General features: G+C 38.0%; 1 long non-coding RNA gene and 1 other non-coding gene across 5 annotated transcripts; both read left to right on the top strand.

The window, feature by feature from the left end:
• The first annotated feature begins 67,223 nt into the window (after positions 1–67,223).
• On the top strand, positions 67,224–141,436 carry LOC136328700 (uncharacterized). Of its 4 annotated transcripts, XR_010730092.1 has the most exons (6): positions 67,224–67,358; positions 78,801–78,903; positions 111,814–111,942; positions 112,054–112,233; positions 118,496–118,602; positions 139,913–141,436. It is a non-coding gene; the product is annotated as an uncharacterized lncRNA (long non-coding RNA). The 4 variants fall into 4 exon arrangements; XR_010730090.1 differs by lacking the exon at positions 118,496–118,602; XR_010730091.1 differs by lacking the exons at positions 118,496–118,602; positions 139,913–141,436 and adding an exon at positions 137,256–138,459.
• On the top strand, positions 88,713–88,789 carry TRNAT-GGU (transfer RNA threonine (anticodon GGU)). The gene has a single exon. It is a non-coding gene; the product is annotated as a tRNA-Thr (tRNA).
• Positions 141,437–144,179: the final 2,743 nt, after the last annotated feature.

Here is a 144,179-nt window from a genome sequence, read left to right as displayed (position 1 = left end):
TTTTAAAAATTAGGCAAAATTAACCAACCTATAAGTACATTTACTCAATATTTTTCTATATTCTAATAGAAGATATACTAACTCTAAGTGGAAGAATATAAACTTTCTTTTTCCTTATGTAACTGAGAGCCAAAAGAAGGAATATCTAAAGAATATTGCAAAATCAACCAGCCAATGACCATGTACTGAGTTCTTCCCAGATGCTTGAGGACCACAGGACAAGCCAGCTTCCTGAACCAAGGCACCTGAAGCACAGATCATTCTTTTCCTTTTGTGAGTGCAAAAGATAATGTGGCACCCAAACAATGCCTTGAGCAGTGGTTTTCAAGCTTCACCTGGAGGGCTTGCTGAAGTGCACATGGCTGCCTCCCAGTTTCTGATTTAGCGGGACTGGTGACAAGCCCAACCAAGAGTTTGCATTTCTTTTTTTTTTTTTTTTTTTTTTTATTTTTTATTTATTCATTTTTTTAGAGAGGAGAGAGAAAGGGAGAGGGAGAGAGAGAGAGAGAGAGAGAGAGAGAGAGAGAGAGAGAGAGAAGGGGGAGGAGCTGGAAGCATCAACTCCCATATGTGCCTTGACCAGGCAAGCCCAGGGTTTTGAACCGGCGACCTCAGCATTTCCAGGTCGACGCTTTATCCACTGCGCCACCACAGGTCAGGCTAAGAGTTTGCATTTCTAAGAATTCCTCAAGCAATGCTTTAAGCTACTGTTCCAGGGACCATGCTTGAAGAACCATTGTTTTAGAACAAACCTTCCTGGATTCTGACCTATCTTTATTCATTGATTCAGCAGTGCCTGCTATGTGTGAAGCTTCTTTCTAGCACTGAGGATGAAGCTGTAACCCAAGCAGACTATCTAGGAGGAAACACTGACCAAAAATAATAAATCTATCATGTATGAAGAAAATAAAAGTGGGCAGATGAAGGGATTCTATTTCAGCAGTGTGTTCACCTCTCTGAGAAGATAATATCCATCAGAGCAGAAACTTAAAAAGTGATGGAGCAAGGCAGTATGTATATCTAGGTGAGGGGAGTTCCAAAGAGGAAGTACAAAGGCCCTGAGGTAGAATGTGCTCAGTGTATGTGCAAACAAAGGAGACTAGTGGCAGAAGGGAAGTGTACAAGATAGAGAATGGGAGGAGATGAGTTTCAGATTTGACAAGAATCTGCATTTAAAAAAAAAAAACTACTCCCCAGGAGAGTCTAAATCACATCCAGGTTTGGAAATGACTTCTCAAGGGCACTTATTGCTAAAGCTCATCCAGCTTTCCTCAATTCTCATCAATACTGTTTTGGTACATGGTCTGAGAATAGACACATCTCTGGAGAATGAACAAAGAATGCATCCTCAATAGGGTAAGGCTTATTGACCATGCCCAGGGACTCTGTTTTCCATGGTTTCCATTAAAAGAACTCTTTCTCTCTCATAAACAAGAGCCTGAGCCAACCTTATATACTGAGTGTGGAAATGGAGGAAAGGGGCTGAATTCAAAGAGGAAGGACAGGGGGAAAAGGAGGGGAAAATGACTACGAATGGGGATTTAGAGAAAAAAAAGGAATTTTCATGACAATGTGTCTGATTTTACACACCTATGTGAATCAAATAAAAGTGTGTGTGTGTGTGTGTGTGTGTGTGTGTGTGTGTGTGTATGTGTGTGCTGGAATGGGGGTAAGATAATAAGACTTGGGAAAAAGGTCATGGCTATACACAAACAGGTGACAAATGAAGCCCCAAATTAAATAAATTCCGTGAAGAAGCGAATGTGAGGGGTGGAGGAGGAAAGGCCGTGGTTAAGCCCTGGTGGGAGAGACTAGCAGGGGTAAAGGAAGGTGTACAGGATCAACAGCAGAGTACAGGGGAGGGCACAGCCCACCAGCCTCCTATGCCAAAGTACGGCTTCTGACAGTGCTGCAGCCAGCACAGAACGGGCAAAGGTCAGTTCTCCTGCCCTTCAAGATTACAGATGTGCAACCAGCTGGCTTTGGAAAAGGGATCTCCAATTATGCAGAACACTTTATCCCATAAATAAGTCAGACTCAATTATTTTATATCAAAACAATATCTTAGCTTTTAACGAGCACAACTGCCAATACCCAGAGTCACACATTATAAATCACTATTTGCTCCTTCCTACACTTTCTAATTTCATGCTAAGGAGACAGGGCTGAATGGGGTCATTAATCTGAATTAGAAATACCGTGACCTGCTCTGACGCTGCTTGCTAACACTGTGTGGCAGAGCTGGATCTGTGGGAGTTTTATTTTCCATACAGTTCCGAGGAAGAGGTGGAGTGGGGGGAGATGCTGAGCTAGTTTCAACGTTTAAGCCCTTTTTAATTCTGCACACCATTCGGGTACCTCCCATTGGGCTTTGATATCATTGTTATTATTTCAGTGCCTTTACTGACACTGTGGTAGAATGACAAGCTTTGTTTAGCCTCTGCCTGGAACTCTAGAAGGCTCACCTGAGCAGCCTAAAATAATGTTCCCCTTTATAAGAGAAGGGGGTCTTCTGGATGAAGTGACCCCCTTATATTTTTCTGGCTGAAGTGACATAACTCATAGGTGCCTCACTGGTGATGCCATGGAGGGACGGATCTGAGTGGAGCAGGAGCAGCTGCAAGGCAGTCAGCTGAGTGTGTCTTTCTTACTTCTGCTGCTGGTCTCAGAGGAAATACAATGAATGGTCTTGGGAAACCTAACTGCAAAGCCATCAATTACAGCTTTCCAATATTTATTTTACTCACACCAACTACTTATTGTGTGGATTGGGAGAATGCACCGACAGAAAACTCAAGTTTATTCATTTACCTTCTTTACGATTCTGGTAAGAATTTTGATGAAATTGCTGAGGCTAACAGGAATCAGGGTTATCTGAAGATTCAGAGGTACATCAGCCTTGTTCTCCCCACTCCACTCAAACACAGGCACAGATTATAGCAAATACCTACTGGACACCTTTGGTCAAAAGATGCCTTTCTTGGCTTACTCCATCCTGCTCTGATCCCTGATTGGTCACAGTCGTTACTATGTATATTACTAATGGAAATGCACTAGAAATAAATGTGGGTTCCAAAAGGGTTAGAGAAGGCCCTGGCCGGTTGGCTCAGTGGTAAAGCATCAGTCTGGTGTGTGGAAGTACCTGGTTTGATTCTCAGCCAGGGCACACAGGAGAAGCGCCCATATGCTTCTTCACCCTCCCCCTCTCCTTTTTCTCTGTCTCTCTCTTCTACTCACACAGCCAAGGCTCCATTGGAGCAAAGTTGGCCCGGGCACTGAGGATGGCTCCATGGTCTCCGCCTCAGGTGCTAGAATGGCTCTGTTTTCAAGGGAGCAATGGCCCAGATGGGCAGAGCATCACCCCTTGGTGGGCATGCCAGGTGGATCCCAGTCGGGCACATGTGGGATCTGTCTCTCTGCCTCCCTGCTTCTCACTTCAGAAAAATACAAACAAAACAAAACAAAAAAACAAAAGGGTTGGAGAAATTCCCAATAGACAGATCTGTTAGGATACGTCTGCAGGTGCAGCTTAACTTTCTGAGGTCATCAAGGAAAACATCTCCATTTCCCCAAGTCACACCTAGCAGTCTCTCCCAGACCCAGTAATGCAGACCTGGAGGAACTGTGGGTCTGAGCCTAGGGTCATTCATTTGTCTGTCCCTTCTGCTGGGCCCTGCCACACCATTCCAGAGTTCTGGAAAGCTGGGAGAATGGGTTCCTCAATTTTCTTTATGGATTGTATTTGAAAAATGTTCCCTCCAACTCATCTTCTAACCCCCGCACTCCCTTTCATGGTCCTGGACAGTTAGGTGGCTGAAACTGTCCCAAATGGCACTTTGCTCAGAAGCTCTCCAGCTGGCTGGCATCTCACAGCCCCCTGCACGTGCCACACCTCCTTCTGGGAGACCCAGAGGTGACTGCAGTCAACTAGCTTCAGAGCCTTAGTTGGGCTTCAGGGGATTGTTGCTGCTCTAGGGCTATGGAAAATTTGAGTAATTTTCTGTGATCACAACCTCAGGGTTCCCAGTCAGTGTAATTATAAGTCAATCACTTCTGCTCCAACTTCAGTTCCTCTTCCCTTTGGGCAGATAAAACCATTACCATAGCTCCTTTCTCCCTCGGTCAGACATTTGCACAGGTCATTTACCTCATGTCACATGAATCTTCTCAACTGAATGTTATTGGGGAAAGGGGGCACTTATTTATTTAACTCAGAACAGCAGAAGGCCTATCTGTCATCGATTTCCCCACCCTCCATGGCCTAGGGTGCCTTCTGTTTTCCTACTCAGGAATAAACCTTCCTGAGGCACAGGCCCAGGGCCCCCCCAGCATGCAGCCCTCAGCCCCCCACAGCCTGACTTGGAGACACCCTGGGCATAATGAGGCCAAAGGAAGCAGCGCTCTCTGCTCAAGGGAAGCTCTGCAGGCAGGACAGGGAGACAGAAGACTACGTGCACTGAGAAATGTGAGGAACCCCTTCCAAACAGGTCCCAAATCTCCCTCATACACTAACTACAGAGACAAGAAAGAAAGAAAATGCCTTCCTGAATTAAGTAAAGCAGTTCCAAATACAGGATGGTCATTTATGAGAGTTAGTTTTGTTGAGCCATAATAGTGGGGGTTGTTGAAATTCTCCCAGGACACGCCTTCATTACCTTTTCCCTCCCTGCTCTGGGAGTGATCCCAGTGAACAACCCCACAGAAAGTGTTCAAGCTGAGACTCTTCATGCGGTAGAGGGGTTCCCACCGCGACCTGTGACTTAAACGCAGCCCGCAGAGCTCAGACCAGGGGAAGTGCTCTCCCTAGAATGCCCCTTCCTCTGAAACCTTGTTAAATCTCCCAGTGATGTGCATTTTCTGGCTCCTAGGTTTGCAGGTTCCTTTTTCCAATGGCAAGACTTTGTAGTTGAACTTGGATTCACTGTCCATTTCTGCCCATGTGGCACATACTTTAGAGGCCTTGTTGCATTTTTAATTAAGTATAATAGTTTAGCTGCTGTCAGCATTTCCACAATCATTTCTCATGCTCCTTCCTTCAGCATTTTACCTGCAGCAGCAATTCCCTAAAGGGGATGTCAATATAGCTGCATAAAGCAGAAGAGCACGGTTGTACTCTGGGGGACCTGGGTTCAAATCCCAAGTCAGCAAAGTATTAGCTGTGTGACCTTGGGCTAATTATTCAATCTTCCTAAATTCTAGTGTCTTCTTGAATAAAATGGGAGTGATACTAGTACCCACTTCATAGAATAGTTGTGGGGATTAACTAAGGTAATGAACTGAAATATTTACCCTGGGTCTAGAGAGTGGCACTACCCAATTAATATAAAAAGGTGGGCCACATATGTAATTTTAAATTGGTTAGTAGCTCATTAAAAGAAAAAGAAACAGATGAACTTTAATTTAATTTTCTCTGGGGAATTAAGGTTGCTCCCCTGCAATCGCATGGCAGTGGGAAGCAATGGCCAGCTTCCCTGGTGTGATACGGAGATTCCTGTCTTGCTGGGACCCCAGCACTGGGGCTGCAGGCTTGGCCCCTCCTCTTTGGGGTCTCCAGATAGTCCTCTGCCACCATTAACTTCACTCCAAATTCCCATTAAGGCCCTGTTTAAGAGTGGGGTGAGCAATCTGTAGGGGTGTTTGGTGGCCAAACACACTTCTCCAGAGATGTGGAAGGAAAGGAGCAGCTGCAAGAGAAGATTAAGCTCAGCCTCACTCCCGTTGATCAATAAATCAGTCAATCTTTATTGAGCTCCTCTGCCTGCACATGCTCATTAGCCAGCATGGACCCAAGAGTTGCAGCTCTGATTCTGGCATTGGAGGGGGAAGAGAAGTCCTCTAGTCAAAATATTTTCACCTCACAAAGGTCGGTGGTTTTCCTGTAAGGTCTTTAGCTAATTCACACTACGGTGTTAATGACTTATGAGCTTTCACTCTTTCTAAAGGTTCTCCGGCTAAGGGGAAACCTGGGTAGGGACTACCTGAAAGGGTAAAGGATGGAGAAGTAAAAGTGTTCTTTCTTGCCATTTTCCCTAGGGCTTGGCATGCTGGATTTTAATCAGAGTCAGGACAGAAGGTAGGAGCATCGCTCTGGTGACAGTACTATATACTTTCATTCCTCAACCTTTCCCCTCACCCAATGGGACCTACTGCTGGTTACTCAGACACTCAAGCCTCTTCTTCCTAATCAGCTTAAAGGAAGTGTCCATCAAATAGAGCTGGGAGACTAAAGCACTTAGTATAGCTCCTGGTTTAAATTAAAATGTAAAACATGGTGGTCACTTTTGTTCATATTTATTTAAACCCAGACTCACCAGAGCTATGACCTTCAAGAAAAGGGAAAGATGATGGATCTTCCCTGGCCTTCAGCTACAACAATTCCTGTCATCGAGGCCTCACTTAATGGCCTTTTATGATACTGTTATTTGCAAAATTGTCCAAACATTTTTTATATTTATTCCCATTCATTTTGTGTGTGTGTGTGACAGAGACAGAGAGAAAGACAGAGAGAGGGACAGATAGAGACAGACAGACAGGAAGGGAGAGAGATGAGAAAGGCATCAGTTCTTTGTTGTAGCTCCTTAGTTGTTCATTGATTGCTTTCTCATATGTGCCTTGATGGGGGGGAGGGACTAGAGCAGAGTGAGTGACCCCTTGTCAAGCCAGAGACCTTGGGCGCCAGCGACCTTGAGATTAAGCCAGCAACCTTTGAGCTCAAGCCAGCGACCATGGGGTCATGTCTATGACCCCATGTTCAAGCCAGCAACCACATACTTAAGCTGGTGAGCCCACACTCAAGCTGGCAACCTTGGGGTTTCAAACCTGGGTCCTCTGTGTCCCAGTCCAGTACTCTATCCACTGAGCCACTGCCTGGTCAGGCCTCATTCATTTATATATCCTCCTTAGATTACCTCTTAATTGATGAGTCTCACAAGTTTATTGTACTAAAATCACCTCCTTGAAATGACAAAGGCAGCCTTCCCAGCTCAGTGTATTGGGATTGAGTGACCAAAGTGCAAATTTTTAAATTTATAATCTTATAGATTCTGCCCATGGTTAGATCTGCTTTTCCCTCTGCAAGCCTACGAGTGTGTCTTCATGCCACAGTCTCACCTACTTCATGTTATTCGCTCTTCATTCAATAAACATGTATGGAGTTCCCTCTAAGTGTTGCTGATAAGGGAAGAACGACAAAGAAAGTTCCTTTCCTCACAGTCATTACATGCTAATAGGCAAAGACATACGAGAAATAGGTAAATAAGCAAATGAGTAAAATAATTTTAGTGTAATGAAGTATAAATAAGTGTAATAAAGAAAACAAACAAAAGACTGAGATGGGGACCACTGGAGAGAAGGTCATCCACACTGAAGAAGAGACCCTGAGGTCTGAAAGAGGTCAGAGTGAGACCCTGAGACACTGAAGTGTAACTCGGGTGCCTACAACCTAGTGAGCCTGGAGAAGGACAGGGAGTGGGGGGTGAAGGGATAGGCTGGGTCCAGATCACAAAGAGCTTTGTGTCCCCTCAGAAGCACCCTGAACTTTATTTTACATTTGTTGAGAAGTTGTTGTAAGGTTTTACTCATGCAGTAACACAATCTGATCTGTGTTTTGAAAGATATCTTTGCCATCAAGTGGAACACAGGTTAGGTTTAGAAAAAAGAAAACAGATTGTAAATTTGGAGACTGTTGTCTTAAATGTGCATGAGAGATGATGGTGGCCAGGACCAGTGAAAAAAGGTAGATAGATTCCAGGCACATTTCCAAATCAGGAGAGAGGTGACAGGATTTGCTGATGGAAGGCTACCCTGGGAGTAGGATAAGGGGGAAAAATTATTGAGGATGGAATAGGTTGAGGGAAAGAATAATCAAGGATAATTCCTGAGTTTCTCTATGAAGTCCTGGGTCAATGTATTAAGGTGTCATTCATGAGATGGGAAAGATACAAAGCAGGGGATAGAGAATCAAGTGTCCTTTTTCAGACACACATTAATTTTGTGATGTCTATCGGGGGTGATGTGTCCAAAGGTAGATGGATATGTGAGCCTGGAGCTCAGAAACCTGACCAGACATGAATTTGGAAGCTACAACCTAAAGAGGACCTATTAATTCATGGAGGTCCATCCGCTCACCTCCCTCCTGCCAAACACTTCAGTTCCTCTCCTGGACACAAAATCCAGTGCTGTTGTATTTGTTAAGCAGCCATCAGGCCTGGGCCCACAGATTTCCAGGTCTGACCAGGGCGTCTTGCTATTACAAGAATATAGTTTACCATATAAACCGTGTCTTTGTATTTTCCTTATAAACATGCTATCATTTCTTTTAGAAAGATATAACTCTGCATTTCTTCCTTTGTACCTAATCTCTGCTAATTAAGTATTTCTCTAGCTTCTGATGCCAAAAATATTGTTGAATGTGGTAGATATTCCTAGTATGTGCCTGTTTAAATTTTAATTTAGAAGTTTCTAATGTATTCATCTTTCTAGTTAACATACCAAGAAGGTATAGGTTAAAGAAAGAATTCTTAATTTTTTTCTATTTAAGTACATGTGCTTAAACAAGCCAGAAGCTAAAATTAGAAATGTTCTCTGACTACACAAAAAGTACACAAAGTCTCTAAGAGGCCTGGGAACTGAACAGAATGGGAACAGAAACCTAACGAGTCACGATAAGGAAACACTTGATGACCTGGTGTCAGCTGTCTGCGTAGACGCTTGTGTTCATTGTGGTTATGTACCCTTTTACTCTCCTGGTTTCTGTCTGGATATTTTTTGGAAATCATAAACATAATATGCTGGTGTCTCAACATAACTGTGGGCTTTTTGTTTCAGTTCAATTATGGGAGGATAGTTTTTCACAATCAGAGAAGAAGGAAGCATACTATCAAAACACCCAAAAGAAAAGCAAGCAAACCCTTTAAGAAACATGTCTGAAGGAACTTCTTGACACAAAACACCCTAACAAGAACATTGATTCAATATTGGGTCAAAGATAAAATGATGAGACAAAAGTGTTAAGAAAAAGAAAACTGAAGACCTACAGAAGCAAAATGAAAAACCAAAGCAGTATATTTAAAGAAATAACCAACAGATTAAAAAAGCAAGGAGCTGTATAAATACCACTGATAATCAAATTACTGGTGTAGAATAAAGGCTTGAGAAAAATTAAGGTATATGCATATTTTAAATGGTACAGCAATGAAAAAAATTTAATTGATATAAAAGACATAGGATAACTGATATTCCTGAAAAAGCTTAATATGTGAAATGGTTATGTTATAAAAATATAACATGAGAAAATTTATCTCAGTTGAAGGAAAATTTTTTAAATTATCTATAGTTGGAAATAACATGTGTTCTGAGACAATAGAATACAGGACTCCATTCACCAAGAAAAATTCTAGCTAAGCTACTGAATTTCTGGAATAAGACAATTTCAGGACTCTGGAAAAGAAAAAAGCAAATAACCTACAAGAAATTAAAATCAGGTTGCCTTTGATCAAATCTGTAAAATAATGGAACAATTGTTCTGAGGTGAAAATTGCATGATCCAATAATGTTGTACCACAATGGCAATCAAGTATAAAAGCATTATGAACTATGAAAGGACTAAAGGAGCATATTTAAAAAAAAATAGATGATGAAAACCAACCAATTGATTTTTAATCAAAATTTAAAACTCAGAGATGGGCCCTGGCTGGTTGGCTCTGCGGTAGAGCATCGGCCCCGCGTGTGGAATCCCGTGTTCGATTCCCGGCCAGGGCACACAGGAGAGGCAGCTATCTGCTTTTCCACCCTTCCCCCTCACCTTTCTCTCTGTCTCTCTCTTCCCCTCTCGCAGCCAAGGTTCCATTGGAGCAAAGTTGGCCCTGGCACTGAGGATGGCTCCATGGCTAGAATGGCTCTGGTTGCATCGGAGCAACAGCCCAGATGGGCAGAGCATCACCCCATGGTGGGCATGTTGGGTGGATCCTGGTCAGGTGCATGCGGGAGGCTGTCTGTCAGCCTTCCAACTTCTCACTTCAGAAAAATACAAAAAACAAACAAACTCAGAGACGAATGATTTAAAAAAAAACAAAGATTTATTTTATGGAGTCAATTCACTTGAATATTAACTATTCAACATATGTAAATTGAAGTTACAAAAAAAATGCAATATCGTAAGCCCAAACAATGTAAAAATAATAAAACACAAAAATTAAACGTAAAGAAGAGAATAAATGAAAATGTGTGATAGTATTATTCCCCTATTCTTTCATCACAGGGAGTAAATTTAAAATACTGAAAATTAAAATGAAAAATTTTGATTCCAACATCAATATTTTTCATGTTTTCATAACTTTAGAAGGCCCTTTCATTAAATATTTCTTGAGATGAGGATATAAATATTTGAAGTTCAATAGTCCCTCTAATCTTAACTTTTACAGATTTAATGAACATTAAATTAAATAATTTTTATTTGAAAATAGTGGTTCATTTTAAGTAATGAAAATAGAGATTATTTTATTTTTGCTCTTTTATGTAATTTTTTAAATTAACAAAAAATTAAAGCAAGTTTATTCCTAAGTACTTTATTTTTTTGGTTGTAATTGTGAAGGGGATTGTTTCCTTAATTTCTCTTTCTGACTGTTCATTGTTGGTGTATAAAAATGCCTCTGATTTCTGAGTATTGATTTTATATCCTGCCACTTTGCTGAATTCATTTATCAGGTCCAGTAGCTTTTTGACTGAGACTTTAGGGTGTCTATCATATCATCTGCAAATAATGATAGTTTTACTTCTTCTTTTCCAACTTGAATGCCTTTTATTTCTTCTTCTTCTTGTCTGATTGCTGTGGCTAGGACTTCCAGGACCATGTTAAATAAGAGTGGTCAAAGGGGGCACCCCTGCCTTGTTCCTGATCTTAAGAGGATTGCTTTTAATTTTTTCCCATTGAGTATGATGTTGGCTGTGGGTTTGTCATAGATGGCTTTTATCATGTTGAGGTATGTTCCCTGTATTCCCACTTTCCTGAGAGTTTTGATCATGAATGGGTGCTAGATCTTATCAAATGCTTTTTCTGCATCTATTGAAATTATCATGTGGTTTTTCTCCTTCCTTTTGTTTATGTGATGAATCACATTGATTGATTTGTGAATATTGTACCAGCCTTGCCTCCTCAGAATAAATCCCACTTGATCATGGTGTATGATTTTTTCCATATATTGCTGGATCTGGTTTGCTAATATTTTGTTGAGGATTTTAGCATCTAAATTCATCAGGGATATTGGCCTATAATTTTCTTTCTTTGTGTTTTCTTTGCCTGGTTTTGAAATCAGAATTATACTCGCCTAATAAAAGGAGCTTGGAAGTCTTCCTTCCTCTTGAATTTTTTGAAATAGCTTGAGAAAGATAGGAGTTAGTTCTTCTTTGAATATTTGGTAGAATTCACTTGTGAATCCATCTGGCCCAAGGCTTTTGTTTGTTGGGAGTTTTTTGATAACTGTTTCAATCTCATTTGTTGTAATTGGTCTACTTAGGTTTTCTGATTCTTCCAGATTGACTTTTAAAATATTATATGTTTCAAAGAATTTGTCCATTTCATCTAGGTTTTCTAATTTTTTGGCATACAGTCCTTCATAGTATTTTCTTACAATCCTTTGTATTTCTGTTGTGTCAGTTGTTATTTCTCCTCTCTCATTTCTAATTTTATTTATTTGAGTCCTCTCTCTCTTTTTTCTTGGTGAGTTCATCGATCTTGTTTACCTTTTCAAAGAACCAGCTCCTGGTTTCATTGATTCTCTGTATTGTTTCTTTAGCCTCTATGTTATTTATTTCCACTCTGATCTTTATTATTTCCTTCCTTCTACTACCTCTGGGCTGTACTTACTGTTATTTTTCTAGTTCTTTTAGATGCAGGATTAAGTTGTTTATTTGAGCTTTTTCTAGCTTCTTAAGGTATGCCTGTAATGCTCTGAACTTCCCTCTCAGTACTGCTTTTGCTGTGTCCAATAAGTTTTGAGTTGTTGTATGCTCATTATCATTCATTTCTAGGAATTTTTCCATTTCTTCTTTGGTCTCATTGTTAACCCATTCGTTATTTAATTACATGGTATTTAGTTTCCAAGTGTTTGAGTATTTTTCAGTTTTTCTGTTGTGGTTGATTTCTAGTTTCATGCCATTGTGATCAGAGAAAATGCTTGATATGATTTCAATCTTCTTAAGTTTATTGAGACCACTTTTTGTGCCCTAACACATGGCTTATCTTAGAGAATTTACCATGAGCACTTGAAAAGAATGTATATTCTGATGCTTTAGGGTGAAAGATTCTAAAGATATCTATTAAATCCAGTAGATCTAATCGGCTGTTTCTTTGTTAATTTTCTTTCTTGAGGATCTATCTAGTGATGTTACTGGGGTATTGAAATCCCCTACTATTATAGTATTGCTGTTGAGCTCACCTTTTATATCCATCAAAGTCTGCTTTATATATTTAGGTGCTCCTAGATTAGATGCGTAGATATTTATGATGGTTATATCTTCCCTGTTGGATTGCTCCCTTTATTATTATGTAGTGACCTTCTTTATCTCTTACTGTATATAGCCTTTGTTTTAAAGTCCATTTTGTCTGATATAAGTATCACTAACCCCAGCTTTTTTTCTCATCCTTTTACCTTCATTCTATGGCATCTTTTGTTTTGAGGTGTGTCTCTAGTAGACAGCATAAGTATGGGTCCTGTTTTCTTATCCACGCAGCTATCCTATTTCTTTTGATTGTATCATTGAATCCATTTACATTTAAGATTATTTTTGATATGTAGTTGTTTAGTGTCATTTTATTTTTTAAAGCTATATTCCTCTTTTACTATATTTTTCCCCCTTTGATTTGTTTACAACAGGCCCCTTAACATTTCTTGCAGCATTGGTTTGGTTGTAATGAATTTCTTAAGTGTTTTTTTTTTTTTTTGTCTGGGAAGCTTTTTATTTCTCCTTCAATTTTAAATGATAACATTGATGGATAAAGTAGTCTTGGTTGTAGGCTCTTGCTCTGCATTACTTTGAATATTTCTTGCCATTCCCTTCTGGTCTCATGTGTTTCTGTTGAGAAGTCAGATGTCATCCTTATGGGGGCTCTTTTGTAGGTGATAGCCTTTTTTTCTCTAGCAGCTTTTCATATTTTCTCTTTATCTCTTAGCATTGGTATTTTAATTATGATGTGTCTTGATGTAGATTTCTTTGGGTTTCTCTTAAATGGAATTCTTTGTGCTTCTTGAACTTGTGTGACTTTTTCCTGCATCAATATAGGGAAGTTTTCAGCTATGATTTGATTGAACAAGGTCTCTATCCCTTGTTCTTTCTCTTCTTCTTCAGGAACCCCTATAATGTGGATGTTATTTCTCTTCATGTTGTCACAGAGTTCTCTTAGAGTTTCCTCAGACTTTTTGAGACTCTTTTCTTTTTGTTGCTCTGCTTCCATGCCTTCATTTATCTTGTCCTCTAATTCGCTTATTTGATCCTCCACTTCATCCATCCTGCTTTTAATTCCTTCCATTGTGGTCTTCATTTCTGATATTGTATTTGTGTTTTCTGACTGATTCTTTTTTATTATTTCAATGTCATTTTTTATACTTGCTATATTTTTATTTAGGTGTTTGTTATGTCCATCTATTGTTTTAAGATCTTTGAGAATCCTAACAATCATTATTTTAAACTCTGCATCATGTAATTTGGTTATATCTGACTCATTCAGGTCCTTTTCTGGGGATTTCTCTTGACTCATTTGGGTTGCAGTCTCTGCCTTCCCATTTTGTCTGTGTATAAGAAGGATGTGGCCACTGGAGTCCAGTGGGTGTGGCCTCTGTGTTCCCTAGATGTGGTTTGTCTGCAAGCCCACCCCCCCTCTGCTGCTGCCTAAGGTGTTCAGGTATGGGCATTGTTGATGCCAGCCCGCTGAAGCAGTCGCTGAGGTTTCCGCCTCCATGGCAAGAGCTGTGTTCACGTGCACAGGTCTACAAGCTTTAACTGGCCTCAGCTTTCATCCCACTTCCATGGGTGGGGCTGTGCCCTGCCGGGGCTGCAAGCCTCCACACTGGGGGCAGGACTGCGCACCTATGCTCAGCCATGGGTCTTTGCATTTCCCCGGCTTTTGCCTTTCCCCTGTGGGTTGGATTGTGGGTGGGGCTCTTTTATTTTTTTACTCTAGTAATATATTTAATTTCATTCCTTATTCTCTTTCTAAGATTTAGGAGGGGGTAAGTTTGGGAGGAAATAGTACGGTGAGCAAGGAAGCATATCCCATAAGTTTATTATTATGTAAAAAAAGAGAATTTAGGGAAAATCAAGGTGCAAAGCAGCTGTATGATAGCTCTTTTAATAAAATATTTGTGTGGCTCAGGATTTCACACCTGTACCTTCTTTTACCCTCTGGACAAAAAGTTAAATAGAAGTGTCATCACTATGGTCCCCACTTTATAGATGACAGTGGCTCAACCCCATCAGGTATTTCCCCAAGGTCACTAGGTTAGTGAGTGACACAGGAAGTATTGCAAGCCAGGTCTGCTTACCCCAAAGATGATGCTTCTCCCTGTACTGCAGTCTTCCATGTATAAAGCCTTCACAGCCGGAAGTTCATTTAGCAAAGGAACAAAGCAGAGAACCTGAAGAAACATACACAAACACACAAAATAAAGCTCTCCAATTTCCCAGTGCCAAACCTGACTTACCCTGTATCTTCTTCTCCATAGAAAACACTTTATTCAAATGCCTCAGAGTTCTCCACACACAGTACACAGTCTCCGCTGGAGCCCTCTGCAGAGGAAGTGAAACAGTCGGAGGGGAGGCTGTCGTGTCACACACACAAACTTGCTCATGAGTACTTCATTTCCCATATCCTCTCATGTCCATGTTACGTGACTTCATTCATCTGCCTGAAGCCTCATCAGACTCACCAGTAAGTGCCATGGGATTATTCTTACATCTAAAAAAAACGAACAAAGTTTTTAGAAAACATTGATTGCTACATATTTCTAAGACCTCAAGGGAGACTTCAGTTCTGTCTTTGCAAGTATCCCTTTTATAAAAGTGTTTTTATATCCAAAAAAAATAATAGCCCCTAAGATGACAATATCAAGCCTCACTCACACGATGGCTTTTGGAAATTAAAACCAGCTTAGATTAGGGTGGACTCATTACAAATAAATTCTTTTAAAAAAGTAAATACTCATTATTTAATTTCTAGTTGGGTCCCAGGTAAGCAGATGACCATTGACCTTGACTTTGGCACATCCACCACCACAACACTTGTAATATAAATTGCACAATTTTAGAAGTTCACTTATTCTTCTAAACAGCATACAAGTATTTAAGAATCTGATCAGTAAAGATTGCTTTACTTATTGTCATTGCCTTCCCTCTCCCTTATCCTACCTGTTTCTTACTCATGGCTTCAGTTCTTAGCCAGCAAATGATCTCATGCTCAGAAACACCTGTCAAAATTGAAAGATTCTTTTGGTGCGCAATTGACAAGGAAAGGCCAGTTGAACATGGTGATGAAAATGGAACTTGAAATGGATGGGAAAGATTCAAAATTAGGAAGGTTAAAGATGAAACAGAATTCAAAGAAAGGCGGGGATTTGGGGTCCAGATGTAGCCAGCCCCAAAGCTCATCAGTAAATTGAGCTGGAGATGAGCCTAGCTGCTTAAAAATCCATTCCAATTAGCCTTTTTCCTTGGCCAGAGAAGCACAAGCTGGTTGAGATGGCTATAGGCTTCCTTCTCTCCATTTCTCATTTCCTAAGTAACTCTTATCTTTGTCCAATATAGTTCTGAGAATTGCTTTGGCCATTTTCAGACAGGGAGTGTTGTTTCACTGGGTCCTATCCAAATTTTCTAGGAGTGTTTTGAAAGGAAAGGAGTTGGTTCAAAAGGTGGAGTTTGGATTGATCTGCAGACCTCGGAGTCATAACTGTGGTCCTTTGGCCTGGGTGGTGTCAGAGGAGACAATTTTCTCTGACCCAGCAAATAGAGCCTTTCTACCTTTACTGGATTTTCAAATGCGAATTGTACATTAGGTGGCTAAAAGCTAGGGCTGATAAACTCTTTATTCTCCTGTGACCAAAAAAAAAAGAAAGAGGTAGAGTACTCATAATAAAAACTGCAGTATTCAAATATCATGTACTAAAAATACTATATCCTTATAATAAAAAGTTAGGAACTGAACACTGCATCAGAGCTCTTTATTTCTCTTCTCCTTCTTTCTTTCTAATTTCCAAATATAATTAAAAGACTTTCATGTTTGTTTTTGCCTTCTTATAGTCCTCAAATGATTGGCAGTCTATCTGGTTTACATCCTCCCCCCCAACCTTACCCCCCCAACACACAGCATTATTATTGAAAGGAAGTTCTGTTGCCTCTAATCTATTCAGAATGTTACATTTTGGTCTCCAGATCTGCAGTGTTCCATAGGTGATCCCAAACATATGTGTCTGATCAAGAGAAAAATCATAGAGAGAAACCACTAGAAGTGTACCCAGTAGAGATAGAAAGACAAACAAATCTCTTCATTTCCTCTTTTACTTAACAAGTAGACATTCGACAAAGACGAAAGTTACTGTTCTCTTGGATGGCATCGGCAAGCTACATATTCAGGGAGGAATGCATTTGTATAATGTGTGGTTAGAGCTTAATCAATATTTCATTTCTATTTCATGGCAGCCAAATGCTCACATAAGGTTATTTGGTCATTCTTTGGCATTTTTTAAGTTAAATGAAATTAACTTATTCCACAAATAATTATTAAATGCCTACAACAGTCCTTGTTACATAGTAGGCATTTAGTAACTACTGATATATATTATATATAGAATATTTCTTGAGAGCTTGCTAGATGCATACTCAGTACTTCCCTGGCTGAAGTGATTAATAAGCAAGCATGGTAATTTTTTCCTGTCAGAGCCCAGAGTCTATGACTATGCAATCATTTGCATATCAAGCATTCTGGCCTCTTTTTTCCTGTACCCTTTGCTATTCTTACCACTGCTAATGAGACAACTGATCTAAGAGCTTGAGCAATATGCCCGTAAATCCACCTCTAAGGCTCTACTCTGCAGTATGTCCTCCCCTGGGGCCACTGCAGGAAAATATGCACCATTTGAAACCTGAACTATCCACTGTCATAGAAAAGTGCATGAATCAAATGCCCACAGCAGAGTCTGACGCTCACTGGCTTATCCTCTGTATAACTCCAATCATTGATGTCATATTGGTTTTGCTTAAAAGAGCAGACTCATCAAAATAGCTCTTGTGCTGATGGGGGGCTGAGAGATGATAACAAGCCCAGTACACACCCCTCAAGGATCTCTTCACCTGGGGGCCTTCCCGGACATTCTCCCTCCTTTTCTTCAGCAGAAACCCCTTTGTGCCCCCCCTCTGCACTTCAAAAAACTCAGTAATACCAATATCACATTCTTCTAAGATTATCTGTTGCACAGTTCTTGAATACAAACACTCTGGCTTCTTCATCTTTGAAGCTTCAGCACATCACATGGATGGTTTTCAGGTAGATTTTCTTTGCTCTTAATGAGTCAATGAACAAATATCACTTAGCCAGAGCCTACAAGTGATATAAATGCTGGAAGTATCTAGTCAACCTACTGTCTACCCACCTAACAGTCCTAAAAGGTCCTTGCTATATCATCATTATATGCAAAACCTAGAAAATAATTTGCTTATTTATTCTATTAAAATAAAACACAACTTTTAAACAAGTATGACCTTGGAGATCCAGTACAAATTCCTAACCTACACAGATGGGAAATCTGAAGTCCCAAGAAGTTAAGTCAAGGTTATACAACTAATGAATGGCAGAGAAAACATGGGATACAATTCTGCCTGCTCCCTGACCAATGTTTGGTACCATCCACAATCCAGAATCAGCTTGTTGAGGTTCCATTTCTGAGAGGCTTGTGTCGGGAGCTGGGGAAGGCACTGGCAGTTAAGCTGGGTTCAGAAAGAGGCAAAGAGGGAGACAACCTCCACCAGCTTCTCAATTTAGTTTCCTTCCCAGAAGCATAAACACTGGCCAAAAGACTGCCTTAGTATAAGGGATAAGAAAGAAAACAAATCATAGAAATCTACATGATATGCAGCTAATGGGACAAAAAGAGGCACTTTAGGACAGTTTCAGATTTATAATCTAGGACTAAGATGGGCTGTCCCCAGGTCAGATCTTTAGCACTAATTGAGCTCCAGAATAGAACCTTTGAACCTGCTCTGTTATGAATCTGCGCCCCTGAGATGAATCTAGAATGTGGCTAGGCCATAAATTTTGAAAACAGGAGAAGGCAACACTTCTTGAAGCTTTCATCAGGTGGTACTTCATTCCTGAACTCACCAAACATCCACTGAGTATGTACTAAATGCCAGGCAAGGAGCTGAGTGGTGGCTACAAAAATGAATAAAACAGAATGTCTCCCTGCTCTCAGGGTGCTTACGGTCTGTGATATCTCCCACCAAGAACTCTTTAGAGGGCCTCATGTAGGTCATATGCATGAATGTGTGTGCAGACACACAGGGACACTTACACACATAATGACCAAGTAGTGGTGCAGTGGACAGAGCTTTGGACTAGGATGCAGAGGACCCAGGTTGGAAACCCCAAGGTCACCGGCTTGACTGCAGGCTCATCCTGCTTGAGTGTGGGCTCACGAGCTTGAGTGTGGGGTCATTGGCTTAAGTGTGGGATCATAGACATGACCTCATGGTCACTGGCTTGAGCCCAAAGGTTGCTGACTTGAAGCCCAAAGTCACTGGCTTAAGCAAGGGTCACTTGTTCTGCTGTAGTCCTCTGGTCAAGGCACATATGAGAAAACAATCAATGAACAACTAAGAAGCCTCAACGAATAATTGATGCTTTTCATCTCTCTCCCTTCCTGCCTGTCTGTCCCTATCTGTCCTTCTCCCTGTCTCTGTCACACACACACACACACACACACACACACACACACACACAAATTATCTGTCACAACTCAGTATTTTTCACTGGATCTTTACATCCAGAACTCTAAACTTTCAGTCTCATGACTAACACTGTTTAGGCTTCTCCATCTCTAGTCCTGTGTCCTCAAAACAAAAGGCAGCTGTGACTGAATGCTGTAAAGGTTTATGGATTGTGCCACTGCAGAGGTCACAATGAACACTGCTTCAGAACAGAGGAGAATTTGAGCAGCACAAGTGCTTAGGCAAGAGAAAGGACAGATTAATTCCCTTATCAAACCTTGGATAGAATGAATGTGATCCTAACATAACTAAAAGTTCCTGCTTCCCTTCAGGTACCAAATTGTGATTCTGGAGGTACTCACAGTCAGCACCCTGTTTGCAGTTGTTGCAGACAGAAGTTAAAGAATATTTCACTATGTTAAGCAATTCCTGTTACTCTTAAATTTATCTTTATGTAGACCTGGATATAATACAGGTGAAGTGTAATAAAAATTACTTCGGCAAACAAATGGACACTCAATATTAAAATTGTGGTGTTTTATATTTATAAAAATAGCCAAATGTAAAAGTAAATTTTAAATGCCACCTTTATTTAAAATTTGTTATATTTATTAATTACAATTTGTTTTTACCACTTTTAATAAATCTTGAATTTTTAGGATGAATGTAATTTTTAAAATATAGTGGTACCTTGACACACGAGTTTAATTCGTTTCATGACCAAACTCATGACTCAGTTTGCTCGTGTGTTAAATCCAGTGGAGGATGGCAGAAGCTCGTGGTTCAAATATCCGCTCATGACTTAAAGCAAAGAATCTCACGAGTGACTGCCTGTCTCTCAAATTGCTCAGGATTTAAAGTTCTCATGTGTCAAGGTACCACTGTATAATAAATAACTTTAATTTTTTTATCTTTAGATTCATTCTAATTGACATTTTTGACAAAATAAATAGAAACTGTATAATTTTGAGGAAAAATATATTTTACCTCTAATCCTTTAGCTCATTTTTCTAAATAGCACTTTGATTATGAAAAAATATTAAGTAAAACAACATAACTAGTGATAAAGAGAAAAAATATCTAACAGAGTAAATACATAAGAATTGATGAAATATGCATGTACAGTGGTCCCTTGACTATCGTGGGGGTTAGATTCCAGAACGCCCCCTAATAGGCAAAAATCTGCGAAGTAGCAACCTTATATTTATTTTATTATTTTTATCATTTTTAAAGCTTTATAAACCCTACCCACACTCTTATAAACCTTTCCCACAGTTATTGAATTTTCCCACACTTATTTTGCTGCAAAAATAATTAAAATAATAAATATATAAAAATACTTATATACTGCAAAATCCCATGATATAGCGAAAAATCCAAGATACAAACTTAGATATATATAATTTAAAAATCTGCGATACAGTGAGACTGCAAAAAGTGAACCACGATATGGTGAGGGATGACTATATTTTATTCAACCAGACATCACTAGCCCATAACAGAATACTGAGACGTGCACAATGATAATTAAATTTGGTCATCTTTAACACTGTGTCAACTTTTTATTATATAAAAGCCATAGATTCACCCACATTATTTTTATTTTGTCATAATGAAGGTATATCTGTCAAAGTAGACAGAAAGAACATATTTCATTTAACAGTCTGTTAGCTGGATTTAGAACCTTTATGTATGTAGACATATGGTTTGTGGGCCTCTGTTTGTCCTCTCATCCCAAGTGCTAAAATGTGAGGGGCGGCCAGTGTATGAGTCACCAAAAGTTAACATAAAGTGATTGAAGCTCCAAAGTAAGACAACAAGGTAAGTAAGAAAATAAGCCTCTTTTCTTGTCTTGCAGTCAGGGCTCTTTTTCTTGAATATTCTTAGTCTCAGGTAGAACCTCACAGGCACATCAAGCCATGGAGACGGAGTGTTACCATCCATGGAGCCAGTCGCAGGGAAAGACTAAGTTGGCTCTGCATGTTCCTGGGAGGACTGCTCTATATGGATGGGAGTAGTCTGTGTATGTGTATAAAGGTTCCACCAACTACAAAGAATGCGAAAATAACAAAGAGATTTTCAGGTTAGGAGGCTCTGCCTTGTCTTGATTGTCCTGGGACTTAAAGGTGATCAGGCCCGGAAATCCCCTGCTTGCTATATAACTGGATGATCTCTGTGGGTCTGTTTCATTGCCTGTTCACAATGGTCTAAGCAAGGCTATGCTGAAGCACAATTATTCTATTTTTTAGTTTGCATTTCAGTGCCCCTGGAAATGCATTAATCTTCACTCATTATATCTTACTCTTTCTTTACCTTTTGTGATGCTTTTGGTATGTTTCTAGACTTCTCCAGTTAATCTCCCAAAACAACTTTACTCTTAGATTATAGCTTATTCCTCATATACAGGTATAATTAAAGTCTGGTAAATTTTCTCATTGGCAATTTTTACATAGTTATTTTGAAGTTAGCTAAAATTTCTCTCAGTTGACATAGGATTGCCTGTGTCATGTCTTAATCACCTTTCCCATTATAGAAGACGATGTTATATTATCAGGTTCCCATTGACCATAAGAAAATTTAGATAAACAAACAAAAGACGAAGAGAGTGACAGCATGAGTAAAAGGAAACCCTATTTAAATAGTGCAGGAAACACCCCCACCCACACTCACTGCCTTCCACTGCATCCCAAAGAACACATGCTTGAATGAGCCTGAGATGGAAGCCTTGAATCTGCCTTGTCCTATGCACTGAATATGATTCCAGTATGTAAAGACATACTTCTTTTCGGACATTATCCCTAAATGCAAGTGAGCCCCATGTGAAAATTAACTGTGGAATCAACATTCTGTCCCAAAGTTGGAGTATTTTGAAGATAGCATATTGGTATCTAAGGTGTTGCCCTTGTTAGTAATTTCGCTAGTCATTATTTTCACCTTATAGACCACTTTTAAAAGTAAACCTTTACATAAGCTATGACTTATAGTTCTATGCTCAGCCCCATCTGCCTCTAGGTACTTAGTGAACAGCATCTGTATTTGATCCATCCTTTGTGCCCCCTGCATCCCCTACACAGTGCCTTGAACTGAGAGGCATGTGTTAGAGAAACTGTTTTCTCCTTCTGTCTTTCTTTCTTTCTTTCTTTGTTTGTTTATCTGTTTGTTTGTTTTAGTGAGAGGAAGGGTGGTAGAAAGATAGCCTACCTCATGCACCCTGACCACAATCCACCTGGGAAACCCACTAGGGGGGCGATGTTTTGCCCATCTGAGGCCATTACTCTGTTGCTCAGCAATGGAGCCACTTTTTTTAGCATAGCCAACTCGCTCAAATCAATCGAGCCATGGCTGCAGGAGGGGAAAGGAGAGAGAGAGAGAGAGAGAGAGAGAGAGAGAGAGAGAGAGAAGGGGAGGGGAGGAGAGGGGAGGGGAGTGGAAGGGAAGGGAAGGGATGGGAGGGGAGAGGAGGGGGAGAGGTAGAGAAGCAGATGGCCACTTCTACTGTGTGCCCTGACCAGTAATCAAACCCAGGACATCTACATGCTGGGCTGATGCTCTACTACTGAGCCAACTGGCCAGGGCCAGAGAAACTGTTTTGAGTGAATGAATAAAAAATAAATTTCCAAGCATTAAAAAGTATGTCTCTCTGGTAGCCTCTGTAATCCATGTAATGAAGTGATCATCAGATGGCTACTGCAATATTGATACTAGCTGTTTCTAAGACCCTCTTAAAAACAGTGTTTCTCCAAGAGTGGCCTCCAGATCACCTGTTCCTGAATTAGCTAGACATATCTCAAAGTAAATGCATGGGCCTCATCCGTGTCTCTTGATTAAGAGTCTTTGAGTACAAGGCCCGAGAGCTTGCATTTCCTCAAGCTCTCAGTTTCATTGATCTAGTGTCTTTTTTATGTAAAAACCATATACTGTTTTGATTACTATAGCTTCGTAATATAGTTTGAAATCAGGAAGTGTGATATCTCCAGTTTTGTTCTTTCTCAAGATTACTTTGGCTATTCAGAGTCTTTTGAAGTTCTTTAAAATTTTAGGATCGTTTGTTGTATTTATGTGAAAAATGTCATTGGAATTTTGATAAGTATGGACATTTTAACAATATTTATTTTCCAAAGATGAATGCATGAGCATAGAATATCTTTCCACTTGTTTGCATCTTTTTCAATCTCTTTCATTAATATTTTATAGTTTTCAGTGTATAGATATTTCCCTTTCTTAAATTTATTTCTAAGTACTTTATTCATTTTGGTGCTATTGTAAATTAGATTGTTTTTTTTTTTTCATTTTTCTTTCAGGTAGTTTGTTGTAGTGTAGAGAAATACAATTAATTTTTGTATATTGATTCTGTATTCTACAACTTTACTAAATTTGGATATTGATTCCAACAGTGTTTTTTGTGTCTGGAGTCTTTAGGGTCATCTACATATAATGTTATATTATCTGCAAACAGAAAATTTTACCTTTTCCTTTCCAATTTATTTTCTTTTTCTTGCCTGATTGTTCTGTCTAGGACTTCCAATACTACACTGAATAAACAAAGTGAGAGTAGGCACCCTTATCTCATTCCTGGTCTTTTTCCTGATCTTAAACTCTTCAAAAAATAAAAGGGAACACTCCTAAACTAATTTTATTATTCCGCATTATCCTTATATAAAAGTCAAATATAAACACTATAAGAAGAGAAAATTACAGGCCAATATACTTGATAAACATAGATGCAAAAATCCTCAGCAAAATATTAACAGACTAAATTTAATATTACATTAAAAGGCTCATACACCATGGTCAGTGGCATTTATCCTAGGGATGCAAGAATAATTTCATATACACAAATCAACAACTGTTATATGACACATTAATATGTAAATGATTAAAATCATAAGTTCATTTCACCTTAACTGGGTAGCTCAGTTGGTTAGAACACTGTTCTGACATGCCAAGGTTGTGGGTTTGATCTCTGGTCAGGACACATACAAGAATTAATCAATGAATGCATAAATAAGTGGATCAGCAAATTTATGCTTCTTTCTACCTTTCTCTCTTTCTCTAAAATAAATTTTTATAAAATCATTTCAATAGATGCAAAGACAAAATCTTTCATTATAAAAACTCTCTAAAAAAATGAGCACAGAAAGAATGCACCTCAACATAATACAGGCCATATATAACAAGCCCACAGCTAACATCACCTTCCTTCTGGACTCTCACTCAAAAAAATGATTCTTATCTCACATTGTTATTTTTTTTAGGGCACAATTTTTATTCTTGAAGGTGAAGAATCAAATTCCTTAACAGTTTGAAACTTCTAGAAACAGCCAACAATAACACATGCTCCTTTTTTAGTAAAGATCCCTATCTGAAAAAAGTCAAACTCCTTGACCCTGTCTGGTGGTTTCTAGAATCCAAAAAAACCGTATCTTGCATTTAAAATCCCAGTCAAGAACTGTACTCTGTTACCTGAAAACTCTAAAGTTGCAGACATTGAGCTTCTGATGATGATGATGAAGTCCCATTCTCAGTACTTAGGATAATGATACGTACTCCAATACATTTTTGCAGCTCCATTAACCCTTTGCGTAGTATGAATGTTCATATACGTTCTCATGCTTCCTGATCATACAGAGTACAGTTGATTTATTTTAAGAATGTGTAAGGCAACATTAAAGAAAGGCAAATGTATGTTCTTGTTTCCATAAATTGGTTATCAAACATGATTTTAAGTTAATAAAACTGTAACTGAAACTAATTTTATTTTTTGAAAAAAACCTCACTCCCGGAGGTCAGTGAACATGAAAAAAACTCACTACTCAAAGGGTTAATTTCAAGTAGTGTCTTAATTTCAAGTAAGTTATGAGATCAAATACATGCACATGAGTAAATGTTTTCTCTCTAAAGTTAAGATATGGGGTAGGGTGGGGGGGGTTAAATTTCAGATGGATATTTTCTCTTTTGATAGCAATGTCTGCCAACAAATTAAAAATTGAGGGACAGGGTCCCAATTCAATATATTGGATCTAGAAAATATTTTACGTCCCTTTCTTTCTCAAGGCCATTGAAAGGACCACAAAGATACGCAAAAGGAATAAAACCCATAAAATTGTTAGAATTGTAAGAATTGGAAGTGAGCAAAAGATTTGGTGAATTAGCTTGAAGATGACTGGCATATGAGATTATACTAATGGATAAAACAGAAAAGAGAAAAAGGCACTACTCAGTATATGATAAGGCACAAGAGAAACTACAATGAGTGTAGGAGCTGTACTCCATAGAAAGACCTCTGAAATTGGGGACCTGGAATGGAGCCAACAATGCAGCTGACTAAAGATGTCTTTAGGTGGTACATAGGAAGAAGGATTATGCTTCTGATGTCAATAAAAAAAATTAAAGGAAACAAAAAATCCCCCCAAAAATACTATACAAAAATTCATGGTGAAAATGTGAAGCATGATTATAAGAAATTTGTGGAATCTAAAAAGAAAGAGAGAATATTGAACTTGGAACCTGAACTATTTTATTTCAAGCAGACTTGATTTAAGAACATAAATTACATTGTCTCTATAGCCATACTCTGGTTCTGCAGTGAATGATATTGAGCAATATCATAATATTGTCAATACTGTTGATTAACTTTTGGTTTTCAGAATCAATATATAGACAAATCATAAAACACTTAGTTAAAGTTACCATTCAGAATGTAAGTGCTTTGAATCTTGGCAATGTAAAAATAATGGTAGAACTGACCAACAGTGGGTGTTAGAGGAGGAGAAGAGATAAGAGAGAGTGTAGGAGTGATTGACTCCATCACATCTCACATCATGAGAAGTTAGTTATCCAGTATATCTAAAATTGATTGAACAAGAAATGAAAGTATAAACAGTAGAAGAAACAAAAGAGAAAGTGGGTGGGGAGGTACAGGGAAGAAGTAAGAGGGTTGTGGATGAGAGCTAAAATAGTCATGTTAGTTATTTTTTATAGCAAGGACTTAAAAGACAAGCTTGACTTATAATCTAAGAAATAGATATTTGAAGTTCTATGCAATAGATATTTAGAGCTATAGTGGTAACCACTGGAACAGCTAAAAATAGAAAATATCACAGCTGGTGGCCTCTTGGGAATAGGACTATAGCTATTGGAAAGATGCAGACTTTTCATTTGGCACCCTTATCTTTGATCAAATTTTATTCCATGAGCATGTACTTTTAAGATTCTCATTCCCATGCTGCATTATAACATCCCAAGCTTTCTATCTTTTCAATGTTCAAATCCTCAGCCAATGAGACAGTTCCTCCATACAATGATCAAACCTTGACACAGGTTTAATTTCCATGGTATTCAACTCTAAGGTCAGTAGCCACCTCATTGGAAATCTCCAAGGAGGGCACATATTACCTTCTGGACTGTAGGAATGTTTTTCCTTCTGGATTCACCATTTTTCTATGGAGGTCAGCTTATCTTACAATCAAGCATCATGAATTTCTCAGTAGGTCTCTTTAATCAGGTGTGCTGGTTAAGGCCAGGAATTCCTCACTTGTGAACTTCTAGCAGCATTGGAAAATGCTGCTAGAACTGACATCCTGAAAATAAGACATTCATTCCAACTCTGAGCTCTAGTAGAGGATATTGATTACACTTCTTTGGCACTCCTGAAAACTTCGGAATCCCAATGACAAGAATGGAGAAAATGGCTATTAAGTTCTAGAAATATTCCCTCTGCTAACTTTAAATGCCAAAGCCAAGTGCTAAAGAACCGGAGGATAAAATGTAATGCTGTGCAATCTGCTTCCCAGAGATGAGAGGTTGCCATATTTTTCCCACTCGCCACCTTCACCCAGCCTCCTAGCCTCCCCCTACCTTCACTTGACCTTGCTTGGTTTAACATGCCGCTCACATCATCATTTCATTTTGCTTAGTTTAATATGTTTTAGTATCACTTCATCTTATTTGAACACAGGATATAATACTGAGAGAAGAAAAAGTGAAATTACCAAAATTCCTTAAAAGAATATTCAATTTGGTATAGTTGTTTAAAAGCACATAGCTTTGTAAGTAATACAAACCTATTGCAGGGCTTCAAAAGAGAAGTTTAAATAAGCTGGGTGAGGTCACATGGCCTATAGATGTTAGAGTATAACTCAGAATTGTTCTTGTCTTATCGAAATAATGATTAGGCAATAATCCTCAAACCTACAACAAACTTAATGAACATTGCCTGACTTGAAAGCTGATGATGGTACAAAGTTATTTTCTATATACCGGCAAATTTCTACTGTGGTTTTATTCTAAGCTTTTAGGGGTTACTTAAGTTCAGGGAAATAAAAACTTGGATTTTTCCTTTCAGATAAATTACAAAGAGGTTGGGACAAAAATCATTCCACTTGAATACCAAATCTCTGAGAATGTTAAACACCAGAGTCTTTTATTTCTGAATAAGAAGGATATTTTTGGCCCTGGCCGGTTGGCTCAGTGGTAGAGCGTCGGCCTGGTGTGCGGGAGTCCTGGGTTCAATTCCTGGCCAGGGCACACAGGAAGAGTGCCCATCTGCTTCTCCACCCCTTGCCCTCTCCTTCCTCTCTGTCTCTCTCTTCCCTTCCCGCAGCCGAGGCTCCTTTGGAGCAAAGTTTGCCTGGGCGCTGAGGATGGCTCTGTGGCCTCTGCCTCAGGCGCTAGAGTGGCTCTGGTTGCGGCAGAGTGACGCCCCAGAAGGGCAGAGCATTGCCCCCTGGTGGATCCCGGTCGGGCGCATGCAGGAGTCTGTCTGACTGTCTCCCTGTTTCCAACTTCAGAAAAATACAAAAAAAAAGGATATTTTTTAAGGTTAATCTACTTTTATTCCAGCATTGCAGAGTTAGCATAAATATCTTTTTCCTAAAAATGAATCAACATTTTAATTTTTCTCCTCTTTTTATGGCTAAATATAAATATATCGTGTCTTCATTATTACGGACAACAGTCAAAAAAAATTTAAGAACACTGCCCTAAATCTATACTAACAATTTCCATCATGTAGCTCTATTCTACATTAAAACTGGTCTATATTACCTAAGAATTTATAGTGCTTGCTAGAATTAATCTGAAAATAGATTATGTTTTACTACCAAGTGGTAATAGCAGTTGCTTAGAGCATTGTGTTAAGAAGAATTCTAATGTCCCAAATTCAATGCAAGAAAGGTCCTAATCAATTAACATACTACTATGGAAGCAAAAAAGAGAAAAATGACAGTATGTGCTTATCATTTCTGCCAGGTGCTCAAATCTAGCTCAGTTTTAAATGTTAGATAGCTATGTGTTTTTTAAAGTTAAACAATTTCATAAATTGAAATTCTGTAATATAAAATCTATACTAAGTCTTCAGAAATTACCAAAATTATCAATGACTCAGGGTGCCCCAGAAAGAAGACAAAAATAATCCAATATAAATATCAACTTGTCATTCAGAGTCCTAGAGGGTAAAGTCATAGGAATCAAATGACTTTGTAATTTAAGTCCTCTAACTTAACACCATCCTTCTCTGAATCCAGTTGATTTCTCTAGGTAAAATTAAAACTGACTAGACATATTTTCTTTATTTTAAAAAATATTCTCTTTTGAATCAATAGGTTCGCCTAGTAAGAGACCTATGTGAAATATATATGTATAAACTTTACATATGATCAAGGAGATATCACAAATCAGTGAGAAAGGGAAGAATGATTCTAGGACAACTGGCTAGTAGTATTTTTTAAATGTTTCAGTCATATCTCATCTCACAAATACACCAAAATTAATTCTATATGGACTAGATTTAACTGTGAAAGGTTATATCATTTTTTTCATACCTAACAAAAAAAAATGGTGAATTTTTACCTGCTCTCTGGATTAGAAAAAGAGTGTTAAGTTGAAATTCAATGAAAGTAATGAAAAAGGAAAAGATCAAAAATATAACTATAAAATTTTTTTCTTTATATGACATTTTATAAATAGCTGTCTCAAATGAAAAAATTTTAAGCATATACTTTCTTTTTTCAACACACCAAAAGCAAAAACTGAAAGAAAAAAAAAAAACTTAAAGGTTAAAGAAGTGTTAAATAAATTGCTCTAGTTAAGAATGTTTTGGTTTACAGGAAGACAAACAACCCAATCCAAAAATGGGCAAAAGAGATGAATAGACACTTCTCCAAAGAGGACATACAGATGGCCAATAGGCATATGAAAAAATGCTCAACATCACTAATCATTAGAGAAATGCAAATTAAAACCACAATGAGATATCACCTTACACCAGTCAGAATGGCGCTTATCAACAAAACAACACAGAATAAGTGCTGGCGAGGATGTGGAGAAAAGGGGACCCTCCTGCACTGCTGGTGGGAATGCAGACTGGTGCAGCCACTGTGGAAAACAGTATGGAAATTCCTCAAAAAACTGAAAATCGAACCGCCTTTTGACCCAGCTATCCCACTTTTAGGAATATACCCCAAGGACACCATAGAACGGCTCGAAAAGGAGAAATGCACCCGCATGTTTGTGGCAGCATTGTTCACAATAGCGAAGATCTGGAAACAGCCCAAGTGTCCGTCAGAGGACGAGTGGATTAAAAAACTTTGGTACATATATACTATGGAATACTACTCAGCCATAAGAAATGATGACATCGGATCATTTACAATAACATGGATGGACCTTGATAACATTATACGGAGTGAAATAAGTAAATCAGAAAAAAAACTGAGATGAATCCATACATAGAAGGGACATAAAAATGAGACTCAGAGACATGAACAAGAATGTGATGGCAACAGGGGCGGGGGGGTTGGGGGAGGAGGGAGGGGGTGAAGAAGGAGAGAGGGGTTAGGGGAGGGGAGGGGCACAAAGAAAACCAGATAGAAGGTGACAGAAGACAATTTAACTTTGCGGGAGGGGTATACAGCACAATCAAATGTCAAAATAATCTAGAGATATTTTCTCTCAACATATGTACCCTGATTTATCAATGTCACTGCATTAAATTTAATAAAAAAGTATTAATATTAAAAAAAAAGAATGTTTTGGTTTAAAAGAATGGTTATCTATTTAAATTATTTCCCAAGGAAAAATTATAGAGAATCTAACTGATGAAGTACAGGAAGTATAGCTAGATCTCATGAGAATAAGAATTCTCCATCTCCAACTCCATTTCCATCCCTCACTGGTCTACATAGTCTCTTTCCTCTTGTCAGTAAGAGAAAGAAACAGGGCAGGCCACAGAATGCAGAGAGTTCATCTCCCAGCCTGGAGAAGAATGTACTGAAGAGACATACACACAATAAAAAACTCTGGCCCTGGATCAAACGGAATCTTCCCAAAAGCATGGTTTTGAGGAGACAGCACCCAGTTACTTTGGGTGCACTCAATGAGAATCTATGAGTAGGACAGGTAATCAGCTTGATGGTGCGCTAAATACTTTGTGTTTTATTATATTTATGCATTTTAAATACACATTTATTGAGCATCTATTGTGTAGAAGACCCACACTGGGGAGTACACAGAATACAGAGGTAGGGTCCCTACCCCTAAGGAGTTTCCACTCCACTAGGGAAGCGTGACAAACCCACAAACCACGCCAGCATCAGGCCTGCGGCATGAGTCACAGCGCATACATCTGCAGCACCCTGCAAGCAGTGCTGTACATGGTTTCACAGGACTCTTGGCATCTCAAAGATTATGTTATAAGAGGAAGGTTGAGAACACTTACTGAAAAATTATTCAGTAACAAATATAGCAGTCCTAGGACTGGATTAATGAGATTTTACAAGAAATGTCTCCTGAAACATATGCATGGCATAAATACTTTTCTTCTACAAAGTAAATGCATTTAGGGGCTTTATAATTACTCCAAAAATGCTAGACTTTAAGTTGCCAATGTTAATGATTTTTTTTTTATTATAATAGTTACATAACTGCATTCCTTCCCTTCAAGATCCTCCCCCAGACTTCACATGTCCTGCTCCCTCATCCATTCAGGTCTCTGCTCAAATGCCATCTCCTCAGAGACACTTCTCCTCTCACTGCTTCACTCTCTCCTTCTCTTCTCCTCTTTATTTAAATATCCCACGGTATATATTATTACTTGAAACCCTAGTATATATTTATTTTCTGTCTCTCCTTGCTAAAACTCATGAGCACTTTTGCCTGGTTCATCACTATAACTAAAGACCTAGAATATTAACTACCTGTTCATAGAAGACACCTTACAAACATTTGTTCAATGAATAAACGAATAAAGTGTCTCCTTAGGAACATTATATTTCTTTGACTAATCTCAAGAATGGCAAATTTTCATCTAGTGGATGTGAATTTGAAATATTTCCATAAGTCAAGTTCACTTAGAGCTTTCTGGTTAATAAGATGAGTGGATGAGACTGAATTCATTCACTCATTCATTCAACAACTACTTATTGACATGACTGGGTGCCAGACACTATTCTAGGTGCTAAATTATTTGGTTGATCCAACATAAAATGTGATGAGCTTTCACTATGTGATGGTAAACTGATTCTGAAGAGTTCCAAGGATGTCTCACACAAAAGTAGCACCACGGAACCAGATGCAAAGTTTTAGAAAATGACTGCTCGTGGTGTTGATGTGGAGATTCCGGCACATTTGTTTTTAAAAGACTGGTTTCAGCCATTTATGATTCCACTTTCTGTAAATAGGTTCCCTTGGGTACCCAGAGGGGGTCTCGTGGAGGCAGGAAGGGGAGGGGTAGTAGTGAGGTCTCCTCTAAATAATTTTAGACATTGCAATCTGCAACAGACTTATCTTCCACAGCTGATTGTGTGTGGGAAATGAGTAAGCCTGCAAGTTGAAATAGACAATTTGGGGATTCACAAAGACAGGGAAAAGTATTTTCAGATGTAAGTAAAAATCCTAAAGACAGGCATGTGAATAATATATGCAAAAAATAACCCTTATTTGTTTTGGGGGGTTTTATTCCTCACCTCAGAGTCCAGAAGAGAAATTACTTGGTAAGTAATCTTGGTTTATAATTGGGTCATTTAGATTAGAACAAGATTATCTACATATAATCCTAATGGTGATACATACTTGTCTATATCTCACAGTGCTTGAAAGTCTAATCTAGTGTCTGTGTGGTAAATTCTATAGCCAAGCCAACTCAGCATTTATCAATACAAGTTTGTGAAGGAACATATTTTGCTTTGACTTTCTCTAAGTGACTATCTTTGCAGGTTCTTTATTCCCAACAAAACCTTGCACTTTGTACTTAGTTACAAGAAATATTTTCTTCAGAAGCTCTGCAGGGTAGCCTTCTGGTAGAAATTATTTTTGGTGTCTCCCCTGCTTCAACAACCCTTCAAGCACAGCAGATCTTGGGGAGCCAGACATCCAAATTATAACAGTTAAATCCACGTGGCTGCAGGATCCATACAGCTGGGGCTTCTGTCAGCTCTTAAATAAAATATTAGATGTGTGCCTATTGTTTGTGAGCTGTCCACAGTCCCTGGTTCAGCTGGCTGGGGGTTAAAGGGTATGTAGATTAGTTGACCAGCAGTTTGGTAATTGTCACAGCCAGTTACTTGGTAACCCACAGAATACCATTCTCTGTAGGTAAAGTCTTTGTTGCTAAGAGGTAAATGCAGGTAAAATAACCTTCCCTGAGGTCTTACTAGTCCAGTTTAAAAACACAGGGCATAGGCTGGGGTTGTCTCCCCGACAGGCTGCCCACACCTCTTTTGTTTTTCTGCCCGGGCCACTAAATGAGCGTTGAGAACTTGGACAGTTCTTACTTCACTGGGACCTGTCCACTACTGATGCAGGCTGGGGAGCAGGCAAATGGTGGAAGCAGATTTTTTGAGGTGTGCTCACAAGTTGCCAAAGGCTCATTGTACCTTCCAGATCTCGGTTTTGTGATTGGTCAGTATGTCAGTCAGCTGGCCATAGTGAAGACCAAAAACAATAACAGATTAATGGAAAGGAGGAAAGAGTGTGCTTGATGATGTAGCGACTCTGTTGCTATTGTTGTTGTTATTATTTGTTACATTGTAAAATACCTTCTTGCTCTCAATACTTGCATAAATTACCTTCAAAAAAAAAAATGAGCGAGAGCACTGAGAAGGAGGGGACTCTGGCAAAAAACAAAACAAAACCAATCTTACTCAGTCCCTCCAGGGCAGGTTTGAACCAATTTTCGTCGCTAAGGGGTTGGACCGCAAGTAAGATCATCAATCCCCTCCACAACTATACCTCTTTCTACCTCCAAATTTTTGAAGTCAGGAAATAATATTACATGTGAATATCTCAGGTAAATTCTACTCGCTATTTTTATTGCCTCACCTGGTAGCCTTTGAGTAGAAGAGAAATAAGAAAGTGGTGTTTTGGTTTCCTTAAACACCTGTGAATTTGAGGGGATTATGTTAACTGAAATAAGTTGGATGGAAAAGGACAAATACCTATGATTTCACTCATATGTGGAATATAAAACAACAAAGTAACAAACATAGAAAACAAATACAAATTCTGAGATACAGATCAACAGAATGGTGGTTACCAGACAGAAAGGGGGGTTGGGGGAAGGTGACTTGAGTAAAGGGTTGGTCAATTATATGATAACAGATGGAAGTCAGACTTTTGATGATAAGCACACAATAGAATGTTTAGATACTGAATTATGATGTTATATACCTGAAATTTATATAATGTTATTAACCAATGTTACCTGAATAAATTTAATTAAAACTAAACCTATAAATTCAACTGGGCATACTTGCCATATGCCATAGAAAGTCACTTGTCCTCTAATGCAGTGTTTGTACCCTGTCTGTGGAATTCTCGTTTGCGGGGGCCTGTCACTGTCACTCCCACTGTGAGCCTTCCTTGCCTTAGGTATACCCCACTCGTGAAAATCCACACCTGTTCTAACAGCTAATTTAACAGGTAAACATCTTCTTTCCCAAAAGTGATACTCATATTCAAAAGGGTTCACAATTCCTTCCAATAGTAATTTCCATTAATAGGTTTAAAATGTGTTTCTTTTTTTCTTCCCCCATAGTGAAGCAAAGTATACCCAGAGGGTACAAAAATTATGGGTTGCAACATAGTTCAGGACCAGTACAGAAGCTGCTTCCCCAGTGATGCCCTCTCTCAGGAGCCCCAGCTGGACGTACAGGGCCTTTGCCAGCGGCCACGGCTACCCCACTGGGTGATGGCTGAGAGCAACAGGAGCCTGAAGTCCGATTCCTCCATTTATTAGCTGGACAACCAGCCTTGGCCAAGTTACTTGAGCTCTCCCCTCCTTGATGTCTTTATCTTTAAAATGGGCATAAACATATTTTTCACTTAAAAACAGGGTTGTTGTGAGAATTACATGAAATAATCCATGTAACCTCCTCACCACATAATAATCATCAACTCTGTATAATTACCTCTCCTTGGGTGCTCACGTGGTCTCAAAATAACACTGACAAATGTCTGTTGTGTGTGCACTGTGGGCAGGGCTCTGTGCTGCTCACTTAAAAGCTTGTTAGAGTTAATGAAGATAAAACATTAAAACAAAGACTTCGTTGGGTATTCATTGCTTAGTGAAATTCCATGGTTTTATCGGACTGCAGAGAGCACGAAGGTGCCGGACTGCAGAAGCCTCACCAGCGCGTGAGCGACACTCTGCTTGGCCCACAGCTTGGACGCCTGTGGTCGCTCAGCAAGTTCCTTATTCTGGGAGAGGGCACCAGCACTTAGCTTGGTAACTTCCTCTCACCCCAGTAAATGACTAGCCTAGAGTAAGTGATCCATAAACATTTGCTGAAGATGAATCAGGAAAGGATGAGGTAGAGGAACGGAGAGATCAGGTTCAAGGGTTTCCTACAGCTGTCGTTATTGTTTCCTTGTCTATTTCCACTTTAAATCTAAAATGTTCAAAGTCCTTTATGAACTTCTTCACAATAGGGATAGGTAGAGAGGCCTCTTACTATCCCCCAGTACATGGATGTAAGATTATCGAGACAACATGCAACTGGACTGGAGCCCAAAACTATAACAACCACATAAACAAAACTAAGCAACAAAGCATGAATTGGGACAAGGTTCCATGCAGGCCTTCTCCCATATCTTCGCAGTTTCCCTAGAAATGGCAATTTAGATAAACCAGTACTTTGTGCAAAAAGAGGTGCTCAAGGTCTTTTATTAAAAGGATCTTAGCAATAGGAGTGAGAGAAGTATTCTCTGTGCACAGAAGGGCCAAACACCCAGACGGGTGGCCCAAACTCCTCATGCACGTGTGCCTTGCAGAGCCGCTCCACAGGATCTTCTCGTGGACAGACCCTAGTACAAACGTGGACCAAGGACCGAGGCCCACTACATAAACTGACGAACAAAAAGGACAGAAAGAATTCTTCAGCATAGCTTTTGTGAGGCAAAAGATGAGAAATCCTAGTTTGACTTCCAAGGTTGGTGACAGTTTTGGGGTTTTTTGGTGTTTTGTTGTTTTTTGTTTGTTTGTGGTTTTTTTTGTATTTTTTTGAAGTTGGAAACAGGGAGGCAGTCAGACAGACTCCCGCATGCACCCAACCGGGATCCACCTGGCATGCCCACCAGGAGGTGATGCTCTGGCCATCTGGGGCGTCGCTCTGTTGCAACCAGAGCCATTCTAGCACCTGAGGCAGAGGCCACAGAGCCATCCCCAGTGCCCGGGCCAACTTTTGCTCCAATGGAGCCTTGGCTGTGGGAGGGGAAGAGAGAGACAGAGAGGAAGAAGAGGGGGAGGGGTGGAGAAGCAGATGGACGCTTCTCCTGTGTGCCCTGGCCGGGAATCGATCCCAGGACTCCTGCATGCCAGGCCTAAGCTCTACCACTGAGCCTACCGGCCAGGGCTGGTGATAGTTTAACGTTATAGACTCTTAATGTACAGAGTAAATGCTCTGGGTTAAAGGGAATTCTTTTCACCATAGAGTAGGTTAAAGAAGCCATTGCACTTCTCATCCGCAGTTTGTGTGGGCTAAATTTGTTAGCTGATGGTTCTATGTAGAACCCAAATGAAAATACCCTGTCACTTATACCACATGCTGAATTGTTTTTGTCCCTAAACTTTACCCTTTGTTAGACTGATAATCAATCATTACATAGGATTCCAAAAATTTTGAAAAAGGGCTTTTTACAGTCTTTTCATGCCTTATAGTTACACTGTAACCTTCTTATAACAATTCATTTGTTATAACAATCTCCTTGTATATTGGGATGATCCTTTAGTTTAAATAGCATTACCTCATAAAGAAGTCATTTCAATATTTCAGGAATAAAACTTCTTTGGCTAGGGTCCAAAAGCCAACTACTTTAAAATAAATTGGTCTTTGTGACAAGTCATGTATTAAGAGTCCTGTGTGTGTTAACTTAGATTCTAAAGAGCATTCTACCTCTGATATGCAAATGTCAGAATCCCAAACTAAGACATTCACTTTTTTGCTATGTCCTGTCTCTGAGTATTAAAAGCCACAATATCTTGTCAGCTGAGGCACGTTCTATATTTATACTTCACACAAACAAGGTCCACTTGCACATTTTATCACCACACAAAATAAACCTAAATAGGCATCTCTTTCTGTTTGTCCTGTACATGTCATTTGGCCATGAGGCATTATTTTTGCCTCCTTATTCTAGTTTTTTGAGCAAGTTGTGTTTTAACTAAACTTTTTTCCCCCTGGAGTTAGCAGCGTCTCCCTGCGCTGCACAATTAGAGAGCATCCCCCTATCTGTGTGTCTTTCCTACTTCCTGAACCTACAGCTCTCAAGAGCTGGGAACAATTCTTTTTTTATTTTGAGACAGAGTATACTAAGACACAGTAAAGGGTTTCTCAAAAGTAGGCTTTTTTTCCAAACATGTTTATCCTTAGCATGTTACAAATCTGCTTGCTTTTGTTTTTGTTTTTATCTAGACAAAACTCTGGTAAGAATATTTTGTGTGGTTTAAGGTGTTTTTTTTTTTTTCTTTTCCTGTCTCACAAAAACCAAGTATTCTCCAGCAATGAGGCAACGGAAAAAATCAATACTTGCCATGTACCATGTAACCAATAGAATAAGGGGAATGATTTATATATGGATGGACGCAGCCTGAATCAGCTGGGGCCTCGCACAGAGAGCAAGAAAGAGAGAGAGGGAGAGAAGACAGAGAAAGAGAGAGAGAGAGAGAGAGAGAGAGAGAACAGGGAGAGGTGGGGGCAAGCCAAACTGCGGAGATTATTTCTACAGTGTGGCCAGATTTTTTTTCTGCAGTAATAATCCCCTTCTCCAGCAGTGCAGGACAGAGGGAAAGCCTGCAATCTGTGCACTGTATGATGGCTCAGCTCTCCTCCCTTTCCTCAGAGTCATGATGCCATATTCATATCAAGGCACACTGAGAAGGAGAAAATGATGTATGGCCTGCAGTTCTGCAACCTCCCAGTCATCGCCACCCCAAGGAGAGCTAGTGATGGGTCGACAAGCACTAGTTGACAGAGAGTCAAATTATCAACAGGATTTAAAAAAAAAAATGTTCCAGCACCACTTCATAAGAAGACCCACGGGAAGGGCTTACAGCCGAGAACTACTCTCTTCCTCAGGAGTTCCTGCTGGAAATATAGTTTGGTTAACTGGAAATCCAGGGCGCTGCAGCATTTAAAGGTATTTAATCCTGAAGGTAACTTTTAGGGGAGCTGAGACTCTAGCTCAAAGCTTAGATATTAACTGTAGTTATGTGCTTGTGGTGTGAAGGTGCAAAAAGCACCAAACCCAACTACTTCGCGGCTGGATAGGTGCTACTATTGTATATTGCATTCTGGTGGTTTGATTTTAAATTAGGCTAATTGTTTCCTTTAGAATGGCATAATGTATCTTTTTAAATGATCAAAATTCCTACTCCCTGCTTCAAACTCAGGTGAATTGTGTAAGACTTCGTGAAAGGCAAATCTGACCATTTCTTGTTGATATCTTTGCTTTTTGAGATGTGCTTAAGTAGATCTAAATTTATTTTTGTAAGTTGACTTCTTTCTACATTTTACTTGAAGCTACAGGAAGTTTCACAGCATTATATTGCCATCAGTCTGTTGAAGAAGACTGAATTGTGTCCTTTTATGAGGAACACTGATGCCATGTAATTTTTTATAATGCTTTTGCATCCTTTAAGCCAGCTACAGTCTTAGTGTCACCATTAGGTATTCCCCTGAAATATCCTGTCCTCTATATATGATTTATTACACTGAACATAATACATAGGCAAGATATTTTAAATACTGAGCGTGGCAAAATAATGCCATGCCATTAACAATTGCTTTATTTGGAACTGGGAGTGTTAACACCCGTAAGCTATTAAACTAGATTTTCCTCCCTTCATGTGAGAGTATCCCTTCAACTCAAAATTATTGTAAACTTGCCTTACAAGATGCCATGTTATTTAAAAAATATGTATGTTTACCTTATGCAAAGTATGTTAAACTCTTGACAAAATACCATGTTGCTTTTAAATATGTACGCAACCCTATAAAAATTATCTTAAACTCTCAACAAAATTTCATGTTAGTTTTTAAGTACGTATATTTAAAGTGTACTGGGTGGCAATTTTTAGCATTTTTCCACATATATATTTATTTTTTAATATTTTCTTTCATTTAGTACATCTTTTTTATTTCTGGCATATTGTATTTAACTCCTTATTTACATTGCATAGTTTATACATTTATTTAGTAGTTAAGTGTACATATATAGGATTAAGGATTAGAAGTAAAGAGTATATAACTAGAAAAATATAAAGAGCTATTCTCAGTAGTCTTTGTTTTTTAAATGACTTATACTTTAATATATTTTTATGGGTGACACTGAAGGCAGTTAAATTGAAGCACTATAAGTTATAAATGAGTAAATTATTTTCATGTCTTCATTTAAATATCTAGTCATTGAGAAATATTTCCTTGCAAAATTGTTTTGGGAAAATTTTATGTAAACTAAATAAATGTATACAATGTCTTTCCTCTAGTCTAGACCAAATTAGAGTAATAAAAATGCTCTCCACAAATAAACTATATGTAGTGAAATATCTTTCAGGAATTGTAATATAGAACTGTACCAAAACCAGTAGAAAGTATGCGTAATCATTTTGAATAGGGGAGACCAAGTAGGTATCAGCTGCCTCCACTTACAGATCGGTGAGCCTTGTTTTTTACATTTTGATCTTGATTATCATTCTCCCTCTCACTCTTCTTTTGGCCCAAACAGGTAAAACAACAGAAACTCGTTACTATCTTCACTTTTGGTTCTGCTGCCTCCGACAAGCTGTCCAGCTGAGGGTTAATAAACACAGAAAACCTGGAAGTGGTCTAAACAGACTGAGGACCATAAAGACCAAGCTCAGCCCTGCAGGTTCTGCAGGCAGTAGTAATGTTCTTAGCATCCTACCAGCAGGTGTGGGCTCACCAAAAACAAAACAAAACTGAAGCACATACAAATGAAGAAGTATGATCACAAGCAAGGTGCTCCCGAACTATAAGGTAAGCTCAAGCAGGACCTTCTTGCAGGTTTATTTTTAGAGATGTGTTGCTGCCAGTTGTGAAAAACAGTTTTCTGTAGCAGAAAAAAAGATTAAAAGCCTGCCAAAGGCCACAGATAGTGTTGAATGAGTCTAGCTACATCCGTTATATTATTCAAGATAGGTTTTCTGACTTCAGGTATGTGGTGTGTTAGCAAACAGAGAATCCTGACCCTAACAATAGGAGAAATACATAAAAAGAGTGATAAACTAACTGCAGGCAGGAAATGGGTAAACAAAAAGACCAAGAACTGAATTTCATTATTAATTAACAGAGTACCAACAGCATCTTTTTGTTTGAAAAGTTTATGTCTATGAAACATAACTTTCCAAGTTCTAATGAAAGTCAAATAATCCTTTCCTCAATATGAGATAAATTTTCTATAAACATCTGAAGTTAAAATACATAAATGAAACTCATGTTGGCATCTTATGCTGTGACAAAAAAGCAAATCTCATCATTGTGAACAGAGTCTTCAGTGAACACCTGCTATGGCTTATTCTTTTTCATTAGTGGTTACAATATCACTGATGAATACCCATTAAAGAGAAAATCAATATCTCAGCTTAACCGCCTGCTTTGTTTTAGTACCTCAAATTATTTTAAAAACTGATTAACATAAATAACTCACTATTTAGAAAATACAAGTGAGTGTTTCACATTGCTATTCTACCATTTGCTACAAAAGGAAAAAGAAAAGATAAGATTCTTATTTACTTAACAATTCATTCATCCACTTAATAAAAATAAAGAACTAATAAAAACACACATTTTACCTCAAAAGGTCTAATTTCATCCTTGTATTAATATAAAATAAAAATGAAAAATAAAATGAATATAAATGAAGCATTCTACTGTTAAAAATAAATATTATTACTTCTAAATATGTCTGCTTATATTTAAGAGATAGCTTGTAGTCTCTCCATAAAAGAACTGTTTCCCACTCATATTTCTTTTTCCTTCAATTAGTCTATAGCCACTGAGCATCTCGGATGAGTGTAGTTTAATCTGAACAGAATTGGATAGCAAATTTCTATTCTCTAATCTAAACAAACTCACCTTAAAACCACATAGAATTTAAGATTCTATTTAACAGAGAAGTTAAATATCGACGACAAAATGTGACATTGCTTTTCTGTTCACTGATACACTATTTACTATGATTTCCTATACTTTCTAGACCTTATCAAGGCATAGAAGCACAGGCAACAGTTACTCAAAATATTAAAAGATGGATGCCTGAACCCGCACCTCAACTGATTCGTCTGGTACATGAGGTTTCTAGGCCTTAGTCCTGGCTGTTTGCATTTGCATTTTATAGATTACATGGAGATAGAGATCTTTTCATCTCTCAAAAAGCTGTCTAGTTCAAGCCACAACTTACATGGCTTTACAATATGGGCTGCTTCATTTATTCGAGTAGAATTTCTCTCTCATAAGATCTAAATGAGAGCACATCTTTCCCTGCCCCCTCCCCAGGGAATAATCCAAAAGATAGGAGGTTCTTAATAAAACAATTAATTGTGATAAATTTCTGAGTTTTGCTCCTTCATCCTGGGCTATTTCCATGGCAACATCCTCTCATCCTATTGTTGGGTTGTTCTTCATTCACACAGCAGGTTAAGCCTAGGGCAGCCAGGGCAGGCTGATGGTCAGCCTTTATTTTCTCTGGCCCTTCAACAAAGGTTAGTTGAGGTCACCAGAAGCCAAAGGGTAATTACTTTTCCTCCACAGGGTTAAAGGTACACAGATTGCTATTGGGACAACTGTATGGATGACCTTCAGCTTTTAATGTTCAATCTTCCTTTCTTTCATCAGAGTGAATAAGTATGATATAACAGGGGTGATGCATCCCCATGCCTGAAATTGAGAACAGAAAACCAAATGTCTTTTTATTTTGTAAAGCTACTATTTATTAGCATAATATACTCTTGGACTCAATTGGAAAACCCAATGTATAAAAAGGGGATGTATTTTTCCTTAAACAGGGAAAATATAACATGGTAGAAAACTGTAGCTATTTAGTGGCTTTCTTATTCAGTTCATGTGATATTAGTAATTTTCCAGGCTTCAGTCATTTTCCTGAGAGTTTGTTATTTAAGACTGAGAGGAAAATGGAGGCTTTTCTGGCTCCATGAAGCATCTGGGGCTCTAATTTGTTTCCCCTTCAAACACCAGTGGTGGCCTTGTCCTTCTGAACCAATAAAGAGTTAAATCAGATTAAAATTAGTTTCCTCTCTTTGCTTTTCTGTTCTCAAAGAAAGACAATAGTCTAGAGGTGAGGGGTCTTTTGAAATGAATACTTAAAACACTTTGCCTACTCATTTGAAGAGCCATTTTGAGATTTCAGCTTTTTATTTCAATCTGAAATTAAAAAAAAAAAAAAAAAAGATTGTTATAGGCTCCAAAAACTGAGCCAGTCACCAGCTTGATGGACACATTTGCTATTGTTCTACCACAGGCAAGGAGATTTTCAGCTTCCTGGACATAATGGTTTTGATGATGGTTCATCTCAACAGATGCACTTACGGGAGTATGAGCCCCTTCTTGCAGGAGGGACTGAGATGATCTGAAAGAGCCACATGACCTATGCTGCAGCCTTAGGCAGAGGGAGCCGGTCATCACCTTTGTCTAAGAGGTTGTCTTGGTGAGAAGAGCACAAGGGGAACTGAGAGCAAACCCCTCATCCCCACCCCAAGAGGGAGAGACATTGCTTCTGCCCATTTCTCAGATTCAGCCACGCTTTATTTTCCTCCAGCTCTGTCTCCCTCGATAGCACTGACCTCACTGCCTCTCCAGCCCTTCCCTCACACTGTTCATTTTGAATTATCCCGCTCATGAGCTCACTGAGAACTCTCCAAAGGCTACCACCCCAAGTTATTTCATCAACTGGTCCCTCCATTTGGCTTAAATTTAATGTCTCATTCTTCCCTGATAGGCTACTCGGACTTGACTTAATCAGACAGTCCACAGCCTGATATGTGTGACCGCACCTCCCTTGGGCTTACGCCATCCTCCAATTTCTGCTTCTTTGAAAGGTTTAAAATTTAATTCCTTCAGGAATCACCTCATATTTTATCTTTTGCTACATTTAAATAAATTAAATAAATACATTTAATGTACTATTCTATATTATATATCTATTATATACAATATATCATACATAATTATATATAGTGAAGTATAGAAAATACATCTAAATATTGAATCTTATTAAATAGCAACTTTAAAAAAAAACCAAAACCTTAAATTACCCCCATTTACAAATTCTAGGGACTCTTACAGCATTACTATTTCATATAGGACATTTTATTACATAGTTGTCATCAGTATTTTTCATGACAAGTTTTATTTTTTCACTTTATTTTCTATTGCCCTTTTTACATCTTTACAAAGTTCTCTTGCTTGTCATTTTTGAGAGAGAAACATTTTGGTATCATCTCACAATCTCCCAAAATAATTTCCTTCCTGTTCTCAATGACTGTGAACTAAAATGCACTAATTGATAATTAATGAAATAAACAGAAAATAAAACAAAGTATAACCACACCCAGAGATATTGTATTTTAGAAGGGTTTCCTGAAGTCTTCAAGACCCAGAGAGCACAGTTGTGAATGTAGGATGGTCAGTAGTAGAGACAATATATGGAAAAGGAGGTAAGAAACCTAAGGAGGTATGTGTTAGGGTCTGGCATGGGACCTGGCTGCATATGACCAGGTGACAGAAAGGAAGGAAAGATCTTAGCACTTCCCAAGCTGGTTGACAGCAATACCCCTCAGTGGCAAAAAAAATAAATAATTTGTTTTAAAAAATTGCCTTTTGTCAACTACAGACTATAGGAAAAGGGACCAGCTGCATTCTCTGATCAGGGCTCCCTGACCAGAGGAATTATTGAAGGTAAAGCTGTCAGCTCCGATGGCTGGCTTTAGGCTGGTTAGCTGGGACTTAAGGAAGTATTGGGAGAGGGATGGGTTTATACAAGGTAAACCTTAGGAAAGGTACTCTTTTCCTTCTGTGTAGTTTCTCCCTGTACTGATTCCCTCTCCATCACCTCCTAGCTCTCCAGAGTCTTATCTCACAGGGGGGTTTTAACATCAGTAGGCCATATTTTCCCCAGAATTGTTAAGAAAGGTACCTGGATGAAATAGCCATAAGCAATGCATTTGTAGTAAAGGCATTTCAGGCATTTTGGATTTGGGTGAGGGAGATATTTATAATTATCACCTTCCTGGATCCTGCCAGATTACCCTTTGAGTGCTCTCTGGGCCAATGACAAAAGCAAAGTGCCTGCGCTATGTTAGGTAGAAGCTTCAGGCAACACAGCAGATCACACACTCATTCATTCCCAAATGGACGTGAACATCGTGAACATCGTTCCTCTTGCAGCAAGAAATTCAAGCATTTGCCCTTAGCTTCTTACTATTTCTTCAAATTCTGTTATCCTCCTGTAAAATACAGACCCATTGGGTTCTCTGTCCTATAGTAGACATCTCTCTTTCCTATTTTGTAGAGAAAGTGTTACTAAGGTTCAACTTAAGAGGAATTTTCACAATCACAATTGATTCTTCCTCATGTGCCAGAAATAGATGCAACTTGTCATCTCTTCTAATTGGTGTCTTCAGGTGTAGGGTGTAAGGCTGTCCCCATGGAACCTGCAGCAGAAACTCCTCCAGCAGTTGTTGAGTAGGTACAGAATGAAAGGGAAGTGCCACAGTCCAGAACATCAGGCCTCAGTTCCAAATAAGTGATGATTGCTCAGGGTTCCAGCGTTGACCCCCAGCATCTCAGGGTGACGTGGTATCCTAAAGCTTGGAGCATGTCCAGGGAAGACATAAACTGGGACCTGGGAAGGCTATATCACAGTGTTGCTCGAATTTCAGCATACACGAGAAACAAATTTCCAGATCTAGCTTCCTGAGAAGCTGATTCAGTAGGCCCCCAGGTCTGCCTCAGGCGATGCTGCTGCTTCCCAGCTGTGCACTCCACGTGGAGTAATATGTGCTGTGGTAGATTTCTTTTGTCTGGATTTCACTCATCACACCTCTAAAATGTACCACTACCTTTACATTGGTCAAAGGGTTCTCACCTGTTCAGGAATGCTTCTGACTTCTAGACACCACTCTTTCAAATTTCTACCTCTCTGTTCTGGTTTTCACTTCATTCTGATATAGCCCTTAACTTGTATGAATTATTCAGGCCCTTAAGAATAGCATGAAAGAGAAACATAAAAACAGATAGACATTCTGCCAACACTTTTTCTCTTTGTCTGTAGATTTTGAAACCAAAAACTGAACTAAAATCATCTAAAGAGTTAAAATTTCAGTGATCTACAAATTATTGCATTGTGGAAGATTATTTTTTATCTTGTAAAGACATTTTTCTGTTTAATATATATTTTTAAACATTTCATTAATGATTGAATTCTACTTTTGCCATCTGAATTGACTTGAATCTCTCACAACACGTAAATATTGTAAAGTACACATTCTTTATTTCTGTTGGCTCATATGGACAGAAATGTACAGGGAGAATTAAATTATTTTAACAACAACAAAAAAGAATAGCATTTTCCTATTTTTATTCAACTACAAGACAACTCCAGTTTCTTGCTAAGGGAGGAAAATAATCTTGCTCTTCACCAATTTTCTGTATTCAGAGAACCCCTTTCCACCAATTCCAAATCCTCACCTATTAACCCTTATGTGATTCTTCTTAATCTTAGATGAGCTCAGAGATTGCCAAGACATAGCAGGAGACATAATCCCTTTCCCAAGAAGCTTGAACTGTTGCGTGGCAACTTAGTATAGTGGTGAAGTGAGCGCATGGGCCCTAGCGCCGCACAGGTTCAGATCAGGTTCCAACTGTGCCCTTTATTAGCTGTGACCCCTGACAAATAATTTTTTTTCTTTTTTTTAAATAAATTTTTATTAATGTTAATGGGGTGACATCAATAAATCAGGGTACATATATTCAAAGAAAACATGTCCAGATTATTTTGTCATTCACTTATGTTGCATACCCATCACCCAAAGTCAGATTGTCCTCCATCACCTTTTATCTAGTTTTCTTTGTGCCCCTCCCCCTCCCCCTCTCCTCCTTCCCTCCGCACCCCTCCTCCCCCCCATCCCCGGTAACCACCACACTCTTGTCCATGTCTCTTAGTTTCGTTTTTATGTCCCACAATGTATGGAAACATGTAGTTCTTGTTTTTTTCTGATTTACACATTTCACTCCGTGTAATGTTATCAAGATCCCACCATTTTGTTGTAAATGATCCGATGTCATCACTTCTTATGGCTGAGTAGTATTCCATAGTGTATATGTGCCACATCTTCTTTATCCAGTCTTCTATTGAAGGGCTTTTTGGTTGTTTCCATGTCTTGGCCACTGTGAACAATGCTACAATGAACATGGGGCTACATGTGTCTTTACGTATCAATGTTTCTGAGTTTTGAGGGTATATACCTAGTAGAGGGATTGCTGGGTCATAAGGTAGTTCTATTTTCAGTTTTTTGAGGAACCACCATACTTTCTTCCATAATGGTTGTACTACTTTACATTCCCACCAACAGTGTATGAGGGTTCCTTTTTCTCCACAGCCTCTCCAGCATTTGCTATTACCTGTCTTGTTGATAATAGCTAATCTAACAGGTGTGAGGTGGTATCGCATTGTAGTTTTGATTTGCATTTCTCTAATAACTAATGAAGATGAGCATCTCTTCATATATCTGTTGGCCATTTGTATTTCTTCCTGGGAGAAGTGTCTGTTCATGTCCTCTTCCCATTTTTTTATTGGATTGTTTGTTTGTTTGTTGTTGAATTTTATGAGTTCTTTGTATATTTTGGATATTAGGCCCTTATCTGAGCTGTTGTTTGAAAATATCATTTCCCATTTAGTTAGCTGTCTGTTTATTTTGTTGTCAGTTTCTCTTGCTGAGCAAGAACTTTTTAGTCTGATGTAGTCCCATTCATTTATCTTTGCCTTCACTTCTCTTGCCTTTGGAGTCAAATTCATAAAATGCTCTTCAAAACCCAGGTCTATGAGTTTAGTACCTATGTCTTCTTCTATGTACTTTATTGTTTCAGGTCTTATATTTAGGCCAGACAAATAATTTAACCTTTTTTAGCCTTTATTTTCTTTTATACAAAGTGGGAATAATAATAATAATATACTTCATGAGGTTATGACAATATTTGAATAATATAATGTATACAAAGAGTTTAGGCACAGTGTCTGGAACACAGTCAGACCTGAATAAAATGGTAGCTGTTATCTGTGTAAAGCCCATATTATGAATAGATGGCACCAGTTGTAACATTCCAGCTTAGTAGCTGTCTTGAATCATCTACCCCCCAGAATTGTTATGGGGCTTATAAAAAGAAGACATTTAAACTTCATAGCCATGTTCCAGAAGATAACCAATGACTACTTACAAATACTAGTATTATTTAACATATTTTCCTTTATCCAGTTATGGTCAAAACTTAAGTCCTGCCTTTAGCTTTGAACTCCTGGCTCTAAACAGCTCCTTAAATAGCTTCCTACAGCTTTCAGCCTTCAAGTAAAGTAACACCGCTCCTGCATTCAAGGAAGCCAAGTCATTTCCACAGGTTGTTCCAGAGTTTGAGATTTCACACACCCGTAAATTGACATATGTATTTTTTTATCATGAGGCTTAAAATGGGGCATCACCATTTTTCCCAGTAAAGAGGTTTTCATTTCTGTTTTAACTACCATTTATCAATACTGTCACTTCATGAAAGAAAAGATATTTTGTTATTAAGAAGTAGAAACACAAATCAAGAGGAAAAACTTCAACCACAAACACACACACACTGTATCTTCTTATCTTACCCTAAATATGGAACACCCATGTTACCATGGAATGCCAAGTAGCCCAACTATGTGAGTGGGACCTCCTGACTTACATTATCTTGGAACTGGCCTCACTTGCGCTCTAGGTTTTTCTACTGTTCCTTGGCACGGGGAAGCAGTACAGGGATATGCGCTTCTTCTGTGTCCTCAACCCGTGGCCACCTGTCCTTCCTGAGCCTCTAGGAGTGGAAGGGTTGAGGCCCTCTTCTCTGTGGTTGTGCAGTGTCGTCACACCCTCTCTGAGGCTGGCTTCCTGTCCAACCAGGTGCGTGCTGTGAGGTGGTACTTCCCCGCTCTGTTATTTTTTCCCCAATGTCTCCCACGCCTCCTCTCATGTCTCATCGCTGCTGGTTAAGCATTTTGCAGAGAGATGCTCATTTATATGCAGAACATTGTGCATATTATTACTCCGCTTTTGTGGATACATGAATTGAGGTCCCAAGAGGTCAAGAGGCTCTCCCCAGGATCCCAGAACTGAGTTCCTCACTATATCCTACTTGAGTCCCAGGAAAGGGTAAATAGAATAAGAAATGAGTGTCCCTACTTGGAAACAATGAGGCTGCATGAGTAGAATTTTTGCTCAGTTTCACAAGCAAAACATTATTTTGTTCCATGTTAATTTTATGGACATTTACTGGATCCTTATTAGATGCTGTGCTAGGTATCTAGCAGACAAGTATGAAGAAATATAGACTCCACTCTCAAGGCAACAGTCTACAATTTATTTCTTCCAATATCCCAGGGAGAACCTTGTGTAATTTCCAGTCAATATGTCAAAAACCCCATGCCCTGGCTGGCTGGCTGGCTCAGTGGTAGAGAATTGGCCTGGCATGTGGAAGTCCTTGGTTCGATTCCCAGTCATGGCACATAGAAGCATCCATCTGCTTCTCCATCCTTCTCCCTCTCCTTTCTCTCTGTCTCTCTCTTCCCCTCCTGCAGCCAAGACTCCAATGTCTTGGCCCAGGCACTGAGGATGGCTCCATGGCCTCCGTCTCAGGTGCTAGAATGGCTCCTGTTGGAATGGAACAACGCCCCAGCTGGGCAGAGCATCTCTTCCTAGTGGGCTTGCCAGGTGGACCCCGGTCAGGCGCATGTGGGAATCTGTCGCTCTGCCTCCAGAAAGGCAGAGAAAAATACAGAAAAAAATATATATATATATATTTTGACATATATATATGTCAAAAAGCCAAACCAGCAGGTGTTTGGCTCAGGTGGGCCAGAAGAGGCAGCCACTGGGAGTAAATTCAATGGGAAGGGCTCTCAGGAAATTTACCTGGTGTTAACCCATGTGTAAGGAAAGACTATACAGCTCTTTCTGAATGATTTTTTTCTTCTCCCTGAAGATTGTGATTATTTTGCCCTTAAATATACCTAAAGGAATTTTGGCAGATGTTTCTTCATTTTAGTATTTTCATTAAAATACTAAAAAAACAGGGCAGAGGGAGGAAGTAGAAAGACGCTGATCTGTGGTCAGGTAAACATGTCCTAGTCCTGGCCCTGCCACCCAACAAACAACTTGTCTTGTGCAAGTCACTGTACCTCTCCAGATCTCAGTCTCCTCATCTGAAAAATGAGTCGATTGAAGAAGCCATAACAGTGATTATGAAACTTACTATGTGCAGATTCTCAGGGCTCTGTACATATTAATTCACTTAATCCTCACAACAACTCTGAGAAAGAGGAGACAAGAGATGTTTTCACCCCTGCTTTATAGATGAGGAAACAGAGGCACGGAGATTTAAAACAGCCTTGCTCAAAGTCATGACTAGTGAGTAGCAGAGATAGGATTTAGAGACAATCTATTTCTAGCACCTGCACTCTTGACCTCTATGATGAGCTGCCTTTCAGCAGGTGAGGAGAACTAGATGGTACTAAAGTCCCTTTTAATGTTTACATTCTGTTGATCTATGAGTTTAAGATGGCCCCCTAAAGGCTCAGATTCTATATTTTAAATGAGTGGAGCAAAGAGCTTATAAAAAAACAATTTACAATTTATGAATTAAAACTACCAGCTCCTACTATGTTAGAAATTAAAATGTTCCAAGTGCTTTCATGGATATGATCAGTTTAGGTCCTAACTGGATCTTGCATACCAGGGAAGGTAAAAGCAGCATCCACCAGATCAGAAAAAGGAAGTCTGGAGAGGTCAGGACTTAACTCTGGCACCCAGTAAAGCTAAGGATTGAGGGTTACTTCTCAAGCAACACTGGAGGCCTCCAGGCTGGTGGCCCATCCAACCTGAGTCACTGATTTCATCTCGGATTCAGAGAGGTCCACTATGCTGAGTAATGACAGGAGAAGGAGCCCTTCGCTCTGAGGCCCTGCTCTGTGTTCCTCCAATGCTGGGACTCTCAAAGGGACACCAAGATGTCTGGTCCTGCAATCAAGGGGGTCAGCTCACACAACCCTTCAAATTTCAGATGCATATTGGGGATCACTGCAGAATGAGCTGTTCTGGCCTTGAACCCTGTTCCAGGCCTTTTAAAGGGCTGTCGAACCTCACAGACTCTACAAGCTCTGCTCCTCCTTCCTCCATGTTTACAAGGCAGCTTCTGCCCTCACCGAGAGGAAACTACACTCTCAAACATCACCTGTAACTTCCTGGTTTAAAAAGCAGCTGCTTGTTCCCCTAGCACACCTGGTGCTTTCCCAGCACTGAGCTTCTGATCGCATCTTCCCCTCGCCCTGGAATATACGCCCCACCATCCTGCTCTCAGATCCTGCCCATGTTTGCAGACTTAATCATGTGTCGCCTCTTCCAGAAAGCCTCTCCCTGTCCTTCCAATCAGTCGTGATCCATTTTCCTTTGATCACGTACGGAACTTTATGTGCCTTTCCTGTGACACACTCAACTTCTGCTTTTCCTGTTGTGTTTGGGCTTATGCTTTCTTATCGCCTGCACACTCATGCTGCTTTTTACTCCTTGGAATGCCAGGACCCGTGCCTGGCACTGGTAAGTATCTGCTTGACGTTACATTAATTTTCTCTCATTCTATAGATGGATTTACTCTGCAAAAATATATGGCAAAGAAAAGGGGTCATTAGACTCTAACATCTTTCCCAAACTTCACCAATTAATTTTTTTTTATCAATACCTGACTGACAGAGCTCAGACTCAGAAGTGAGAACATCCTTTCTGTAACTGCCATGTAGCCTGTCTCCAAAGAGGTTTCTGAGTGTGAACATGTCAGTCTGAGACTATTAATTGGACCTTCAGCTGCTCAAGGTCCACATGGCACAGCTGCTGTTTTACCCGAGGTTAGGAGAGCTGGGGACAATGTGAGCCAATGAAATAGTGTCCTCCCTCTTTCAGGGCACTCCGTTTTCTCTTAAATTCATCATCTTTACAGTGGGAGAAGGTGGGGCCAAGGGAAGATAAGCTTGTATTTCATTCTCCTTTTTCCCTCCCACATAGCATAGTCATAACATATTAGAGAAGAGGGGCTCTTATTTAGAATTTTGATATTTTCAAAGAGTTTAAGTTTAAATTATTCTAGTGGGAAAAAAGAGGGGAAAAAAAACACGCTCCTTTCTCCTAAAGACAGTAAAACTGGCTTTTCTCAAGAGTTTCTTTTTACAAGTAACTCTATGTAAGCTATTCTTACTCAAAACACAACGACTAGCGTGTGACTGGGTTTTCAGCTCACCAGCACATGTGGAACTGGAGAACAGGAACCAGACACTATATAGGAGCCACTGCTTTGGGGATTGGGTTTGGTGGAAAAGGGAGTCACCCAGGCCTGTCTGCCTGTCCACATCAAGGCAAACTTCCACATCCCAGAGCACCCCTGGGCTTTAGACACTATCAACCAACAAATGGATGGGTGTCTCTCATATTCTTGATCAAATCAGGAGCTTTGAAAACGTTAAGAAAAAGGCAAAAGAAGCCCTCCTTCCTCACTGTTGAGAAGCACTGTTGTGAGCAGTGTTTCTCAACCCTTTGTTCATTATCACTTCCATAAGAAGTCTTTTTTTTTTAGTATTGATTTTTAGAGAAAGAGGAAGGGAGAGACAGAGACAGACAGAGGAGAGAAACATTGATTTGTTGTTCCACTTATTCATGCTGTCATTATTTCTTGTATGTGCCTTAACCAGGGGTGAAACCCACAACCATAGTATGTCAGAATGATGCTCTGACCAACTCAGCTACCTGGCCAGGGTCTAAGAAATTTTTAAAATATTTTTTCTGATTGTTCATTGTTCCTTCACGGCAATTTAATGCCAGATATACTGTATATCTCTGTTCTGTGACTTCTCATATGCCACAAGCCATTGCAATGCCTCAGAATATTGTGTTCCTCAAAAACTGATCCCACCCCATTGCCCCGGGGGTGGGGGTTGATAACCTTCCTTAGAAATGTATGTCACAGCCCTGCCCCGTGGGTTGAATAGCAACAGGACACTTCCTAGGAACTACTTCTGGGCTTCCTTTTTCTCTCACTCTCCCTAAGACCATATGAGCCTTGCAGGCCCAGAGCTAGAAGTCTCAAGGTGAGTGGGCAACTGGTTTACGGAATGCCATGGCAATGTGAGGGCATCAGGACAAAGAGTTGACAGCAAGTGTGGAGATATGAAATGTTTCAATAAAATCTTAGGTTCCATTGTAACAAGTGTTGCATTAACAAACACAAGACATGGACTAATAGGTAAACTTTCTGCAATGAATTTATCCAAAGAACGGCATAACAGGTTTCAGAAACTGGCTATTCCCTTGTCCCTTTTATCAGCAAAAGGGTATAAAATTGGTTTTTTTCCTTACTTCTAATTCATTTTTCCAATATTATAATTAACTTGAAAAATAGACCTCAACTTCTGCACCTTCCCATCTGCCTGAACACTTTGTAGGCACAACATAATGATCCCAGCTATTAGCTCACTTTAAGCCAAAAATGAGAAGGCCAACAATACATTAACACTCCCATTATCAATCAGAAAATTGCTGGTCAGCTCCTTGAATGATATATAGTTCAGCACATTAAATCCTTGAACTCAGCAAAAATGTATAAATACGTTTACTCCTGAAATTATGGCTTAAGAGAGACACATGGCAGGATAAACAGGAGATGAGGATAATCAATTTAGATTGGTCTAAATGGAAGAACAATGGATTGCTATTTTTTCCTGTATTTAATACTAACAATTGAGCTCCCATGTACACATTTTGATACTCATTTGATGCTTGTTTTGGTATTAAAGAAGTAGCAATGAGTAACTACTCAAAAACTTCTCAGCCTTTGGCTTTGAGCTAGTGGTTAACCATCTGTTCTACAAACATCACCTTGGGAGAGAGCCAATGGACATTTACCAACTGATATCTCTAAAACAGAGTTACTCTCTTTCACCTGTGCACCAGAGACCCTGATTTTCCTGTTTGAAGCTCATGCCAACTCTATGTACCAGTCCCTGCAGATTCCGCTGGCTTATTATTCAACTCCTCCTAAACATTCCTTACTGCAAACATTTTGAGATCTCAATAGTGCTTCCAGGTGACTCTCCTCTACAGCACTAGCTTTCTCCACAAAATAAAACCCCCAAAAATGTTTTGTTGTTTTTTGGTGGGAGACACTTCCCTAATAGTGTGTATAACAGAGATAAGCAAACTAAGGCCTATGGGCTAAATCCAGTCACCTGCATTTGCTTTCCCATTATCTATGGCTGTTCTCCGCACAGAGCAGTGCTGAGTAGTTAAAACAGAAACTGTTTGACTGGCAAAGCCAAAAATAATCCTTGTCTGGCCCTTTACAGAAAGAGTTTGTTGAACTTTGTTTTGTAACATAGATTTTTAAAAAATAAAAATGGGGGGGGGGATTAAAACCTTCTGCTTCTATAGTTTTAGAATTCAGATTTCAGGATTTTTTTAGACCTAATTAATATATGATTGTTTTTCTACTCCTGGGAATGAAATTTGAAAATGTAAACCCAGAAATGTAGTAAAAACATTATTGATAATGATATAGGTTGTATATCAGCCATCTGCTATTTTTATTGAAAAGCAATATTAAGTTTTCTCTTTGAACAATAACTGTATAAACTCATTATAGAACAGACTGGCATTCGCCCAAGCATAGATGTTCTCTTTTTAAGCAAGAAAGCATGTTTGAGAATTGAACATAAAGTAGAATTCTTTTATACCTGTATATAAATTTAACATTAATATCCCAAATATTCTCTTAAAGAATATCAAGGCAAAAATATAATGCAATTAATGTTATATTGCTGTATGATTTTAGTTAAGGAGAATCAAAGATCTGAGAACATAAATATCACAATCAGTGATCACTGTCACCTGTACAAATAGAATATTTGAATCTAAATTTTTGATGCAATCAATATAAAATTTTACCTGCTAATCTTCATTAAATACTCTACTATTAAATATGTTAAGTATGTTAAATATTTACTAAATAGTATTTAGATACAAAGCTATAACAGACATCTCCCTGCTCTCAAAGGAAATGCTAAGATTTGCAAATATATTTCCTAAATTCTATTTTTAAAAATTTTAGCACATTGAACAGAGATAAGAAAGGCTTTATGTTTGAGTTAAGCAATTACTTGATTATTATAATTTTAACAGTATAAATAAAGCCAATTGCATGCATGCACCTCTAAAAAAAAAAAATTCTTTCCTTCCCAGGTGCCACAGTGACTAAAATTCTACTATATTTTAGAAATTTTTTCCTTTATTTTAAACTTTGCCCAATTACCTTCCAATATCAATGGGTTATTTATTTAGATTTTCCTAGGCATATTTAAGTGTTGGCATTTTAAATAAAAAAGTCACTTAAATAATTACTGCAATAGATAGCTTTAATTTTTCTGGTAATCTCACCTAAAATGGAATTGACTACAGATGATTTAACATGTTATCATGTTATTTATTTATCAGATCACTTTCCACTATAAGAAATAGGACTCCAGCTCCATGAAGTCACTGGGAATGTCATGTGAAGGATTATGAAAGGGAACCAATATGCACCAAGTTGGGGGGGAGGTCCCACAATAGAAACTTGAACTCCTTACAATCTTTCAAGACTGGTGTGTATAAGGAGTTAATGTTTCCAAGAAAATCAAGAGGCAGAAGCAGAGAGAAAGGTGATCTTCTTAGTTACCCCCACACTCCTAAAAATCAATCAGAGTCAATAGTCTTATCGAAGTGGGATGATGGTGATAAAGGCATAGAGAAAAAAGAGAAATTTCCCATAAATTCTACTTTATTGATGACTGACCACACAGAGGCTAATGTTCACAACAGGAATAAGCATTTATAAATTCATCCATTAAAGCTCTCTGTTCTGCTCTAATGCAAAAATAACCCTTTGTTAACTTAAAATGTTTAAGCCTACATAGGAAAACTCACATGAAAATTGCTGACTAAGCCCAAAGCAGAATGCAAAGAAGTGAAATCAAAACATAGTTGTAGATAATTCAGATATCTTATTGTTAATTAAACACTATAATAAAGTATAAGACTTTAGTGAACCTATTTCAGCTGACATTGAGTATAATTGTAAATATGACTTGATTAAATAACTTGATTCAGCTAAAGCTAAAATGTCCCTTCAAATCTTAGCAATACATGTCTTATTTGCTTTCTACTTTATTTGTTGTATTTATGCATATTTGACTTAATATATGTTATAACATATAATTATCTTGCTGAGATTTCTTTTCTCTTTTACTTTCTTTGGTCCACATGTTTAGTTCTATGACATTTTGTCACATGTCAAGATTTATGTAACTACCACCACAATCAAGAACCACAAAGTGTTCCTGTCTGCCTTTTCATAGTAACACCCTGACCCTAAACACTTGGCAACCTCTGACCTTGTCTCCATTTCTATATTGTTGCCATTTCAAGAGAGTTATATAAGTGGAATCATACAGGAAATATGATTCCATTCAATATCTGACTCAACTATTTTTTAAGGTACATATATGGCATATATATGTAATCTTATATTTTTTTTTCTTGGCATAATCTTGCCTCAAAATTTATAAAAAGCGTTTTAAAGTTAAATTTGATTCAATGTACAACAAGACACGAGAGACAGCCCTGGGGATACAATCTCCAGTGTGGACTAGAGGGTAATCATTTCCTGACAGACAGCAGAGCTCTGTGCTTTAAAAATGGCTCAAAAGCTCTGAGAACTGGATTCTATAATGAAGCTCAAAAGCACCTACTATCAGGGAATTTGGAGCAAATCTCAGAGCCTGGAGTGCTGTCTTTGGGAGTTTTCATTTGGATAGGATGCACTACAGGAACCCCAGTGCAATGTCTACCTGCCTTCACTCAGATTTTCTAGCAACAGAGAAGCCCCATGAGTGATTTTGCTGAAGAAGGTGAAGACAGAGTTAAGGACTTCTAACCAGGCCATAATTAACCCCCCCCTTTTTTTACAAACCTAAAGACAGAGGTGCTCAGGAAGACTAATGAACATACACTTCTAAAAATAACTCCTCATTTAATTACTAGAAGACTATAGAGTCACTCTAATTAAAGCTGCTGGTCAGGCTGACAATCAGTTCCACATTCTTTACCTTAAGAAGTTCACTGAAATCATTTGAAATTCATGTGGAAATAGCAGGTAGGTGGATGGGGGAAGGGTGCCAGAGGGGGGATTCATTTCATTTTAGGCGAGGAAGAGTCAGCAGACTGAAAGTCAAGCTGTGCAGAAGGTTAGGGTGATAAAGGGAGCCAGAATGGCAAAAGGCCCATCTCCATTTCCAACCAATTTTCTCTGATGGTCTTTGAAGGCTGAAGGGAGCCACCTGATACAGGAAGTATCATCTCTGCCTTTGGGTGACTAAGAGCGGTCCTATCTGGAGGAAAAGTAGGCAGCTATTCAGAATGGTGTGATTTCAAGACCCTATTCTAAATAACAATAGCCAACATGGGTTGAGAGCTTGTTTTATGCCAGGAATTACACTAACTGTTATACATCTTATCTAGTGTAATACAACAAACCATTATACAAATGATAAAACTGAGGCTTTAAAAAAATTATGGTCCTTGCTAAAGGTCTGGAGCAAGTCAGTGGAGAGCCAGGAAATAGATCTAGGTCAACTGAGGCACTCTGCTGCCTTACTGAACAGGAACACCCACCTCCAGAACTCCTGTGACAATTCAAGAGGGCCTGGCATCTACTAGATGCTCAAGAAATGTCCCCCCCCCCAAAATCTCCTCCACTGGTGTATGTCAGACCCTAAAGAAATCTGCTAATGAAATTTGTTCCCATTGGGTAAGATTTTGTGTCTCTAACAGTGCTCTGAAAAGCAGAGGAAATATAGGCAGTATATATTATGAGCATACAATATTTCTGAAAACTCCTACCATAGTTGAAAAAGGAGAGGTGGAACAATAGACTTATATGCTCTAAGAGCATTTCCATTTTCAGAAAACGAAAATATTAGAAAATATACTTCTTCAAGTAGACCTGGTGGTCTTTGATGATGTCTTTTCTGCATTTGACACATTCTCTTTAAGTTTCCAGCTTATATCCCAATGAATGGCTGAATAAGCCTAACAAGTATTACCCTGGATGATTTCAAACTTTACAACATCAACAATAACACTTCTATTATTTTCATAAATTTTTAAGTAGAATTAAAAATTAGACAAATATTAATAATATATCACTCAAAATATTGATATAGACAAAGATAGTGATACTTCCCAAGTCTAAAGTGGCAGTGCAGCAGCTAGAAATGTTTATCATCTTACTCCAACTTAACAAATGCAGTTCATGTATACTGATATTTAATACATGGTGAACATGGGAAAGTCATATATTTCTTTAAGCCACTCTACCAATTACTGCTTCTGGGATTTAAATTTGTTAGGTTACAAAAGCAAATGACTATTGATTCCAGGCAAGGATGCCAATAATGAGGCACATCAGGTGTAAGGCTTTAGGGACAGGTAGAGACTAGTGACCTTGGGCAACCCAGCTCTCTGAAGAGGACAGATGGTGACTGCCATTAGAAAGAGTAGGTAAAAAAAACACATTATCATTTTCTGGATTTTGTGTGAAATTTCCTAGTTGTTAAAACTCAGTAACTAGCCTGACCAGGTGGTGACACAGTGGATAGAGCGTCGACTTGGGATGCTGAGGCTTAGATCCATCCTGTAGACCAGGAACCTACATCCTCTAGTTGAAAGGTACCTAAGAATAAATTTTGATTGGCTAAAAAGGGAGAAAGGGGCAGGCAAAGTGGTTGGTGCCAGAAACCCAGGAGTGAGGGTGAGCACCCCCCCCCATCTCTGAGCATCTCTAAAAAGGGGCAGAGAAGGCAGAAGAAATAGAAGGCAAAACGACAAAAGAAAGAAGGATTGCCTTCTTCACTATGCATATTCCTAGTGACAGCTGGAGAGGTGGAAAGAAAAGAGTAGATGGAAGAGACTAGAGAGGTCTGTGGGCACATTCAGTATTGTGAGGAATGAGCTGGACAAGTGAGATGACGCACTTCCATTTCACCTGAATGGGGAGCCGGTTCCAACCACAGCATTCAACATTCTGGGGCATCACTGTGTCTAGCCACTGTGTGGTTTATGGGATTGTCACACATTTAATTCTGACAAAAAAATCAAGTAGATATTATTCTCCTCATTTTAGTGATAAGGAGACTAAGGGTTAGAGACATTAAGTATCTTGCCCAAGATCATAAAGCTGTTAACTGGCAGAGAAAGCATTGAGCCCAGGATTGCCTGACTTCTGTGTTTGAGTTCTTAAGCACTTAACAAGTCCCAGCTCTTGCTGGGCTTGAAATGGGGCAAGAAGATGGAAGAATACAGCCCTTCTGACATGTTGCTGGTGCTCAACCCTCCAGGAGCTTAAAAGTCTAGAGAGAGCTAAGGATGCATGCTCTCCTTTTCCTGACAGTGGTTTTTGCTCTTATGGAGGTGAGAGCCATGTACCAACAACACGCCAGCATTCTATGGGCTGCCCACTGCCATTTCTGTGCTGTGTGAGACACCGGCCAGTTCACAGAGTGCCCTGTGCCATTCCTAGGATTCAGTTTCTCATCTGTACAATGAGAACAATACTGCATTAGTTGCTGAAGAAAGAGGACCCAAGAGAATTTCTCAAAGTCCATCCCAGCATATTTTCCAAAAAGAAAAAAGAAAAAAGAAAGTGAACGGCAGCATTGCCCAATTCCTTCAGCATCCTTTCTGTTTCTCTTTAATGCCCCAAGGAGTTCACTGCACTGTGCCAATTCTCAGGCTCCCTACAGATCCTACAGACTGTAACCCCGTCAGTAGTCACTTCTGAATCTGTGAATGTTAGCTTTGCATGCTTTTAACTAGAGGAATGGTAAAAAGTTTTACAGAGACTATAAAATCATAAGGCCTCTGACCCCTGACCTAAAGATAAGGGCAAGTGATCAAAACACAGATATAAAATAGATTTTTAAAAGTTCTTTTAAAAATTTTTGTTAACATACCAACCCACAGCAAAATATCCACTTAGCCACTCTTTCTTGAGGTAGAGAAATGAGATTTTCTGAGGAAAAAAAAATTGTTCTTAAACCTCCACAACTAGAGACCCCAGTGGTAACCTAGGGTGGTGACATACCCAAGTATCCAAAAGTGGAAGCTTAATAAATGTGTGTGGATGATGATTAAGACAACAGTGCTGAAATTCAACTAATATTAAGATATGTGCTGTATTTAATTTTGATTTGAGTGAACGGTGTTAGGGAAATAACCCATGCTAGCCCTCCCATCCTGCTAGCACATGATTGTAATATACAATCGTGCTGCTGAGTTTAGGAATGTATTTCCTTGGCTCCCACTCTTTGAAATTTTGAGACACTACCTTTTGCAACAGCATCAGCAATTTTTGAGAGCTGAATGTATTCAGTGTTGAGATTTAAAAACTGACTTTATTATAGTTTTTTCAATAAATATATATATTGGGGGGAAAAGAGAGAGGAAGGAAAACCTATATATTAAAAGAAACTTTGAGAAACATACCAACAGATTGTAATGCATGCACCTTATTTCTGTACCAATTTCAATTAATTATAATTTTAAAAAATTATTAGGCAAGGAAATTTAAGTGTTATCTGGATGTTTAATGGTATTAAGGAATTACTGTTAGTTTTTAGATAGGATAATGACATTGTGTTTATTTTTTTAATGTTTTAATTCTTTAGAGATACATGTTAAACTATGGATTCAATACTATAACATTTGAGTTTGCTTCAAAATAATCTTGGGGCAGAGGAGAAATGTGTGGGAGTGGTCTAGGCATCACAAGGTTGGGTACGAGTTGAAAATTGGTCAAGTGAAGTGATTTTAAGTGGAGGTTCTTTACACCACTCTTTCTCTTTTGTATATGTTTAATATTTTTCATAATAAAAAAGGAAAAAAATTCCATAATAAAAAGGAAAAAAATACAGTCTTTGTCAGTTAGAAGAGATGTTTGAGAGTCAGGAAATCCTTATGAAAAGGGGTGTCCACACACTTTATATAACCAGTGGCTGATTTTCCACAAATAAAAAATATGTTCATTTTTTTAAAACAATGACTTAGGCACAGATTCTCCTTCTGAGCATCCACTCTGCTATGTATCTGAGCTACAGATCTTCCCAGTGGCCTTTGTGTGCATCTCCACTTGAAGGATGACCTGAAGGGCGAGCAAACTCATGGCCAAAGCTGGACTTAAGATTTTCCAAACAAACCTACTTCCTCATTTCTTATCTTAGTATTGCAAACCCAAGCCACATAGCCCGATCAATATATACCTAACAGTTATTTTTAATTTCTCCCTCTCCCCACCTTCACATCCACCTACTTGTCATATCTAGTCAATTTTAGATCAGAAAGGATCCATCAACAAGGAAATAGCCTAGACTCCGAGAGTCACAGAACTAAAGGAGAAAACAGAGGCTCTGCTACTCACCCAGTCATGTCTAAAGAGCCCAATCCAGTGTAGTCAGATGCAAAGGCATGTACTCACAGGGAAGGGAAGAGCAGTAGTGAGGACAAGCCTGCCACTTTGAGGGAAGGTACCCCTAACCTTTCTTAGGGCCCGCATACCATAAGAGCAGGTTGGACATCACCCCCCACCCAATATACCAGGGAGCTCATGTTAAAAATGTGTATCACATGGCAAGTGGTGAAAGTGTGAATCACTTAGAAATAAAAAACAAAACCTATTTCATAATAGGACCAAATCACAACCTGCAGACTACAAAACAGAAGAATGAAAAACTGCTGAGCCATTCTAATGGCAAAAGGAGACATTAACAAAATATAAAAATAGCAAGGAGAATAACAACAGTCAGAACTTAATTGTCATCTACAAACAACATCTGAATCTATGTGGCAATGCTACCCATGATTCATCCCCACAAGTCAAACTTGGAACCAAATGTGCAAAAGAAAAAAATGGCATTTAACAGGAAAGATGCTTGCAACACATTTAATTTTGCATAAGCAATGTAAATTTCCCCAGGATTTGACCTAAAGTATAAAACCAGCCCATATATTGTTCTATCAATTAGGCCTTCCTGCATCAGCACTTTTTCATTGCAAACAGCTAAAGCCATATTCTCTAATCAGAACAAAAAAATTCACATAGACTGATTTATTTCCACTTGTGTTTTACTATATTTCTAGGGGAAAAACAGAATAACTTTTAAAACAGATCGGAAGATCTCTGTAAGTAGAACAGATGAATTATCACTAAATTGCACCCATCTGAAGGGAAGAAATGGCTAGATGCAACTTAGTGTTTGTCTTGGGGCTTTTCAACACTTCGAGATTTTAAAATGTGGATTTCCATATATAAGAGATTCATTTAAAATTACCTAAATCCTAACTAAAGCCTTAACACCATTCTGATACTTACTTAGATTTATAAAAATTACAAAAGTATTTATTTTCTAGCTACACTGTGCTTACAGATAATCTGTCCCATCCTTTTCAACATCCCTATGGAAATGCCGCAACTTTTACAATAGGATCTTTTTTTTTTAATTTTTTTATTTTATTTATTCATTTTAGAGAGGAGAGAGAAAGGGTGAGAGAGAGACAGAGAGAGAGAAGGAGGGAGGAGCTGGAAGCATCAACTCCCATATGTGCCTTGACCAGGCAAGCCCAGGGTTTCGAACCGGCGACCTCAGCAGTTCCAGGTCGACGCTTTATCCACTGCACCACCACAGGTCAGGCTACAATAGAATCTTTATTAATACTGATAATAATATTAGTCAAGTCTTTATTGAGCAGGTACTGTGTACCAGGTGGTATGCAAAGCTCTTTATATACTTTTTCTCATTCAGTCCTCCCTCACCAAATGCTATGAAATTGTCACAATCACTAACCCTATTTTATAGGTGAAAAGACTGCTTCTGTAGATATGAGAGTATAACAGCAAAGGATGCCCCAACACAATATCTTCAGAAAATTGTTTTAGTCATAACTCTCAATGGAATAACAATTTCAAGTTTAAACCTCTTAAAGCCTCAGAAAATATCTTCATAAGGAACAAAAGTTCATATCCAAGCATTGTCCTTTGAAATTTCAATTCTATTACCCTGGGATTTATTCAGTATCTCCTTCAGCAGTGAGGTCATTTCATTGTTCATTAGACTCTCAAGAATGCAAAGATGCAAATTAGACTGATATCTTAAGGGTCAACTGTATCCCCGATATTATGCTGGTTTATTTAATTTTCACAATATAACTATTAGAAAGAATCTTTCAGATTCTGCAAGTAAAACCCACAGCAAAGATACAAACAGCTGAAAGGGGTTGTGACTGAGAGTTAGATCTGTTTCCTAATTCCAAGAGGAGGGTAAGAGACTAGGAGAGCAATTAATTGGCTTGCAAATGTGGGGGGGAAATATTTTCAACAAAAATATATTGAAACAAAGTGCCAAAGGGTGGATGGTTTACTGAAGGTTTTTAAAATTATTTACTCAATTTCTGGACCTGGATGTCAAGACATAAAATGTTGTCATGATCCCAAGTTTCCTTTGAAAATTTCAACATTGATCACATGAGAAGTGAATTCTAAAAGTTGGCAGTCTAATGCTCTTGCTTTCGTCAACATGGAGTCATCTGCTCCTCATATTTCTATTCAGATCAGCATTAGGAGACATTTTTAAGAGGAGACTCAAATTTAAGCAAAGAAAAGGAGGAAATGAGAAATCACAACAGCAGGAACACTTACAATTCCATGGATCGCTTTTTAATCTGTGACTGTGCCCGATACTATTATCATGAATTTATAATTCAGCCATGAAGTCAGTAATGCTAGATGACCCACGCTGTTGACATTTTGCAGCAACTGAATTCAGTGTTCTGTTATTAAAATAGTAATAGCAGCAAATACTCAGAAATGTCTAGTATGAATGTACTCACTAGTGTTTTCTCATTCTGAATCCCCAGAATTGTCCTCCCAGTTTCAAAAAGTATCCCCGAACCCCAAATACTAGGTGAACCTTACAATGTAGATCAATAGATTTTTCAAGTGCAATAATTGTTTCTCTCTGGGAGACTCCCATTAGTCCCAGAAGGAAGAATACTTTGATTGACCTCGAGGAACACAGCAGATGTGTATAAGCTGTGTATGCTGCTGACCTTATCAGAAGAAAGCCAGGCCTTGAAAATCACAGGGGAACACCCTGGGCATGTGCATGTTGGCTATGGGAAACCAAGCAGCTGGTTAAATGTGTGCTCTCTTTAAAAACCAACCAAACCAAGAAATGCAGACCATGAGTGAGAAAAGGAGAAAAACAATGTATGAATTAACAATATCTCTTTGTGTTTAAACACTTTCTCAAGAAACAGTAATACGAATGGAAAAAGAAGAGGTATATTGTTAGCATCTGGAAGTTTTCAACCCACTAGTAAAAAGATTTTCTACATAAAAATTTGGTGGTCCAGTAGCTTAAGTTCCTGGAGACAGAGATGTTATCTCTCTTACTTTTGAATTCTACATTTCCTGCCTTGTTTAGGGGCTCTATAACCAAATAACATGGCAGGAGAGGGTGTAGAATTAGTAAGATTGATATTTTATAGATAATTCTAAGCCAAAGAAGCAGGTTAAAATTAACAGGGGTTGGGGGAGGGAGGAAGGGAGGGAAGAAGAAAAGAAAGGAAGGAAGGAGAAAAAGAAGGGAGGGAGAGAGATGTATGTATTAGGTGCTTAGAAACACAGGAATGAAATAAAACAAGGATCCTCACCATCAAAGAACTCACAGCTGAGCAGAGGGAAAAGACCAGGGCATTAACTCACCACTACGCAGTGTAATGGGCACACTATGGTTAAAGGAAAGGTCAGGATGATGGAAATGAAGAGGGGGAAGATGGAAAAACAAAGGCTAGAAGACCGAACGGGTGATCTTGTAACACCGAGAAAGCTGCAAGGAGTTAAAAGTCCATTAAATTTTAATTTCAGAACATCTCTAAGTAAATCATGCACATTTCCTTAGTAAGCACAGATAACACCACTCCCTAATGCCTTACACTGGGCCAGATTAACACATTTATGTTCCCTGATTAGCATCTGGCCCCACCAGTGTTTGTGTGTATGATTCTTGAGCTAGGTCATAACCGAAAGGCATATTACCTACCCTGATAGGTCAATTGCAAACATGTGAGGGTATTTTTGGTTGCCACAACAAGTCAGGTGCCACTGAAAGTTGTGACTCAGGACGAGGGAGGCTCCACAACCTGCAAAGCCTGGGGAAGTTATTCCCAAAGAAGTCTTCCCTATCCCAAAATGCCCACAGTGCCTCCTGTAGACACTCTTGGCCAAATCAGGTCATGCTACAACATCTGTACTTTAACGTTAATATTTACTGTCTGGTTTATAATACTGGCTCTACATGAATTATTAACCTTTCTATATTGCTAACAACAAGAGAACACACACACAAAGAAAATAATTCCACAGTGCTTTATTTGTAATTGAGGCTAAGAAAGAGACAACACATTTTACTGCATCTGAAATGAGGGCAATATTTTCTTCCCTAAAAGAGAAGCAGTATCTGGCTCCATAATAAAGAGTCTTTATAACAAGATTTTCCTTCCCATTATGATTTCATACCAGCACCTTATTAGAGAAACCACAGGGAGAACTATCCAAACCCACCTTTAAAGTGGTTACCTGTTTCGTGTGAAATTTCTGGCATCTCCCTCACTTCGATGGTAGTAAATGCTGTAGTGCTGATAAGGGGCTACTTCTTGCACCCATCAGGAACCACGATGATGTAATGGGAATGTTTCTGGTTGACCACTCAGAGCATGGGCCAAAATTAGGATGGTTCAGACTCACTTGCATTAACAATCACTATTTCTTTGATCTCTCTCTTGGTGTGAAATCCAAGGAAAGAAATTATAATTGTAATACTCTTGGAAGCTTCAAAGAATGTGCAGAAAAGGACAAATAATGTGTTTTCTGGGATTCAAATGCAAGTTACTGGTACTTTTAGATAGACTTCATAACTCCACAGAGAATGATACACAAAGGTCCCCAAGGATAATCTTGGGAAATGACTGCCCAGGAGTACAACTTTGGTGACATGCATGCAGATTGACAATAATCCTGTGGTCAAACCATTATTTCAGTTTTTCATCAGGTAAAATAATTGGGAAAATGAGACAGAGATGGGTCTTCACGTATCCGTGATCATTTAAGAGCTACAAGGGGGCATTCTTCAGTTCTTAAGTTTTCTGGTGGAAGTATAAAACTACGATTGTTACGTATCATCCAAACACCCCTTACTGCCAATCTTCTTTAAAACTGAGCCCATTCTTGATGCCCCCATTTTATTATTCCCATTCTCATCAGTTGGGCCTCTGCTGCTGGGAGGATTCTCATTCATTCAATAGGAAATCAACCCCCAGCCCAACAACCTCCTCCATGTTCACTGTCCTGCTGCCTTTTCTCAAATTCATTATTCATGCAGTATATATTGAGATACCACTAGATGCAGGCATTATTCTAGACTCAGATAAAAACAGAAGTCAACAAGAGAGGCAAGGCCCAGCTCTCATGGAATTTATAGTCTCACGGGGTGGAGGTGAGATAAATAATAAGTGAGCAAAACAACAAGAACCACAAAAAAAAAAAAACACCCAGGAGTTTATTAACTAGCAAAAACTGTAAAAGGAAAATTAAATAGGGTACTAAGCTAGACAGTGACAAGGGAGGGGGCTACGAAAGAGAAAGGAGCTTTTGAGAACTGTTGCACTACCTGTGTTCATACCCTGGCTGTGCCACTAATTAGTTGTGTGACCTTAGGGGAGAGTGTCACTTCTTTGTGCCTCAAGTTCTTTGACTCTAAAATGGAAAAAATAGGCCCTGGCCAGTTGGCTCAGTAAATAGAGCATCAGCCTGGCATATAGACATCCTGGGTTCGATTCCCAGTCAGGGCGCACAGGAAAAGTGACTGTTTTTCTCCCCCTCTTCTCTCTTTCTCTTCCCCTCCCTCAGCCAGTGGCTTGAATGGTTCCAGCATCAGCCCCAGGCGCTGAGGATAGCTCGGCTGGTCTGAGCATCAGCCTCAGGCACTAAAAATAGCTTGCTTTATTCAAACATCGAACCCAGACAGAGGTTGCAGGGTGGATCCCAGTCAGGGTGCATGCAGGGGTCTGTCTCACTATCTCACCTCCTCTCACTTAAAAAATAAAATGGAAAAAATAATAATACATGCCTCGCAAGGTGGTTATAAGAATTAAATAAATTAATAAGTGCTTTCTAAAGTGCATAGAACAGTGCCTGGCATTAAGAGCTTAGTAAATATTAGCTTCTGGTTGACTACTTTTATTAGTATTTTCATTATTACTTACATTGGTGGTGGAAAGAGACCTGCCTAAGGAGGTGGCATTTGAACTGAAACTTAAATGATCATTAGAAAGCCATGGAGAAAAGATATGGTGGAAGATTAGTCCAGGCTGAAGAAGCCAAGGTGGAAAAGAGCTTGAAAGGTCCCTAGGAGTAGAAGAAAGCACAGTGTGACAGGGTTATGGATGATGGGGAGTGTGGTGAGAACTGAGCAGGGCCAAATAAAGTGGGGGCTTATAAAAACATAGAATGGCTCTCTGTTTTGTAAGTAACTGAAAAGTCTCTCCATTCACATGGGTTTAGCAGGCTGTTGTTCCCACGAAGGCAACCCAAGTAACAACATAATCACTAATATGTATATAGCTTTGCTTCTTACTGACAATCGTAAAACACTAGATAGGTGGTCAAGGGACGCTGATGTGGCCCTTACTGGTTAGGTGACAGAAGACAAGTGATTTAATTTCCCTACATTTTTTTCTCAATCTGCAAAATAAAATGGATTGAGCTAGAGGCTCTTTCCAATGTGTGATTTTATATCCTTATTGTTGCATTTCTGCTAGATATGAAAACAGATCTAGGTCAGTATAGCTACTGTATATTTTATATAACACTACATCCTCTTTTTTTCTATTTAGCCTATTAATGGGTCTGTTAATTAAAAAACAATAATCTTTTCAAGTTATACTGCTATGTAAAAGGTAAAACAACAGCCAAAATCTGCCTTCTATAAAATTCTGATATTGTAAGAAAATATTGTCTTCTGGTACATACAAGATCTGACTGCAAGACTTTTCACTCCTTTCTATATGCAATTAACAGCAAACACCTTTTCATAAACATTTTTGAAAGGTCAGACATGGGATCTATTTGCTAAAGAGATAAATAGTCAAATAAAACATTGCCCTGTTAATTCCTGGGCTTAAGAACAGCATAAATCTGATCAATAATGAGACTCACAAAAGGGATTGTGGGATAAAAGGCGGGTCCAATTTGAGGTATTAAAAACTTGCCTAAGTAATTTTTTTCCCCAACACATCTTGTGTTGCAGCAGATACTGAAGCCGTTAATGATAAATTTATACTCACACTGTTAGGAAAATAAGATTCTGATTATGAAACAAAGGATTGTTTTGGGTTGAAGAAGAAAATAATGTTAAGAATAAGGACTTATTGCAAACTCAAGGTAAGAACCTTTTCCCTCTGTAATAAATCAACTATTGAGCTCAAATTCTGAATGTTACTTTCAATTGTATTTTTTTATTTTTACCCTTATCCTGGCACAAACCACAAGAGTTCAAAGGAACTAATATATTCCTAAAATGTATATATATTTTAAGTGTGCCTACAAAATAGCATGTTCTATTTATATGTTCCTATCGACTGCTGTTGTCTTAAGAGTAAATTTGACTTTTTACACATTGAAGAGGTACGTTTCCTTTTTAAATTTTTCATTGTAATTTTAATTTTTTTAATGAAGGCTTTCAGTTCCAGTTCTTAGGGAAAGTTTTATATTCCTGGCAAAAGTATTTTATCACTTAAATTGTATTACACATTGATTATCTATTGTCCATTCATATTAAGAAGTCTCTATTGTCACTTAATGTTTACTAAACAATCAATAAAATTTAAATGAAACCAGAATAAACTCAAACAAATAAGAGGGCTGAAATCCAAAGAAAATTGAGACCATATCCACTTTGGAAGGACAACCTTTGTGAGAACTCATTTCTGCCTAAAAGTGCTAATTCATCTTTTTTAATGCCATCAAATTTAATAATGGATGACAGGTCTTATAGCTTCAGTGATGCAGCAACTTGTCGATAACACAGAGAATTTAGAAACCAGTTCATCAATTCATGATTTTTTAATTGGACCATGGATGGTTAATTTTAAGTCGTTAGACTCTCCAATAATAAAACCCTAGAAAGAGAGAGTTAATTAATACAGAATTGGGTAGCTATCCCCTAATTCCACAATGAAAACTCAAAGAGTTCCTATTCTGCCTTAGTAACAAGTGACACTTTTCATCTTGAGCTCATTTTGGGAAGGTTTGGGATAAGTTGTGTGGATGGGAAAAGTGAAGTAGAAAAAAAAAAGAGGGGCCTATATATAAAGATATATAATTATATCTGTGAGTTATTTATACATACATATATGTGGCATTTATTTTATAAATTTATTTATTTACATAATTATATTTTGTTATACGTATGTACACTTCATAGATACCTCTTTTCAAGATACCCACAAGAAGTCAATATATTCTGGGAAAATCAAAAGTAATACAGTTTTCTCTTACTTATTTTTTCATAGAGAAGGTAGAATGGTTAAAAGATTTTCCCATGTCTCAGTTTTACACTTATTGGTAAGGCTATCTCCCAGCTCACATATATATGTGCATACTATTATTCCATTATCCATTGAATGTCTTCACGGGAAGGAATCTTAGTGATTCTCCGGGCTACCTCACTCCTTCACAGCTGCGGAACCAGAGGCTCAGGGACATTAAGAGACCTGTCCAAGGTCAGACAGCCAGGTAGAGACACTGTCGGCCATTCTCCAGACTCCCACACCCAGCAATCAGCCCACTCCACCAAGCTTCCCTCACCGCCTCTGCCCAAGAACAAACCTTCTGACATTCACAATGGAGAAATTAATGAGTCTGCAAGTTAAAGATTTGTTTTAAACAAATTGGTTCATTATTATTTAATTGAGGAGGCTTTGGAGCAATAAAAACCTTGCTCACCAAAACTAGATAAGCAGCTCATGAAACATTGAGCTCAAGAAATGTGAAAACTGTCACAAGTCAATATGTGCTGCTTTTTCTGTTTGATAAATGCTACCTGATAGCTTCAGAAGTATCAGAAACTAATGGTGTCCCGGCACTCTGTTGGCATACATTAATGGAATCAGGAGCATAAAATATAAACAATAATGTACATATTGATTATTCCGGACACTTGAAGCCCAACAAACATTTGAAAGGTCAGTTATTCTGCTTGCATCAAATTACAGTTAAGTCATTTGCTTGAAGCTGGAAACTTGACTCTCCATGTAAATTTAGCTCGTGACCTATAAACTTAATCATGTCATACCTCTCTTAGGTTGTCTGGAATGAAAAATATACTGTATGTAAGTGCTTAAATGCATAAAGCTTATACAAATAAACAACAATATATACAATGCCAGAAAGGATATTATGTGGGTAAATCTAGTCTACAGGCTAAATAAATATCCTGAAAGAGTATTTTATTTGACAGATCATATTTAATATTTTGTAAGTCAATTAGTACATTAACTTGCAAATGAAAACATATGCTTTTAGGATGTTTCAAAAATACACAAGTTTAGAAAGTACAATATCATAATTATTTTTATTTTTGTCTAAAAACTAAAATTTGGTTTGACCAGGTCACACTAGAGTTTAGGCAATTTTTTCTACAACAGAAAATTTACTCCTTTTCAGAGAGCCTCTAAAACAAAATTTTAAAACTCGAAGGCTGTGTGGACTAATGGAGGCGAGCTGTGCCTTCCTTTGCTGGCACTCTCACACCCAGAGTCACCTCTGCTCCAGAGATGGGCTTCCAGTCTAGCGTGCTCGCTGGTGCTGCCACATCTGGACACACTGGAGAGGAGGAGACAGTCCACAATCCCGCAGCCCCAATTCCTTTCCTGAAAGGATAGATCCCTTTGTATAGTCAATAGCCCCTTGCTGACTCTTAAAAAAGGCAAGAGGGACTTTGAGAGTTTGAAAGAAAGACTTGCAATTTATGTCCCTGTTAAGAGAACAGGCAAGAGTGGAAGGAAGTATTCCACCTCTTCTTTGACAAAGGCTTCAATTATCCTAAGCTTAGAGAGTCCCCTCATTGGCTGCTAAGGATCACTGTCAGAGTAAGAATCAAGCTTTTAGAAATGTCACCCACTGAATGGGGGGGTGAGGGGAAGCAGGACAATGACATCTGTAAGAGGCCTTGCAAAAAAACTTACTAGTATTTCCTCAAGCAGAAAAATCGCTCTATCTGTGGAAGCAAGAAAATATACCTACCTTTAGGCTGACAGTTTTAACCCTAATATTCAAATGTTCCCTTTGAGTAAAGAGACCAAGTTTCCTTTTTCTGAATTTTACATTATGTGACTCTTTCACACTGATCCATCCCAGATTCTACAACAATTAAAACCAGCCATTTTTAAAACCAGATTTTCTTACATGAATCACACCAGTTTTAAAAACATTTTTAAACTCATATTAAATTCATTAGCAATTAATAACCACTGTTAAATCACATATTTATGATTTATATTAAAATATCATAATTCTAATAACACAGCAGAATCAAAACACCAATGGAAAATATTGATGATTTATATGGAAGCCAAATGACCTGATTTTAATGTTAAAGACATTACTTTGTAGTTTCCTAATAAATAATTATCTATAAAAGAGATTATTCTATTTTAAAATATACCTAAAACCTTAATTGTACCAAAGGAATTAATAAACATCAGCTTAACCAAAATCCAATTATTATACTTGGTTGAAAAGGAAAGAGCATTTCAAAGACAAACCTTTTGCTTCCTGCTTAAAGCAGATGCACTGTGAATAAAGTTCCTAAATGTACATTGTATTCCATTAAAATAAATAAGCTTACATTGTTTTTTTTCTTGCTATTTAGATTTTAAAAGGCTCCAAAAACCTAAGTAGCTCTAACATCTTTTATCATAATCAAAACTAAATTAAGTCAATCATACTGATATTTTGAGGAAAAAAATTGGGATTTTCATTTTTCATAAATAAGTTATATCCTAAAATTCAGGACATGACTTCATTTTGTTCTAATCTATTAGAATGCTAAAGAACAGCACAGCTTTTAACTATAAAAACTAGTTTTGGCACATCAAAATATATCTTTTACTGGGTAAACTTTTAATCAGAAAGATCTGCTGGCTAAGCATGCCCTAAAAAGTAGTTCTCTGTATTTCAAAAACTATTTCCTTCACTTTAAATTTTAAACCAAGTCTTTGATGATCAATGAACAAGAAAAACTTTTAATCTGAGACCAAAAAAAGTCCTACATCCCTAGTGCTTACAATAAATTTAAAAACTATTCACACATCCAAAAATGCAGGTTTATAATGACATTTAAAGACAGAGACACTTGAACTATCAAGTTGAAGTAATACAGAATTCTACCAAGGATATCTTCAGAACAAAAATAAACAACAAAAGTACATTTATCATATTCTCTCTTTAAATGTCTCCTCAAAAGCTATGCAAATTTTTTAAAGCTCAGGTCTAATGGACAGACTACTTTTTCTCTACTCCCAAGCTAAGAATCTTTCTTTCTTGTTGCAAACCTATCACACCCAATCAATGGCTGTGTTCTTCCAAGTACTGATCATAATGTTTCAGTTTCAGAAAAATGAAACTAGACTATCAATGTCACCTGGGTTTCAAAGGACCATTCTCTGCCACGGTACCTAAATGCAAAGATTTCCTTTTGACATGAGGCTTGTGGTGATGTGAAAGGGAAATAAGAGTCCCTACTGGGACTGTGAACATCATCACATTTGTGAGGCCAACTGCCACACTCCTGCTTTTCTTGTTCCCTGACAAGACTCGTCCCAGCCCTCTCTCCTGGGAAGCCTTTGACAGCAATTGCAAACAACAGAAGCCAGCAGGAACATGTAAGAACAGGTGCTGGAGCCTCCAGGGGCAGCCTGCACGCAGAGAAAGGGCCTCCTCAGAGCAGCCCTGGGACATCCCACTCCGAAGATGCCCTCTTGCCCTCAGCCATTGCAGGATAATGCTTCTTTTCATGCAGCAGATGTTTGGAAAGATTTGTGATAATGCAGCATGGCTTCTAAGTTGTTGCTGGTGAATTTTCTTGGTCAGTTTTTAACGGGACTTTGGTGGAATCTCCGACAATATATATAAAACAAGGATGAAAAGGTCATTTGTCAGTTTGTTTTCAGATAAAGAAAATGATAATAATGTAAGCCTAAGACCTTTTCCTGGTAATCCATTATTCCAGGTTTCTGCTTTCCACTTTCTACCACCTCTCAGTAAAGGGGACATACCTAGGTTCAGGGGATCTCCAGCATTGAACAGGAAACATACCAAATAACACTTCCTCCACAAATAGGGCAGGAATATTCACACCTCCAGCATATTGGACTCCTGTTTCAGGAGCATCTTGCCAACTACTATTAATCCTTAATCTTTTTATTTATTAAAATTGATTTGTGGTCAGGGCACTTTGCACCATGGAGACAGTCATTGATGCAAGTGAACAACCACATGGATGGTTGCTATGGCCTTCTTCTCAAAGTGTGGTCCATGGACCAGTAGGGGCAGCAACATCAGGCACTATCTGGGAGCTTGTTAGAAATGTAAAATCCCAGGTCTACCCCAGACCCATTGCAGAGAATTTAAGGAGAAGCCCAGGTGATTCATACGCAGGTTCAAATCTGAGAGCACTACCCTATAGTTCACAACAGCTCCATGCTCAGGACTCAGCGACCAAGATGTTGCCCTGAACCAATGCAGTGATTCACACTGCTCAAAGAGCTCTCAGGTGCATTATCTAAGTCTCAAACTTCCCACAAAATAGGCACGAGAATCAATGAACCAATGTTATAGTTGAGAAGACCGAAGTCAAGCAGTAGATGAGTGGTGGTAGTAAAACTCAAACTCAGAGCTCCCAAATCCTACACTCAGACCTTCCTGCTGGCTCAGCTAGTCACTAAGGAATGGCTGGCTCTGTTACATGTGGACCATGAGATCTTTCTTTCCCATTGGCATCAGTAAGATAGTAGAAAGAAGACTTTAAGTCTAGGTTCTGCATTATTCAACCCCTGACCTTGAACATATCAAAACTGGGTTGGATGCCAAATATAACAAGAGATATTTATTAAATAAAATGAATAAATTAAAAATAGGAAAGTAGGGCCATGGTTTACTAATAAGTAACAATAGTACAAAAATATTCATGTTCTAATCTAATCTATAATCTAATTTCTGAAGATTTATCCTAAGAAAGGAAGAAAATGTTGTATGCATAAAAATGACCATTTAGAGTATTATCTATAATAGAGAAAAACTAAAAGCCACAAAAATACTCTATGCTTAGGATATGGCTAATTAAATTATGAACTATTTAGTCATTTAAATTAATACTCACCAAGACTTGGCAGCAACATGAAAAATTCTAGTATAATGTTAAGAGGAAGGGCAGGTTATGAAATTATGTTACATTATAATTCCAACTATGTAAGGTACACTTCCAGAAAAAAATGGAAAATATTTGTGAAACCTAATCATATTCTGTCAAAATAAATAGGATATAGGTCTAAACTTTCATTAGCTATTAACTTGTTTTTATTATTTCTTTTTTAAAAGTAAATATATTATTAAAAAATAATTAAAAGCAAATGTAATAGCCATGAGACCTGATATAGTAACTATAAATTATCATTAAATTTGGCTTTGAATTTCATCAATAATAATAACAAAAATGAACTTCCTAACTGGTGGTGGTACACTGGATACAGTGTCAACCCAGAACAGTGAGGTCGTTGTCGCTGGTTTGAAGCCCCAAGGTCGCAGGCTCTGAGCGCGGGCTCATCAGTGCAGGTTCGCTGGCTTGGGCAGCAGATCAGCTCACAATCCCAAAGCTCACCATCTTGAGCCCAAAGGTTGCTGGCATGAAAAGCCCAAGGTCTCTGGCTTGAGCAAGGGGACACTGGCATGGTCCTGGTCAAGACACATATGAGAAGCTCATTGTACAACTAAAGTGAAAGCAACTACAAGTTGGTGCTTTCCTCTCTCTGGAAGAAATCAGTGAATGACTACACTGAGAGCAAAAATAGCAAATATGGGTTGACACTTCACACACTCTCTCTCTCACTCTCTCTCAAAAAAAAAATAACAAAGTAAAATTACTGATTCATCAGTATTGCTCATTACATCCTCTGAGGTCAGTAGGGTTAGGATCCTGATTTTCCAAAGGAGGAAACCAGAATATTCAGCACTCATCCTCTTTGAGCCTCAGTATCTCCTTTTGTGAAATAGAGGCAATGATAATAATAGTATCTACCTTACAGTTTTCTTATGAAAATTAAACAAAATATTGGCTTGTTAATCTGTATGGTTCCATGTTAAGGTCACAAAGAGAGAATGAAGCTAAACTGGGAGAGTGGGGCACACTCTCCACTTTTCTATCAGGATGGGGACAGAAACAACTCCCTGATTGTGGTGGCCCTTAAACGTTGTCACCACACAAAGCTGCCTGCCTTAGAAAAAGGTGAAAATTCACGTAGTAATTCCAACACCCCTGAAGCAATATTATTTTCAGGGTACATATGCTAAGCAGCAGAAATCTGTGTTACATTTAAGGTGGGATGGTTCTTCTAGCAATACCTGGCCTAACAATCAGGAGAATTGGAACCTGATTGTGTCATTTTTCACCCTCAACTACCCCATCTGTACAATGGGGACATGTGTTGGTATTGCTCACCCAATGAGCAGGTCAGCTTTTCTCAGCCAAGGATCCGCTCTTCCCCAGTCAACCCTTCTCTCATACAGTATTCCTGCCAAAGCGATCGCCACATTACTATGCTGCTTCAAACAATCCGTGTGCTTCCAGTTGCCCTCAGGTTAAAGTTCAATAATCCTTAGCACATCCTCACTGCCCTGCAGGGTCTGCTCCCCATGCCCCCCACCTCCACTTCACATTCCACGCTGCCCTCACACCAGTTTTGTTTTAGATCCTCACACATGCTGTTTCCTCTGCCTGGGTATATAGCTCTCCTCTCTGCCCTTTCCCGGTGAGCCTCAATGCAGTCATAGCTTCCCCAGGGTACCCAGTAGACTTGTCTGACAGAAAAGTTCACAGTTCATAGATTCATGTCTCTCTTTCTCACACTACTTACAGAGGTTGCAATTTTATCATATTTTTGTGATTCTGTAACTAATGTCTCTGTGTGTCCTGTCATCTTTCCCCATGTAGCCTCCATGAATTCAAGGGTTTTTTTTAGTCTCCCAATTATTAGAATATGACAGGGCCTTGAGAAATCTCTGTTAACTAACTGAATGAATATTATTGTACCCTCCCCCTCAGATTACCACAGAGCTGTGTAACTAGAAGATACTCAATGAATCCATTAGACTTGAATTGACTACAAACATCACAATAAATATGACATTTAGATTCTTCTCCACCAAAATGAAAAGGCATTATGCCAGATAACTAAGAAAGTAAGAGAGTCAATGCAAAAGAGTACAGCTAGTGCTTGACTTATGACCACGATTGGTTCCGACAGACCAGTCGTAACACGATTTGGTCATAAGTTGAGTAGGCTACATGTACAGTACTGTGAAATGATGTTATAAAAATCTTTAAGTCATATTTTATCATAACTTTCTTTCATTATTGTTATATATCATAATTTTTTTTGTTCATTTTATGCCATTTGTATCATCTCTACACCATTTTGTTTCTTATTTTTACATTCATCAGATTTAAGTAAAACACTGCATTACCAGTACAACTGGTTTATTATTTGCAAAGACAATTTCCTCTTGGTAGACATCTTGGGAGGGGTTTGATGAAAAATATCCAAGACACAAAACACAAATTGCTGTACCGAGTCTGGGATAACAGTTGAAATGGTGCACGTGGAGATGGTAATGCTGCCGGAAGCTGGTCCACACTGTTGTTCGCCCAGCTGGGCAATGCTTGCGCTGCCAGAGGCGGAGCAGTCGTGGCTAGCGATTGTGGTCATAAAGTTGAATGGTTGTAAGTTGCATAGGTCGTAAGTCAATCAATATTTGTATTTTGTAAATTCTAAATTACAGTGCAAACATAAAGATCCACCTCCACCCTTTTTAGAAATAACTAAAATACAAACATATACATAAAATACAAAATACAGGGTATAATTGTTACTGGCAAACTATAGTGCAAATTAATAAATTCCCCAGAAAATTGAAAGAGTCAAATCCCATTGAAAGGTGGCTTTAAAAAAAAAAAAGAAAGTTTGGACAACCATAAAGTAGACATATGGGGTTAAGTCTCTCCATCTCTAATGAAGGGGTCCACAAAACAATCCTTAACCTCCCCAAACTCTGAGACTCTGAGACTATGACAACTAACCGTTTAACAATGAAAATCAAGAAAGTCTACACATGCATGACGCAAAGCAAGTCTACTATGGACACTGACCAGCCCTGCTCAGGCAGAACCTTGAGGAAGGGCCAGGTTTGTCTCCCTGACCTGCACTCTCCTTCGTCTGGAGGTACTTCCCTCCTGCTTGCCTCTGCTCTTCTTTGCTCTCAGAGTAACTGGCAGCAAGATTAATTTAAGACCATGTGCTCCTTTTCCCTCGGTGCATCTGCCTTTGAATCTTCTCTCTCAATGTGGTGAAAGTTGTTTCCTGACCCTAGGAGAAAAGATTTCAGGCATCAACACACTGGTAGAAGAAGAGTTTACAGAACTGGGACTTTGTCAGTCAGCAATGGCTGTTTCCTTCCTCAGTTTCTAAATGAGTTCAGCACCTCTTAGGACAAAGGGCAGGTGAGGGAGGCTTAGTGAAGGGGCAAAGCCCCAACGAAGATATTACCTCTTCAGACTTTGTTCAAATGCATTCATGCATATGCTCATGAAAATCTTTATGATTGAAGTCCCTTGCAAAACTAAAGCACAAAAATCCAATTTTGTAACATTAGAAACTATTTGTTACTCATGAACTCATGTTTACATTACAAAATAAATCATTTCTTGGTCACTTTAAACAACAAAATCACTTTCTGGGTATGCAATTGATTAAAAATCTTTTTATATAAAGTATTTTCAACATTTCTTTGTAGAGCTCTCAAATCTCTGCAAAGTATACATGTAAAAAGTACACAGTTGTGTAAATATAATCATCAACTACCTTACAAACTTCTTCACAACATCTTCCTGACAATGATACTATTCATTACACAATGAATAATCACATGCTATAGGATAGCCAGTATATACAGTATCTATTGCATTATGATTATGACACATAGCTATCTTCAGCATTTGGGAAAACTGGAAGAAAGATTTGATAAAACAAAGAATAAGTCATAATAAAGCACAAAATTTAACTGAAAATTAAAATTTGGAATAATTCTGCTATAATATACCTCACTTTTTCAGCTTTTAAATTCTAAACTATTATTATTTGATGATTTTGTATTTACAGAACTTCCTCTACATTTCAGAATGAACTATGTGTACTAGAAATGGTCATCTAAGTATAAAGATCTTATATAGATACTATAAGTTTTCATTAAATGTACAAAAAGTTTAAATGTAACACAAAATAAATTTATACTTCTAAAAATATGAGAGCACTTAATAAAAAGCAATGCAATTTCCAGCTCCTTTATATTATCAATTGATATACTATCCTCTATACAAATGCAGCATGAGCTGGCCATACCACACTTAACTTAATTGATTTTATTATGATTAGACTTGTTTAGTTTTTTAGAATTGATTATATTAGAAAGAGGGAAGAGAGTGTGTTCTGAATGAGATTTCTTTTTATTAAGCAAGAATTTAACTCATTAAAAACTGTTTTAAAAGAAGTAAATTTGTTGTTATTATACATGTTTAATTAAACTACATTAATAAAAAAAATTCTGATAGTTGAGAACTTTCCAAAACATTCATCATTTTAGCTACAAAGTTGACAAACTATACCAAATGAAATGCAATTTCCTTATTTTGTAGTGTTAGTTGTTTGGAGTGTGATTATGGAGTTCCTCAATCCACACTTTCTTCTGTTAATAATCATTAAGAAAGGACCTTGAATAGCTCATTCAGTTTACTCAAATTTGATAGATTGCAGAGTGAATTTCTTACCTCAACATTAGTGTTACAATGCACAGAAGTTTAACCATAGTTAGCGACTTTCATTCAGTTCTCTTTTTAGCATCTTCTAGTAAAGGCGTGGATAAGAAGGAGGGGAAAATTCAGCTTTGACAGATGGTACTCAGCATTTGACTCCTGCTGAGCTCAGCAGGACCTGTGGTTTCCAAGGTTAGGGCTGTCAAAATGGCTCTGTCTATCAAGTGAATAACAAAGTGTAGACTGCCTGTCTGTTTCCTATACAAAACTTAGATTTCATGTGCCATCATTGTCAGTCTTTCTGCTGATTTACTAACTTCCAAAGAGAAGGACTGAGGATTCTGATGCAGGCTCACTATTTAAGAAACTCCTCGGAAAGGGAATTCTCAAGGGCTGGACAAGGTAGGCTCACATCTCATTTCTTTCTCTTTAGTGCCTCTCTAAGGTTTCACCACTTGAAAAGGATTCAAAAGCCACCAAAAAGTTCAGTTTTGGCTAAAAGCTAAATGTGAAACTTTCAAAATGAACTTAAAAATGACTCTTTCTCCAAAGAGTAAAATGTTTTTATTAAGAATCCTTGAGGTTGTTATTCAACTAGAAATATTGACAATGAAAAGCGGGTCATGGGTGTATTTTGAAATCCGTTGATGCATTTATGTGTGTTTGTCAAGGTTAGTGCTTTCACCTTTCATAGCGCTTAATACTAACACCACCCCCTCTTCTTCTCTCGCCTGTGTCTAAAGTCTTCAGATGACCAGAGAAAGTACCTGATGCTGAAAGACAGAAAACCGAATAATGTCATCAAAATTTGCTTTTTGTCTTGCACTGTTATGGCTAATTTTCTTGGTAAGTCTGTTTTTCTTTATGTGTATTTTGTGATTTCAATATTGTTATTGACCTCCTAAGATTCTAATAAAAGGCCTATTGATGGTTGAAACCTAGGCTTTTTATTAAGATGATGCTAAAATTAGGATTATGGCAGCTACTAATGGCATGTCAATGTTTAACTTATAATGTGATGTTTAAAGCAAAACTTCTGATTGTTAGGTCAAAAGGACAAAATAAAATTAAAATGTGGCATTTTGAAAGTAACAGAGTTGGACACACTTTAATCTTGTCCTGTTAATAAGCATATCCATTGTTATTTTTGACAAGCTGCTATAAGTAAATATTTAGTCTCTTTTTTTTTTATGCTGGCTTGAGCAGACACATCCCCTCTTGTGGTGATTGTTCCCTAGAGTATGACTGAGAGAAGACATCCTTGCTATGCTCTTTCTTCAGCTATTCTTCTTAGTATAGCTGAAGAATTTTCCCCTGCAATACTTAGTTTATATAAGTCCCCGATCTTAATGGAAATGTTATTTGGAAGGATGACTATTTGTTATTTCCCCAGCATATTTAGTTACTTTGAACATTAGAAAAAATTTTGAAGTATATACTTTCTTTTAAAACATTTTTTAAAAATTTTCAACCCAGCAGTCTCTCAAGAGATATTACATAGGAGATACTCAGCAAAGGTTACTGAATTGAAATAAATAGAATATTAAATATTGAAAAGGGAAATTCTTGAATTAAAATAAAAGGGTACAACTTTTACATCAGATTATCTTAAGAAACTATCAAATGCAAATTTAGTATAAACCGTATTCCAGCTGTGCTTTTTATCCTGGAAATGTATAATGCTTTTAATCATCTCTATAGACAGTAATAATGATAAACAGAAATTTGGGGGAAAACATCCTAAAACAAGATGAAATTTTCTTCTCTCTTTTCCTTTCTCTATCTCTTTGCTTGCTTTGTTCACTAGGCAGTTCCTAGCCTTCTTTCTAACAGCCTATATCATCTTCCCAAAGGAGTTTTTGTTAATGGAAAACTTGCTGAATCATATTTGCTTTTCATGTGTTTGCATTTTTTAAAGTCTCTGTGGGGTTTCTTCATGTGTCTCTGGGGAAAGTATGTTTATGTAATTTCATTGTAGTTCATAAACTATATATAAGGCTTTAGAAATTGAGTCCATTCTTACCAGAAAGTCAGCAATCTTAGGGAAAAAAAACAAACAACCAAAACAGAGATGATGTTTGAGAACTGTTATCATACACTAACCATCCACCAAATCATTTTGGTTCAGACTCATAGCACTGGCCTAGAAGTCTGGGGCCAAGAAGTCAAAATGTCCAGGGTTAATTAATCTAACTAATATGCTCTAATTACACTGAACCCTTCAGTTATTTCTATTTAATTTTTAAAAGTTTTTAATTGTAGTAAAATACACATAACATAAAATTTACCATCTAAACTCTTTTTAAATATACAGGTCAGTTGTGTTAAGTCCATTCATATTGTGGTACAATAATCTCCAGAACTCTGTTCATCTTGCAAAACTGAAACTCTGTACTCATTAAAAAATTCCCCAGTGTCCCCTTCTCCAACCCCTGTCAACCACCATTCTACTTCTGACTCTTTGAATTTGACTACTCTAGCCATCTCACACAAGTTTATTGTAACTGGCTTATTTCACTTAACATAATGTCCTCAAGGTTCATCCATGGTGTTGTTTGTGTCAAAATTTTCTTCCTTTTTAAGGCAAATAGTATTCCATTGTATTTATATATTATCTTTTATTTATTGAGATATCCACAGATGGACACTTAGGTTGCATCCACCTTTTGGCAAAATTGTAAATAATGCTGCTATGAACTTAGGGACACAACCTTCAGTTGTTTTAGAATGTGATTATTGCAGGCTACAGAGTAAATGAAGACCACAGCATACAATGGATTAAAAAAATAACATAAAATTACAATAATGAAAACAATAGCCAATGTTTAAGTGCTTACTCTGTGCCAGGCACTGGGCCACACATATCACTGGTATTAACTTTTTGAGAGATGTACTATTATTATCCTTATTTCATAGAAGTGAAAAATGAAGCACAGAGCAGTTAGTTAACTAGTGCAAAGTCACTCAGCTAGTAAGTCACTGGGATGCAAATCTGAGAAATGGGAGGTAAGAGTCTACCCCCTTAGCAGAGGAAAGAAATCACAGCCATGGCCAAGTAGTGAAGAGCTCCTTGACCACTGCAAAGGGTCAAGCCTGGGCAAAATAGCATGCAAATAGGAGCCAGAAAAAAAACATTTCTAGCACCACTTAACTGTAGGACCCCTAATAGGATAACTACATTATTTGCTCTGAGCTCAGTGCTGTGAAAGGGGAGGTTGAATTGGGTATCACATGGTCTGTGGTTTCCAACGATCTTTCATTCCAAATGAGATTTACTATCTTACACTTTATTACTTGGAGTATTATTTCACCTACTTGGAAATAAGGATATAATGTGTGCTTACATCTCTAAGTGAAGATAATGAATAGCTTTCTGATTTCTCATTCCACTATATCCAACACTTTCCTTGTAGTCCTCTGATGAAACTAAAAAGGTAGACTATGATGACATGTTACCAACAGGGATGGAAGAGGTAAAATGGGGTTCCTCTTTCAGAGGTTCCCTAGGTGTGTCTATCACAACAAAAGCAAAGTAGAGAATTGTGAACAGTGCTCATTTCATATATAGTCACATAGTTAGGGTTGTATAATCCCCAACACACTGCCATGGAGGGAAGTGAGAGGGATGAATCTGAATGAATCCATGTTTTCCTCTTCATGGTCAAAATTTATCACCTCATCATGTCTCTAAAAACAAAGACTGTATATAGTAACCTCACCATCATAAATAGTTTAATTAGCTCTTTTGGTTCTATGGTTATCAGTTTAGGTTACAGATCTATCTGTGTTCATTTTCAGAGCACATTGCTAATTCTTGTTGTAGTGATTAAATTGGACACAAGGAAACAAAGGAAAGATATTTCTCAAAGTAAAAATCTTAAAGCCTTTAAAAAAATTCTAAAGTCCCAAAGAAGAACATTTGAATGCCAATGATCTAATTTATAGTAGGTGCATGTTTGGAAACTCAAGAAGAACACTCACCAGGAAAGGCCTGGCAAATCAGACTCAAGAGAAGCCTTGAGTTGTTAGAATTCTGTGCACATCAAGTGACAGATGCCAATTTAACCAAAGTCAGTGTATTGCAAACAGAATTCAGACAAGTGACTGATCAGGTCTGTATCTTTTAAGTGATATCTGTAGATAAAGTACAATATTAACTTTAAAAAAACTTTCATTTATTTTCATCCAGCATTTACCTCAAGGTTGATGGTTTTGTTTTAAATGAAATTATTACAGTGGAAGCATCCTCCATATTCCAATTTATAAATTGCTATTTGACAGACAGAACTACATTCATCCTTCAGACGAGCTACAGAATTCTATAATCCACACATCTTCCATCTGTGATTTCTGAAGGTGCAAATTCTTTAAACCAGACAGAAGAGGGAGCTATCCATCTGGAATTTAGCTGATTCTTTCAAATGTATGCCAAATAGCTATAGAAGAAAATTTAATATGATCAAGTCTTATCATCTTTGGTCTTGTATTTTATAGCAACACTATAAATTTTCTAGTACATAAAAAAGAAGAAGAAAACTACCGGCAGAGGGAAAAACACTGAACTAAATTAATTAATAAAGAGACAAAACATTAAAAGGCCAATTGAAAGGCACTCATTGAAAAAATACACTCATATTTTATCATTTGACCTCACATTTTATAGCAAAATATAGAACCAAAACACACCCTCAAAAAGCCAAAATAATATTCTGCTGCCATGCATATCATTAATACTTCCTACCTCCTGATCATGAATGGAACTCTCACTTTAAAATTGATAACATCTGGAAATAATGGCAAAATTGAAAAGCTGTTGGGCTGCATCTGTCTTGAAAAATGCTATGTAATAAGATTTACTTAATATATTTGAAAGGAAAAAAAATGTTTTGTTCCCCAATTTGTTGCAACATCTGAAAGTTCATGAGGTTATGACCCCTCTTTAAGAAAGCATCTCCCACCACCTGCAAATACCCCAGGAAAAGCAGTTGGAAACAATAAAACACGTGCTAGTTAACTGTTGCCAAGGAAACAGTTCTGGTTCACCAATCTGAGCGCCTGCACTTCCAGTGGCTTTGTCCGAGGGAGACATGCACCAGCTGTTAGTGAATAGCCATTGTTATAGATCATCAGGAAATCAGAGTCAGCAGGCAACCCAGCCCCACTGGAAATTTATTTCTCATATTTGTTCATCACCAGGGCAATCCCCCATCTTTAATAGATCCCCTTAGGCTGGGTTAACTAAATAACAACCTATACCAGCAGGATCATTTAAAGGAGGCAAGTTGCAAAATGGTCTTTTTGTACAGTAAACAAGACTCTAACTTTGACTCCAATTGCATCACATTCCTGCTCCCTTCACTTTCCACTGGAATTACAGAGAAAATATCTGAAGTCAGTGCCCCTTGCGTTGATTGGCTGCTTAAATAAACCCACCCCACACTAAGAGTTTTCAGAGACCATTGGCTTACTCTTGTTAACGAAGGACTCTATAGAGGCAATTTGGAGCTGCCATCAGGGAAGGATCTGAGAGGATAAAATTCTGGGTTTCTTCCTCACCAACACATACTTCAATCCCACTTTTACCAATCTTATATTATTTTATAATTTATAAATTCATAGATTTTCTTTGAAACAAGATGGCATTGCTTTTTAAAAGTTTAAAAGGCAATGAACTCCAAATTCATCCAATCATCACACTCATCTTAATAAAGAGACTTCTAGACTTTCAGTTACCCATGTGGCACATAAGGAGCTTAGGAGTCATCATTCCATCTTAACCATAAGTAGCAAGGTGAATAAACTGAAAAATCAAACTCATCTTAGATTTCATCGGAGGAGTTCATAAGGTAAAATACTACCCCAAAACTTGGACAGACAGTGAATACAGAGAATGACAACTTATTCAAGTAGAAACCCATAAGCATAAACTTCCATGGAAACCAATTTCAGGGAAGGAAAACCTGAACTGCAATTGATGAATTGCTGGAGGCTAAGGGTGGACAAGTCCAAGAGTTAAAAACTTCAGTCATAGAGAGAACTCCACACTGTGAGTCTTACCTCTGGGAACTCAAGCAGATCCTCACAGTGTATGTCAGAGAAAAATGTCCTCATGCTTCCAGCAGGGACAAGGGGAAAGGGAATCACTTTTAAATACTCAGAGCATTGTGTTCTTTATAAGGCCCACCCTCAGGTAAAACTATTTTACCAGAGGTCTAAGCGATTAGGGTTATATCAGAGCCCCAACCTGTACCACCTAAGTAGAGAAGGGAGAAGGCTGAAAAGCACTGGTGAAGTTCACAGTTCAGAGGGACAAGATCACCAAAAGATTGACACCATGTAATTTATAACTATAGAACACTTCCTCTCCCCCCACACCTTATCATCACCAAACAATCTATGATAAGGCTTTACTGGAAAAAGTAGACAACATGCAAGAACATATGGCTACTGTAAGCAGAGAGATGCACAATTTAAGGGAAAAAATCAAGAAGAAATACTAGAGTTCAAAAAACACTGCAGCAGAAATGAAGAAGGCCTTTGACAGGTTAATTAGTGACTAAACACAACAGAGAAAAGATCTCTGAGCTTGAGGACATAACAATAGAAACTTCTAAAAATGAAAAGTAAAGATGAAAATAACCTAAAAAAAAAAAGGAAAAGCAGAACAGAATATCCAAGAACTTCAAAAAGTATGTGTAATGGGAATACCAGATGTAGAGGAAAGAAAAGAATAAAAGCAATATTTGAAGCAATAATGATGGAATACTTCCCCAAAATTAATATCAGACATTTAACCACAAATCTAGGAAGCTCTGAGAATATCAGCAGGATAAAAGAAAGAAAAACAAAATTAAACTATACGTAGGCATATCATGTTCAAAATTTAGAAAATCAATTACAAGAAAATCTCCACACACAAATAAATTACCTTACATACAAAGAAGCAAGGATAATAATTACATTAGGCTTATCCTCAGAAACCCTGCAAGCAAGAAGAGAGTGGAATAAAATATTTAAAATGTTGACTGAAAAAAACATCAACCTAGAATTCCAAAGCTGTGAAATTATACTTTCTTCAAAAGTTAAGAAGAAATAAGACTTTCTCAGAAATATCAAAATTGAGAAAATTTACTGCAAAACAAAGAGCTTTTCTTTCTAGGAGATGTTAAAAGTTCTTCAGCAAGAAGGAAATTAATATAAGCCAGAAACTTGGATCTAAAATAAAGAGCATCAGAAAATGAATGGAAAATAGTGAAAGTAAAATAAAAATGTTTTTAATTCTTAATTGACCTAACATAAGTTATTCTAAATAATAGTAACAATGAATTAAATTACATATGCTTATGTGTGATATATCTAGACCTATATAGATAGCTCTATATATACCTGTATATTATTATGTATGTTTATGTTTAAGTGAAATGAATTATAACAATGAATCAAGGGCTAGCATGGAGAAATTAGGAATATTTTGTTATTATAAACTATTTACACTACCTATGAGGTGGCATAATGCTATTTAAAATAGACTTGGATTAGGTGTAAATGTATATTACAAACTCTAGGGGAACCATGAAAATAAAAGCTTAAAAAAAAGATTATAATTGATATACTAATAAATGGTTGACAATGGAAACATATAAAATGCTCAATTAAAACTACAAAAGGCAGAAAAAGTGAAAAACAAAAATAGGAACAAAAAACAAAGGCAAGAAATTAAAAAATAGCAAATTTGGTAGATATTAATCCAACTACACCAACAACCACTTTAAATATAGTCTAAATACACCAATTAAAAGAGAAAAACTATTACCAGAGTATATAAAAAAATAAGACCCCCAAATATATTGTCTACAAGAGAAACCCACTTTAAATATAGATATACATATAGATTAAAAGTAAAAGGATAAGGCCCTGGCCGGTTGGCTCAGTGGTAGAGCGTCGGCCTGGCGTGCAGAAGTCCCAGGTTCGATTCCCGGCCAGGGCACACAGGAGAAGCGCCCATCTGCTTCTCTACCCCTCCCCCTCTCCTTCCTCTCTGTCTCTCTCTTCCCCTCCCGCAGCCGAGGCTCCATTGGAGCAGAGATGGCCTGGGTGCTGGGGATGGCTCCTTGGCCTCTGCCCCAGGCACTAGAGTGGCTCTGGTCGCAACAGAGCGACGCCCCAGAGGGGCAGAGCATCGCCCCCTGGTGGGCAGAGCGTCGCCCCCCTGGTGGGCATGCCGGGTGGATCCTGGTCAGGTGCATGCAGGAGTCTATCTGATGTCTGACTGTCTCTCCCTGTTTCCAGCTTCAGAAAAATATAAAATATTATATGTTTCAAAAGTAAAAGGATAGAAAAAGATATATATCATGCTAACACTAATCAAAAGAAGATAAATATAGCTATATTAACTGTAGACAGAACAGACTTCAGAGCAAAGAAAGTTATCACGGGTAAAGAGGGATATTACATAAGGATAAAGGGGTTAATTCTCCAAGAAGACATAATAATCCTTAATGTATATGCATCTAACACCAGAGCACTAAAACATGTGAGGTAAAATCTAATAGAAATGCAAGGAGAAATAGATGATATGCTTTTTTTAGTTTGAGACACTAATACTCTATCAGAAATGGAGAGATTCAGGCCCTGGCGGGTTGGCTCAGTGGTAGAGTGTCAGCCTGGCATGTGGTAGTTCCAGGTTCGATTCCTGGCCAAGGCACACAGGGGAAGTGTCCATCTGCTTCTCCACCCCTTCCCCTCTCGCTTCTTTCTCTCTCTCTCTCTCTCTCTCTCTCTCTCTCTCTCTCTCTCTCTCTCTCTTCCCCTCCCGCAGCCATGGCTCAATTGGAGTGAGTTGGCCGCAGGCGCTGAGGATGGCTCCATGGCCTCTGCCTCAGGCACTAGAATGGCTCCGGTTGCAACAGAGCAATGCCTCAGATGGGCAGAACATTGCCCCCTAATGGGCATGCTGGGTGGATCCCAGTCAGTCACATGTGGAGTACATTTGTCTGCCTCCCCGCTTCTCACTTTGGAAATATTTAAAAATAAATAAGTAAACAAATAAAAAAATAAACAAAATGGACAGATTCAGCAGCCAGAACATCAGTAAGGATATAGTTGAACATAATATCACCATTAATCAACTGAAAATAATTGACATCTGTATACTACTTCATCCAAAAACAGTAATCTTCTCAAGCTCACATGGGATATAAAACATACCTTATCAAATTTAAAATAATAGAAATGTGCTCTCAGACCACAATGGAATTAAACCAGAAATGAACAACGGAAAGATAACTGGAAAATCACAAAATACATGGTGATAAAACAACATACTTCCTAATAATACATGAATTAAAGAAGAAATCTCAAGAGAAATCTAAAAATATTTTGAACTTAATCAAAATGAAAATACTTTTCAAAATTTTGGGATGCCGTGAAAGTACTTAGAAATTTATAACATTAAGTGTATATTCAGTTGACACTTGAACAACGGAGAAGTGGAGGGGGGAGTTAATGCTCCCAACGCCACCCCACACAATTGAAAATCCAAGTATGACTTCAGTTGGCCTTTCACATATAGGAATTCCCTACCTCAAATAGAAAATACAGTTGACTCTTGAATAACACAAGTTTTAACTGTGTGGGACAGTTCAAACCCATATTATGCAACTGTATTAGAAAAGAATGGAACTCTAAATCAATCATCTAACCTTCTACCATAGGAAACTAGACAAAGAAAAATAAATTAAATCTAAAGTAAACAAAAGAAGAGGAAGAAAAATTAGAGCAGAAATCAATGAAATTGAAAACAGAAAATCAATGGAGAAAATCAACAAAACCAAAAGCTGGTACTTTGAAAAGATCAATAAAATCGATAAGCCTCTGGTGAGACTAATGAAGAAAAAATACACGAATTTCTAATATTACAAATGAAAAGGAGGACATCATTATAGGTCCCATGAATATTAAAAGGATAATAAAGGAATATTATGAATAACTCAGTGCCCAAATATTTGATAGTTTAGATGAAATAGACTGATCTTCCCAACCTTACACAAAATTAAGTAGACATTCTGAATGACCCATAGCTACTAAAGCAGTTAAATCAATAATTAAAAACTTTCCAAACAGAAAACACCAGACTGATAGGTTCACTGGTAAATTGTACAGAACATCCAAGGAAGAAATTATACCAATTTTTTAAATTATTTTCTTTTTTTAAAAAACTTTATTTATTCATTTTAGAGAGGAGAGAGAGAAAGAGAGAGAGAGAGAAGGGAGGAGCAGAAAGCATCAACTCCCATATGTGCCTTGACCAGGCAAGCCCAGGGTTTTGAACCTGCGACCTCAGCGTTCCAGGTCGAAGCTTTATCCACTGTGCCACCACAGGTCAGGCTATACCAATTTTTTTAAATCTCTACTAGAAAATAGGAGAAGGAATATTTTCTAACTCATTTCATGATGCCAGAATTACCCTAATACCAAAACCAGACTAAGACTTAAAAGAAAATAAAACAATAAACCAATATCTCTCATGAACATAGATGAAAAAATTCTCATCAAATATTATCAAATTGAATAACCAGTGTAAAAGAGAGTTATACACCATGACTAGTGAGATTTAGCCAAGGCTGGTTCAACATTCAAAAAATCAACTTATGTCGGCCCTGGCCAGTTGGCTCAGTGGTAGAGCGTCGGCCTGGTATGCGGGGGGACCCGGGTTCGATTCCCGGCCAGGGCACATAGGAGAAGCGCCCATTTGCTTCTCCACCCCCACCCCCTCCTTCCTCTCTGTCTCTCTCTTCCCCTCCCACAGCCAAGGCTCCATTGGAGCAGAGATGGCCTGGGCGCTGGGGATGGCTCCTTGGCCTCTGCCCCAGGCGCTGGAGTGGCTCTGGTCATGGCAGAGCGACGCCCCAGAGGGGCAGAGCATCGCCCCCTGGTGGGCAGAGCTTTGCCCCTGGTGGGTGTGCCGGGTGGATCCCGGTTGGGCGCATGCGGGAGTCTGACTGTCTCTCCCGGTTTCCAGCTTCAGAAAAATAAAAAAATAAAAAATAAATCAACTTATGTCATTCATCACATCAACAGGCTAAGCAAAAAGAAAATTGCATGATTGTATCAGTTGATGCAGAAAATCATTTGACAAAATTTTACACCTATTCATGATAAAAAAAACACTTAGGAAACTAGGAATAGAGAGGAACTTTCTCAGCTCTATAAGTCTACAGCTAATATCATACATAATGATATAAAGCTTGAAGCTTTCTGCTAACCTTAGAAACAAAGCAAGGATGTTCCCACTCAACACTCTCGAATATTGGACTAGAAGTCCTAGCTAATACAGTAAGACAAGAAAAGGAAATAAAAGTATACAGAGTAGGAGGGAAGAAATGAAACTGCCTTTGTTTGCATATAACATAATTGTCTATCTAGAAAAATCTGAAAGAACCAACAAAATATTTATTGGAACTAAAAAGCAATTATAGCAAGGTTGAAGGACACAAGGGTAATACGCAAAAGTCATTCACTTTCCTATATACCAGCAATGAGAAAGTGGAATTTGATTTTAAAAACACATTGCCATTTACAGTAGCACCCCAAAAAAGTGAATACTTAATATTAATCAACAAAAGATGCACAAGATCTATATGGGAAAAACTAAAACTCTTATGAAAGATTTCCAGAAAGAACTAAATAAATGGAGAGATATTCCATGTTCAAGAATAAAAAGACTCAATATGGTTGGCCCTGACTGGTTGGCTCAGTGGATAGAGCATCAACCCAGGGTGCAGACATCAAGGGTTCCATCCACAGTCAAGGCACACAGAAGAAGCAACCATTGATTTCTGTTTCCCTCTCTCTCTCTCTCTCCCTCCTCTTTCTCTTCCCCTCCATAGCCATTGGCTCGATGAATTCAAGCATCAGCCCCGGGTGCTGAGGATAGCTTGGTTGGTTCAAGCATTAGCCCCAGACGGGGGTTGCCAGGTGGATTGTGGTCAGGGCACATGTCTGTCTCTCTATCTTCCTTCCTCTCACTTTAAAAAAAAATATTGTCAACTTGATCTATAAATTCAACAAAATCCCAATCAAAACCCCAGGAAGTTATTCTATGGATATTGACAAACAGATTATAAAGTTTATATGGAAAGTCAAAATACCCAGAATAGCCAAGTCAATATTGAAGGAGAAGAACAAAATCAAAGGACTGACACTACCCAACATCAAGACTTTCTATAAATACAATGTGTCCGTAAAGTCATGGTGCACATTTGACCAGTCACAGGAAAGCAACAAAAGATGATAGAAATGTGAAATCTGCACCAAATAAAAGGGAAACTCTCCCAGTTTCATACCTATTCAGTGCAGTTCGATGTGGGCTCACACACAGATTTTTTAGGACTCCTTAGGTAGCTATCGCGTGCAGGGGTCCCCAAACTACGGCCCCTTGAGGCCATTTATCCAGCCCCCGCCGCACTTCCAGAAGGGGCACTTCTTTCATTGGTGGTCAGTAAGAGTACTATATGTGGCGGCCCTCCAACGGTCTGAGGGACAGTGAACTGGCCCCCTGTGTAAAAAGTTTGGGGACCCCTGCATAGCCTCTACAGATTCATCACTGACTGATGGCCTACCAGAACGGGGTTTCTCCACCAAACTGCTGGTTTCCTTCAACTGCTTATCCCACTGAGTAATGTTATTTCTATGTGGTGGTGCTTCGTTATAAACGTGCCGATATTCACGTTGCACTTTGGTCATGGATTCAAATTTAGTGAACCACAGAATACACTGAACTTTCCTCTGTACCGTCCACATCTCAACTGGCATGGCTGTGGGCTGCTCCGCTGTATACATGGTGTTACATCATCATCTGCACATGCGCACATGCAGCCATATCATCCTACAGGAACTGGGAGGGTTTTCCTTTTATTTGGTGCAGGTTTCACAATTCTATCATCTTTTGTTGCTTTCCTGTGACCGGTCAAAAGTGCACCATGACTTTATGGACACACTGTATATAGTAATAAAGCCAGTGTGATATTGCTGAAAGAATAGACAAATAGAAAAATGAAATAGAACAGAGAGCCCATAAATAGATCCACATAAATATAGTCAACTGATCTTTGATGAAGGAGCAAAGGCAATACAATAGAGAAAGAGTCTTTTCCACAACTGGTGCTGGAACAACTGGACATCCACATACAAAAAACAATCTATACACTGACCTATACCCTTCAAAAAAATTAACTCAAAATGAATCACAGACCTAAATGTAAAAATATATGACTATAAAAACTCCTAGAAAGTAACATAGGAGAAAACCTAGGTGACTTTGGGTATAACTTTTAAGATACAACATCAAAAGCACAATCCATGAAATAAGGAGGTGGACTTTATTAAAATGGAAAACTGCTGCTCTTCCCACAGACTGGGAGAAAATATTTGCAAAGGACACAGCTGATACAGCACTGATACCCAAAATAAGCAAAGAAACTCTAAAGCTCAACAATAAAAAAATGATCAGATTTTAAAATCAGTGTTGTTTTTTAACCTCACAAAGAAGAAATACAGATGGCAAGTAAGCATATGGAAAAAAGTTCAACATCATATGTCATTAGGGAATTGCAAATTTAAAAAAATGGGAGACAATTACAAACCTGTTAAAATAGCCACAATCCAAAACACTAGCCCCAAATGCTGACAAAGTATTAGGGCAAGAAGAATCATGCTCCTTGGTATTTACAACAATAAATTGAACACTTTTGTTCACACAAAAGCCTACACATGTCTGGTTATAGTAGCCTTATGCATAAGTGCCAAAGTTTGGAAACAACCAAAAGTCTTTTATCTGTTGATACGTGGATAAAAACTGTGGTACATCCAGACAGTAAGATATTATTCAGTGCCAGAAGAAATGAGTTATCAAGGTATGGAAAGATATGGAAGAAATATAAATGCATATTACTAAGTGAAAGAAGCCAATCTGAAAAGACTTTACTTTCTGTATGATTCCAACCTTATGACTTTCTGAAAAGGACAAAATTATGAAGACAGTAAAAAGATCAGGGGTTGGGGAGGGAAGGATGACTATGCGGAACACAGACAATTTTAGGATAGTGAAACTATTTCATATCATACTGTAATGGTTAATATCTATTAGCCTATGGTAAAATTGGTTTCTTTACAAATTTCACTTAAAGTCACAAAACTTATCAACAACATTACATATGGACTTACTGTGCATGGGAACTCTCTGTGCTTTCACTTAATTTTACTGTGAACCTAAAACTTCTCCAAAAAAAAATAAATTAGTTTTTTAAAAGTAGAGACTTCTCAAATTTATATCTTGGAGATTCAGATTCAGGAGGTCTGGGTCGGGACATAGGAACCCATCTTTTTTATAAATTCCAAGATGATTCTAATGTGCAGTTAGGGTTGAGAACTACGAATTCTCAGCCTTCTGAGTCTTCAAAATGTAACTGTACTGTTGTTCAGTATTTTTACACCTTTCATATCTTCTGTGCACAGTCTTATACATTTATCTGTACTGATAATTAATGTCAAATAATGCTTATATATCAAATATTTTCATTTATAAAGGCATCTCTTTTTATATCAGTGATTTTCAGATAGTGTGCCATGGTAAACAAGTATGCTGCAAGGATTTTTTTTAAGGTTCATAGGAGTCCCTTTTTAATTTTAATTTAATTTTTTTTAATTTTATTTAGACAATTAATTTTAATGGGGTGACATTGATCAGTTAGAGTACATAGATTCAGAGAAAACATCTCCAGATCATATTAACATTTGATTATTTAATATTTGATTACCCATCACCCAAAGTCTAATTGCCCTCTGTCCCCTTTTATTTCGTTTTCTTTATGCCCCTCCTCTCCCCAACCCTCTCTCTCTCTTCTCTTCCCTTCCCCTCCCCCTGGTAACCACTGCACTCTAATCTATGTTCATGAGTCTCAATTTTGTGTCCCTCCTATGTATGGAATCATACAGTTCTTAGTTTTTTCTGATTTACTTATTTCACTTCGTATAATGTTATCAAGGTCCATCCATGTTGTTGTAAATGATCTGATGTCATCATTTCTTATGGCTCAGTAGTATTCCATAGTATATATGTACCACATCTTCTTTATCCAATCATCTATTGAAGGGCATTTTAGCTGTTTCCATGTCTTGGCCACTGTGAACAATGCTGAGATGAACATGGGGCTGCATGTGTCTTTACGTATCAATGTTTTTTTAGTTTTGGGCGTATATACCCAGTAGAGGGATTACTGGGTCATATGGTAATTCTATTCTTAATTTTTTGAGGAACCACCATACTTTCTTCCATAATGGTTGTACTACTTTACATTCCCACCAACAGTGAATGAGGGTTCCTTTTTCTCCACAGCCTCTCCAACATTGTTGTTACCTGTCTTGTTAATAATAGCTAATCTAACAGGTGTGAAGTGGTATCTCATTGTAAATTCGATTTGCATTTCTCTAATAGCTAAAGAAGATGAGCATCTTTTCATATATCTATTGGCCATTTGTATTTCTTCCTGGGAGAAGTGTCTGTTCATGTCCTCTTCTCATTTTTATTGGATTGTTTGCTTGTTTGTTGTTGAGTTTTGTGAGTTTATTGTATATTTTGGATATTAGGCCCTTATCTGAGCTGTTGTTTGAAAATATCATCTCCCATTTAGTTGGCTGTTTGGTTTTCAGTTTCTTTTGCTCTGCAAAAGCTTCTTAGTCTGATGTGGTCCCATTCATTTAATTATGCCTTTATTTCCCTTGCCTTTGGAGTCAAATTCATAAAATGTTCTTTATGGCCAACATCCATGAGTTTAGTACCTATGTTTTCTTCTATGTAATTTATTGTTTTAGGTTTTTGATCCATTTTGAATTAATTTTGGTACAAGGGGAAAAACTGTAGTCGAGTTTCATTGTTTTGTATGTGGTTCTCCAGTTTTCCCAGCACCATTTATTGAAGAGGCTTTTTTTTCTCCATTGTGTGTTTTTGGTTCCTTTATCAAAGATGATTTGACCATATATATGTGATTTTATTTCTGGGCTCTCTATTCTGTTCCATTGGTCTGAGTGTCTATTATTCTGCCAATACCCATGCTGTTTTTATTATTGTGGCTCTATAATATAATTTGAAATCAGGTATTGTAAAGCCACCAGCTTCGTTCTTTTTCCTTAATATTACTTTGGCTATTCGAGATTTCTAATAGTTCCATATAAACCTGATGATTTTTTGTTCCATTTCTTTAAAAAATGACATTGGAATTTTGATGGAAATTACATTAAATTTGTATATTGCTTTGGATAATATAGTCATTTAACTATATTTTTTCTTTCTATCCAAGATCAAAAATTAATTTTCCATTTCATTGTATCTTTTTCAATTTCCCTTAACAATGCTTTGTAGTTTTCATTATACAGGTTCTTTACATTCTTTGTTATTTTTATTCCTAGGTATTTTAGTTTTATTGTTGCAACCATGAAAGGGATTATTTTTTTGAGTTCATTTTCTGAAGTTTTGTTGTTGGTATATAAGAAGGCATATTAATTTTGTATCCTGTGACCTTATTGTATTCGTTTATTGTTTCTAATAGTCTTTTTGTAGAGTCTTTGGGGTTTTTAATGTATCGGATCATATCATCTACAAAGAATGAAACCTTTACTTCTTCTTTCCCAATATAAATGCCTTTTATTTCTTTCTCTTGTCTGATTGCTCTGGCTAGAACTTCCAGCACTACATTGAATAAGAGTGGAGAAAGTGGGCAACCATGTCTTGTTTCTGATTTTAGAGTAAAAGTTTTTCAGTTTTTTGCCATTTAATATGATGTTAGCTGATGGTTTGTCATAAATGGCCTTTATTATGTTGAGATATTTTCTTTCTATACCCATTTTGTTGAGTGTTTTAAACATAAATGGATGTTGTATTTTTTCTAATGCCTTTTCTGCATCTATTGATAGGCTCATATGGTTTTTGTTCTTTGTTTTGTTGACATGGTGTATTACATTAACTGTTTTACATACATTGAACCATCCTTGTGATTCCAAGATTAATCCCACTTGATCATGATGAATTATTTTTTTAATGTGTTGTTGTATTCAATTTGCTAGTATTTTGTTTAGGATTTTAGCATCTGTATTCATTAGAGATATTGGTCTGTAGTTTTCTTTTTTTGTGTTGTCCTTGCCAGGTTTTGGTATGAGGGTTATGTTGGCCTCATAAAATGAGTTTGGAAGTATTGCTTCTTCAATTTTTTGGAAGACTTTGAGTAGAATAGGAATCAAATCTTCTTTGAATGTTTGATAGAATCACTAGTATAGCCGTCTGGCCCTGGACTTTTATTTTTTGGTAGGTTTTTGATAGTTGTTTCTATTTCCTCCCTGCCTATGGGTCTGTTTAGGCTATCTACTTCTTCATGACTCAGTCTAGGAAGATTGACTTTTTCTAAGAATTTATCCATTTCTTCTACATTGTGGTGGCATATAGTTTTATATAGTATTCTACAATAATTCTTTGTATATCTATGATATCTGTGGTGATTTCTCCTCTTTCATTTTGGATTTTGTTTATACAAGTCTTTTCTCTTTTTTCCTTAGTGAGTCTGCTGCAAGGATTTTTAAAACACCTAATGCTTGACTATTTAGTCAGGAGCACTGACCTCTTTTCACTTTGATTGTCAAACAAACAAACAAAAAAATGACAACAACCAACACAACAATCACCGTCTGATGTAAATGAATCAAAATTATACCTATTTTTTTGTCAGATCAGAAAATATTTTTTTTTTGGAATGCTGCAGAATTTTAGTAATTAGTTTATGTGTTCCATGAGAGAAAACAATTGAAATGAGAGCCTTGAACTATAGATAGTATGTCTTTAAAGAGCCTAGTCGTAGAGCTAAAATGATAATGCTATTCAAAAACTCTGTTCCATTATTCCTTACCATGGAACAAAGAAACAAGAAATCAACAATCAAGGGCATCACAACTATGATTCCATCACTCACAAGTTCAATTTGCCTTCAAAAGAACAAATAATACTATTTACTAAGCCCTGCAAGCATTCATAAAACAGAAAGCATTACTGGAAAAGGAAAAATGAAAAAGCATAAGAAGCCTTCTCTTTCTCCCATAACCAAAGTATACTAGTCCCACCCTTGAGTTTAGATGAACAAAATGAGGATCATAGAGTTCCTAACACTAGCCACTTTTCCCTACATAACCCAGAATGCTGTAGCTTTCTATTTAAAAAGCACTAAGAAAGCATGAAAATGGTCTCCCTTGTAGCCCAGATGTTTTCTATCTTCCTAAGCTTCAATTATTTCAACACATTTTTTAGCTCCACTCACAACAGATCAGGGCCACCTGTTATATCCTCCACACACTTATGAGAGATTTAATGTTACATTTGTATTTGTGGTCAAAAGTCAGAATGCAATTAAAAGGATGCTTTTAAAGTCATCTTGAGGTCAAAGAATGTGTATATGGCAGATTAACAGATAATCAAGACACTGTATTGTGTAGTATAAACATAATCAAAAGTAATTTTGTTCTTCATTATTACATAAATTTGGATATAATCCAAGACTAAAACACTCATCATCTGAAATAAAACTACATGCAAGAAAGGCATAATATAACACTATAAGGCTGTAAAGAAAATGACTTTTAATTTAAAATTATTTTTTAATTTTATTACATCTTACTTTAATATAGAAATATTCTTTACTACCAAAACCAGATTTTCCATATTTAAATGCCTCTATTTTTATTCTGTCTGAAATAAAATATATTCACTCTGATATCAATAAAATATGAGGCTTGATGTATATATATTGCCATTCTAATTGTAAATAAGCATTTGCAAAAAATAAATCCTAAGTAAATTAATGTCCACTCAGTAAATAAATGTTATTTACTGTACTTATTATGTGCCAAGAACTGTTCTCTGTGCTGGGATACACAAAGAAGAAAATACACAAATTCCCTGCTACAGTCAAATATTGAAATAAATTTATAGTTAACACTGAGGAAAAAATATATATATTCTGGCAAATGAACAAAAAAAAACAGTATAGAGATATCGATATCACAGTACTCATAAATTAGGTTATTCTTGAGCTTCTGAAATAACTATTGCTAATTTTTCATAATTCCAGCACTTTAAAAATTAGCAGCAGATGTTATATATCCCAGAACAGCAACCAGGTAGAAGAGAGAGGGGGAAATAAAGTATGAAGCACACCTTCTCATTCTACTCATCTTTCTTGTGATTCGTTAGGTACAACTGTAAATTAAGAAAGACAATGAGAAACTCAATTGCAAATTCTGACCTTTAGATAAAAATGCTTGAAACTCAAGGATATTTACTTGGATTGACTATATGGCTTTCAAGTAGCTAAAATACTGTTACAAACGACATTGGTGGTGGTGTGGGTAAGCTTTGGTTTTCTTATTTTCCTTTATTCTCTGTGGGATGTGTGGCGGAATTAAAGTATCCATTCTCATTTAGTTTATCTAAACCCCAACTAGTACTCTTTTATCCCGTTCAATTTTAACCTTAGATAGATACAGTTTTAAATTTTAGCAGTTCTGAAAAGATCACTGTAAAAAGAAGACAACTTTTTTCCATCTTAAATACAACTTCAAAGTGGCAGACTGGAAAATCTCTGCAGGCAAATGTGATGTCACTAAAGAACTCACACACTTACCCGTAGAGATTCTACAGTCTGACATCTTCAAGCATCAAACCATTTCACAGTTATACTTCTCTGTAGGCAGTTGTTGAACTCGACATAAATCTGGAGGCCAAATAACCAACCTATTGCTAACTTACTGCACTTTAGCTTCTTCTAAACCAAGGGTATGTACATGCCTCATGATGATTGAATCCCCAAAAATTAAATTGTAAAATAAGAAGGTTAAAATGGCAAAAAGCAGTTGTTATCCAAGGATGATCTCCATTTAGCACTATCAGCATCACAGGGGAACCAATGAGACATGCCAATTCTCACACCCACTGCAGGCCTCCTGAATCAGAATCTCTAAGAATGAGCCCCCGAAATCTGTGTCTTAACAAGCCTTCCATGGGATGCTGTTTCACACTCAAATTATAGAGCCACTGGCTTAAAGAAAACAAGACATTATTGCTGGAACACTGAACTCAAAAGATCTTCTGATGCTCAATAATAGATGAAAAAATCGGACAAAATACTATGTATTCATAAAAAATGTCTAGTATACATTTCTTTTCTGAAGTGATTATCTTAATAATAAGCATAACAATTAGCAATAAAATGAAACATATTCCTTTAACTCTTACTTTGCCAAAGGAATAGCAGAGCTCAGCTTATTTCCTTAGAAACAAAGAGTTAAGAAATCTAATTTAGGAGGAGAAAACGTTTTCATGTTTGGGAGGATTAAAAGGGTGCTGATGTCATTCAATTCATGAGCCATAATTCTTATTAGATTTTATTGCTACATTCTTCACACAGCTTTGGAAAATTATTCCTAAGAACACAAAATATGTACTTAGACTGCACACAGAGGAGGAAAATGTTCTCACAATGAAATTATTTTAGCCTGACCCAATAATATTTAAAAGACTCAACTTGTTCTTTCTGTGACATATCTTGGCAAATAAGAGATGAGTTTATACAAACTTGTCTTTTTCAACATCTTTTATAATTTTCCTTTGTCACAGCTAAACTTGGCTATGAAAGATCTAATTTCTCTACATAATAAAAATAATTTTTTTCCCTTTCTGGTATAAAAATTACATGGGTGAAGGGTTAAAAAATAATAAAAACTATTAAAAGTTATAATTTAACTGGCCTTTAATGACAACAAATAAAAAATAATTAAGTTCTTGTAGTATATCAGAATGTAATATCTGAAATATTGGTATGCTTGTTACTTAATAACTTCTGGTAGTATCTTAAAAATTCATCTTCAGTTTCATTATTAATGAATTCATTTTTATTATTTCTGGACCACACCAATTTCCCATGATGTGATGGAAAAAAATTGTAACATTCATAAATTGAATTAGATCACACACAAAATGTCAACTCACTCAGATGATAATAATAAGGTTTGGCTTATTCATTGAAAAGTAAGAGCTCAACTATGTCCAGATTCTTCAATGACGGCGCTAGAGATCAGCAAGATGTTTTAGATACTTCAAACAACCTGAAGGAAGTATATTTACTTAGATGAGGATGAAGGGACTCTCGAAGTATCAGGTTTCTTGGCTTTTATTGCAATTAAATCCAGTCAGTTTTGATGCAATTGCTAATCAGAAGCTCTAAGTGACAGCCATAAATGCCTTTGATAATAATAAAAAAATTATTAACCAATAATATACAATTGGATACAAAATCTCACAACTCTTGGAGTTCATTGGAGGAAACACTAAAAAGGGATGCCAGCAATTTAGCCTCCTCCCAGGTAGCAAGTGAGCTATACCTATCTGATAGCAACATTAGCTACTACTTCATGAAACACTCTTTACAGATCTATCTAATTCAGTCCTCCCACAAAAGTAGTGAGTCCCATTTTACGAACAAAGAGGCTGAAACTCAACAACATAAATGGAAAGGAAAGACATTATATTTGAGTCTGCACAACGATATGATCAGGACAAAATGGTATGGAGAAACAAGCATGGAACTGCATGTCAGAAAACCTGCGTTTTTAATATTCAACATCCCCACCCAACCTTCTCTGGGTCTCAATTTCCTCATCTTTCAAACAAGCAAAGTATCCTTTTTGTTTGTTTGTTTACTTTTCATGGCTGGGAAAACACCAATGTTAAGAAACTGGAAAGATATAGGATGTTGTTATTATGCTCAGGCTGAAGGGGCAAACATCGAAGATGGCCTTGGTCTCCTGCTGTACCACCTCCCACACACTCCCCCCACCCAAAACTGCATTCATTGCTATGGAAACACCAAGAGAGAGGGGATGCTGATGCAGGTATTAATTTGCTCCCACCTCCATCATTAGCCCCACCCAAGGACACTGGCCTTCTGTCTTTGTCCGTGCTCTTTCCCAGGTCTAGCCCAGCTTGGTGATCCCAACACCATTCTTCCTTAAAGCAAGTAAACAGCTTCTCTTAAAGGACTGTGCTAGATATGGCCACATGGTCTTTCCTCCTTTGATAGGGTAATACATTTCCTCCTCTTTCTTTCAAGGGATGTCAGGGTTTTCAATAAATGTGTAACTGAAATGTACCAATGCCCAAGGGCCTATGCAGAAGTAAAGCTTGGCTACACATGCCACACCTCAGGAAACTGAAATTCCTAACTGGATACAATCCTGACAGACACTTCAGAAGCTCCATTATTCACAGAATCTTAACATTTCCAATCTGGAAAGGAAGAGTGACTACTTAACAGAAACTTGATTGTTTATTGAGCAATGACTGTGTGCTGGGCATTTTACATGCACTGTCCCATTTAATCCTTCTCTTACCCCTATTTGAAGTGAGACTATTAAATGGCCCCATTTTGTATATGAGAAAACTCCTAGAGGTTTAGTAAGGGTTTTAAATCAGGTCTGTTTGATTCCAAAATACATCTGCTTAAACACAATCCAGTTTTAGGATCCAGATGTGAAGTGGCCACAGGTCATACAACTGGTTAATGATAAACCTGAAAGTAGACCTCAGTTTTCTTTACACCCTATGACACTTAATCCTAAAGAATTTACCTGGAAGATCTTTATTGTTGTAAAAGTGCCTTGAAGAATTATTCAGTTTGTCACATCACCCATATGGCTGACTCAAAAGCAAACTGCTAAATGTTAATCCACTGGCTAGCGTGGACACCAGGGAAGAAAGGTTCATATGAATTCTGCATTTATTTATACTTTAACACCAACAAGTGCTAAACTAGGCTTTTCTGTAGCTGAAAAAATGACAAACCATCAGATTCACATGTGCTTATAAACTAGGAGCCTCATCCTTTTTTAATTTCTGCTGGCAACCTAAATATCAAGGCAAAACAAATTATTATTATACCTGGAGTACAGTGAGGATCATTTTGGGCTTTTATAAAACCGGGCTTGAGTTAGCACTTTTTTTCTTAATTTTTTAATTCATTATTAGAGAGAGAGAGAGAGAGAAGGGGGAGCAGGAAGCATCAACTCTCATATGCATCTTGAACAGACAAGCCCAGGATTCAAACCAGTAACCTCAGCGTTCCATGTTGATGCTTTATCCACTCCACCACCACAGCTCAGGTGAATTAGCACTTCTTTTTGTTTTGTTTTTTTGTTTGTTTGTTTTTTATTTTTCTGAAGCTGGAAACAGGGAGAGTCAGTCAAACAGACTCCCGCATATGCCCGACTGGGATCCACCTGGCACGCCCACCAGGGGCGATGCTCTGCCCACCAGGGGGCGTCACTCTGCCGAGACCAGAGCCACTCTAGCGCCTGGGGCAGAGGCCAAGGAGCCATCCCCAGCGCCCGGGCCATCTTTGCTCCAATGGAGCCTTGGCTACGGGAGGGGAAGAGAGAGACAGAGAGGAAGGGCGGGGTGGAGAAGCAAATGGGCGCTTCTCCTATGTGCCCTGGCCGGGAATCGAACCCGGGTCCCCTGCATGCCAGCCGACGCTCTACCGCTGAGCAAACCGGCCAGGGCCGAATTAGCACTTCTTTTCTTTTATTATTATTATTTTTTTATTTATTTTTTTATAATTTTATTTTTTTAATGGGGTGACATCAATAAATCAGGATACATATATTCAAAGGTAACGAGTCCAGGTTATCTTGTCGTTCAATTATGTTGCATACCCACCACCCAAAGTCAGATTGTCCTCTGTCACCTTCTATCTAGTTTTCTTTGTGCCCCTCCCCCTCCCCCTTTCCCTCTCCCATTCCCCCCTCCCCCCCGTAACCACCACACTCTTATCAATGTCTCTTAGTTTCACTTTTATGTCCCACCTACGTATGGAATAATGCAGTTCCTGGTTTTTTCTGATTTACTTATTTCGCTTCGTATCATATTATCAAGATCCCACCACTTTGCTGTAAATGATCCGATGTCATCATTTCTTATGGCTGAGTAGTATTCCATAGTGTATATGTGCCACATCTTCTTTATCCAGTCATCTATTGACGGGCTTTTTAGTTGTTTCCATGTCCTGGCCACTGTGAACAATGCTGCAATAAACATGGGGCTGCATGTGTCTTTACATATCAATGTTTCTGAGTTTTGGGGGTATATACCCAGTAAAGGGATTGCTGGGTCATAAGGTAGTTCTATTTTCAGTTTTTTGAGGAACCGCCATACTTTCTTCCATAATGGTTGTACTACTTTACATTCCCACCAACAGTGTATGAGGGTTCCTTTTTCTCCACAGCCTCTCCAACATTTGCTATTACCTGTCTTGCTAATAACAGCTAATCTAACAGGTGTGAGGTGGTATCTCATTGCCGTTTTGATTTGCATTTCTCTAATAGCTAAAGAAGATGAGCATCTTTTCATATATCTGTTGGCCATTTGTATTTCTTCCTGGGAGAAGTGTCTATTCATATCCTCTTCCCATTTTTTTATTGGATTGTTTGTTTGTTTGTTGTTGAGTTTTATGAGTTCTTTGTATATTTTGGATATTAGGCCCTTATCTGAGCTGTTGTTTGAAAATATCATTTCCCATTTAGTTGGCTTTCTGTTTATTTTGTTATCAGTTTCTCTTGCTGAGCAAAAACTTCTTAGTCTGATTTAGTCCCATTCATTAATTTTTGCCTTCACTTCTCTTGCCTGTGGAGTCAAATTCATAAAATGCTCTTTAAAACCCAGGTCCATGAGTTGAGTACCTATGTCTTCTTCTATGTACTTTATTGTTTCAGGTCTTATGTTTAGATCTTTGATCCATTTTGAGTTAATTTTTGTACAGGGGGAGAGACTGTAGTCCACTTTCATTCTTTTGCATGTGGTTTTCCAGTTTTCCCAGCACCATTTATTGAAGAGGCTTTCTTTTCTCCATTGTGTGTTGTTGGCCCCTTTATCAAAAATTATTTGACTATATATATGTGGTTTTATTTCTGGACTTTCTATTCTGTTCCATTGGTCTGAGTGTCTATTTTTCTGCCAATACCATGCTGTTTTGATTGTCGTGGCCCTATAATAGAGTTTGAAGTCAGGTATTGTTATGCCCCCAGCTTCATTCTTTTTCTTTAGGATTGCTTTGGCTATTTGGGGTTTTTTATAGTTCCATATAAATCTGATGATTTTTTGCTCTATTTCTTTAAAAAATGTCATTGGAAGTTTGATGGGAATTGCATTAAATTTGTAAATTGCTTTGGGTAATATAGCCATCTTGATTATATTTATTCTTCCTAGCCAAGAACAAGGTATATTCTTCCATCTCATTATATCTTTTTCAATTTCCCTTAACAATGGTTTATAGTTTTCATTATATAAGTCCTTTACATTCTTTGTTATGTTTATTCCTAAGTATTTTATTTTTTTTGTTGCAATCGTGAAGGGGATTATTCTTTTGAGTTCCTTCTCAGTTGTTTCATTGTTGGCATATAGAAAGGCTATTGACTTCTGTATGTTAATTTTGTATCCTGCGACCTTACTGTATTGGCTTATTGTTTCTAGTAGTCTTTTTGTGGATTCTTTGGGGTTTTCGATGTATAGGATCATATCATGGGCAAAAAGTGATACCTTTACTTCTTCTTTTCCGATATGGATGACTTTTATTTCTTTGTCTTGTCTGATTGCTCTGGCTAGAACCTCTAGTACCACATTAAATAAGAGTGGAGAGAGTGGACAACCCTGTCTTGTTCCTGATTTAAGGGGGAAAGCCTTCAGTTTAGTGCCATTTAATATGATGTTAGCTGATGGTTTATCATATATGGCCTTTATCATGTTGAGATATTTTCCTTCTATACCCATTTTGTTGAGAGTCTTAAACATAATATTGTGTTGTATTTTATCGAAAGCCTTTTCCGCGTCTATTGATAAGATCATGTGGTTTTTGTTCTTTGTTTTGTTGATATGGTGTATTACGTTAACCGTTTTCCGTATGTTGAACCATCCTTGAGATTCTGGGATGAATCCCACTTGATCATGATGTATTATTTTTTTAATATGTTGTTGTATTCGATTTGCTAGTATTTTGTTTAGTATTTTAGCATCTGTATTCATTAGAGATATTGGTCTGTAGTTTTCTTTTTTTGTGCCATCCTTGCCTGGTTTTGGTATGAGGGTTATGTTGGCCTCATAAAATGTGTTTGGAAGTATTGCTTCTTCTTCAATTTTTTGGAAGACTTTGAGTAGAATAGGAACCAAGTCTTCTTTGAATGTTTGGTAAAATTCGCTGGTATAGCCATCAGGTCCTGGACTTTTATTTTTGAGGAGGTTTTTAATGGTTTTTTCTATTTCTTCTCTACTGATAGGTCTGTTTAAGCTTTCTGCTTCTTCTTGACTCAGTCTAGGAAGGTTGTATTGTTCTAGGAATTTATCCATTTCTTCTAGGTTGTTGAATTTAGTGGCATATAGTTTTTCATAGTATTCTACAATAATTCTTTGTATATCTACGGTGTCCATGGTGATTTCTCCTCTTTCATTTTGGATTTTGTTTATATGAGTTCTTTCTCTTTTTTCCTTGGTAAGTGTTGCCAAGGGTTTGTCAATTTTGTTGATCTTTTCAAAGAACCAGCTTCTTGTTCTATTAATTTTTTCTATAGTTTTTCTGTTCTCTAATTCATTTATTTCTGCTCTGATTTTTATTATCTCCTTTCTTCGGCTGGTTTTGGATTTTCTTTGTTCTTCTTTTTCTAGTTCCTTAAGGTGTGAAGTTAAGTGGTTCACTTGGGCTCTCTCTTGTTTGTTCATATAGGCCTGAAGTGATATGAACTTCCCTCTTATCACTGCTTTTGCTGCATCCCATAGATTCTGATATGTCGTATTGTCATTTTCATTAGTCTGTATATATCTTTTGATCTCTGCACTTATTTCTTCTTTGACCCATTCATTTTTTAAAAGTATGTTGTTTAGTTTCCACATTTTTGTGGGATTTTTTTCCTCTTTTTTGCAGTTGAATTCTAGTTTCAAGGCTTTATGATCAGAAAATAGGCTTGGTACAACTTCAATTTTTCTGAATTTGCTGATGTTGTTTTTGTGGCCCAACATATGGTCAATTCTTGAGAATGATCCATGTACACTGGAGAAAAATGTATACTCAGTCACTTTGGGATGAAATGTCCTGTAGATGTCTATCATATCCAGGTGCTCTAGTGTTTTGTTTAAGGCCACTATGTCTTTGTTGATTCTCTGTTTGGATGACCGATCTAGAGCTGTCAGCGGTGTATTGAGGTCTCCAAGTATGATTGTATTTTTGTCAGTTTTTGTTTTAAGGTCAATAAGTAGCTGTCTTATATATTTTGGTGCTCCTTGGTTTGGTGCATATATATTAAGAATTGTTATGTCTTCTTGATTCAGTGTCCCCTTAGCCATTATGAAATGGCCATTTTTGTCTCTGAGTACTTTTCCTGTCTTGTAGTCAGCATTATCCGATATGAGTATTGCTACACCTGCTTTTTTTTGGATGTTATTTGCTTGGAGTATTGTTTTCCAGCCTTTCACTTTGAATTTGTTTTTATCCTTGTTACTTAGATGAGTTTCCTGTAGGCAGCATACAGTTGGATTTTCTTTTTTAATCCATTCTGCTACTCTGTGCCTTTTTATTGGTGAGTTTAATCCATTTACATTTAGTGTAATTATTGATACTTGTGAGTTCCCTATTGCCATTTTATATCTTGCTTTCTGTTAGTTTTGTGTCTTGTTTGATCCTTCTCTTTCGTTTTTCTATCTTTTGTTTTTATTTGGTTGTATTCCATACATCTTTCCTCTGTTGCTATCTTTTTTATTTCATGTGCTTCTGTGGTGGTTTTTTCAATGGTGGTTACCTTTGAGTAATGAAAAGGGTCCCTACCCTGTTCATTGTAATGAACTATTTTGTGAGTACTTTTGCACTTCATCGTCCTTTGCTACTGTTAATCTCCATCTTCTCCCCCTCTTTCTTTTTGTTGTTGTCACAGTTTAAATTTGGTTTTATTGTGTTCTTCTTGGAGCTTTTACTTGTGGATCTGTTTTTTTTTTGTTCTTTGTATCTGATTGGAGAACCCCCTTTAGTAATTCCTGGAGTGGGGGTTTTCTGATGATAAATTCCCTCATCTTTTCTGTATCTGTGAATTTTTTATTTCTCCTTCATATTTGAAGGATAGCTTTGATGGGTATAGTATTCGTGGCTGAAAGTTCCTCTCTTTCAGGACTTTAAATATTGGGGTCCACTCTCTTCTAGCTTGTAGAGTTTCTGCTGAGAAATCTGATGATAATCTAATGGGCCTTCCTTCATATGTTGTATTCTTCTTTTCCCTGGCTGCCTTGAGAATTTTTTCTTTGCTGTTGGTTTGTGTCAATTTCATTATGATATGCCTTGGAGTAGGTTTGTTGGGGTTAAGAAAACTTGGAGTTCTGTTTGCTTCATGAACTTGAGGTTTTAGTTCTTTCCACAGGCTTGGGAAGTTCTCATCTATTATTTGTTTGAGTATGTTCTCCATTCCATTTTCTCTCTCTTCTCCCTCTGATATACTTATTATTCTTATGTTATTCTTTTTGATGGAGTCAGATAATTCTTGTAGGGCTATCTCATTTTTTTTAATTTTTGAGTCTTTTCCTTCTTCTCTCTGTTGTGCCTCAAGTTGCTTGTCTTCTATTTCACTAATCCTCTCTTCTATCTGACCTGTTCTATTAGCTAAGCTTGTTACTTCGTTTTTCAGCTCATGAATTGAGTTTTTCATCTCTGTTTGATTTGTTTTTATAGTTTCAATTTCCTTGGACATATATTCTTTGTGTTCATTGAGTTGTTTTCTGAGCTCCCTAAATTGCCTTTCTGTGTTTTCTTGTATATCTCGGAGGATTTTTAGGATTTCTATCTTGAATTCTCTGTCATTTAGCTCCAAGGTTTCCAATATATTAAATTTTTTCTCCATAGATTTTTCCTCATCTAGCTGTGTTACCTCTCTTTCTTTTGTATCCATGATATTCCATTTTCTCTTCCTTAATGGAATCTGAGGGTGGTTTTGTTGATAGTATTAATGAGATTTAATAAAGAATAAAAAGTTTAAAAAAATAAAAAAGATAATAAAAAAATAAAAAATAAAAAAGAGTTGTTTTTTTAAAAAAATTAATAATGAAATAAAGAAAAATAAAATAAAAATTTAAAAAAAAGGAAATTATTCCCCCCCTCCTTTTTTCCTCTCCTCTCCTCTCCCCTCTTTCTTGAGGAAATCTTGTGGTGAACTGTGAATTATAACAAACAATGCCTGTGATGGAGGGCCTGAATTGGGGAAAAGTAATAAAGGGGCAAAAAAAAAAAAAGAAAAAAAAGAGGATATGGACCCACAAAAAGCAAATAAGGAAAAAATTTGGGTCAAGAATAAAATGATTTGCTTTTAGGTGTTGGTTGTCTAAGAGTTATGATGAGAGGAATAAGAGGAAAACAGAAAAATGGGGGGACAAATTAAAAAATTACTATTGTATTTAGTGGAACAAGAACTAGATAAAATGGAGAGCCAGGGATGGGAGCACTGCTAGTGAGTTAAAAAGGTGAAGTAAAAACCCCCCAAAATGCCACAAACATAAGTTTGAGTCCCAGATAAGATAGTTTGTTTGTTATTGAGGTTTGAATGAGAGGAGATGTAAAGGAGAAAGGAAGAAACTAATATAGAGGGAGAAAAGAAAGAGAGAGAGAGAGAAAAAAAGAGGGAACCACTAAAAGAAGAAAAAAGAAAGGAGAGAGAGAGAGAGAGTTAAGGGTTTTGGAGTGCAACCCTCATAGAGAGAAAGGAAGAGGAGAGAAAAGATAATGGGAGATGTAACACTTATGGGTAGTGTAGTTCAAGGAGAGGAGAGAGTAAGACCGGCAGAGAGGTAATCGGCCAAATTGGAGGAGGAAAAAAAGTATCAAGAATGAAGATAAGAGAAACAAACGAACAAATATAATAAAATGGGATAGGTTATAAAGTCTGCAGATTATTCTTGATTTTGAGAGGTTATCTTCTTGCTTTTTCTTTTCTCTCCCTCTTCCTGGTCGGTGACTCTGTAGCCCGGGTTCTGCCCTTTGGCACTCTCAGGTAGAGGTTTGCAGTTGATAAGTCTCTATGGCAATGTCATGTATTGTGCTTTATTCTCGTTGGCAGTCGAGGCTCATTAGCATTTATAGGCTCCGACAGTGAGAGAGTCCGTGTTCCTGGAGCCATTCTCTTAGTCTTTCCTTCCTCAATTAGTAGCCTGATAATCCAGCTATGGGGTTGCTGCTGCCTCTGCCTGGATAGTAAGAGGCTCAAAGAGCTGGCAACTCCCCACTCTATTTCCACTCAGCACAGGGCTCTGGGTAAGGCTCAGTCAGTCAGAGCTGCTAGCATAATCAGGCGGGCTTTCCGCCCACTCAAAGACCTCTGGCTCTGCCACTCTCACAGGCGGGTGCCCACTTCCGGGGCGCTTGGAGGAAACGGTCATTCACTATCTGCGCGCGCATACCAGGATATCCGGCCAGCAGTCTCACGCTCTGAGTGAAACCCCCAACCGCATGGAAAAGTTGCAGCGTTGGAATTGAGTCTCACTCTGTCCCCGTGCGCGACTTTTGCAAGGCGCTGGGGCGGCCCGAGATTCCGCTTTGGCCCACACAAAGGCCCCTGACTCTGCCCCTCTGTGCAATAACACGGGCGCGCACTGCTGAGGTACTCGGATGAATCTCTCACTCACTATCTGTGTGCGCGCGCAGACCAGGATATGAGGCCGGCCGCGTTTCCCTCTGAGTGCAACCCCCACCAGCATGGAAAATTTCCACCGTTGGAATTAGTTCTTGCTCCCTCCCGTGCGAGGCTTTCCCAGGGCGCTGGGGCTGCCCAGAGATTCTGCTTTCGGCCCACACAAAGGCCTCTGACTCTGCCTCTCTGTGGGGTAACACGGGCACCCACTTCTGGGGCTTATGAAGAAATCTATCACCCACTAACTGCGCACCAACCAGGAGACCAGGTAAAATGGCTGCCCCGCTTGTCTTTCTTTGTTTGGGTTTGGCGCGAGTGTTAGCTTGTATTGCCCGGGTTGCCACAGGATCAGTTTTTCCTCGGCTTGGATCTCCGTGCCACAGCCTGGTTTGGCCGTTTGTGCTGCAGCCTGGATCTATTCACCCCCTTTGCCTGCCTCAGTTTCTATATTCACAGTTACCAGAGAAAGCCGCCCTGTTTAGGTTAGTGAGGAAGGAGGAGCATTTCTTACTCCCTATTTCCTTCGGGGTTTGGTTATATATTTAGCCAATTTTTCACTTGACCATACCTTTGAGTATATTGCGAAGCATCTGGAGGCTCCAAGTATAGGTTTTTCTGTTTCTGGTTGAAGATCTTGTTAAGTTTGGGGGGAGATTTATCGGTATCGCTTCCTACCCGGCCATTACTCTGACGTCATCTGAATTAGCACTTCTAACAGTTAAATGTTATCAAACTTATTTCTGGTGGTCAGATTAACACATCACTTGTGTACTCCTTCTTCTATAAAGTTTCAACTGAAGGGCTCATTAAGGATATTACAGTCTGTAAAAAATAGATAATCTTTCCATTTAACAAACAGCTTTCAATTTTCTATCTTAGTGGTCACCCACAAGGGTGACTACCGTGGAGAACTTCCTTCAGCTTACAAAATGATTATCTTCCAAAATAAAAGTAGCACATAATGAAATCTGATTCTATAAAAGGTACGGTTACTTGCTATGGTAAGTTGTCATATTAATAACTTAAAGCTAACGAAAGTGCGAAGGTCCCTTTCCTGAGTGGCTATAACTTGCATTTGTTTTCCCTTCTCATATTTGTCTTCCTCATAATCTTGCCTCTTATTTTCTTTCCCTCCTTCCCCCTCTCTTTCATCTCTGCAAAACCTCAAAGTTGCATTTCCTAGTGGGAAGGGGAGGAGGTGAAACGTGACATCATTTCAACTGTTGCGTAAAACATATCACTCATTCACACAGATTATTCTCTCTTTCTGCAGTTCCAACCAGGAGCTTCAGAAGAACTAAAAGTCATATATCTTTGCTTTAAAGAAACCAGGGATCTCTGTGTGTTCTATGGAAAAAAAGATAACCTCACCATTATTATTATTGACAAATATTTGCTCAGTACACCATGGGCTGGGAACAGTGCCAAATGCTGTATGTTCTTTAAGGCACTAGGCAATAAGACAAGGAATTCTTTCTTTTAGTGGGGATTTCCCTCTGAACCTTAATTTCCAATGTCATAATGGGTTTGGAAGGTGCAAAAAATTATCCCTTACTTTAGGATTTAATTATATTTTATTCAGATTTTAATATCTCACTTTTATGGAATTTTATGGATTTTAAGTGTTTTCTTCAACTCATTTTTTAGAAGCAGCCCTCTTTTCTCACTTTATATATGAAACATCCTAACTGGTTATATTTAACTTTACATATCTATGCTATAAGGACATAAATTCATTTAAGAAACTAATAATGTGAAAGCTATGAGTAGTAAATATTTATAAAGATGGTAATGTTCTCTTTCTTGACCTGGGTGGTGGTTACATGGGTGTGTTCATCTTGTATAATTCATCAAGCCATCCACTTATGATCTGTGCATATTTATGTAAGTGTACTTACCTCAATAATATAATTTAAAAATTTGTATTTATGAAGAGTTCACATCCCCTCCCCAACACTTGCAAATCTGCAGTCAGAATAATTTATTTCACTAGGGAGTATTTATTCTTCCTCTCCTAGAGCCTTCATTTCTTGTCCTAGGGACTTTAATTCTTCAACCTCAATCCTAAGAGATTGGTTTTGGGATCTGCCTCTAAACAGATATTCTCCCTTTAGACTTTTCCGCCATGGGTGTTCTTCTGTAGACCAGGCCCCTATCTTCCCTAAGAGGTCCCAATCTTTTCTTAATATCTGAAAAACAATGCAAAAAATGTTTCCTTCATTTTCTTCTTCACAATGTTAACTCTAGCTACCCTTGCTGCTGCCCACATAAGTCCATGTGTCCTTTCACAGGTGCTTCCTAGGTGGCTTTCTCAGGCTCCTCTTCAAGAAAGGCTCATATGATTAGAAAATGACTCTGCCTCCTTCTCTCTCTCTTTCTCTCTTTCTCTCTCTTTCTCCCCCTCCCTGTCTCTTCTCGTTATATCTCTGGAACTTGTATTTCTGGATGAGTCTCAAGTTGCTTTGCAAGTACATGGAAATGTACTGCTATTGAACATTCTCCCATTTGCAGTTTGATTTCTATAAGAAACCTCCTGATAGGGTAGTTGTTGAGATCAAATGAAATAATTTACATAAAATACTTAGTACAAGGCTAGGCACAAGGTGACACTCTTTAAATAGCAGCTCTTATTATTTTTATTAGCAGTAGTATGATTATTTAAGGTTGTTTTGTTTGTTTGACAATAGGGTCAACTAAAATTTTTAACCCATGCAAATTGTAATGCCAAATGAATACTCAAATAACAGCTATTATTTATTAAGTTTTCTGTATCAGGTATTATTAGGCACTTTGCATGAATGGTCTTATTTAAGCCCCTAGCAATCCTATGAAATAGAAATTAGGATCCCATTTTAAAATGAGAAATCTGAGCACTTGTAAGTGTTAAGCCATTTTGCTGGATAACAGACTAATTAAATTGACCATAGGGATGCATCTGCTTCTGAAATAACCACCTTCTTGCAGGATGTGCTTCCAGCCAGATTGAGGCATGGGACTTGATCCCTCAATAAGGTGTTGGGCCCCAGTTGGGCACTTGTAAGAGTTAGAGAAGAAATCTCAAACGGTGCCCTGCCTTCGAGGACCTGTCAGTGGGTAAGTCAACCCTGCTGCAATCTTGCCCAACTTTTTGTTAATTGAGACCTAAAGGTTTGCAGGCTTCAAGTGCCTAACTATCTTTCACTCTTTTATGTTTGTTGCCTTTAGCATTTCCTCCATCATTCCAAACCAAGGATCCTCATAAAAAACTGTGACAAACTTACAGACTGCAGTTTATTCTCTGTTGCAAGAATATTCAGAAGTCTGGGATTCTAGACACTCTCCCCTAAAAATTTCCAAGATAAACTTCCGTCCTTTTCTAACTACGGGTGTACTCTACAAAAGAAGGTAAGTTTAAGTTCATTCAGCCACAACAGCTACAACCCTGTTGACCATGATCAATGCTTTATGTCACTGAAGATAGTTACTGCTGTGTCTCTGGTGTCCTGTAAAATGTCCTGTTTTATTTAAAGAAAGAGAGTATGGCATAAGCCAAGTTTAACAGGTTGCAACCCAGTTATACACAGGCAACCTTGAATGGCTGTTCTAATAGCAACTATTTCATGTATTTCTCTTCACTTACTCACACGTCAGTATCAGTATCCAACCTGTTACTGGCTTTTCTTGAAGAGCTTTTTTATTCATCTGCTTGGCTCCAGTTATGAAAGATGTACAATGGTACCTGAAGTAGAGTTGGCTTCTTTTTAAAGCTTTGTAAAAACTTGAACTAGAAAAGGATAAAGCCTTTTTTATGGGAACTATCCTTTATATCAATTACACTTCTGCTCTGTCATGAGTTGTGACTACATATTCAGGAATGTCTCCACCATTCAGAATGTGGAAAACATGCCATTGGGAAGCTCAGCTCAACGGCAGCTCTGGCTTTGGCCTTGGACTGGACACCGCTTATGCGCAGTATGACTCAGACTCCCTTCTTGTAACGCCTTATCTCTAGACACCATTCTCCACGAATCCCTTTCTCTATTCGTAATCACTTGTAATCCTCATGCTCCTCTATCTGACCCTCTCTTCTCACAAAAATTCAGAAAATATGCACTTAATAAACAAACAAATCCATTGACAAAGATAGATGTATCCAGGGAAGCTTTACCAAAATTCAGCTTCAAACGAGTATTTAACAAAACCATGGCCAAATTGCTCATTTGTAACTCCAGCCAACTATTTTATTGAAACCAATTCAAACCCAAACATTTTCTGAATGCCTACAAGGCAACAAAAATAATAAATAATCTTTGGCTATCTTTCAAACTTTGGGAGATTCAGAGTCCCAAAAGAACAACAAGACAAGGAAAAGGAAGCAGAACTGAAAAACGTTATTGCTTGGAGAGTGACTCCCTCTCTAAAATCAAAGACAGAACGTTTTGGGAGGGAACCTTCAGGTTTTCACCACAACTAAGAAATTGATCCCAATTTCTTAGAAGACAGTCACATTAAATAGGTTCTTATAAGTCTCACCTACCAGCACCTTTTCAGATAGTTTTTGTAGATTGTCTGCTTCTGTTTTGAGTCAATTTCCAAAAGAGGGGCTGCAAAAGACATCTAAATGGAACAAAATTAGTATTACTCAAGGTCCTGTGTGAGTTTGAATACCCAAAGACCTGAGTTGTTTCAGAATTTTAGACTCAAAGGATAAGAGAGGACAAGATTTCTAAACATATCTTAAATGGTAGTGCTCGGATCCATAAAGAAGAGAAAACTGAATTATAAATATAGTTTATATCAACTCAAGATACCATGTGGTTCTGAGAAACCATAAATATCATCTAAACTCAGAAGCCCCTCAATGAATAAATAGAGACAGCTCTTGATCAACATCTAGTATACCCTTGTACATCAATTAAAAAAAAATCAGTAACTCAAAGTATGGATGTATATATATGAAAAATTTCTAAGAAGGAGAAAAATAACAAAGAAGATATAGCATAAGAATTAGAGTTTGGGTATCTTTTCTAAAATCTCGAGGTTGGAAATTTGATAAAAAGAAAACATAATTGAGTTAACCAAAGCAGATGGTAGCAAAATTTAAAAAGTAATAAAACTAATTTTATTGAGTGTCTATACTAATAAATATCATACTATATTTCTTAATAATCTCATGCATAAGTATTAACAATGCAGAAACTGAGGCCCCAAGAAAAAATAATTTCCTATAAAGTCCACAGCTAGTTAAGTGGTATAATTGGGAATTATACCATGTCTACCTCATTCCAAAGCTCATGTGTTTCCCAACACCCTATGCTATGTTCTTTAGTCAAGTTTGCAGCAGGAAGGATAATCTTCCAAGTTTTCAGAAGACACCTAGATAATTCCTGCTTTGAATAAATAACACTGGTTTTCAGGGATATATTAAAATCACCACAATCTGATCAGATCCAATGACCTGTTTTTGTTACATCCAAATACAAATCTATAAAAAGTCTCTAAAGAACTAAGATCACAAATGAATACATTGCCATACCCCCAAAAATGCCCACAGAAGGCTCCTTTCCTTCGGTAAAATTTCAAAAATATTTATACAGAATAAATAGATAGTATTAAAAATAGCTTACTCCTCGATGCTTCACTCTACTACTATTTTTTCAATCTACTGTATCTGGTCTGTAGACTATCTAGCACATTAGCATAACTTTGTTACCAAAACCACTTTATATCAGTTTTCTCCTTTTTCTTTGTATATGCCCATCAGACCACTGGTGTCTTGAAAGGAATTGCATTGTTTCTACAGATTGCTTTGGGTAGTATGGACATTTTAATGATGTTAATTCCTCCTATCCATGAACACGATATATGCTTCCACTTATTTGTATCCTCTGCAATTTCTTTCTTCATTGTCTTATAATTGTCCAAGAACAGGTCTTTCACATTCCTGGTTAAATTTATTCCTAGGTATTTTATTCTTTTTGAAGTGATTGTAAATGAGATTGTTTTCTTTCTTTGCCTTTTTGATACTTCACTATTGGTGTATAAAAAATGCAACTGATTTCTAGATACTTCTTTTATATCCAGCTACTTTACTGAATTAATTTATCAGTTCTAGTAGTTTTTTGGTGGAATCTATAGGGTTCTCTCTATATAATATCAATTCATCTGCAAATAATGACAGCTTTTCTTCTTCCTTTCCAACTTGGATGCTTTGTATTTCTTTTTGTATCTGATTGCTATGGCTAGGACTTCTAGCACTATCTGGGAATATAGCCAAAGAAACCCAAAACACCAATTTGAAGGAATACACGCACCCCTGTGTTCATTGCAGCATCATTTACAGTAGTCAAGATTTTAAAACAGCCTGAGTGCCCATCAATAGATGAGTGGATAAAAAAAGTTGTGTACATTTACATAATGGAATACTGCTCAGCCATAAAAAGGAGGTAATCTTACCTTTTGTGATACCATGGATGGACTGGAAGAGTATTATGCTAAGTGAAATAAGCCAATCAGAGTAAGACAAGTACTATATATTTTCACTTTCATGTGAAATCTAATGAACAAAATAAACTAACAAAATAGAAACAGACTCATAGAGACAAAGAGCATATTGACAGCTGTCAGAAGGGAGAGGAGGTGGAGGTCCAGGTGAAAGATGAAGTTTTAAGCAAATAAAAAACCTCCTAAGCACAGACAACAATATGGGGGTTGCAAGAGGGAAAGGGGGTGAGGGAGGTAAGAAAGGGGAAGATGGGAACTAAATGATGATAGAATGAGACTTAACTTGGGTTGGTGAACACACAATGCAATATACAGATGATGTGCGCTGAAAGCTATATAACTTTATTAACCAATGTTATACCTATAAATTTAATAAAACATTTTTAAAATAAATGAAATAGGAGACAAAATAAATAAAATTATAAGAAAACAAAATATGAATATGAATCCTATGAAAAGCTACAGCTAAGACATAAAAAAGTAACAATATGCCTGATTTGAACAAATTTCTTGGTAAAATGATAATGTTGAACCTCTGAATGATCAAAGTTTAAGCCTTTTTGCTTTCATCAACCAGTGATGATTTCACTATCAATAATTAGGCAACCTTCTGTGCATCTATATACCATTAGTGAGCTTGACGTAGAAAAGGTACAAATCTAGTTGGAGCTCAATCTCCCTTTCTATTAATGTCTTAATCATTATTGGAGGCATAATAAACTATATTCAATAACTAAATAAGTGCCCATCACAACAACCCAGTGAGGTGGGCAAGTCAGCAAAGTATGAGTCTGTGCTTTGCTGTCAGAGCCCTCCTCACTTCATTTGTAGGCATGACACATCCTACGTCTTGGGTTCACCCACAGCTATCTCATCTTCTTCATCAATATACAGTATTTCCATTTATAATCTTCTTTTTCTAATGCTTTTCAGTAGAGCAAAGAAGAACTACATCCTTATTCTTCCTATCTCATTACAGCACTTTTCAATATTAAACTTTCTAGGGAGAAAGGAAAATCAAATCTAAGGTTAAGAGGAAAGAAAAAATAAACCTTCATGCATGTTGCTTTGAAGTGGCATTTGATTCATACTCACCCCTTGATAGAAAAGACATGAGAAATGACAGGCTCTTATTTCTCATTAGGATAAAGTCTGTTTAGTTTTGATCCTAAGAAATTTGGCTCCAGAAATAAATTTAGAACTATAGTTTAAATATAAAATTCCAGTGAGCAGACATTTTTATTTTTCAAAATAAAATCTTTTACTTAGGATCACATATGAAAAACAAGTTTATATCCACTTGTTCCTTCTCAATTGTTCTGTAACTTTATATCTGCCTGAGGGTTTTTTTTCCTCCATGAAAAGCCATTTTTCTAACTCAGCAAATTATCACTATCCCAATTCGGTCAAGTCTCAGTTACTTAAGGACAAGTTATGAACTGGAATCCATAATTCTCTGTGTCAACAAACATTTGATTTAGTTCAACAAATTTTTGTTGAGTACTTATTCAATACCAGATGCTATGCTGAGAATTTTATGGCTAAGACTATAAAGATGAATAAGCATGGTCCCTACATTTAGAAGTTCACAGTCTAATGAGGGAAACAACATGTAAGCAAGAAAATACCATGTGTATAACAGGTGCCAAAATAGAGAGTACAAGTTGAATGTGATCACAGAGAAGGGAGAGTGAAGAGAAAGCAGCATCTGATATCATCTTAGATTCATCATGTACGTCAGTCACACAAGGTGTGTATGAGTGCCTGTGTACATGTGTGAGTGTTAGAGGAGGGAGACAGGGACCAGAAACCATTCCAAGATTGAGCAAAAGCATAATACAGCTCACAGGATTCTTGCAACTTCAAGTGGTTCGTTATAGCTGGAATATGCAATGTAGATGAGGAAATAGTCTAGTATAAAATGAAACTAGGAAGGCAGGAGAAATCCCAACCAACATTCAAATTCAAGCCCCTAAACCAAATCTACTGAATCCAAATCTAAACATGGGTCCTGGGGATCTGCATTTGTAACAACCTCCCCTGGTGCTTCTTTTACTCACTAAAGTTGACTCCCTGGAACAGATAATGGAGAACCTCTGCATGTACTTCCTCTTCCCTCCTTTCTTAATCTTTATTCCTACCATTGACTAGCAACACCCAGTGGACTGAAGGGAATAAGACTCATGGCTCAATTACTTAGGTGTAATTAAGCATCATGGGCAAAGAGAAGGATATGGACGCTGCTGTCTATAAAAGGTAGAGACCTGAATCCTCATGGTCACACTTGCCTCTTTGGTGAGTATATAATCATTTATTTTTGTTTATATAATTGGTAGTTTTTGCAATTAGGAAGCATATATTTTAGGGTGCATGACTTTAGTATTCTGAAATTCTTCATAAAGTTGGCTTTAAAATGGTTTTCAAGTGATTGGTTTTACATTTACCTATACTTCTACTTGATTGTGATTTCTATTATGCAGGTTTAAATAGAACAAATCCTTTCTAAATGCAAAGATGATACTTTTACAGCATTACATGCAATGATGCATATAACAGAAATGTGTGAAAATAATTCAGCAGGAGACATAGCTTGATAATGTCTCATTAAGAAAGCAGGGAGACATGATACTTCAATGCCAGGTCTTCAGCTGGTACAGTCAGTGAACAACATGCTTCTGACCAAGACACTTGTGTGCCTCTGCTCACATGACTTTCTTCTTGCAGGTCTAACCTGGATGGCTGTGAGTTGGCTTAATCTCAGCTGGCAACTGTGAGATGTTCGTACAATCCTCCACAGTTGTCTCTGGGATTATGCTAAACAGAGCAATTTCCTTGCCCTAATGGATCAAAAGACTTGCTTGGCCACCAAAATCAGAGTACCAAATTTCTGTTTCATGACCAAGGGAACAAAAGCTGCTATGGTTATTGTTTCATGCTTAACCTCTTTTAATCTTAGTAAAGTCTTGTTCTGAAGCTCTGTTGATAGAAAAGCAACTGGTCTCGGGAAGTAATTTGCCATTATGTATTCATATGCTATTTAAAGTACTCCTTCAGTGCTACATGGTTTTGTTTTTTTTTTAAATAGCAACCATGGGAGTTTGGGTGTTAGAAGCTGAATTTAAAATCTTTTTCTTCTGAAAGCTTCTCTTAACTCTTTTATTAGGGGCTACTAGGTTAAATCCCAAGGAATCCAAATGAGGATGATCCGCCAGGCCCTCCTCAAACTTCAACTGCCTAGATTATCATAATGATTATTTCCACATTGCTTCTGTGAGTGATTCCTATTCAACTGTCCTCATTGATACTGAAATTTAGAATCAACTGTGGTTCAAGCTAAGATCACCACTAATTTCTGGTGACTCTGGAAGTAGGAGTAGAAAACTGTATTCTGCAAGAATAATGAGAACAAATGTAATTCCTTGGGGTAAAAAAAAATCAAGGCTTGTTCTTTTCCTCAGTCACCCAGAAACACAAAACAAATTAGATACTGAACATTTGTAATTAAATGTCTGATTAAATTTAACAACAAAAAATTTAAAAGATGCTATTTCAAAGGTCTTGAATGGCACATAGCTTCCTGGGTGTCTTTAGGAAGACAAGCCTGTGTTTCTATCTGATTAAATTACATTTCTGCCATTGAGGCATATTAATATAGTATGATGTATTAGGTTTTCTTACCAGAAATTGATGTTGGGTAGCAGGAGGTCGGTTTGAGGACTAGTTATTTACAGACTAACTGGATACATATTAAAGTATACGCCAAAAAATAACTTACCTCTGGTAAGAAGAAGGCTTCATATTAATTCTCAGGGTTTATTAAGACCCTTTAAAGCCACTGAAACTTTCTAAATGTCATCTATATCTTTCTATTAGTTGAAATAACCATTGTTTTCTCAAACATTAAAAATTTCCAATTCAAATATTTGGTGACAATTTTTCAAACAGTGTAGAAAAAAATTTTTTTCCCAATAGGTAAGGAAATGAATGCAATTCAAGAGGGTCAGAAACATTTTTTAAATTGTTGAGTACACGCTACGCATCAGGAACTGTGCTTGTCGCCATGCTTGTTTGTGCAGTAAATGCATGGTTGCTGTTTGTAAACATCTATAGTACTGTGTACACATACAGGCCCCAGGAGAGTTTCTAAAGATGCCAATGTCAAGGACTATAGTATAGCTACTACAGATGAATGAAATGAGAATGCCTGGGGGTGGGCCTAACATCACAATTTTAGAGATACCCCGGGGATTCTAATGTGCAGCCAGAAGTGAGGATCACTGTATCTGAGTCCAACAAGAAGACTATGGGTGGAATAGAATGAGAAAAAAACTGGGAGGAAATGAGGTTGGAGGGGTAGTTGGGTGGACCATAGTAAGGATTTGGGGTTTTAATGTGAATATTTGAGAAACAAGTATAAAGTTTTAATTAGAAAAGTGGCAAGACTTGCTTATATGTAAAATAGATCAAATAAAATTTACTCATAACTTAATTATTTCTAAATGTTTTCTAAAGAAAAATAGTTATTATGAGTTCCAAATAACTTCTTTGCAACTAAACTTTTGGAGTGTAGACCATAGGACAGGCAGGTTCCTCCCAAGAAGGAAACCAGTATGAAAGATCAAAAGGAAAACTGGCTGAGGAATCAGGAGCCCCAACTTTTGGCAACTGATTGGCCTTGTTGCTGTATTAAGGGGGAGAAAAATCACCTATCTTGTCAGCCATGTAGAATCTAAAATTCTAGAATTGCATCCTGGTAGTAATGAGCATCAAAGCAAGGGCAGTATTTGACATCTCTGCCAATGAGATATTCAAGTTACTGTTGTTAGATGGGGTTAGTTTCTGCCACTCCTAACTGAAGGTGGAGTCCCCAGCCTTTCAGCAGTGAGTCTCAGTCTTGCTCACTATCTGAGACCTTATTTGGGTGCTGGGGAACTAAGTCCCTGCCTCAGTCACCAGCAGTGTGGCACTTGTTACTCCTTCTCCACATACACCATAGTACGCCATCAGTCGCAGTGGAAGCAGCTGGTCTCTCTCCCAGAGCAAGCAGGCAGAGCCTATTATCAGTCTTCAGGCCTGCATCTTGGATATGTGCTGAATCTCTGATCCTAAGCTATTGCTGTAAACCTGAATTCTATTTCTGCTCAGTTCCAGTAGCCATGTTCTCCTCATCCTCGAGCCTGTATGTTCCTGTCTGAGCATAGATCCCAAATCACTAAGGCTCTGAGCATTGTTCATATCAACCTCATCTCCAGGCTAGGACTTGGATTTGCCCTTAGGAGCCACAGTGATCATGTACCCCCCACAGCTTTTGGCTCTTTGAGGTCTCATGCAAAGGGCAGTCCAAAACTGCTTCTTTAGATGATCCCTAATTCTGTCCTCACCTGGTGTCCTAGAATGTATTTCGCATCAGCCTGTGGGGCTCAGAGCTTGTACTGAGTATCTTCTAAGCATCCCTGGTTTCCTCCCCTGCTATAGACTTCTAGCCCCAAAATGTCCCACCACCACACAGCTCTGGCGCCTACCAGGGTGGCAGAGGTCCAGAGCTCAAATGGTTTCTCTGCTGATTTCCTGGTTTTGCATATCACTTGTCAGTTCCCCAATTGAACAAAGGTCTCCACTTGAGCTTATTTCTTCCAACAATTCTTGAATGAGCCTCCTTAGTGCTGGAAAACAATATTTCAGTCCTGGCCTAAAACGTTAAGATTTCCAGCCCTATTAGACAGCTAGTGCTGGGGGGGGGGGGTCTGCTAGCTCAGGAGGCTGACTCAGCCCTTCAGCTGCTGCAGGGAGCCTTGCGCTGTGAGGAAGCCCCAACTTGAGAGCAGGTAGGTGGTCATTCTGTACCACCACAGGACTTTATCATCTTCAACATCTGAAGGGATGTGAGAAGAAACGTAGGCAGGTTCAAATCAGGCCAAAGTTCCATTTGCCACCAAGAAAGCCTATGAAGTCACTGAGGGTCAAAGCAGCTGGAGACATTCTAGCAGCACCCACATAAAAGCTATAAAATAGCCTCAGGCTCACAACATCAGTTTTCTGTGGACATCCACATGAGGACTTTCTGTGATTCTCCCCATACTCCACTACTGGAGAACGAACAGTTGTTGAATGCTCAGAAAGGACCATCATTGTCTTCCTTTGGCAAATTTCCTTTCTCTTGCCTCAATTAAAAAAAAATCAAAATAGCAACAAAACACAATAAAACAAAAATGGGTTATGCTTTCAGGAATCATTACAAAGTCTCCATGAACTCTAAAGCCGTCTATCCCATCCAAGCCAAAACTGTCTCCCATTAAGGTAAAGCAGAGTTAAATAAAAATTTCCTAGTTATAGACTCAGTCGAACCCCTCAAGTTTGTTAACCCTATCAGATACCCACTTTTCTGGGTAATACTCTAAGGCCAAACTTCTCATTACATGGCATTATTTAACTCATATTCTTAAAACTTACTGCACCTGTGCCACACACTCTACTAGCAGTGAACACAGTGGTCGAAAGTGGGTAAGGACGAGGAAGGTGCTACACTTGACCAAAAAGAAACTCTAGCTTTTTTAGGTTCTGCTCCTTCAAAAATATAGATGCTTTTCATTTCTCACTCAGTAAGAATGTAATGCCAATGAGGTACCAGGCTCCATATTGGGTATGTAGCTGTGAACAAACCATCCTGCCCTCAGTCTAGTGGAGGAGTTAGTTGGTTAAGCCAATCATGTAAATATCTCCATTGTAATTAGAGGTGGTTAACTTCTATGAGCAAAGATTGGGGAGACCTTACCTAGGCTGAAGGTAAGATAGAGATTTGAAGAATGATAGAAGTTATGGTGAAAATCTTGGGAGAAGAGAGTTCAATCAACTCGAGGATCACATATGGCTGCCCCCTCATTGTCTGACAGTCTTGTTACCTGGAATGGACTATACCAGAAGAATCTCTTCAGAGAAACCTCAGGGAGATACTCTGAAAAGCATGATCCTCCACTTAAATGCTGTTATGGACACCTCAGTTACTGGAGGATGCCCTTAGTCTATGCAGTGCTCCAAAGATTGCTCAAAATCGTGCCCTGGGGTTTAGAATTCCCAGGTTTTATGAGGCCTATCTCTGAGCTGTCTTCCCTTGCTGCCCTTTTGCACTATTAACAGGCATCCTAGCTATATTTCCAAACCCAAGTAATCCAGAGAACGGCAGAGTTTCTATTTTATGATTTTTCTAGGGTGAAAACAATTGAAAAGCGGACATTGCATGTACTCCTAAAAGTTCTGTAGTAAATTAATCATGTCTAACAAGCAACATTCCTGCACTCCAGTAAGTAGTAGGACTTGAACTTCTGTGAGTGCTTGGTTCTGGCCTTTTTCTTTCTAGATCATGACACTCACTTATCATAGTCCCATTTAAGATCACTAGTTTCCAATAGTCCACATAGCTTCAGAACAGACTAGAGCAGTAGTTCTCAAATTATAGTTTCTGGACTACATCACCAAAGAACTTGTTAAAAATGCAAATTCTTGGGCCCCATCCCAGATTTACTAAATCAGAAACTCTGCGTGTATGTCTCAGCAATCTATATTTTAACAAGCCCTCTGGATATTTCTGCTGCATACACAAGTTTGATAACCACTGGCCTGTGTAGAACCTTTTACTCATCTCCAGGAATCTGTCTTCTCTGCATAAGTTTGTAATGAAAGATGATATTCCCTTATCTAACCATCCCAGCCACCCTACTCCAGTGCTCCGGACTTTCAAAACTTGTAGCAGTCTTATACTAGGCACTCCAAATAGTCAATGGAAGCCTAGAATCTTGACATGTGGGCAGTCAGACTCTTGTCCCATTACTTTTGATAAATGATACCACTTAGAGAAGATCACACAAAGCATACTTGAAACAATCAAATCTGGAAGGACCCCATCCTTCACCTGCTTTTATTTCGTTATTACATTCCTCCTACCCACAGAATGACAGGATACCAAGCAATTTCCCAGACATTGTTAGGGTTGTTAACTCACTCCCCTAATCTGTTAAATCTAGTGTAAAAACTAAAACTTACAGCTACAGAGAGACCATGAGAGCTATAGGGGAATATCAAGACAGGCTGACTTTTTGGGTTCTTCTCCTAGTGTTCTTTCTCCAACAGAGAGGTCTTTAGGGTCCCCAATATCATTCTGATTACAAATCCTTTGGCTTACCTAAATATTCTGAATAAAAAGCATATAAACCTTAAGAAATATCTGTTCAACAGCCCTGATAATCTACTTTATCATAGATAAGAACTCTATTTAAAAAAGAGAGAGAATAACCTGAAAATTATATCCCTGATGTTCTTTAATGTAGTCCAAAATTTCACCAAAATATGAAGAAACCTCAATAACCAGTCCTATTTGGAATCCAGATAAATAAAGACAGACAGAAAGCAATCAAGGAGTGGACTCTCCAGTCCCCACCATTTTGTGATCTCCACCATTCAGCTCCACCTCTACTCTACTTGCAAATCCCCTACCCACTTTCTATTTTTTCTGTCCAGAATGTCCCATCCATTGGGCAGAAGGATAAATTTGCTAAGTAATACTGGAGGCCTTCTTTCATTCTATATTTGGGGGATTCTAGAGGATTAATTAAAATTATCTACTAAGATCATCAAAAGCTGACCTGCAAAATGATTGATAAGGTAGGAAACCAGTAACATTCTTGAGGTTACATGTATAGCCATTACATTCTCCTTGGTGTCATGTTTCTCCTATATCTGCTAATTCTAATTCTAACCTTCTCATTTCAGTGAGCTCGAATTCTAGTATAGTTAAAGAGACATGATAAACATATCTTGAAATGTACATGCAGTTTATCTTAATTAATGAATCTTAAATCAAATGATCAGACTGTCTCATTCATATATACCTTAGGATTTTAATATTTTTAAAATTATCATTAAAAAAATAGGAATGAGTAGCTTAAGGAAACCTAAAAAAGAATACTTTTCTACACTAGTTTGCCATGAAATTAATGATTATGCTAAGTGACTGTTACACACATTAGATTTACAATGTTTTTCTTGGTAAATTTGGGAAATGATCTATTAGTGTGACTTCAAATTGATTTATCAAGGGACATGTTTAAAAGAGTTACCTAATTGAAAATTTCCCAGGTAGAAACAAAATGGAACAAAGTTGCCACATTTGGAAATAAGACTGAAAATAATGATTACAGAGTTTTTGATGTCGCAGATACTGCATCAGGAACTGATTGGATAAGAGTCGGTCACCATCAGTTCCTAATGCATTACCTTCAGCATCTAAACTAGCATCAGTAAGCACCTCAAGTTAGATTTGTTGTGATGTGTTTATGGTTATAAAATGAAAGAAGCACTCTTAATTTAACCCTAAAGAGAAATTTTCTAAGAAAGGTGGTCCCAATCTACTAAAATACCTATCATTAGCCTGCCACTCATAAGTTTATCACTGAAACCAGAGAAGTTAATATGGTTCCGTGTTCATGCCTATAACACACTTGTACTTTCCTTGCTAAATTTATTTCTGAATAAAACAACCTAAAAGCTGCTGGTCATTTTTATAATTTGGAAGGAAAATGAGTAGATATTTTTCTTTGCTTACCTTTTTTTCTTTTTTTACTTAAGAGTTTATGGAGTTTGCCTGACCTGTGGTGGCGCAGTGGATAAAGCGTCGACCTGGAAATGCTGAGGTCGCCGGTTCGAAGCCCTGGGCTTGCCTGGTCAAGGCACATATGGGAGTTGATGCTTCCAGCTCCTCCCCCCTTCTCTCTCTCTGTCTCTCCTCTCTCTCTCTCTCTCTCTCCCTCTGTCTCTCCCTCTCCTCTCTAAAAAATGAATAAATAAATAAAAATTTAAAAAAGAGTTTATGGAGTTTGAACAGGTATTCCTATTTAAATAGAGATTATTTCCCATTATTACCACTAAATATAATGTTACAAGAGAAAAGTTCTACAACACACTTAGTATAAAAGATAACAAGTTAGTTAAACTCTACTTTCTACTAACATAAATTCATCAGTATTTTCAGCATTTTCTAGTTGAAGGGTCAAGGTGTATTGATGAGCATGCTCATTTTTCTTTGCTTACTAACCCATTTATCAAATATTTATTGAACACCTATTATGTTCCAGCTATTCTTCTAAGCACTTGTGGTACAGCAGTGAGCAAAATTACTCCCCTAATGGAGCTAATTAAGGGAGCCGACTACATACCAGTTAAGGGAGCAGACTACAAACCAATTTATAATATTTTGTGTAAAATCAAGAGTTTTTAGAGGAATAACAATCCTAAAATAGATATTCTTTGACATATATTGAACATTATTATATACAAGTGGTGATACAACTTTTGTGTATACTTTTAAAATAAATTTAATAAACAGTAAGTTACCATTACTATATTCAATACATATCATACATATTTTTTCATAGCCTATTTCATAGCTGAATATATTTCCCCAAGGGAAAAAAGACTAAGCCTCTCTCTCCTTCCTTCTCTCTCTGAAGACCCTACACACTCTTCCTTGCTTTCATACTCTGCTCCATTCTCCAGACGTTCACAGTTAGTTCTCTCACTCCAACTTCCTACTCTTTTGCAGAAACACCATCCCCATCTACTTAACTTAAAATAATCCCTTCAGGCCCTGGCCGGTTGGCTCAGCGGTAGAGCGTCGGCCTAGCGTGCGGAGGACCCGGGTTCGATTCCCGGCCAGGGCACACAGGAGAAGCGCCCATTTGCTTCTCCACCCCTCCGCCGCGCTTTCCTCTCTGTCTCTCTCTTCCCCTCCCGCAGCCGGGGCTCCATTGGAGCAGAGATGGCCCGGGCGCTGGGGATGGCTCTGTGGCCTCTGCCTCAGGCGCTAGAGTGGCTCTGGTCGCAATATGGCGACGCCCAGGATGGGCAGAGCATCGCCCCCTGGTGGGCAGAGCGTCGCCCCTGGTGGGCGTGCCGGGTGGATCCCGGTCGGGCGCATGCGGGAGTCTGTCTGACTGTCTCTCCCCGTTTCCAGCTTCAGAAAAATGAAAAAAAAAAAAGAAAAAAAAAAAAATCCCTTCAATTTACCACTTTCTATCTCCTCACCCAGCTTTATTTTTCTTCATGGTACCTATCACTACTTGACATTTGGTTGTATAGTTGTTTGGTTTATTATCTGTCTTCCTCACCAGTAACGTAAATACCTGGAGGGCTGGGACTGTGTAGTGCTCACTGTTGTATCCCTAGCACCTAGAAGACTTCCTGGCGCACAGTAGGCTCTTCGTAATTGTTTAAAAAATGAGTTGTTGGTACTGGAAGTCATCATTTCAATTCTTCTTTCAGGGGCAGCAGTGCATACCTGAATATGAATGTTTAGAAACTTTCCTAATTAGGTTCTCAGGCATTTTTTTTTAATCTAGTCTCTCCTGAGGGCATAGAGGGTTTGGTATTGAGTCCTATATCTTTAAATACTATATCTATGTGATAATAAATCACAAATTCATATCTTTAGCCTTAATTATTCCCTGAGCTCTAAACCAATATTCAACTCTTGGGCTGGATTGATTGGAGTAGGATCCTGACAGTTGGAAAGGGGATGTGTGGGAAGACCCTAATGAGGTGGGGGCGGGGCTTGATCCCCTAATTTCTGAGGAGCCTTCCTTGCCCTTGGGAGTGGCCTCTTCAACATCCCTTCACCCTTATTGGAGGTAATTAACCCCGCACTGACTGAAGAAACTCTCATGGCCTCCACCGTGGCAGTTTCCATGCAAGACAACACTGTCTCCTCGAGACCCGCTCCTACCACTGCTCTTTGTTTCTAGATCTGTAACCAGACACAAGCCCCAGCAGGCCCCTGAAAGTGAGGCACAGAGTGTGATCTATGAAGAGGTGCATGGCACTTCAAAAGAACTACTTCAGTTTTCTAACTTATACAGACAGAAATCCAGGGAATATATTGGAATATATTTGGGAATGGATAGTAAGAGTGAAGGATAATGGTAAAAGGAACATAAAGCTGAATCAGGCCAAATTTCTCAATATGGGTTCACTAAATAGAGATTCTGCATTTACCATTACAGCTTGGCGAGTGAGAAAGGGTTAGCAGTGTGTTTGGTTAGTTGCCTAAAACGTGGACCAAAGGTAGTCCACAGTGAGTAAGTTAGAAGTGCCAAGCTTGCTTTGGTTTAATGTAGAGGAAGAAATTCAAAGACTTAGAGACTGGACTACCAGAATGCATTTGTCATTTTAGACTTACCCACCCTGGGAGAGTTCAGAGACATACCTTTCACTGTGACTATAGAAATAAATTCATGAGGGATCCTAAGATCCTTCAAGAGCTTGGTGATCACTTTTCTCTGTAGACTAGACTTTAACAGTGAGAACTGCAGTCACTGAATTAGGAAACCTAAATGTGAGGAGATAATCTGATCCCCAGGTGGTGGGCCAAGTGATACCATTCAACCACCAAAAGCAAGTTGGGCGTGGTTATTGTAGAAGGCAGAATTAAAGTGGTATTCAGATAGCCTGACTCCTGCGGACCTATGGTATTGGCTAATGGATCATGGTGTTCTTAGACATGAAATGGATAGGAAGCCTATTAAATTTTTACTTATCTATATAAACAGAAAAGTTCTGAGACAAGTGAGCAAATGCCTAACCTGATCACAAATAGAGAGAGAGTCATGACCCTTAGTTATACCCAGACTTGAGACATTTTACAAACCCAGAACCCTTTAAAAGGAAGGGGGAGTTTGGATCCCCTTGGAGAAGGACCCCAGTATATTGCCAAAAATATATACTGTTAATTTTTCTCCCAGCCACCCCCAAAGCCATCTATATGGCCTTTGACTAGGGTAATGGTGTATTGGGAAAAGGAAATAATGAGACTTTCAGGGGACTACTGCACACTGGCTCTGAATTAACCCTAATTCCAAAATGTCACTGTGGTCCACCAATCAGAACAGGGATGATCAATGGAATTTTAGCTCAGATCAGTCTCACAGTGAGCCATGGACTTGTCTGTCCTGTGGTTATTTCTTCAGTTTCAGAATGCACAATTGAAATAGATATCCTCAGCAGCTGGCAGAATTCCCACATTGGTTCCCTGACCATAATTGGGTATTATAGTTGGAAAGGCTAAATGGAAGCCACTAAAACTACCTCTACCTAGAAAAATAGTAAACTAAACGCTATGTCTAATTCCTGGAGATATTACAGAGATGAGTGCCTTCATGAAAGACTTGAAGCAAGCAGTATTGGTGGTTCCCATCACATCCCCATTCAACTCACCTATTTGGTATTTGCAGAACACAGATGGGTTTTGAAGAATAACAGTGGGCTATCGTAAGCTCAAAGAGGTAATGACTCTAATTGCAGCTGCTATATCAGATGTGGTTTCATTGCTCGAGCAAATTAACACATTCCCTAGCACCTGGTATACAGCTACTGACTAGGCAAATGCTTTTTATCTCCATATCTGTCAGTGGGGGACCACCAGAAGAAGTTTGCTTTCAGCTAGTCAAGCCAGCAATACATCTTCACTGTCCTACCTGGGAGGTATATTGACTCTCTAACCCTATGTCATAACATAGGTTTGGAGATATTGATTCACCTTTCCCTTCCTCGAGATATCACATTGGTTTATTACACTAATGACATTAGACTGATAGAATCTAGAAAGCAAGAAGGAGCAATTACTAAATTGGTAAAAATTTGGGGGCTTCTATCTCAGTGAAATATCTAGAGGGCTTAGTGGTATGGGACATGTCAAGAAAGCACTTGTAAAGTGAAAGATATGTTGTTGACTCTGGCCCTCTCTGTAACAACAATGAAAAAAGGCACAATACCTATGGGCCTTTTTGGATTTTGGAGGCAACCTAGCCCTCATTTGGGTGTGTTACCAGCCCATTTACTAAATGACCTAAACTGCTAGTTTTGAGTGGGAACCAGAATAAGAGAAGGCTGTGCAACAGGACAAGCCTGGCTGCACAAGCTGCTCTGCCACTTGGGTCACATGATCCAGTAGATCCAATGGTGCTTGAAGTGGCAGTGGCAGATAGGAATGCTGTGCAGAGCCTTTGGCAAGCCCATATAGGGAAAACACAGTGCAAGGCCTTAGGCTTTTGGAGCAAAGCCTTGCCATCCACCACAAATAACTACTCTCCTTTGAGGAACAACTCTTGGCTTGCTACTGAGCCTTAATGCTTAACCATGGGCCACCAAGTTAAGATTTGACATGAGCTTCTCATCAAGAACTGAGAGTTATCTGATCCACCAAGCCATAAATTTGGGCATACACAGAAGCACTTTATTATCAAGTGGAAGTGATATATATATATATCTGATATGATATATGATATGGCTTAAAGGTATAAGTTAGTTACATGAAGAAGCAGCTCAAATATCCATGGCCCTTCCTCCTGCTACACTGCCTTCTCTTCCCAGCCTACACCTATGGCTTAATGGAGAACTCCCTATAATCAGTTGACAGAGGAAGAGAAGACTCAGACCCGGTTTATATTGATAGATTGTTCTGTAGAATATGAAAGCATTACCCAGAAGTAGACAGCTACAGTGCTACAGCCCCTTTCTGGGACATTTTGAAGGAAAGTAGTGAAGGGAAATATTCCCAGGAGGCAGAATTTTAAGCAGTCTACCCAGTTGTTCACTTTGGCCTAAGAAAGGAATGACCAGAAATGAAATTATATCCTGATCCGTGGGCTATGGCCAATGATTTGGCTGGATGATCAGGGATTTGGAAGGAATATGATTAGAAAACTAGTGACAAGGATATGTAGGGAAGAGGTATGTGAATTAACCTCTCTGAATAGGGGGGAAAAATTAAGATATTTGTGTCCTGTGTATAAAATGTTCACAGAAAGGTGACTTCAACAAGAGAGGATTTTAACAACCAAGTAAGCTGATGATTCATTCTGGAGTACCAGTCAGCCTCTTTTCCCAGCCACTCTTGTTAGTACACAATGGGCTCATAAACAAAGTAGCCAGGATGAAGGGTTTGCATGTGTTCAGCCATATGGATTTCCACTCACCAAGGCTGACCTGGTTACAGTCACTGCTGAGTGCTCTGAGTCCTTGATATGGCACCATTCCCTAAGGTTACTAGCCAGCCACTTAATGACAGGTTGATTACACTGGACTGCTTCCATAATGAAAGGAGCAGTGTCTTATTCTTATTGGAATAGACACTTACTCTGGATATGGATTTGCCTTTCCTCCCTGTGGTTCTTCTGCCAAAACTATCATCTGTGTACTTATAGAATGCTTTATCCACCCTCATGGTGTTCACACAGTATTCCTTCTGATCAAGGAACTCACCTCACAGCAGTAGAAATGAAGCAATAGGACCATGCTCAGAATTCTTACCATGTTCCCCCACCATCCTGAAGCAGCTGGCCTGACAGAAAGTTGGAATGACCTTTTGAAGACTCAGTAATAGCACCAGATAGATAGAAATACCTTGTAGGCTGGGGCAAGGTTCTCCAGAAAGCTGTGTATGCTTTGAATCAGCTTGCACTATATGGTGCTATGTCTCTAATAGCTAGGGTTCCTGGGTCTAGAAATCAAGAGTGCAAATGAGAGTAGTACCAGTCACTGTTATCCTTAGTAACTCACTAGCAAAATTTCCGCTTCCTGTTCCCATGACTTCTGCTCTGCTGGCCTAGAGATATTTGTTCCAAAGGGAGGAATACTCCCTCCAAGAGATATAACAATGATTCCACTGAATGGGAAGTTAAGACTGTTGTCCAGCCACTTTGCACTCTTCATGACTCTAACTCAATAGGCAAAGAAGAGATTTACTGGGCTGGCTGGGGTAATTGATCCTGACTATGAAGGGAAAGTTTGGCCCCTTAAACATGAGGAGTTTAGTGCCTGATAGATAAACAACCTGATCTACAGTGTTCTTTTCTCAATCTTTACATGGATGGCTATTTATTTATGGACTCAGCTCAAATGTGACCTCTTCAGGTCTGCCATGACCACCTGCATAAAGTAATACATTATTTCCACAACTACAATCAATCTCTATTTTATTCATGTTCTATTTCCTTCCTAGCATTTCACATGCTCTAAAATTATTTTTTTATTTCTTGTTTATTCTATTTCTTCTCCCACTCCACAAAGCCCATTACTTTGTCTTATTTCTTCAGTACCAGGAACAGTGTCTGGTATATAGATGCTCCAAAAATACTTTTGAACAACACAAGAACTGATGGCATCCAAGGAAATTAGGCAAGAGGGAACCACGTGCCAAAGTTCTAGTGTGAGCCAGAAGATTCCTGAAGAAGGATTCTTTTTGTTACAAGAACTCAAAAGTATATTTCTAGAACTGTCACAAACATTCTAAAATATTTTGTAATGATTGCACTTTTGTCTTAAAGTAATAGTGATAGTATACAAATTCAGAAGGGAGATCTTTAAACCTAGAACTTTGATTTAATTATGGGGACAAAATGAAAATGCGAATTTTTTAGAGAAAGCACATTAGAAGTGACCCGTATTGGCCCTATTGCAGTCCCTCTTTAAGAGAGGCAAAATGCAGTTTGGAATGTGTAGTTTGAAAAGTGCTTGCTTGCATGTAAGGACTGTGAAAAAATTTGTGAGGTCTGTGAGAATGACTGTGTCCTATTCCTCTATATCATGCCATTACCCAACAAAGCGCCTGGCAGTGAGGATGGGAAGTAGATGGGTATGAGGAACTTTGTGAAATGCTTTAGGATCCACATCACAGAAGTGAAGTCAGGCCACACCCAGCAACTAACTGCCACCATCTGAGGTGACTTTTAAAAGGCAAGTGACAAACCACAATGCTATAACTTCTCACCCATTTGACTAAACAATCCAAATCTTGTGTTTATTTGGACTAGAGGCATTGAGTAGGCCAGTCTGTTCCCCATTACTAATTCACTTAACTGTGCTTAGATTCACTTAACTGTGCTTAGAAACAATTTGGAATGGGGAACATGGCCCATATCACATCAGTCACAGATAAACACACACACAGACACACACACGTACCCTAGTTTATAAATAATAGGTCCTCCAGGAACCCACATGACAACCCAAGTGCTGGATGGTACTTCTGAAACCTCTGAGAGAGCTGAAAATCACACACAGGAAAGCAAGTCCCTGCTGAATCCACATCTAAGGAGCTGTGCATGCATTGTTTATTCCAGCAACTTTATGGAAGAAATTACACACAACAAATTAGTTTCAGATGGTAGGATATGAATAGCTGATGTGCAGTATAAAGGAAAATGAACTCCCACTTTTGACCCAACTACTTCCCATCTCAAGCATCTCAGAGTCAGAATCCAGATGCAATTCATTTTTGAAAATGCAAAGAAGATCAGAAAGTTAGTAAGTGGTGAAAATTAGAGATTTCAAAAAACAGTTCATAAGTATTGTTAACTCATTATTTTGTCCTATGACTTTTAGTTGTTGTTGTATGTGAAGCCATGGGTAAAATTGAACTCATCCTTTCTCTTTTCCTTCATTTTGCAAAACAATCAAAAATAAATCTCTTCCTCACATTTCCTATCTATATAGAAATTTCATAATAGATTCAAATCAACACACATTTTTAAAACCTCATGGATAAAAAAAAAATTTTTAAAGCCCCAGCTAGTAGCTCAGTTGGTTAGAGTGTTGTCCCAAAGCACAGAAGTTACTGGTTCAATCCCTGGCCAGGGCACATACAGGAACAGATAAATGTTCCTGTCTTTCTTTCTCTCTCCTTTCCTCTCCCACTAAAATAAATAAATAATTTTTTTTTAATTTTAATAAAACCTCATGGCATACACTCTGGGACAATAATTTATATTCCTGGAAGAGACATAATGTCTTATTTCACCTAATCAATCTTTTAATTTTAATTAAGGCAGTAAAATTGACTTATTTTTGTGTATAGTTCTAAGGATTTTACTACATGTATAATGTCATGGAACCACCATTGAATCAAAATACAGAACAATTCTATCAATCTCTAAATACTCGGATGCTATTACATTAACCATTGTCAAACCAATGGTAATTATGTAACTATGGTTTAATCTCTTTAAGAATGTCATATAACCTGTGTCATGTATCTTTTCACTGAGCAAAATGCCTTTATGATTCATCCAAATTGTTGCTTCTCTTAATAGTTTGTTCCTTTTCACTACCAAGTAATATTCCTTTGTATGAATGTATCACAGTTTGTTTATACACTTACTCATTGAAGGATGCTTAAGTTATTCCCAGTTCGAGTCAATTATGAATAGAGCTGCTGTAAATATTTGTATATAAGTTTGTTGTGAACATAAGGTTTTATTTCTCTAAAAGTGGGATTACTGGGTCACATGGTAAATGTATGTTTATTTATAAGAAGCTGCCAGATTTTTTCCAGAGTGGCTATATATGTTTTTTAAATAAGTAAAATAATAAACTCTTAAAAGTAACCCCCAATAGCTGTTCACTTGTGTTTAGGTGATTCCAAAATGTTATTCATCATGATAAAATATTGTCCCTAAAATAAAACATTTGACTTCCTTTTTTTTTCTTTTCACTTTGAAAGCTTCAATCAAGAATTTAGTATGATTTTTAAAACAAAAATAGATGCTTGACAATTAAGGAATGTAAAGCCTAATGAATCTATTTATGAGGAAATTTTAACAGAGGGAGAAACAGAGGAAAGTTTCCATCATGACTAAGTTTGAGCAATTTAACCCAGTGGCCTATGCATCAAGTCCAATTTTCAATTCATAAATAAGCCTCCCCCTCCCTTCCCAAAAACTTCCACCCAAGACTAATTACAGAAGAAATCAGAACATGAGCACCAGCCAAAAAAGATTCACAGTTGCCATTCTTTAGTTGCTACTTTAATGGGAAACACATGTGGAAGATACCACCCAGGAGACAACTGTCCAGTGTGCTCGGAAGAAAGGAACATCACCAGAAAATGAGCCACATGAAATGGCTTACTCTCTTGGACAGGCTGAACCCAGGAAGAAAGTTGATAGAATTTTGTTCTTATACAAGTATGTGCTGGTCCAAAGATGAGATGCTTAGCAGAAATTACTCTGTAGCAATAAAGTCAAAAGACAATGATGTGAATTAGCACTCGCTACTTCTCATCTTGGCCACATTCCCCTGCAATTAGTATTCCATGAGATTTGAGGAGTTCTTAGCAAAGTTTACATGAGTAAATATCCTGCAAAGGAATTGGAAGAAAGGGCATAGTGATGAATGTAATTATTAAATTATAATGCTAATACCCATTAGCTGCCTCCACTAGAGGTAACCAGCACTGTTCCAAGAGCTACATAGACAGCATCTCATTATGTGCCTAATTTACAGGGTAGGGATTATCTCCACTGTATTAGCCCAGGTTGCCAAAACAAAAATACATATACTGGTGACTTAAACAAGAAGAATTTAATTCTCACAGTTCTAGTGAAAAACAAGATCAAGTATCAGACAATTAGCTTCTTCATCAGAGTTCTCTTCCTGGCTTGAATATGGCCACCTTCTTGCTGTGTCCTCACATGGTGGGGAGAGAGGGAAGAGTGAGAGAAAGAGAGAAAGAGGAAGAGAGAAAGAGAGAAAGAGGAAGAGAAAAAGAAAGAAAGAGAAGAGAGAAAGCTCTCTGATCTCTTCTTATAAGACTAATCCCATCATGAGACCATCAAGGTCAAGATTTTATCAAACCTAATTAGCCCACAGATGTCTCATCTCTCATTTCCAAACACCATTACATTGGAGATTAGGGCTTCAACATATGATTTTGGGAGAAATGCAATTCAAATCATAGCATCCACTTAACAAATAAATGTTTTAAGAGGTTACAGAATTTACAATGGATCATCTAATCAGCAGATTTTGATCTTGAAGTCATGACTATCTGACTCTAAAGAATAATATCTACTATTTATTGATTGGCCAGAACGGTCTGGGTAAATTTACACAGCATCACTAATCTTCACAGAAAATCTTCCAAGTCAATATTCTTTATGGAAACTCTGGCCCAACATTGGAACCATCTGAACCTAATTTATTGCATGTAATATATCTTAGTGGTTCTAAAACTATGGTCTTCAGACCAGCATCATCACCATCATTACTCAGAAATTTGTTAGAAATGCAAATTCTTGGGCCAAACAGCAGCACTACTGAATCAGAAATTCTGGTAGTGGTGTCCACAATCCGTGTTTAAACATGTCTTATAGGTGATCCTGATCCATGTTAATGTTTGAGACCCATTTGCTCCATAAATTTGTTGGAAGAATTAATACATTCAAAACTCAGCAATAAGTGGTATATCCAAGAATCCAATATCTGGTGCCAAAGCCTGTGGCATTTTGCTATACTATACTTTCCTATCCCAACTTTACCAAGGGAAGATCTTGGGGATGGAACACATTTTGAATGAAGTGTGATTATAGAGCACAATTCTGAATTTGACTTGCCACTATAATGCTTAACAGTTCTCCTATTTACAATAATGTGATATGGGATAATACCTGGAGGGCAGTCCCTGAAAATTGATACTGTCTATGAACCAAAAACTATCTTGTGCTGTGAGCTAGAAAACCAAGCTTTATGAAACTTTTACTTGGGCCTGACAATTATGTATTCCATTTAGTAAAAATGAGTACTAACCTAGAATATGGAAACAGTAAGTATGGAACAAAGTTATTCCTTTAAAAAAACAAATCTAGCCCTGGCCGGTTGACTCAGTGGTAGAACGTCGGCCTGGCATGAAGGAGTCCCAGATTCGATTCCCGGCCAGGGCACACAGAGAAGCACCCATCTACTTCTCCACCCCTCCCCGTCTCCTTCCTCTCTGTCTCTCTCTTTTCCTCCCGCAGCCAAGGCTCCATTGGAGCAAAGCTGTCCTGGGCGCTGAGGATGGCTCCATGACCTCTGCCTCAGGCACTAGAATGGCTCTGGTTGCAACAGAGCAACACCCCAGATGGGCAGAGCATTGCCCTCTGGTGAGTATGCCGGGTGGATCCCAGTTGGGCGCATGCAGGAGTCTGTCTGACTGCCTCCCCGTTTCCAACTTCAGAAAAAAAATACAAAAAATAAATAAATAAAATAAAAAAAACAAATCTAGCTTGACCAGGCAGTGGTGCAGTAGATAGAGTGTCGGACTGGATGCAGAGGACTCAGGTTCAAAACCCCAAGTGCAGGCTCATCTGGTTTGATTATGGGCTCACCAGCTTGAGTGCAGGGTCACTGGCTTGAGTGTGGGATCATAGACATGACCCCATGATCGCTGGCTTGAGCCGAAAAGTCACTGGCTTGAAGCCCAGGTCTCTGGCTTGAGCCTAAGGTTGCTGGCCTGAGCAAGGAGTGTTTTGCTCTGCTGTAGCCCCCCACCCTGCCAGTCAAGCACATATGAAAAAGCAATCAATGAATAAGAAGCCTCAACAAAGAATTGATGCTTCTCATCTCTCTCCCTTCCTGTCTGTCTATCCCTTTCGCTGTCTCTCTCACTGTCTCTGTCACACACACACACACACACACACACACACACACACACATGTAAATCTACTTAGTCATTGCTTTATTCACATATAGTTGCTGTATATATACCTCGAAGAAAAATGACCATAACACATACCATTTTGGAAGTCTGGGTATTTTACAGAAAGTGATAGAAGTCTTCCTACATAGAAATAGCTAATTATTAGAGAGTGGTGAATGAAGATTCCTGATCTCACACCAAGAACTTTAAAAAATAATTTACAAAATCAAAGCACATTGAAAGGTTTTCTTTTCTGATGCAAATCAGATCACCTGCTCTTGTAAAAATATCACCTCTAAAACATTTTATTAATATTAACTATTATGAACATATGCTAGTCACTGTGCTAAACCTTTTATATATGGTAAAACTCCTTTAATCATCACAAATATATGAGGCAAGTTCTGTAATTATTTCCATTTCACAGATGAAACAGCTGAGACTCAGGTTAAGAAACCTGCCACAGCTCTGCAGCCAAGAAGTATAGGACTCCAAGACCAAGCCTATGAAAGAGCACTAGCTGAACTCTCATTCCGACACAACACTTGGCTCTGGATGGATGAGCTTGATGTTGCTCTGTATCTGGATTAGTTCCAAAGATCCATCTGTGAGCCTGCCTGACCCTCGGCTGGGACAGTGCAGCCCTCATAGCTGTGGCACTCCACCTGGCTAGAACGAAGAAGAGCGGTAAAATGATGGCGCAGCGGACCTGACAGGACCCAGAGTGGGAGACACAGATCACAGTGATGAAGGGACAGCGTAGGAACTGTGCTGTTTTGTTTCCCACTTGATTCTTGAATACAGACCTTTTAATTATTTATTTTGTCATTTTGTTAATTTCACTGACTCCTAACACATTTAACTCAATGAGGCAAGGATTAGCAAGACCTCTGGATGTTCAAATTTCTCATATGGAAGAGGAATTTAAAATCCTTTGAAAACAGCACAAGCCACCAGAAAGATTTTTATATTTTTCTGTCTCAGAGTTGTAGATAGATGTGACATTAGCCCTGATTGGGAAAGGCTTTCTGTGATCTATAATAGCAGATACTCTCTTAAGTAAACTTCTCATACTCTTTTATCCCATCCACCAGAAACAAAGCTGTTGAAAACATATCTGAAAAGCAGAAAATGTTGAGGTGAAAGAGTTTTTTTCAAAGAAACTATTGTGTGCAAATTTTTTTTTTATTCTGTCCTGATTTGGAAAGTTCACCTGAGCCTAAGATCATTATGTGCAGTTGACAGAAAATTTGCTCAATGGCTTTTACCTTTCATACCCCTCACTCTCTTTATCTTGAACAAACATATTTCCCACTGTCATTCTTTGATCCCAACCTCTTCCTTCCCTTCACACATGCCTCCACTGCTCCTATCCTCTCTGATTCTATTCACTGACACCATAAGGAACACTGTTAGGAAAGGAGGCAAAGGTTGTTTCTTTTTATAACATTTGGGACTTTTAGTGCCATAATTAAGGGCCTATACCTGGCCTGGTTAGACTTGTCGTCATCGTATGTCATGTCCAGACTCTCCAAGTGATGTAGATTGAGAGCCTCTAATTTTGAGTCATTCTTTTCCTTTGTACGCGTTAGAGCTCGTTGCATATATTTAAAGCTTCAAATAGACCAAAGAGATTCAGTCCCTGCCCTCAAGGAGCTCAAGCTTGCTGGGGGGGGGGGGGGGGGGAAGAAGGGGTCATATGGTAGGTTTATGGGTAAAAATGCTCTCTTGAATTAATCTGGACTCAAGTTAATACATTTAAGGCAACTGTGCTTAAATTCTTTTGTGAAAGATGTCCTGCTAGGCATCAAATTCACAACAAATCTCCATGGGTCAAGGTTGGTAAGCTTTCTGGTGAAACAATGGGTTTTGGAATCAGCTCCACTGAAGTCCAAATCACAACTCTGCCTCGGACTAGTTGATAAATTTCATCGAGTCTCAGCTCTCTCTATTGTAAAATAGAAATGACGTCTACCTCGAGTCTACACAAGGATTAAATACAAAAGTGTTGTACAAAGTACCTGGCATAGTTCCTGGTACAGAGGAAGTGCTCAGTAAAAGTTTGTTTCCCTTTATTTCCCCCTCTTCTCCTCCCAGGCCTCACAGGCTTTGTAGTGAAAGGACACAAAGGAGACTCTAATAATATCAAACACTTCCATTTCACTACGATGTTCCAGGCACTATTTTAAGCACTGTACATATTTAACTCATTTGAGTCTTCCCAAAATGCTATGAGTTTAGTGCTATTAACATCTTCATTTCACAGATGAGGAAACTAAGGCACAGAGATGCCAAGTAACTCACACAGCTAGTGTTGTGCTGGCACAGATCTGCACCTATGTTGTCTAGCTCCTAACTATCATGCTATTAGGAGACAGATCAAGAGAGAGGAGGTACCACAGCTGGAATCAAAGTACACAAACTAGTAGTCCTCAGATAATAAGCTTTGTCTGGTATATATGATGTTTAAAAATCAAGAGAGTTCACATTAAAGCCTATATTTCTGACTTCTCCCCAACAAAAGTTGGAAAATGCTGGTGTGGCAAATAAGCCGCTGACAAGCGACTCCTCTCTAGACTGAGCATGTGTTCTCTAACTCACTACAGTTGGCCATTAATTAAGATCTGCTTCACTTCTGACCTGCAAACGCATTTGAATTTGGGATCCAGAACTAGGCAATACTCTAAATGTAGCCTTGCCCATAAATATATAAGAACTATGTTCAATAATGTACACCCAATGGTTGAAATGTTTGAATGACATGAAAGAACAAATGAATGGATGAAAGAGGTCTCAGTAAAAAGCAATCAACAACCAGGTTCAAATTATAACCACTTATTTTTATGCTTGGTTAAGCTTTTGAGCCATATGTGCAGGACTTGTAAATCCCTGCTCTCCACGTCTTCACCCCTAAACAAACAGCCAAAAATGCAGATTTCCTCATAGGTGATGGGTAAGGCCTATTTGCTTTCAATGTTTTTAAAAAATCCTTCTTTGTTTGGCATATCTAGGAAAGGTAGTTTAAATTTTCACATACTGCTTAACCCAAATGACAACATCTAAACAGTATTTTTCTTCTTTTAGATCTTTAGGACTGACTGACTGGCATGAACTTGGAGAGCAAACAGATATACAGAAGGTCCCTGTCATACCATGGTTTAACTTACAATCTTTTTGCTTTGTGATGATGCAAAAGCAGTAAGCATTCAGTAAAAACCATATTTACAGTTTTGAATTTTGATCTTTTCCTGGACTAGCAATATGCGTTAAGATACTGTCTCCCGATGCTCGGCTGTGGCAGTGACCTGCCGCTCCCACTCAGCACGGATCACGAGGGTAATCAGCCGGTACTCTGCAGTGTCCTGTGGTGCCAGCGTTCTTTGGATATTGTGTTCTGAGCACATGTAAGATAGGGGAAGCTAAGCTATGATGTTTGGTAGGTTAGGTGTATTAACTACATTTTCGACTTAATAATATTTTCAGTTTAGTGATAGGTTTGTCAGAACCTAACCCTGTTGTAAGTTGACGAACATTGATATAGCAAAACTCTCCTAGAAACCTAGGAAATGAGGGGAGGAGAAAGCATGGAGCCTTCTCTGGACACGCCTATAAGAGAAGAGGATTCATCTAGGTTTACAAATAAAGAGATGGGCTAAAAGTTATCCAAAACCACACAGCCAGGTGACCCAGCGTTTTCTGAACCTGCTCTGTATTCTTCCCAAGACTTCAGACTACTTTCTTCAGAGCCTATCTACCTGATAATCAAATTTAAAGAAGTAATCTATGACCTCATCATTTGTACACAAATAACATTACATTCTGCATTTGAAAGTCCTCCTACCAGATGTATCTTTGGTCAAGGGAGTGCTCTAACGTTACTTATCAATGGCCCTACCTTTGTAAATGTGAATTTTTTATTTTACCTTCTCAGTTTTATTACATTGATATTTGAAAAAGCCTCATCTTTTTACCAGTTTATGATCATTTTATTATGAACCTGCAGTGGTACTTGTTATATTTACAAATCTCTAAGTGAAATTTTAAAAATCATTTTCCTCCTCTAATCTCTCCCATCCTTACTTCTTAGAAGTACACAAAGAATTTCAACCACTCCCAAATTCCCTCTTGTAATACCCTTAACAATTCTAAAATATTTTGTTATTCCCCAAACACTGCCCTAAAGACAAATCATTGGACTCCAGACTCTTTACACTGCCAAGTTGAACAGAGTTCAATTGTTCTATCTAACCAAACTCTAACTTACAACAAAGACACCTATAGTAGATGATGTGCAAGATATTCCAAAAATACCAAGGCAACAAGAAAAAAAATCTGTGTCATCAAGAGGTCCTCCCAGAACTTCTTGTAATCTGTAGTAATTATTTTTATCAACATACTATAACCTGATCATAGCACACATGTGTATATCCATATAAGTAATAACATAAGTCAATTTTCATTTTAAAATGTACAGCTTAAGATTTCTCATATCAAAAATAATGTTTCAAAATTTATGATTGTTTCTCTATTTTACACATTGGATGGAGTATGTACAAGGACTTGAGAAGAAAACCAAAGAAAAATAATTTTAACATGCATGATAAATAAATAAAAGTATAAATCATTTAAAATGAAATCTTGCTTTTTTTTTTTTTTTTTTTTTTTTTGAAGCTGGAAACGGGGAGAGACAGTCAGACAGACTCCTGCATGCACCCGACCGGGATCCACCCGGCATGCCCACCAGGGGTGACGCTCTGCCCACCAGGGGGCGATGCTCTGCCCCTCTGGGGCATCACTCTGCTGTGACCAGAGCCACTCCAGCGCCTGGGTCAGAGGCCAATGAGCCATCCCCAGCGCCCAGGCCATCCTTGCTCCAGTGGAGCCTCGCTGTGGGAGGGGAAGAGAGAGAGAGGAAGGAGAGGGGGAGGGGTGAAGAAGCAGATGGGCGCTTCCCCTGTGTGCCCTGGCCAGGAATCGAACCCGGGACCCCTGCACTCCAGGCCGACGCTCTACCACTGAGCCAACTGGCCAGGGCCTTGCTTTTTGAATTAATCATTATACATCATGGTATGAATGCAAATATAGAACACAAAAAAGGTCTTTTTCCAAAATTACATGGAACCTACAAGATTTCCTTTTACAATATATTAACTACAAGAAATTAAGAAAAGAATTACCATAAGAGCCAGCAATCCATTTACTGAGTATCTACAGAAAAAACTCGAAAACATTGGTACATAAAGACACATGTTCATCACAGCATTATTCACAGTGGCCAAGACATGGAAACAACCAAAGTGTCCCTCAATAGAGGATTGAATAAAAAAGATGTGGTACAGATGTACAATGGACTACTAAGAAATGATGACGTTACCAACTACAACAATATGGATGGACCTTGAGAACACTATACTACATGAAATAAGTAAATCAAAAAAAGCTAAGAACTATATGATTACACGCATAATTAGGATATAAAACTGAGACCCATGAACACAGATTAAAGTGAAATGGTTACCAGAGTAAGGGAGTGGGGGTGAGGGAAATAAAGAGGGACAAATATATGGTGACGGAAAATATTATACTTTGGGTAGGACTTTGGGTGATGGGCACGGAATGCAATCAACAATTCAGATGCTATAGAAAGGGTCACCTGAAACCAGTGTACTCTTACTGATCAATGTTACTCCATTAAATTTAATTTCTAAATTTAAAGAAAGCCCCCAGAAATCATACAGGGAAGATATTCCAGATACTTTAAGTGAAAAAAAGCAAACTGTATGTAATTCTATTACATAAACAGTCTAAAATAACTCTAAAAATGAAGATTTGTATTTTGTATATTAACTTTTGGGCAGAATTAAGAAAAATTTTACTTTAGACTTTATATATTTCTCTATTGTTTGAACCTTATACCATGAGCATGATCTACTTAATACATACTTCTTTATTGTTTGAAACCTATACATGTTTTATTTGATTATAAAATAGCAACGATGTAACAAAATTCAAACATGTTCATTGCAGAAAATTTGAAAAAAAAAGAAAATTACTTACTATCTATCCCAAACTGAAAATATTGTTATTAACATTTTAATTTCTATTCTTCCAGTCTTTTTTCTATATGTGTATGTCACAGAGAAATGTGCATATTTATTTACAAAATATAATCAGGTTGTCCATGCTGTCTCATAATTAGCCTCACTTAACAATATATTGTTTATATGTTTCCATGTCATTAAAGTTTCTTCCACAATCTAAAAAAAAAAGAAAAATAGCCTATGAAAGAACAGTTTTCAGAATGACCAAAGCATAGCAGGCATCTCCTCCAAGAAGCTTTACCAAAGGGCACATTTCCCCTGAAGTCAAAATTTTGATTCCAGACCCAGTTCTTGCTCAAATTTATTGAGAGTTTTGCTAAGCTTCAAGCCAATTTCATCTAGAAAATCTTCAGAGACATTTAAAATTTAAGGTAAGTTCCCCTTATTATTTTCAGAATCATATGAACATAAAAGTAAACTGTGTAAAACTAGTCACATAAAAATGACTGAATTTAATTTTTTTAAAACTATAATATTATGAAGACAAGGATTCTTTTCCCCCATCACTGTTGTGTTACTTGTACCACGAATAATGCAGAGGACATAGCAGATACTCAATAAAGTCAGTGTTTGTATAAATAAATTTTAAAAATCTCACATGACCAATGGGGCAATTCTATAAATCTTCCCAGGCCCTGCAATTTTCAAAGGTTTCATTCATCACACAATCCCCTACTGGCTCTTTTAGTTCAATAGTCATAAAGCCCCATAACCAGAAAGAGAAGGTATCCCAGAGACAAGAAAGCAGTTTTTCCTGTCCATCAACTCACATTTTTATAGTTTTAGAGCTAAAGGGATCCTGAAAGTTGCCTTTGAACTCTCTCATCTTAAATATGAGGAATACGAAGTCTAACCTCACAGGTGAGGTGATTTAGCTTTGATTGTTGAAGGAGATTTACATAAGTCCTTCCTCTTTATTTTCTATATATGTTCCTGCAGTGAATTACCTCCTCTTATCCCCAAAATTATTTGGGGACTTGAGGATTTTATTCTTAAAATCTTCCCAGAAATCTCAGGTGACTTCTCTTGGGCTATGGTGGAAGGAATCACAATTTTAATTTAATTCAATAGCCAGGGGTTTTGCTCACCTGGAAAGTATGTATTGACAAACCTACAAGGTCCTTGCTTTGGGGAAAGGTCTTTAGCTCATCTGAAAACATGAAATGTTTTATTACTCTTACATTATTGGATGAATAGCTCCAGGTGGGGGAAAATAACATTTTTCCTGCAAGTATTCAGAGAATGAGGGG

The sequence above is a fragment of the Saccopteryx bilineata genome, chromosome 3, assembly GCF_036850765.1.
Source record: "Saccopteryx bilineata isolate mSacBil1 chromosome 3, mSacBil1_pri_phased_curated, whole genome shotgun sequence".
Taxonomy (NCBI): Eukaryota; Metazoa; Chordata; class Mammalia; order Chiroptera; family Emballonuridae; genus Saccopteryx; species Saccopteryx bilineata.
Note: the sequence above shows the minus strand (reverse complement) of the source record. Positions and strands in the feature narration are given on the sequence as shown.